General features: G+C 44.4%; 4 protein-coding genes across 4 annotated transcripts in view; 2 read left to right on the forward strand and 2 right to left on the reverse strand.

Moving 5' to 3' along the window:
• The window catches only part of LOC308163388 (ragulator complex protein LAMTOR3), an 11,983-nt gene extending 1,598 nt beyond the window's left edge, over positions 1 to 10,385 (forward strand). The window contains exons 3-7 of the mRNA XM_080537576.1: positions 1 to 13; positions 345 to 403; positions 4,316 to 4,449; positions 7,758 to 7,821; positions 7,941 to 10,385. The exon at positions 1 to 13 is cut by the window's left edge and continues 22 nt beyond it. Of these exons, the coding sequence (XP_080393702.1) occupies positions 1 to 13; positions 345 to 403; positions 4,316 to 4,449; positions 7,758 to 7,821; positions 7,941 to 8,014 (344 nt within the window). The 3' untranslated portion in view covers positions 8,015 to 10,385. The remainder of the gene's footprint in view (positions 14 to 344; positions 404 to 4,315; positions 4,450 to 7,757; positions 7,822 to 7,940) is intronic.
• Positions 10,386 to 18,142: 7,757 nt separating this feature from the next.
• Positions 18,143 to 27,870, forward strand: LOC308163626 (ragulator complex protein LAMTOR3-like; the record flags this gene model as incomplete). Its single annotated transcript, XM_080537802.1, has 6 exons — positions 18,143 to 18,195; positions 19,492 to 19,526; positions 19,858 to 19,916; positions 21,760 to 21,893; positions 27,614 to 27,677; positions 27,797 to 27,870. Exons 1-6 carry the CDS (start codon positions 18,187 to 18,189, stop codon positions 27,868 to 27,870), a joined length of 375 nt encoding a protein of 124 aa, XP_080393928.1. The 5' UTR covers positions 18,143 to 18,186.
• A 5,880-nt stretch (positions 27,871 to 33,750) lies between these two features.
• On the reverse strand, positions 33,751 to 45,054 carry dapp1 (dual adaptor of phosphotyrosine and 3-phosphoinositides; the record flags this gene model as incomplete). The annotated part of the gene is made up of 8 exons (XM_080537743.1): positions 33,751 to 33,928; positions 36,808 to 36,893; positions 37,401 to 37,463; positions 38,387 to 38,434; positions 38,592 to 38,722; positions 39,851 to 39,984; positions 40,818 to 40,940; positions 44,993 to 45,054. 8 exons carry the CDS (start codon positions 45,052 to 45,054, stop codon positions 33,751 to 33,753), a joined length of 825 nt encoding a protein of 274 aa, XP_080393869.1.
• A 2,733-nt stretch (positions 45,055 to 47,787) lies between these two features.
• Positions 47,788 to 97,309, reverse strand: atp10d (ATPase phospholipid transporting 10D; the record flags this gene model as incomplete). Its single annotated transcript, XM_080537744.1, has 23 exons — positions 47,788 to 48,028; positions 48,799 to 48,986; positions 49,751 to 49,855; positions 51,151 to 51,231; positions 51,990 to 52,190; positions 52,658 to 52,783; positions 53,635 to 53,711; positions 57,116 to 57,371; positions 61,272 to 61,456; positions 62,525 to 62,651; positions 64,722 to 64,828; positions 66,572 to 67,304; positions 70,186 to 70,359; positions 70,833 to 70,858; positions 71,867 to 72,013; positions 72,557 to 72,809; positions 73,670 to 73,782; positions 75,087 to 75,218; positions 81,104 to 81,210; positions 81,830 to 81,909; positions 82,890 to 83,094; positions 94,356 to 94,550; positions 97,047 to 97,309. The coding sequence occupies 23 exons, from the start codon at positions 97,307 to 97,309 to the stop codon at positions 47,788 to 47,790; spliced, it is 4,122 nt and encodes a 1,373-aa protein (XP_080393870.1).
• Between the last annotated feature and the right edge of the window lie 46,870 nt (positions 97,310 to 144,179).

Here is a 144,179-nt window from a genome sequence, read left to right on the forward strand (position 1 = left end):
AACAGTTACCAAGGTATGGTTGTTTGTCACATGGTTAGGCTATGGGTGGTTGATTGATCCCGTTGGTACTAGTAGCTTGTCAAATGTTTCTGAAATCTATGCTAAACCGCTCTTTATCTCACCTGACAAATAGTACAATAATACAGTAGCTAGGCCTACTGTGTATTGTGTGGTGTGCATTTGGGCTTAGCTATAACTATTATATGTAATGTAATATTTGTGTTTTATTTGTGTTTCCTCCTTGTTATGTAAAGCACTTTGTGACCCTTGGTCTGGGAAAGGTGCTGTATAAATCATTGTACTTACTTACTTACTAATGTGCTGCCTTTCTTCTCCTTACCCAGTGTGGAGGGTCTTCATGCCATCGTGGTGACAGACAGGGATGGAGTCCCAGTTATCAAAGGTAACACATCTGTCTCATAATCAGTGATCAAAGGTAACATCTGTCTCATAATCAGTGATCAAAGGTAACATCTGTCTCATAATCAGTGATCAAAGGTAACATCTGTCTCATAATCAGTGATCAAAGGTAACATCTGTCTCATAATCAGTGATCAAAGGTAACATCTGTCTCATAATCAGTGATCAAAGGTAACATCTGTCTCATAATCAGTGATCAAAGGTAACATCTGTCTCATATTCAGTGATCAAAGGTAACATCTGTCTCATAATCAGTGATCAAAGGTAACATCTGTCTCATAATCAGTGATCAAAGGTAACACATCTGTCTCATAATCAGTGATCAAAGGTAACATCTGTCTCATAATCAGTGATCAAAGGTAACATCTGTCTCATAATCAGTGATCAAAGGTAACATCTGTCTCATAATCAGTTATCAAAGGTAACATCTGTCTCATAATCAGTGATCAAAGGTAACATCTGTCTCATAATCAGTGATCAAAGGTAACACCTGTCTCATAATCAGTGATCAAAGGTAACATCTGTCTCATAATCAGTGATCAAAGGTAACATCTGTCTCATAATCAGTGATCAAAGGTAACATCTGTCTCATAATCAGTGATCAAAGGTAACATCTGTTTCATCATCACATATACAGTATGCCCTTTAGTCGACGCCTTCATCCAAAGCGACTTAAGGGCTCTGCACACAGCGTGCGATTTCTGTTGCGCGTCAACATTCCATAATTTCCATTGTTGTTATGAATGGAATCGAATTTTCGCCGTGCGGGGCCGTGTGCATTGCGATGCGATGTTCTCATAGACTTCCATTCAAACTTCAAAATGGAACGTTGACGCGCAACAGAAATCGCACGCTGTGTGCAGAGCCCTTTACACTGCAATGACATACATGTCAGTATCTATGGGCCCAGTGGCAATCAAACCCACAACCTAAGTGTTGTTAGCCCCGTGCTCTACCACCTGAGCCACCGAGGACCATTATGTTTCCCATATTATGGTGTAGTTGCAAAAGTTAAAGCCAGTCTGCAGCATTTCCAGTCATTTTAAATAAGGAAATGAAATTGAGGTTAGTCAAATTAAATACTATATGGCTTCATCTTTGTTCATACATACCATGTTCTTTTTTCCATTTTTTTCCACTTATTTTTTTTTCCCTTAGAATGATAATAATATATCATATTATACTGTAGAATGATCATAGAATGATCAAAACGATCAAAAAAATTAAATAATTAAGTGATTAAAAAAAAGAAAAAAAGAACATACCGTATTTTCCGCACTATAAGGCGCACTTAAAAGCCTTTAATTTTCAAAAAAACCGACAGTGCGCCTTATAACCCGGAGCGCCTTATATATGGATCAATTGGTTAATTTGTTGATCCATACTGGTTGTACACGGCGCTCAAGGCACTCTGTCAAAATGTTTCAGTACGACTGGTAAACTACAAAGCCGCACCGCTTGCAGCATTACGGTAATCAGTAAACACCGGTATACTGTGCTTACTCACAGTCCCACACCACAAGACCCCAAGTAAAGAAGACTAAACAGAGTTTCCGAGGGAACAAAGTGAGATTCTTGGTGCTTTCAACTTGAAGTTTTAAAGTACCCACTCGATATAATAAACAACAGTTTAACGATCACTAAACACTTATCATTTGTGTATTGGATTCATTATTCTCGTTTGCCGGAGGCTACCGGTAAGGGAGGGTTGACTTGTAAACATAGTTTCGTTTTAGCGCGTGTTCAAAAGCAAGAACTGTGTGTTCATCTAGTTGTGTAGTTATGTGTTTTTAGCATGTCGATGTTCTCCCAGTATGTTGTCATGTTATTAAAATACAGTTTAGACCTTCGTAGCGATGTGTTTTGTTAGCTGTTAGCCGCTAGCAGCGTTTGTTGTGGTTTGGTCAGAGTCACTTTTCTCCCATTCAGTGTTTGAGGTGAACCAACATTCAAATACGCCTGTCGTGTTCAATCTTTCTCTGATTTGAATGTATGACACATCATTTGAAAGCTTACAATCTGTAGTTTAAGCATGTGTAAAAACTGAAAAAGTACGTTGCACATTTCACCAGGAGCTGTCACATATTGGTTGTTGGTTATAATTGTATAGCCTATTGGTTGTTTTCTGGTGTTGTTTTGCTCTGTTTGTAGTCTACTTGATGTATTTTTATCAGCTGTTAAATCACCACAGCGGTTAATCCACTAATAGAGATAATAGCAGATTGAAAATGCTTGTAGCTAACTACTCTATATCTCGTGGTTGCAGCTATTGCGAATTGCTATTCACGCGAGTCAGCTGTGAATCACCGCAGGTCCTTGACGCTTGTTGCAAAAATGGATGACGAACGGCTGATACTTGAGGTGGAAAAATATATATTTTTGACAGTGGAGCAGGTAGAACGTTGACGGTGACAACGCTCAGGTGGAGCTTGGACAACGGGAAGTTGACACAACACCGATGGAGAGGTGACGCAACGCAGTAGGTGGAGCTTGGGCGTAACGCAACCCCAGTCAAACGTTTGACTGCAGTATCTATTCTATGCGCCTTATAATCCGGTGCGCCTTATAATCCGGTGCGCCCTGTATATGAAAACAGTTCTAAAATAGGCCATTCATTGAAGGTGCGCCTTATAATCCGGTGCGCCTTATAGTGCGGAAAATACGGTAGATTCAGATTCAGATTCATTTATTTATTCAAGGGACAGTGCATATTAATAAAACAAAAATAAATTGTAAATACGCCAGAGTTAGCCCGAAAGCTAGTTTTCATCCGCAGTCCCTATGCCATGATGTTGTATACGGCTCCCTGGAGGAAAAAAGTACATTTAAAAGATAAAATATAGGTAAACCTAGGCACAAAAAAGTAGACAGGACAAGCATTTAGCTTAAGGGCATAACATAGGGGGTTAAAAGAGCATACATTAATCATAGGCGGTTAAAAGGAGGGTACATATTCGGTAAGCAGACTAAAAGCAAGCAACATATACGCACGGTAAGCAGGTAAGACATGTTAGGCGGTACACAGACAGGCGGTACACATGACATACAGGTATAGGACAGGACATTTCAATGTTGACAGGTGTGTGTGTTGATCATCCACTGTTTTAGGTGCTTTCTAAATGATTTAAAGGTGCCTAATTCTTTAAGGTGCCCTGGAATCAGGTTCCATTCACGTGCCCCTCTAACTGACCAGGCAGACTGACTAAAGGCACTCCTCCTAAATGGGATGGTGCAGTCCCCTCTGGTGACACCCCTTGTGGTGCGTGCTGTACTTCCTGGTCGTGAGATTAAGGTGTTAAGTGGTGGTGGGGCTAAATTATGGATAGTTTTATAGACAAGGCAGAGGTTTGTGTAGGTTTTCAGATTGTCCCAGCTTAGAATGTTGTGTTTCTTCAGTATTGTGCAGTGGTGAAAGTGTCTTGGCTTCTTGTCTCGTGTTTTGATTGTTTGTTTGTATAGTGACTCGAGTGCTTTGCAGGTTGTGGGATTCTGTTTTTTTCAATTCATTTTTTTTTTCCTGAGAATGATAATAATATATCATATTATACTATAGAATGATCATAGAATGATAAAAAAAAAATAATCTTAAACACCACAGGTGTCCTACATCATAGACAAGTACTAGTTGCATGTGACAAGGTTATCTTAGATACAAGGGATGGAAATTAGTCTTCCATATCACCAGTTTACATAAAGTCATCGACATCGTTAAAGCGTTTGCTCCGTTGTTTAAATCTTGCTTGGTGGCTCGCCCTTTGATATTTTTAACAGTGTGAAAAATGTTCTATAGAAGAAAATAAAAGTGTAAAATCCCCTGTGATAACCTTTTTTCAAATCCATGTCTGAACTATCACAGATATGTTGTGCACAGTGTGACTGGTTTGTCCCCTTTTAGTTGCCAATGACAACGCGCCTGAGTACGCCCTGCGGCCAGGCTTCCTGTCCACCTTCGCCATGGCCACCGACCAGGGCAGCAAGCTGGGCATCTCCAAGAACAAGAGCATCATCTGCTACTACAACACATACCAGGTACCATAGCATCATCTGCTACTACAACACATACCAGGTACCATAGCATCATCTGCTACTACAACACATACCAGGTACCATAGCATCATCTGCTACTACAACACATACCAGTCTGCTATAACACATACCAGATACCTGCAGTCTACTACAACACATACCAGATACCTTCAGTCTGCTACAACACATACCAGGTACCTGTAGTCTGCTAGAACACATACCAGATACCTGCAGTCTGCTACAACACATACCAGATACCTGCAGTCTGCTAGAACACATACCAGATACCTTCAGTCTGCTACAACACATACCAGATACCTGCAGTCTGCTACAACACATACCAGTCTGCTAGAACACATACCAGATACCTTCAGTCTGCTAGAACACATACCAGATACCTTCAGTCTGCTAGGACACATACCAGATACCTGCAGTCTGCTACAACACATACCAGTCTGCTAGAACACATACCAGATACCTTCAGTCTGCTAGAACACATACCAGATACCTGCAGTCTGCTACAACACATACCAGTCTGCTAGAACACATACCAGATACCTGCAGTCTGCTACAACACATACCAGATACCTGCAGTCTGCTAGAACACATACCAGATACCTGCAGTCTGCTAGAACACATACCAGATACCTTCAGTCTGCTACAACACATACCAGATACCTGCAGTCTGCTAGAACACATACCAGATACCTTCAGTCTACTAGAACACATACCAGATACCTTCAGTCTGCTACAACACATACCAGATACCTGCAGTCTGCTAGAACACATACCAGATACCTGCTGTCTGCTACAACACATACCAGATACCTGCAGTCTGCTAGAACACATACCAGATACCTTCAGTCTGCTAGAACACATACCAGATACCTGTAGTCTGCTAGAACACATACCAGATACCTTCAGTCTGCTAGAATACATACCAGATACCTGCAGTCTGCTAGAACACATACCAGATACCTTCAGTCTGCTAGAACACATACCAGATACCTGTAGTCTGCTAGAACACATACCAGATACCTGCAGTCTGCTACAACACATACCAGATACCTTCAGTCTGCTACAACACATACCAGATACCTGCAGTCTGCCTAGAATACATACCAGATACCTGCAGTCTGCTAGAACACATACCAGATACCTTCAGTCTGCTAGAACACATACCAGATACCTGCAGTCTGCTAGAACACATACCAGATACCTTCAGTCTATAACTGCCAGATTTCTGCAGTTGCTACATCATTACAGCTGCATTTACACTGCAGGACGGAATGCCTAGCTTCCATTTTTTTGCCTGTCCCAAAAAAATGTTTATTATAGTATACTATGTTCTTTTTTCCATTTTTCGTACATAGTTCATTACGAACTCCCAGATCTTCTGGCTCTACGTCTAGGGGGTGTAGGGGGGAGCTGTAACATAAAGGGTGTAATGTAATGTTGCCACTTGTGGTGTAAGGAAAAACTAATAAAAGGCACAACACAAGATAACTAAAGTGCAATGATTTAATACGAAAATAGTGGTGAGGTACAAAAACACAAGCCATAAGACAACAGGTGGACACATGTGGACGTAACAATAGTATACTAGGTTATTAAAAAAAAAAAAAAAAAAAAAAAGAATGATAGAATGATCATAAATGTATAAAAATTATAAACAATTATAAAGTTTTTTTTTTTTTTTTTAAAGAACATAGTATACTTCACTTTATACATTTTTTCCTTAGAATGATAATAATATATCATATTATACTATAGAATCATAGATCATAGAATGATAAAAATGATATAAAAAAATGTAACGCCTGCTTACATACATACTACTTTTTAAAATGACCCATATCTGACACCTGTCTTACATATGACCCATATCTGACACCTGTCTTACATATGACCCATATCTGACACCTGTCTTACATATGACCCATATCTGACACCTGTCTTACATATGACCCATATCTGACACCTGTCTGACATATGACCCATATCTGACACCTGTCTTACATATGACCCATATCTGACACCTGTCTGACATATGACCCATATCTGACACCTGTCTGACATATGACCCATATCTGACACCTGTCTTACATATGACCCATATCTGACACCTGTCTGACATATGTGACACAGCCCAATGAAAAGGGCTACCTGTAGGCGAAATCATTTTTCTGTTTTTTACATGTGCTTAAACTACAGATTGTAAGCTTTCAAATGATGCATCATACATTGAAATCGGAAACAAATTGAAGACGACATGAGTATTTGAAAGTTGCTACACCGGAAATCACTAAGCACAGAAAATCCCCATCAAAGATAATGAATCCCCATCAAACAACAAGAAACGAAGTCATTGTGTTATAGATTACACTTATTTAATGAACGTAAAACTGTTCGGAAAAATAACGAGTGGGTACTTCACATCTTCGAGTTGAATGTTAGCTAAAAAACGAAAATTTGAAGAAGAAAAAAAAAAACTTTAAAGACGAATTTGACGTCTTTCTCATTTCCGAGAGGTGTCCAGAAACACCAGGAGCAGTCACATATGACCCATATCTGACACCTGTCTTACATATGACCCACATCTGACACCTGTCCTACATATAACCCATATCTGACACCTGTCTTACATATGACCCATATCTGACACCTGTCTGACATGACCCATATCTGACACCTGTCTTACATATGACCCATATCTGACACCTGTCTTACATATGACCCATATCTGACACCTGTCTTACATATGACCCATATCTGACACCTGTGCTACATATGACCCATATCTGACACCTGTCTTACATATGACCCATATCTGACACCTGTCTTACATATGACCCATATCTGACACCTGTCTTACATATGACCCATATCTGACACCTGTCCTACATATAACCCATATCTGACACCTGTCTTACATATGACCCATATCTGACACCTGTCTGACATATGACCCATATCTGACACCTGTCTGACATATGACCCATATCTGACACCTGTGCTACATATGACCCATATCTGACACCTGTGCTGACATTTGTTTACTTGCGAAACACTTGAAACAACCCGCATGCATACATGACAGTTTGGTTACCGGAAACTAAAGTAAAGAGACAGCCGGCACTTGCAATGGACGCAAACGAGACAGAAATTATAATCCAAACCATTGCTCTGAATTTCATATTTTTTGATTGATTCCAAATAAGCTAAATGTGCCCAGATAATGGATGATGGTAGTTAAAGCTGACCAGTCTCGTTGTTCACTGATCATCTTGTCTTGTCTCCTTCCCCGCCAGATTGTGCAGTTCAACCGGTTGCCGTTGGTTATTAGTTTCATTGCCAGCAGTAGTGCAAACACAGGTGAGGTGAAGACCAACCACACTCACACGCTCATCAACAACAGACCATGTCACCTCCCAGGGGGGAGGGCGGTGGGGAGGACGGTGGGTGATGTGATGCTGCTGTCCTGTGGTACGCAGGTCTGATCATCGGTCTGGAGAAGGAGCTGGTGCCGCTGATCGAGGAGCTGAGGCAGGTGGTGGAAGTTGCCTGAAAGTGTGTCACCATGGCAACCATGGGAATGTTCTGCGGGAGAATCACCAGACTGGACGAGGTCATTGAGATTGAGATTGTTTATTTGAGGTAAGCCCCTTGAGAAGAATCTTCTCATTTTCGAGGGGGTCCTCACATGACGATACAAACATAATCGTAACACATAACAAATAACAATACAAAGCACCTACACACACACACACTCACACACACAGCCCGTCATCACTCCACAACCCACCACTACAACCCAACCGCAATATATACAAGCAACAGTCAGATACAGTGGGGAGAACAAGTATTTGATACACTGCTGATTTTGCACGTTTTCCCACTTAGAAAGAATGTAGAGGTCTGTAATTTTTATCATAGGTACACTTCAACTGTGAGAGACAGAATCTATTTTTTTTTTCTCCAGAAAATCAAATTGTATGATTTTAAAGTAATTAATTTACATTTTATTGCATGAAATAAGTATTTGATACATCAGAAAAACAGAACTTCATATTTGGTAAAGAAACCTTTGTTTGCAATTACAGAGATCAGACGTTTCCTGTAGTTCTTGACCAGGTTTGCACACACTGCAGCAGGGATTTGGGCCCACTCCTCCATACAGATCTTCTCCAGATCCTTCAGGTTTCGGGGCTGTCGCTGGGCAACACAGACTTTCAGCTCCCTCCAAAGATTTTCTATTGGGTTCAGGTCTGGAGACTGGCTAGGCCACTCCAGGACCTTGAGATGCTTCTTACGGAGCCACTCCTTAGTTGCCCTGGCTGTGTGTTTCGGGTCGTTGTCATGCTGGAAGACCCAGCCACGACCCATCTTCAATGCTCTTACTGAGGGAAGGAGGTTATTGGCCAAGATCTCGCGATACTTGGCCCCATCCATCCTTCCCTCAATACGGTGCATTCGTCCTGTCCCCTTTGCAGAAAAGCATCCCCAAAGAATGATGTTTCCACCTCCATGCTTCACGGTTGGGATGGTGTTCTTGGGGTTGTACTCATCCTTCTTCTTCCTCCAAACACGGCGAGTGGAGTTTATGCCAAAAAGCTCTATTTTGGTCTCATCAGACCACATGACCTTCTCCCATTCCTCCTCTGGATCATCCAGATGATCATTGGCAAACCTCAGACGGGCCTGGACATGCGCTGGCTTGAGCAGGGGGACCTTGCGTGCGCTACAGGATTTTAATCCCTGACGGCGTAGTGTGTTACTGATAGTTTTCTTTGAGACTGTGGTCCCAGCTCTCTTCAGGTCATTGACCAGGTCCTGCCGTGTAGTTCTGGGCTGATCCCTCACCTTTCTTATGATCATTGATGCCCCACGAGGTGAGATCTTGCATGGAGCCCCAGACCGAGGGAGATTGACAGTCATCTTAAATTTCTTCCATTTTCTAATAATTGCGCCAACAGTTGTTGCCTTCTCACCAAGCTGCTTCCCTATTGTCCTGTAGCCCATCCCAGCCTTGTGCAGGTCTACAATTTTGTCCCTGATGTCCTTAGAAAGCTCTTTGGTCTTGCCCATTGTGGAGAGGTTGGGGTCTGATTGATTGAGTGTGTGGAGAGGTGTCTTTTATAAAGGTAACGAGTTCAAACAGGTGCAGTTAATACAGGTAATGAGTGGAGAATAGGAGGGCTTCTTAAAGAAAAACTAACAGGTCTGTGAGAGCCGGAATTATTACTGGTTGTAGGTGATCAAATACTTATTTCATACAATAAAATGCAAATTAATTATTTAAAAGTCATACAATGTGATTTTCTGGATTTTTGTTTTAGATTCCGTCTCTCACAGTTGAAGTGTACCTATGATAAAAATTACAGACCTCTACATTCTTTCTAAGTGGGAAAACTTGCAAAATCAGCAGTGTATCAAATACTTAATACAAATACCCACTGTACATACATAATATAATTATCCGAAGACATCAGCAAGTAATCGAAATTGGCAACAACAGAAAGCACATTTAAGGAAAATACAGATACGAACAACCTGAAAACTAGCCGGTCCAAACCCCCCACATAATTAATAGCATAAGCAGGGCTTTTTTAAATAGGAAAGTAAAGATGATTTAAAGGATTGAAAGGATGTGATGGACCTTAAAGGGGAAGGGAGATTGTTGCAGTCACTAGGGGCCTTGTAGGCAAATGAATTACGACCTAATTTTTTGAATGAATAAGGATATTGCTGAAATGATGCCTGAGTTGTGTTCATGTCTCTCTCTCTCACACATACACACACAAACCCTCTGCTGAGACACAGAAACATGTTGTCTGAAGGTGTCATGATGCTGTATTGTCTGTTTCCTTTATTTTCTAATCATTGAATGTAACCACTTTCTTGCTTGTGTTTTTGTAATTAATAAATTGCGTGACTCATTTCTGTACCTTGTTTATTTATTAAAAGAAGTCTGTATTTTACGACAGAAAACATACACTAGTACATCATTTGGTGAAGCTGGTATTATAATAACAAAACAATAGTTACCTCACAAGTCAGATCTCACATTTCACCAGTTTAGCAATAGGCTTTACATTACTGTCCTCTGACAGAGTCAAGGTGTCTCATTACTGTCCTTTTTCACGTGATTTTTTTAATATCATTTTTATCATTCAATAGTATAATATGATATATTATCATTCTAAATATATAATAAATAAATAAAGTGATTTTCTTTTTTTTAAAAGAACATAGTATACTATGTGTGTTTTTTTCTTTTCACTTCATTCTTTTTTTTGAATTATCATTCTATGATCATTCTAACATTCTATAGTATAATATGATATATTATTATAATTCTAAGGAAAAAATAAATTAAGTGATTAGAAAAATAATAAAAGAACATATATACTATGTTTGTTTTTTTAAATGTTTTTTTCACTATTTTTTAAATATAATTTTGATCATTCTATAGTATAATATGATATTTTATTATCATTCTAAGTAAAAGAATAATTAAAGTTTATTTTTATTTTTTATGTGTTATCTTTTTTTCATTTTTATTTTTTTTTGAATTCTTATCATTCTATGATCATTCTATCATTCTATAGTATAATATGATATATTATTATATTAATAATTACACTACATTCTAAGGAAGAAATTAATAAATAAAGTGATTTTAAAAAGATGAAAAAAAAGAACATAGTATACTATCATTTTCCCCCACTTTGTTACGACCCCATATGTTTAATTAATAGTAGGCTGCAATTAACACGTTGATATAATTGAGCCAGTGTCTAAAGATCGCAAGGAATGATCGGCGGTTCAAACCCCAGCTGGCCACATGTCAAAGTGTCCTTTGGCAAGACACTGAACCCCTAATTGCTCCCAATGAGCAGGCCGGCGCCTTGCATGGTAGCTTGCTGCCATTGGTGTGTGAATGGGTGAATGAGAGGCCATTATAAAGCGCTTTGGAATAAGGCGCTATATAAGTCAGTCCATTTACCATTTTATGACTGCAAAATAAACCATTACTGTGCATTGCTAGAATCCAAACCTGTCTGTTACAGGTATTTGAGATTTGGCTACTTGACAGGCTAACAATCTAACATCCTTCTCAGTACAAAAGCATGCTGTAGTTGTGTTCTGCAGGCAGCAATGATAACTAGGCCTTTCCCTCTGCAGCCTGAGACTGTCTGCACTGCTTTGTTCAACTCTAACAGGGTGAGGGGTTGGTGTTGCTTTAACAGGTGTTGACGTATCAGCAGGACTGCGTTCTGTTCCTATAGGTAGAGTGACCACTGGTGAGGTGAGTATGGGTGCAGGTGTAAACACATCGACCTCCTTCACATTACCTATCGGTTCAGACATTACAGTAGTAGGCTGACGTAGCACAACTAACTCTTGCTCCAGATCATTCAGTTGTAGTAACAGTGCAAACCCCTGATCCTCTAACCCCAACACTGGTTCGCTATGGAGGTAAGTACAAATATAATCAAAACAATTCTCCTCATCACCCTCCTTAATATTAGCATACTCATCAGATTGTGGGATATTTTGGACGACTTTGAAGATCTCTTCCCCAGTCAGCTGGTGGAGTCCCTTCTTTATTAGATGGAAATATTGGTTGTGCAAATATTTTGTCTTAGCCTATTGGTGAAATTAGGGTTTGAAGTAAAGGCATCAACACAGAGTTACAGTAGTAAGACAGTAAGTAGCCTAATGGGGCCCAAATTCGTCTTATCTTTGGTCACAGAAGGTGATCACACCAAGAGAGAAGCCCTCCCTGTGCGCGCCGGGAAACATGTTTACTGTACACTTCTTTAATATTGATGTTACTGCCCAGAGTCAAAGACACCTTTTATTGAGAATTGCTCCTAGCTATATCTGATGCTCTCAAACTATCTACCGTTATACTGTACATATCTCTGTGATGTTCATCGTCCCTTTCTTTGAGGGTGAAAGCAACATTGGCAGTCATGGGCCTTAAAATAGCTAGCAGGTGAGTTTGAGTTGCTGGCAGATTATCTTAAATTGTTGCCTGTAGTTAGGGGGTGAAACATGAAAAACAAGTAGGTTAAGGTAAAGATTAAGATTAAGTTACGATAAGGGTGAAGATTAGGATAGCTAGATTAGTCTAGCTAGATTAGCTGAGGGAACAATGGTCTGAACATAGACATGATCCCCATGCTTACGACAATACATTATCTCAAATGTCAGCTTAATTGTAAAGTTTAAAGGAATAATTCACCCACATTGCAACATTGGTTAGATAGTCCTTAACTGTGACAGTAGTCTATGGGACAGGAATGGCTAGAATACAACTATGTTTGAATAGCCACTGCTAACGAAAATACAATTGATGTGATGTTCAAAAGTGCATTGCCAAATAAACTCAGATAAACTATCTGACTTGGCCACACACTCTGTCTACATCCCCCTATCAATTCCCCCAATTAATTTGTTGTTTAAGTAGTGGCTATTAAAACATATCTGAACCATGGATTACATGTACAATGGTGAACCTTTTTTTGTTGGTGTAAACTATTTCTCTTTTCTTCTGAAATGGCAGCCGTTGGGGAAAAAAGTGATTATGACTGTAAAAACATAGCTGTTAAACACACACACGCACGCACGCACGCACGCACACACACACACACACACACACGCACGCACGCATGCACGCACGCACGCACGCACGCACGCACGCACGCACGCACACACACACACACACACACACACACACACACACACACCAGTGTAGTTGTACCTGCAGTGATAAGGTAAGCAGCCACTATGTTGTGCTCAAATTGTGTGAAGGCACTCTTCCCTCCGTAGGGGATGACGTCCCCAGTGGTGTTGACTCCAGACTCCATCCCAGGGCTCAACAGCGTGAGAGAAACACACCCGACAAACTGACAACCAGATCTTCTTAACTAGCTGTGTGTGGACAGTGACACCACACTACTCCTACAGCTGTCTGTCCACAGGAGATAGAGGTGCACTGCTCGATACAGAATGTCACAGGCTGTGAGTCAGAAGTCTGACAGGAGAATTACACAGAGAATGAGGGAGTCTGGAGACTCAACAGTGGAAGGATGGAGGGTGAGAGGGTGTGTGTGTGTGACTGAAGGATTAGAACATACCTTCTCATGCCAAGTACAGAAGTACATTTTTAGTTCATGTAATTGGTGTACATATTGGTTCTACCATTCAGAAATTACACCACTTTTTAAGCATAGTCCCCTTGTGGGGAGTATGCAGCGTCTGGCCTGTAGAGGGCGCTGCAGGACTGTGTGGAGAGTAGATGGGGGATGATTGACGACCGGCTGGTGTCAATCATGTCATCATCATTTGGCATTTAACTTGTGTGTTTGTTCCCTCCTGGGATTATTATTTGGGACTTTTGGATTCTGGCACACCTGGGGGCCGTTCCACTAACGTTGATTAGTATATCGGCGATTAAAATGAATCAGGCGATCAGGCAACTCGGGATTAGAATTCAAGCCTCAGGTGATTCCTCGAACGAGGATCAGGCTTGTGTCAAGAGTGTTCACAGAACACCGGCTTAGAAATCCTCCATATGGGCGCGTGCACGCAGACATAAAGAGCCCCGAAGAGTCGATCTGTCGAAATGAAGATTGATCTTTATGAAGGCGACAAATAAGATGTAAAATAGTGTAATACTGCCGCAATTAACAAGGCGAGGGAAATGGTTTGGCAAGAAATTGCTGACCGATTAAATGCGTTGGTCATACTAGCCCCAGTTATTGTTATATGTTCATATTTTAATAAATGAATATTTACTAATGTGGTGATATCAGCAGTAGGCTACTAACAGCCATTTCGTCACGATGGCATAGTGGTATTGACCGCTGCCATGGCATTTATTCGTCATTTTAAGACGGTGGTTCAAATCCCTCTTCAGACACACTTTTTTATTGCATTTCGTTGTCTGAATCTAATCTAAAATCTCATCTAAAAAAGTATGTAGGCTATAAAATGATGGTGCAGGCTAATTTACAAGAACTGACACGATTACAATGGTGTTTGAAGCCTTTGCATGAAATATTCGGTTAAATGTATTTTTTTAAAAATAATAATCACTTATTCAAGTCTCGAACACGCAACCTTTGGAAGTCTAGCTGGCTGCCTTAACCACTGCGCCAACCGGACCGCTGTGATGATAGCAATGCAAGTTGAAACAATTTCCTTTTTTTTTTTTACACTCTTGTAAAAGTGTGAAGTGCGTGGGAGGGGACCAGACGACTGCCTGAACCTCAATGACACTGACGGACGACGACCAGTTAGGAAAAGATTAAAGACTATGAATAGGGTAGTGAAGCAGCAGATCAAAGGGAACGACGTGAATGGACAGCAGATGATAGCATGGCTGGAAACGGTCTTAGGGGCATGGGAAACTTATTTTGCTAAGATAGGAGCACCTATTATAGCAGACATGATTTTTGACTTTCTTAGGAGACAGGGCCTCATTGACTGTTTTTGGAAAATCAGTCACTCAGTCCACGTTGATGAACTTTTCAGAAGACTAGTCCTCACCTGAGGTGAAGATCTATGCATTAATGCATTCCCTTTGTCCTGTGCTTACTGTTGGAGAATTATGTGTTATGATAACTGAATGTCATTATTTGTGTATTGTTTGTTTGTTTCTATATCGTATGTGATTGAGGTCAGTTGAGAAGTGATGTGGTGGTTATACAAAGATAGGAAAGAAGTTCTGTTCCTAGCGCAACGAAGAAGAAGCTCCTGACTAGGAAAGGTTATCAATCTGAGACAGCGGTAAAGGTTGTTCTGAAGATGCAAGTTACAAGAAGACGTTGGTCGTTGGAAGTTTTTGTGTTGAAATATGTATGATGTACTGTGGTTAGATTAATTTGTATTGTTATTTTTAGGATTCTTTTTTATTGTTGATTGTTTTGTGTTTGTATGATATTTTTGGTTACTGGTACTGGTGCTGAGTTGGTCTGTGTTATTATGTTTCTTGTGTTGTGTGTTGGTGTAGTTTTTCTGTCTGTTGTTGTTTATTTTTTCTTTTCTTTTTTTCTTTGGTGTCTTAGTTGCAGTTTGTGGGGTTTTGTGTTTTTGTTTTTGTTTTGTGGTCGTTTAGTTTCGAATATGTAGTTTATTTCTACTTAAACACACACACATGCATAGATTGTATATGATATGGGCCTGTATATGCTGTGGGGGAGTGTTGTGGAATGGCTCTTGTGGTCTGACCTGCCCCCTGACTTAAGGCCATAGTGACATCACAGGTGACTGCCCTCTTGACCATCTAGGTAAGATGATAGGCTATGGCCTGTGACTGTATTTGCATATTGTGATAAATAAGGGTGAGACCCAAGGGGGGGCCTCTTATCCAGCCAGCCCAGCAGAGGAGAACAGACACCAGGCTCCAGTGTTGGTATATGTATACCCTGTTTTTGTACTTTAATTAAATCGTCTTAAACTCAATAACTGTTCTTTGATTCATAACCAATAAGATAAATACACAACAATACCTTTGATAATCCTAACAGAGGTGCATACATACCTTTGATAATCCTAACAGAGGTGCATACATACCTTTGATAATCCCAACAGAGGTGCATACATACCTTTGATAATCCTAACAGAGGTGCATACATACCTTTGATAATCCTAACAGAGGTGCATACATACCTTTGATAATCCTAACAGAGGTGCATACCTTTGATAATCCTAACAGGTGCATACCTTTGATAATCCTAACAGAGGTGCATACCTTTGATAATCCGAGTCCCTTTCAGGCTGAATGAGATCTTCATCGTCAGAGCTGGAGTCCTGAACAGTGTACACTGTCTCTACACACGCTTCCATCTCCTAATGTCCTCGATTTGTCCACTATCTGTCCTCGATTTGTCCACTTTTAGCACACTGATGCAAAACAAAGCCGTGGACGCGAAAAGCAAACCCATGTGGTTGTATGTGTTTATCATAGCAACGCATCCGGGTACGTTTCTCTCCCGTCATGTCCCCGCCCCTTTTTGGGTGGTAGAAGTTTGATTGGCGGTCAATGCAAATGTGTGGTTTTTGCTACTTTAATACTCTAAAATAAGAAAACAGTATTACTTTTGAGCTATTAGGAGCCCAAATCCGATGGCCAGTCACAGCCAAACAACGATCATTGATCGACGTCGTTATATAGGGGGAAAAAATCATGAAATAGAGGTGGATTCATCAGAGCAGTCATACGTCAGCGCCCTGTCATCAGGATCAGGGATTTGTAGTTCTTCATTTGACTTGCCGTGTAAATCCCGAGATGAGAGTGTTACATTAGTTTTCTTAACTACTCCACTAGTACTTAACTACTCCACTAGTACTACTCCACTAGTACTTAACTACTCCACTAGTACTACTCCACTAGTACTTAACTACTCCACTAGTACTACTCCACTAGTACTTAACTACTCCACTAGTACTTAACTACTCCACTAGTACTACTCCACTAGTACTTAACTACTCCACTAGTACTTAACTACTCCACTAGTACTTAACTACTCCACTAGTACTACTCCACTAGTACTTAACTACTCCACTAGTACTTAACTACTCCACTAGTACTACTCCACTAGTACTTAACTACTCCACTAGTACTACTCCACTAGTACTTAACTACTCCACTAGTACTTAACTACTCCACTAGTACTACTCCACTAGTACTTAACTACTCCACTAGTACTACTCCACTAGTACTACTCCACTAGTACTTAACTACTCCACTAGTACTACTCCACTAGTACTTAACTACTCCACTAGTACTACTCCACTAGTACTTAACTACTCCACTAGTACTACTCCACTAGTACTTAACTACTCCACTAGTACTTAACTACTCCACTAGTACTACTCCACTAGTACTTAACTACTCCACTAGTACTACTCCACTAGTACTACTCCACTTGTACTTAACTACTCTACTAGTACTACTCCACTAGTACTTAACTACTCCACTAGTACTACTCCACTAGTACTTAACTACTCTACTAGTACTACTCCACTAGTACTTAACTACTCCACTAGTACTACTCCACTAGTACTTAACTACTCCACTAGTACTTAACTACTCCACTAGTACTACTCCACTAGTACTTAACTACTCCACTAGTACTTAACTACTCCACTAGTACTTAACTACTCCACTAGTACTACTCCACTAGTACTACTCCACTAGTACTTAACTACTCCACTAGTACTACTCCACTAGTACTTAACTACTCCACTAGTACTACTCCACTAGTACTTAACTACTCCACTAGTACTACTCCACTAGTACTACTCCACTAGTACTTAACTACTCCACTAGTACTACTCCACTAGTACTTAACTACTCCACTTAGTACTACTCCACTAGTACTTAACTACTCTAACTCTACTAGTACTACTCCACTAGTACTTAACTACTCTAACTCTACTAGTACTACCCCACTAGTACTTAACTACTCCACTAGTACTACTCCACGTCCAGCAGAGTTTGTGTTAGACATAACCTGGTCTGTTGGTAGACATAAGGTAGTCTGTTAGACATAAGCTAGTGTGTTGGTAGACATAAGGTAGTCTGTTAGACATAAGCTAGTGTGTTGGTAGACATAAGGTAGTGTGTTAGACATAAGCTAGTCTGTTGGTAGACATAACCTGGTCTGTTTCCTCCCCTAGTTGTTGACTGTGGAGTAGAAGACGCGGACGTTGGCCACCATCATGGCTGATGTAAGTAGAACAGTCAGTGTTTCTATCCATGGAGTTGATGACTATGACATGTACCTAGTACCTAGCCCTCAGACTGGACCAGGGGAGAGGGATGAGGAGGAGGAGGGGAGAGGGTTGAGGAGGTGAGAGGTTTGAGGAGAAGGAGAGAGGGTTGAGGAGGAGGAGGGGAGAGGGTTGAGGAGGAGGAGGGGAGAGGGTTGAGGAGGAGGAGGGGAGAGGGTTGAGGAGGAGGAGGAGGGGAGAGGAGAGGAGGAGGAGGAGAGGAGGAGGAGGAGAGGAGAGGGTTGAGGAGGGGAGAGGGTTGAGGAGGGGAGGAGAGGGTTGAGGAGGAGGGGAGAGGGTTGAGGAGGGGAGGAGGAGGGGAGAGGGTTGAGGAGGAGGAGGAGGGACGAGGAGGAGGGGAGGGGAGAGGGTTGAGGCGGTGAGGAGGAGGGGAGAGGGTTGAGGAGGAGGAGGAGGGACGAGGAGGAGGGGAGGGGAGAGGGTTGAGGAGGAGAGGGTTGGGGAGGAGAGGGTTGAGGAGGGGAGGAGAGGGTTGAGGAGGAGGAGGAGAGGGTTGGGGAGGGTTGAGGAGGAGGGGAGAGGGTTGAGGAGGAGGAGGAGAGGGTTGAGGAGGAGGAGGAGGAGGGGAGAGGGTTGAGGAGGGGAGGAGGAGGGTTGAGGAGGAGGAGGAGGGACGAGGAGGAGGGGAGGGGAGAGGGTTGAGGCGGTGAGGAGAGGGTTGAGGAGGAGAGGGTTGGGGAGGAGAGGGTTGAGGAGGGGAGGAGAGGGTTGAGGAGGGGAGGAGAGGGTTGGGGAGGGTTGAGGAGGAGGGGAGAGGGTTGAGGAGGAGGAGGAGAGGGTTGAGGAGGAGGAGGAGGAGGAGGGGAGAGGGTTGAGGAGAGGAGGAGGAGAGGGTTGAGGAGGGGAGGAGGAGGAGAGGGTTGAGGAGGAGGAGGGTTGAGGAGGAGGAGGAGAGGAGGAGGAGGAGAGGAGAGGGTTGAGGAGGAGAGGGTTGAGGAGGAGGAGGAGGAGGAGAGGGTTGAGGAGGAGAGGGTTGAGGAGGGGAGGAGAGGGTTGAGGAGGGGAGGAGAGGAGGAGGGGAGAGGGTTGAGGAGGGGAGGAGAGGGTTGAGGAGGAGAGGGTTGAGGAGGGGAGGAGAGGGTTGAGGAGGGGAGGAGAGGGTTGAGGAGGAGGAGGAGGAGAGGGTTGAGGAGGAGGAGGAGGAGGAGAGGGTTGAGGAGGAGGGTTGAGGAGGAGAGGGTTGAATCACTTGAATCTACTTTGTCAAATCAAATGATGTTTGTTTTGTTGCAGGACTTGAAGAGGTACCTGTATAAACAGTTACCAAGGTATGGTTGTTTGTCACATGGTTAGGCTATGGGTGGTTGATTGATCCCGTTGGTACTAGTAGCTTGTCAAATGTTTCTGAAATCTATGCTAAACCGCTCTTTATCTCACCTGACAAATAGTACAATAATACAGTAGCTAGGCCTACTGTGTATTGTGTGGTGTGCATTTGGGCTTAGCTATAACTATTATATGTAATGTAATATTTGTGTTTTATTTGTGTTTCCTCCTTGTTATGTAAAGCACTTTGTGACCCTTGGTCTGGGAAAGGTGCTGTATAAATCATTGTACTTACTTACTTACTAATGTGCTGCCTTTCTTCTCCTTACCCAGTGTGGAGGGTCTTCATGCCATCGTGGTGACAGACAGGGATGGAGTCCCAGTTATCAAAGGTAACATCTGTCTCATAATCAGTGATCAAAGGTAACATCTGTCTCATAATCAGTGATCAAAGGTAACATCTGTCTCATAATCAGTGATCAAAGGTAACATCTGTCTCATAATCAGTGATCAAAGGTAACATCTGTTTCATCATCATCACATATACAGTATGCCCTTTAGTTGACGCCTTCATCCAAAGCGACTTACACTGCAATGACATACATGTCAGTATCTATGGGCCCAGTGGCAATCAAACCCACAACCTAAGTGTTGTTAGCCCCGTGCTCTACCACCTGAGCCACCGAGGACCATTATGTTTCCCATATTATGGTGTAGTTGCAAAAGTTAAAGCCAGTCTGCAGCATTTCCAGTCATTTTAAATAAGGAAATGAAATTGAGGTTAGTCAAATTAAATACTATATGGCTTCATCTTTGTTCATACATACTATGTTCTTTTTTCCATTTTTTTCCACTTATTTTTTTTTCCCTTAGAATGATAATAATATATCATATTATACTGTAGAATGATCATAGAATGATCAAAATGATCAAAAAAATAAAATAATTAAGTGATTAAAAAAAAGAAAAAAAGAACATAGATTCAGATTCAGATTCATTTATTTATTCAAGGGACAGTGCATATTAATAAAACAAAAATAAATTGTAAATACGCCAGAGTTAGCCCGAAAGCTAGTTTTCATCCGCAGTCCCTATGCCATGATGTTGTATACGGCTCCCTGGAGGAAAAAAGTACATTTAAAAGATAAAATATAGGTAAACCTAGGCACAAAAAAGTAGACAGGACAAGCATTTAGCTTAAGGGCATAACAAAGGGGGTTAAAAGAGCATACATTAATCATAGGCGGTTAAAAGGAGGGTACATATTCGGTAAGCAGACTAAAAGCAAGCAACATATACGCACGGTAAGCAGACTAAAAACAAGCACACAGACTGTACAGGTAAGACATGTTAGGCGGTACACAGACAGGCGGTACACATGACATACAGGTATAGGACAGGACATTTCAATGTTGACAGGTGTGTGTGTTGATCATCCACTGTTTTAGGTGCTTTCTAAATGATTTAAAGGTGCCTAATTCTTTAAGGTGCCCTGGAATCAGGTTCCATTCACGTGCCCCTCTAACTGACCAGGCAGACTGACTAAAGGCACTCCTCCTAAATGGGATGGTGCAGTCCCCTCTGGTGACACCCCTTGTGGTGCGTGCTGTACTTCCTGGTCGTGAGATTAAGGTGTTAAGTGGTGGTGGGGCTAAATTATGGATAGTTTTATAGACAAGGCAGAGGTTTGTGTAGGTTTTCAGATTGTCCCAGCTTAGAATGTTGTGTTTCTTCAGTATTGTGCAGTGGTGAAAGTGTCTTGGCTTCTTGTCTCGTGTTTTGATTGTTTGTTTGTATAGTGACTCGAGTGCTTTGCAGGTTGTGGGATTCAGTTTTTTTCAATTCATTTTTTTTTTCCTGAGAATGATAATAATATATCATATTATACTATAGAATGATCATAGAATGATAAAAAAAAAAAAATCTTAAACACCACAGGTGTCCTACATCATAGACAAGTACTAGTTGCATGTGACAAGGTTATCTTAGATACAAGGGATGGAAATGAGTCTTCCATATCACCAGTTTACATAAAGTCATCGACATCGTTAAAGCGTTTGCTCCGTTGTTTAAATCTTGCTTGGTGGCTCGCCCTTTGATATTTTTAACAGTGTGAAAAATGTTCTATAGAAGAAAATAAAAGTGTAAAATCCCCTTTGATAACCTTTTTTCAAATCCATGTCTGAACTATCACAGATATGTTGTGCACAGTGTGACTGGTTTGTCCCCTTCTAGTTGCCAATGACAACGCGCCTGAGTACGCCCTGCGGCCAGGCTTCCTGTCCACCTTCGCCATGGCCACCGACCAGGGCAGCAAGCTGGGCATCGGCAAGAACAAGAGCATCATCTGCTACTACAACACATACCAGGTACCATAGCATCATCTGCTACTACAACACATACCAGGTACCATAGCATCATCTGCTACTACAACACATACCAGGTACCATAGCATCATCTGCTACTACAACACATACCAGGTACCATAGCATCATCTGCTACTACAACACATACCAGTCTGCTATAACACATACCAGATACCTGCAGTCTACTACAACACATACCAGATACCTTCAGTCTGCTACAACACATACCAGATACCTTCAGTCTGCTACAACACATACCAGGTACCTGTAGTCTGCTAGAACACATACCAGATACCTGCAGTCTGCTAGAACACATACCAGATACCTGCAGTCTGCTACAACACATACCAGATACCTGCAGTCTGCTAGAACACATACCAGATACCTTCAGTCTGCTACAACACATACCAGATACCTGCAGTCTGCTACAACACATACCAGTCTGCTAGAACACATACCAGATACCTTCAGTCTGCTAGAACACATACCAGATACCTTCAGTCTGCTAGAACACATACCAGATACCTGCAGTCTGCTACAACACATACCAGTCTGCTAGAACACATACCAGATACCTGCAGTCTGCTAGAACACATACCAGATACCTTCAGTCTGCTAGAACACATACCAGATACCTGCAGTCTGCTACAACACATACCAGTCTGCTAGAACACATACCAGATACCTGCAGTCTGCTAGAACACATACCAGATACCTTCAGTCTGCTAGAACACATACCAGATACCTTCAGTCTGCTAGAACACATACCAGTCTGCTAGAACACATACCAGATACCTGTAGTCTGCTAGAACACATACCAGATACCTGCAGTCTGCTAGAACACATACCAGATACCTGTAGTCTGCTACAACACATACCAGATACCTTCAGTCTGCTACAACACATACCAGATACCTTCAGTCTGCTACAACACATACCAGATACCTGCAGTCTGCTAGAACACATACCAGATACCTTCAGTCTGCTAGAACACATACCAGATACCTTCAGTCTGCTAGAACACATACCAGATACCTGCAGTCTGCTAGAACACATACCAGATACCTGCAGTCTGCTAGAACACATACCAGATACCTGCAGTCTGCTACAACACATACCAGATACCTTCAGTCTGCTACAACACATACCAGATACCTGCAGTCTGCTAGAACACATACCAGATACCTGCAGTCTGCTACAACACATACCAGATACCTGCAGTCTGCTAGAACACATACCAGATACCTGCAGTCTGCTAGAACACATACCAGATACCTGCAGTCTGCTAGAACACATACCAGATACCTGCAGTCTGCTACAACACATACCAGATACCTTCAGTCTGCTACAACACATACCAGATACCTTCAGTCTGCTAGAACACATACCAGATACCTGCAGTCTGCTACAACACATACCAGATACCTGCAGTCTGCTAGAACACATACCAGATACCTGCAGTCTGCTACAACACATACCAGATACCTGCAGTCTGCTACAACACATACCAGATACCTTCAGTCTGCTACAACACATACCAGATACCTGCAGTCTGCTAGAACACATACCAGATACCTTCAGTCTGCTACAACACATACCAGATACCTGTAGTCTGCTAGAACACATACCAGTCTGCTAGAACACATACCAGATACCTGCAGTCTGCTAGAACACATACCAGATACCTTCAGTCTGCTACAACACATACCAGATACCTGTAGTCTGCTAGAACACATACCAGATACCTTCAGTCTGCTAGAACACATACCAGATACCTTCAGTCTGCTAGAACACATACCAGATACCTTCAGTCTGCTAGAACACATACCAGATACCTGCAGTCTGCTAGAACACATACCAGATACCTGCAGTCTGCTACAACACATACCAGATACCTTCAGTCTGCTACAACACATACCAGATACCTGCAGTCTGCTAGAACACATACCAGTCTGCTAGAACACATACCAGATACCTGCAGTCTGCTAGAACACATACCAGATACCTGTAGTCTGCTAGAACACATACCAGATACCTTCAGTCTGCTAGAACACATACCAGATACCTGCAGTCTGCTAGAACACATACCAGTCTGCTAGAACACATACCAGATACCTGTAGTCTGCTAGAACACATACCAGATACCTTCAGTCTGCTAGAACACATACCAGATACCTGCAGTCTGCTAGAACACATACCAGATACCTTCAGTCTGCTAGAACACATACCAGATACCTGCAGTCTGCTAGAACACATACCAGATACCTGCAGTCTGCTACAACACATACCAGATACCTGCAGTCTGCTAGAACACATACCAGTCTGCTACAACACATACCAGATACCTGCAGTCTGCTACAACACATACCAGATACCTGCAGTCTGCTAGAACACATACCGGATACCTGCAGTCTGCTAGAACACATACCAGATACCTTCAGTCTGCTAGAACACATACCAGATACCTTCAGTCTGCTAGAACACATACCAGATACCTTCAGTCTGCTAGAACACATACCAGGTACCTGTAGTCTGCTAGAACACATACCAGATACCTGCAGTCTGCTACAACACATACCAGATACCTTCAGTCTGCTAGAACACATACCAGATACCTTCAGTCTACTATAACACATACCAGATACCTGCAGTCTGCTAGAACACATACCAGATACCTGCAGTCTGCTAGAACACATACCAGATACCTTCAGTCTGCTAGAACACATACCAGATACCTGCAGTCTGCTAGAACACATACCAGATACCTGTAGTGTGCTAGAACACATACCAGATACCTGCAGTCTGCTAGAACACATACCAGATACCTGCAGTCTGCTAGAACACATACCAGATACCTGCAGTCTGCTAGAACACATACCAGATACCTTCAGTCTGCTACAACACATACCAGATACCTGTAGTCTGCTAGAACACATACCAGATACCTGTAGTCTGCTAGAACACATACCAGATACCTTCAGTCTGCTAGAACACATACCAGATACCTGCAGTCTGCTAGAACACATACCAGATACCTTCAGTCTGCTACAACACATACCAGATACCTGCAGTCTGCTAGAACACATACCAGATACCTGCAGTCTGCTAGAACACATACCAGATACCTTCAGTCTACTAGAACACATACCAGATACCTGCAGTCTGCTAGAACACATACCAGTCTGCTACAACACATACCAGATACCTGCAGTCTGCTAGAACACATACCAGATACCTGCAGTCTGCTAGAACACATACCAGATACCTGCAGTCTGCTAGAACACATACCAGATACCTTCAGTCTGCTAGAACACATACCAGATACCTGTAGTCTGCTAGAACACATACCAGATACCTGCAGTCTGCTAGAACACATACCAGATACCTGCAGTCTGCTACAACACATACCAGATACCTGCAGTCTGCTAGAACACATACCAGATACCTGCAGTCTGCTACAACACATACCAGATACCTTCAGTCTGCTAGAACACATACCAGATACCTGCAGTCTGCTACAACACATACCAGATACCTGCAGTCTGCTAGAACACATACCAGATACCTGTAGTCTGCTAGAACACATACCAGATACCTGTAGTCTGCTAGAACACATACCAGATACCTGCAGTCTGCTACAACACATACCCGATACCTGCAGTCTGCTAGAACACATACCAGATACCTTCAGTCTATAACTGCCAGATGTCTGCAGTTGCTACATCATTACAGCTGCATTTACACTGAAGGACGGAATGCCTAGCTTCCATTTTTTTGCCTGTCCCCCAAAAAATGTTTATTATAGTATACTATGTTCTTTTTTCCATTTTTCGTACATAGTTCATTACGAACTCCCAGATCTTCTGGCTCTACGTCTAGGGGGTGTAGGGGGGAGCTGTAACATAAAGGGTGTAATGTAATGTTGCCACTTGTGGTGTAAGGAAAAACTAATAAAAGGCACAACACAAGATAACTAAAGTGCAATGATTTAATACGAAAATAGTGGTGAGGTACAAAAACACAAGCCATAAGACACATGTGGACGTAACAATAGTATACTATGTTATTTTTAAAAAATATATATATATTTTTTTTCCTTAGAATGATAATAATATATCATATTATACTATAGAATGATAGAATGATAGAATGATCATAAAATGATAAAAATTATAAACAATTATAAAGTTTTTTTTTTTTTTTTAAAGAACATAGTATACTTCACTTTATACTATGTTTATTATATTTTTTCCTTAGAATGATAATAATATATCATATTATACTATAGAATCATAGAATGATAAAAATGATATAAAAAAAATGTAACGCCTGCTTACATACATACTACTTTTTAAAATGACCCATATCTGACACCTGTCTTACATATGACCCATATCTGACACCTGTCTTACATATGACCCATATCTGACACCTGTGCTACATATGACCCATATCTGACACCTGTCTGACATATGACCCATATCTGACACCTGTCTGACATATGACCCATATCTGACACCTGTCTTACATATGACCCATATCTGACACCTGTCTGACATATGACCCATATCTGACACCTGTCTTACATATGACCCATATCTGACACCTGTCTGACATATGACCCATATCTGACACCTGTCTGACATATGACCCATATCTGACACCTGTCTTACATATGACCCATATCTGACACCTGTCTGACATATGACCCATATCTGACACCTGTCTTACATATGACCCATATCTGACACCTGTCTGACATATGACCCATATCTGACACCTGTCTTACATATGACCCATATCTGACACCTGTCTTACATATGACCCATATCTGACACCTGTCTTACATATGACCCATATCTGACACCTGTCTGACATATGACCCATATCTGACACCTGTCTTACATATGACCCATATCTGACACCTGTCTTACATATGACCCATATCTGACACCTGTCTTACATATGACCCATATCTGACACCTGTCTGACATATGACCCATATCTGACACCTGTCTTACATATGACCCATATCTGACACCTGTCTTACATATGACCCATATCTGACACCTGTCTGACATACAGTATGACCCATATCTGACACCTGTCTGACATATGACCCATATCTGACACCTGTCTGACATATGACCCATATCTGACACCTGTCTTACATATGACCCATATCTGACACCTGTCTTACATATGACCCATATCTGACACCTGTCTGACATATGACCCATATCTGACACCTGTCTGACATATGACCCATATCTGCCACCTGTCTGACATATGACCTATATCTGACACCTGTCTTACATATGACCCATATCTGACACCTGTCTTACATATGACCCATATCTGACACCTGTGCTACATATGACCCATATCTGACACCTGTGCTACATATGACCCATATCTGACACCTGTGCTACATATGACCCATATCTGACACCTGTGCTGACATTTGTTTACTTGCGAAACACTTGAAACAACCCGCATGCATACATGACAGTTTGGTTACCGGAAACGAAAGTAAAGAGACAGCCGGCACTTGCAATGGACGCAAACGAGACAGAAATTATAATCCAAACCATTGCTCTGAATTTCATATTTTTTGATTGATTCCAAATAAGCTAAATGTGCCCAGATAATGGATGATGGTAGTTAAAGCTGACCAGTCTCGTTGTTCACTGATCATCTTGTCTTGTCTCCTTCCCCGCCAGATTGTGCAGTTCAACCGGTTGCCGTTGTTTATTAGTTTCATTGCCAGCAGTAGTGCAAACACAGGTGAGGTGAAGACCAACCACACTCACACGCTCATCAACAACAGACCATGTCACCTCCCAGGGGGGAGGGCGGTGGGGAGGACGGTGGGTGATGTGATGCTGCTGTCCTGTGGTACGCAGGTATGATCATCGGTCTGGAGAAGGAACTGGTGCCGCTGATCGAGGAGCTGAGGCAGGTGGTGGAAGTTGCCTGAAAGTGTGTCACCATGGCAACCATGGGAATGTTCTGCGGGAGAATCACCAGACTGGACGAGGTCATGAATAAGGATATTGCTGAAATGATGCCTGAGTTGTGTTCATGTCTCTCTCTCTCACACATACACACACAAACCCTCTGCTGAGACACAGAAACATGTTGTCTGAAGGTGTCATGATGCTGTATTGTCTGTTTCCTTTATTTTCTAATCATTGAATGTAACCACTTTCTTGCTTTTGTTTTTGTAATTAATAAATTGCGTGACTCATTTCTGTACCTTGTTTATTTATTAAAAGAAGTCTGTATTTTACGACAGAAAACATACACTAGTACATAATTTGGTGAAGCTGGTATTATAATAACAAAACAATAGTTACCTCACAAGTCAGATCTCACATTTCACCAGTTTAGCAATAGGCTTTACATTACTGTCCTCTGACAGAGTCAAGGTGTCTCGTTACTGTCCTTTTCCACATTATTTTTTAAATATCATTTTTATCATTCTATAGTATAATATGATATATTATCATTCTAAATATATAATAAATAAATAAAGTTTTTTTTTTTTTTTAAAGAACATGCAACATCTGGCCATTTAGAGCTAAATCATTCTGAACTAACAGTCTGAAAGAATTGCTAATTAAAGTGGCCTTCTGGAGATAACTGTTAACTGGTCCAACATATCATTTTGACTTGTGCAGTGGCCTTGGCGTCCTGTGGCAACATGTTTTTTGCATTATTTGCAGTTTGAAGTTTGAAGTTGGACTCACTTTTGTTTTCGATCAGAAAACCTCACTTTCTTTCAATTTCATTTCAAATTACGTTTTAAAGGGCTTTATTGGCATAGGAAACATACATTTACATTGCCAAAGCAGTGTGAAGATTAAAAAAACAACCCAAAAATAATGTAATGTACAACTAGAATAAAGACATGATTAAACAGAGCTGAGTATGTGTATAGTATACAGGTACATAAAGATAACTTCTCTAAAATCTAAAAGTGTGGACAAAAAATATGAATACAAATAAATGAGAACTGTGTGAACATTCTGTACAGAGACCAGCCTGGTACAGACAGGTCAGATACTATCTACAGTCTTATGGTTACAGACAGGTCAGATACTATCTACAGTCTTATGGTTACAGACAGGTCAGATACTATCTACAGTCTTATGGTTACAGACAGGTCAGATACTATCTACAGTCTTATGGTTACAGACAGGTCAGATACTATCTACAGTCTTATGGTTACAGACAGGTCAGATACTATCTACAGTCTTATGGTTACAGACAGGTCAGATACTATCTACAGTCTTATGGTCACAGACATGTCAGATACTATCTACAGTCTTATGGTTACAGACAGGTCAGATACTATCTACAGTCTTATGGTTACAGACAGGTCAGATACTATCTACAGTCTTATGGTTACAGACAGGTCAGATACTATCTACAGTCTTATGGTTACAGACAGGTCAGATACTATCTACAGTCTTATGGTCACAGACAGGTCAGATACTATCTACAGTCTTATGGTTACAGACAGGTCAGATACTATCTACAGTCTTATGGTTACAGACAGGTCAGATACTATCTACAGTCTTATGGTTACAGACAGGTCAGATACTATCTAGTCTTATGGTGGTTGTGTTCCACTGGACGTCCTTTTACTGTCACAGCAGCTCACACACACACACACACACACACACACACACACACACACACACACACACACACACACACAGACACACACACACACACACACACACACACACACACACACACACACACACACACACACACACACACACACACACACACACACACACACACACACACACACACACACACACACACCACCAGGGAGGTGGAGGTGAGCAGGGAGGTGGAGGTGACCAGGGGACAGTCCATCATGGGAGTACGCCACTGTTTACTGTCTCACAGCTGCTGACCTCAGTCACTGTCAGGCATCTCTCCATTGACCAGAACTCCTCCCCTTCATGTTGTTATGGTCCTTTTCCTCGTCTGGGACTGAGAACACAAGCACATAGAAACAGCCTAACATCAGTCATCCTCTTTTGCTTAGACTCTACTCTCACTACTTATGGAACTGTGCAGTATAGCAGCGATCAATACAATTGTATTGCTAATCTGCAAACGATAAATGAATAACATGCTTGCAATTTACTCATCATGCTTTGCAGGTGTGCCTGCATAAAGTATGACACATTTGAAATAAATGTTTACTATGTTGACTACCACATTTAAAAGGATAAATGAAGTCCATTTGATATTTCATTTTCACAGCTCCAACTCTGGATATATACAGTGCCCTCCATAATTATTGGCAACCCTGGTAGAGATGAGTAAAAAGTGTTATAGAAAATGTCACCTTTTGGTGAATTAGCTTAATGGAAACATCCAACCTTTAATTTAAGTACATTTATTCGGAGATTTTTTTTTTTTTAACAAAACCACGTGTGCCACTATTATTGGCACCCCTAGAAATTCTTATGAACACAATGTGACTGAAGCATTCTTTCCATTTATATATTACGGTAAAAAAAGTTGATCAGAGTGTTTAGGAACTTTTAAGCAGCATTCGATGACTTCCTGTTTCACTGGGGTATAAATATGAGGTGACACAGAGGTCATATTCCCTTATTCATACATCAACATGGGAAAGATAAGAGAACACACAAATCAAATGAGGGAAATGTGTATTGAGCTTCATAAGTCAGGGAATGGCTATTAAAAAACTAGCTACTCAAAATGAAAATGCCCATATCTACAATACTTTAAAAAGTTAAAAGCAACTGGAACTGTTACAAACTTGCCTGGAACAGGACCCATGTTTATTCTACCCCCACGCACAGTGAGGAGGATGGTAAGATGGACAAAAACATCCCCAAGGATCACTGTTGCCATTACACACCACCTCAATGCCATTAGACACCACCTCAATGCCAACAAGAACATTTGGAAGTAAAAACAACAACCTTTCCTGTCATTCCACCACCAACGTAAGCAGCTGGACTATGCTAAATGCTACATTGACTGGAACCGTGTTCTATAGTCAGATGAAACGTGTTCTATAGTCAGATGAAACGTGTTCTATAGTCAGATGACCCGTGTTCTATAGTCAGATGAAACGTGTTCTATAGTCAGATGAAACGTGTTCTATAGTCAGATGAAACGTGTTCTATAGTCAGATGAAACGTGTTCTATAGTCAGATGAAACGTGTTCTATAGTCAGATGAAACGTGTTCTATAGTCAGATGACCCGTGTTCTATAGTCAGATGAAACGTGTTCTATAGTCAGATGAAACGTGTTCTATAGTCAGATGAACCGTGTTCTATAGTCAGATGAAACGTGTTCTATAGTCAGATGAAACGTGTTCTATAGTCAGATGAACCGTGTTCTATAGTCAGATGAACCGTGTTCTATAGTCAGATGAAACGTGTTCTATAGTCAGATGAAACGTGTTCTATAGTCAGATGAAACGTGTTCTATAGTCAGATGAAACGTGTTCTATAGTCAGATGAAACGTGTTCTATAGTCAGATGAAACGTGTTCTATAGTCAGATGAAACGTGTTCTATAGTCAGATGAAACAACAATTCTGCTTTTTGGCAACAAACACTCAAGGTGGGTTTGGCGTAAAAAGAAGGATGGCTATAGCAAAAAGAACCTGACCCCACTGTTAAGTATGGTGCCGTTTTTTTCAGTGTAACATTAAGCTAATTCACCAAAGGGTGATTTTTGTATAACCCTTTTTACTCATCTTTACCAGGGGTGCCAATAATTGTGGAGGACACTATATATACAGTGATGCTTGAAAGTATGTGAACCCCTTGTGCAATTATAGATTTTTTTTGTTTTCACCATGAAATCTTTATTTAATCAGAACCAGTCTTTTTTTATCTGACGTAACAGGTTTATATTTACCAATTCTATATGTTGGTTTAGAGGGAATCATGCGTGTAGTAGAAAATAAATCTTTATAAAGAAATGAGTGCAGGTGCAAGAGAGGCGCAGGAGCGGTCTACAAGCCACAGTGTCTCAAACGCTCTGTGACAGTTGGTGGAGGATCGGTGATGATCTGTGGGCGCTTCAGCAAGGCTGGAATCGGGCAGATTTGTCTTTGTGAAGGACGCATGAATCAAGCCATGTACAAGGTTGTCCTGGAAGAAAACGTGCTTCCTTCTGCTTTGACAATGTTCCCCAACTCTGAGGACTGGTTTTCCCAGCAGGACAATGCTCCATGCCACACAGCCAGGTAAACCAAGGTGTGGATGGAGGACCACCAGATCAAGACCCTGTCATGGCCAGCCCAATCTCCACACCTGAACCCCCTTGAAAACCTCTGTGTTGCGATCAAGAGGAAGATGGATGGTCACAAGCCATCAAATAAAGCCGAGCTGCTTGAATTGTTGTGCCAGGACATTTTTAAGCGTGACCTCAAAACCTACTTATTCAATGTCGCCTTTTGATACTAAGGGAGACATTGGACATTATAGAACTAGGATCACTAGGCCATTACACCATACTCGTGTTTTTGAGATTTGTATTGACAGGAAAATGGACCCGGGTGCTGATGAGGCACTGTCAGCTCCAAATAGCACCTAGAGCAGTACTGGAACCGGTCCAAGAGTGTACCAGGACCACCATCAGGTTGTATTGCTGTCATCTTTACTGTCTCTATTGTGTTGTTGCATCATAACTGTGCTTAAGTTTCTCTTTTGGCAGGACCTGTGACCATACTGGATGCAGAACGATGCAAATACAACACAAAATTTATGGACAGTGTGTACGCCGATAATATGCAAGGAATTTTTCCTGGATACATGGTGTACAGGTTTTTGCCCTTGCTTGCTTGCTTTGTGCCGGTGGTCCTGGCCTCCCCTGGGGGACCGCTGGGTACTGGTAAGCAAACTGGCTAGTAGTCGCTCTATTGGTAGAGGGCTGCAAGGGAATTTTTTCCTGGCTACATAGTATACAGGTTTTTTACTTTTGCCTGCTCGCGGCTCTGTCAGTATTGATTGATTGATTGACTGATTGACTGAACATTTTCATTGTGTGAAGCGCATTGAGTTGCATCTTGTAAGAAATGCGCTATACAAATACAATTTGATTTGATTTGATTTGATTTTGCCAGGAGTGGCATAGAGGTCATGTTCTCACATAAAAGTCTGAATCATGACCCGGAGCAAGTGGATGAGTTCACAACATTGTTGCATAAATCATTTCTCTGATTTGCGTTCTCACAGCCCTTCATGTAAACGAAGTAACATACGCAATCGAAGCAACAGACGTGGTAGTTGATTGGTCCGAAAAAAATAGAATTGCCCGTTGTCCAGCTCTTATCCAGATCAACACGCCTGCGCTGTTGTTTTCCTATGGACAGCCTCGAGCAGCGTTCTCACCAAAAGCGAAGTGAAGCAAAGTGATGGATGCGTCGTTTGTAACCGGAGCGAAACCACCCTTTTCAAGCGGAGCATGCGTTGGTTGTTTGCTCCGGGAGCGACTTCGAATGCGCGTTCTCACAGCGACGCAGAGGAAAGCGAACTTTATCCTAAACTCCGTTTCAAGTGAAGCAAATGTTCTAGTGAGAACACACCCTAGGTCACCCAACAGCGATGTGAAAGACTGGTGGGTGACTTAGGGTTCCTAAGTAAAAATATTAGTATTGTGTTGTTTAAAAATGCATATGAACTTGTTTTCTTTTCATTATTCGAGGTTCAATCTTTTTAGTTATTTTGACCAGTTTTCTGCAAATAAATGCTCTAAACATAACATGACTGACAATTCTTTTTTAGTATTTTACATTTGAGACAAATGTTGTCAGTAGTTTATAGAATAAAACAAACATTTTCATTTAACTCACATACCTATAAATAGTAAAAGCAGAGAAACTGATCATGTGATGTATCAGTAAGTGGTTTAGTGATTTAGACTTCATGCTCACCAGCTTCCATCTAATCAACTTGATCCACTCGTCCACCTCCACGGCCGTCTTGGCACACAGGTAGAACGTCCTCTCAGGGAACACCAGACTGGAGGAAGGACGAGACAAAGGGGGTCAGTGACCTGTCTGTCTCTCACATACTGTAGCTGATGACCTGTCTGTCTCTCACATACTGTAGCTAATGACCTGTCTGTCTCTCACATACTGTAGCTGATGACCTGTCTGTCTCTCACATACTGTAGCTGATTACCTGTCTGTCTCTCACATACTGTAGCTGATTACCTGTCTGTCTCACACATACTGTAGCTAATGACCTGTCTGTCACTCACATACTGTAGCTAATGACCTGTCTGTCACTCACATACTGTAGCTGATGACCTGTCTGTCTCTCACATACTGTAGCTAATGACCTGCCTGTCTCTCACATACTGTAGCTGATGACCTGTCTGTCTCTCATATACTGTAGCTAATGACCTGTCTGTCACTCATATACTGTAGCTAATGACCTGTCTGTCTCTCATATACTGTAGCTAATTACCTGTCTGTCACTCATATACTGTAGCTAATGACCTGTCTGTCTCTCACATACTGTAGCTAATGACCTGTCTGTCTCTCACATACTGTAGCTAATGACCTGTCTGTCTCTCACATACTGTAGCTAATGACCTGTCTGTCTCTCACATACTGTAGCTAATGACCTGTCTGTCTCTCACATACTGTAGCTAATGACCTGTCTGTCTCTCACATACTGTAGCTGATGACCTGTCTGTCTCTCATATACTGTAGCTAATGACCTGTCTGTCTCTCACATACTGTAGCTGATGACCTGTCTGTCTCTCACATACTGTAGCTAATGACCTGTCTGTCTCTCACATACTGTAGCTGATGACCTGTCTGTCTCTCACATACTGTAGCTGATGACCTGTCTGTCTCTCACATACTGTAGCTGATGACCTGTCTGTCTCTCACATACTGTAGCTGATGACCTGTCTGTCTCTCACATACTGTAGCTAATGATGTTTCTCATTCATAACAATGCAATAAACACCTTCAACCGTTTAAAAAAATGCAACAGGCACAACTGTGAATGCCAGTGTACCAGTACCCACTCCTATTAAGCACTGGGACCCAGCACCCACTCCTACTACGTAAGCACTGGGAACTCAAACACCATCGTAACTGTTTAACACATTAACATATTGTAAGCACAAGGGAACATGTTTGTTTCACTCTCTTGACTCTCTTGTCGCTATAGAACATTGTTGTTTTATTGCCCATTATTGCCCTTAAACTGGGAAGTGGAATAATCATGTTTGTGTTTTTAAACCAAACTTCCCCTTCCCCTTCCCCTTATCCTTAAATAAACTACCTGCCTCTAGCCACAGACAGGAGGAGGAATAAAGAGAAAGTGATGCAATAACTGAACATGGAAGAATAATTGGAAAGACTGAATCTAGTAGAAGTCTTATTTATCACAGAGGTTGTTACAGAATCATGAAACACGGGACGTGATATCATACTGTCCGCTGTGCCAGTGGATGGTTCACACATGAGGTACATATATATATATATGAGGTATATGAGGCATGATGGTTCACACATGAGGTTTGCCTTGATGTTGAGAGTGGCATGGGAGCCGTATCTCAGACATGGGGAGGATGTACATTTCGGGACACATCATCAGTAGAGTACTTTTGAATCATGGGGTGTTTCAGCCTTTCAACACTAGACACCCTCATCTAAGGCGGCCAGCTACAGGGTGATCCAGCCTGAGCTTGTGTCCCATGTCCAATCATGAGAATGGCCTGGTTGTTTAAATATATTATATATACACATATTAAAACCTATATATATTATATATACATATATTAAAACCTATATATATTATATATACATATATTAAAACCTATATATATTATATATACATATATTAAAACCTATATATATATATATATTATATACACATATTAAAACCTATATATATTATATATATATACATATATTAAAACCTATATATTATATATACATATATTAAAACCTACACTATATATAAAACCATTCAGGCCCTGAACACAGCAAAGACCTAGGTTCTGGGCCCTGGACAGTCTGGACGGATTGATGGCAGCTGCTGGATTGAAATCAGGTGTAGTGCTGAGGCACAACTGTGTACATTTCAAGCCTGCAAACTGCGACACTTTAAATGAATGTGCAATAACACTATGTGCAATATGACAACCCTAGGGTACATAAGGTTCAGAGATAGGAAATGTTAGAATAGGTATAGCATAGCATAGAGTACAGCACAGTGTTTTATTTGTATAGTATAGTATAGTGGATAGTGTACATAGCCTTTATTTATGTAAACCAGCTCCTTTCCCTTCTTGTTTTTTTTAGTTTTTTTCTTTCCTAGCACCAGGGGAGCCCCCCCCCCCTCCCAAATTTCGTTGTATGGTACCTGAACTATATCAATGACAATAAAGACCATTCATTCATTCATTCATTCATATATATATTAAAACCTATATATATTATATATACATATATTAAAACCTATATATATATTATATATACATATATTAAAACCTATATATATTATATATAAAAACCGCAATTTCCAAACGGTGTGAAAACCCCGTGTGAACAGGACGCAGGTGAGTGAGGATCTCTGGTGCCACTTCCTCTGGTCTCTGCCACTTGCTGTACGCTTTCTCCCAGAGGTCGTGAAACCAACACCTGACATGCTTGAAGAGGCAAACTGAGATTTGCCAAAGCACAGAGAAGAAGTGCTCTAAAAGTGCTTTTCACCAAGGCTCTCAACATGTTCTACAATTAGATAATATACATAATAACGCAATGGAGAAAAAATAATAGGGTCACAATAATACTGTTTTTCTTTTTCTTTTAACAGTTTTAGCCAATCAGAGCAGATATCTCTCCAAGCCTGTTTCATAACACTATTATATTCACCAGAAGCAGTTGACTCTGTCCTGGCTGTAGTCAAACTGGACCGCGGAGCAGGCGGTCAGATCCAACATGCGAATGGGCTCGTCAAACTAGAACATAAAAACTAATCGTGAGCTTAGAATGATAAGGTTCTATCTCCGTCTAGGGTACTTCAGAGATATTGAGCGTCAAAGTTTTTACATTCCAATATGTTTTGTAAGATGGAACCTTTGTATTTTATTAATCACTAACTAAAACATTTCAACATTTTAAAAATAACACCACACAGGCATTAATAAACACCTAATGGATCAGATTATGTAAAAAACTCAATTTTGACCAAAAATGAGAGAGGGCTGCTGTCAATATCACTTTCCGATTTATAAACCATATCTCTAAAGCATGGTTAACAACAGAGCATAAACCATATCTCTAAAGCATGGTCAACAACAGAGTATGAATGAGTCCAGTAACCAGTGCAGTTAACAGTGTGCCATGTGTCCATGTTTAATCAACATTCACTTCATATTCCCAGATGAATTGCAATGTGAATCAGAATCTGGTGTTTATTTCATGTACAAGCTACAAGTTGCTAATCAACGGAAAGACACACTCACCATTTTGTCCTTAAAGTATTTGAGTTCATATCTGCTTAATGTGAACCACCTCTGTTTCCAGTTCTATGAGAAGAACGACATGTTAAAGTGTTAAACAGCAGGATGACATCAGAAGGGTTTTCACACAGACAGTGCCCTGGGTAAGTAATGGGACAGTAAAGCATATCCTCTTCTGTTTGGTTCTACACTCAGAAAACTTAAATGAGGTTGAGGTTAAAGTTGAGATTCTCGATTTGATAGTATTTGTGTATACATTGGTTTCACCTTTCAGAAATTAAAACATCTTTTTAGACATAGTCCCTCTATTTTAGGCTCCCAAAAGTGATGGGACAGATGTATCAAAGGTTTAAATGAACCACTCATGTTTAGCATTTGGTTGACATTGGTTTACAATAACTGCCTGAAGTCTGCGACCCCTTGACCCCAGCAGACGCTGGGTATCACAGGGATGCTCTGCCAGCCCTGCACTGCAGCCCTCTGCAGCTGTTTTCTGTTTGAGGATGTTTTCCTTTAAGTCTCTTTAGCTAATTAAAAGCATGTTCATTAGGAGTTAAATCTGGAGATTGACTTGGTCGGTCAACAACTTTCCACTTTTTGGCGCTGAAAAACTCCCTAGTTGCTATGGCAGTATGTAGTAGCCTAGTTGCTATGGCAGTATGTTTTGGGTCATTGTCTTGCTGTATTGATGAATACAACAATTTCCCATCCCTTGTGGGTACCCTGATAGTGGGATTACGTCTAAGAAGTGTCATTTCTGAACGGTAAAACAAGTACACAGATTCCATAAAATAAAAGCTGAGAATTTCTACTTCAACCCAAATTGTTATTTTCAAATCCAAACTTTTGGAGTGGAGAGCCAAAAGAAGAAACAATGCTTCATATACAGTATGCCATTTAGCTGACGTTAGCTAGCTTTTATCTAAAGTGACTTTGGGACATGTCCTTGGGACCACCTACTACCACTAACTGCAGTCTAATGCCCTCACCTTTATGACCGCTCCTTGCTTCACCAGATAGCCCTCCTTTGTGCCAAGCTGTGAATGAAGTCTTCAAACCATTAAAAAATGGACATCAAATTTCAAAAGGGTATACAACTGACTATATTGTAGATTTAATGATGCTAATTATTTCAGAGAGGGAGTATTTGATGTCTGTTTTTCCAACAATATAACATTTTGCTTGTCGTCATACCGACGGAGCGCTGGGCACCAGGTCGCTCTCCGTCCGGCCCGTCTGCATGGCCGTGTGAACGCGCACTGACTCATAGATGGACGGCTCCTCTACCCTCCACGGGTATGGACATCTGAGAACAATTAGGGTACCTGGGTGGATGGGAGAGAGTTAGGGGTGAGTCTTAGGTTTCGGATCACCAGGACATTTCATTAATTGAGATGAGAAATGTGAAGCCATCATTTAAATTCCTGGAACAGAAGAGGAAAGAGATGAGATGAAAGCATTGCAAGCAAAAAGAAGTTGAGTTTTAAGGGTTCTGGTTTGTGGCTATGGTTAGAGCATTTGGGTTAGGTTCTAGTTTTCTTTCAATTGACTTGGTTCGACATTTCACTATGGAGTATGCACCCCTGCATTTCACTATGGAACATGCACCCCTGGTACCCTATTACTGAAACTCTATTCAGATCATGCCTGGGTCAGGTCAGGGGCGCTTGGCCGCACCAGAGCCCTTGATGTGAGTCACCAGCACTTCAGGTATTTGTCATTGTCATTGTATAAGCTATTCTATTTTATGAACATCGTATCGTAGTATTTCATTATTATTATTATTTAGCAATTTAAACATGTCAGCCCTGCAAGTTTGTTTCCTGAGGGTTAGCTGACAAGCCGACTGACAGATGACAAGTAGTGTAATGGGGGAGTGGTTGTCTTGAGGGAGTGGTTGGGGTGGAGTTAACCAGCTATTGTTCCCACCCATTACCTCTGTGAAAAAGGTCAGTGAAGACTTTGAGGCTGGATATCTCAGCTCAGTGATTTGGAGGGTATCAACATACAAATATCCATGACTTCTTCCACTTGTTTCAGATGTCAATGTATGACATATCATTTGAAAGCTTACAATCTACCCTTTCATAATCTGGAAAAAACAGAAAAATGACGTTGCCAGACCTGCAGACTTTTTAACCAGACCCAGTCACACATGGTAAATGCACTTATATAGGCTACTGCAATGCAAAGCCGTTTGAAGAATGAAAGAAGAGTGTTAGGTCAGCAGGTAGGTTGTTAGTTTAACAAGGTGTATCTCTGAGTTATATAGGAGCAGTATGTACCTGACTCACTGGTCAGCAGAGTTATATAGGTGCAGTATGTACCTGACTCACTGGTCAGCAGAGTTATATAGAAGCAGTATGTACCTGACTCACTGGTCAGCAGAGTTATAGAGGAGCAGTATGTACCTGACTCACTGGTCAGCAGAGTTATATAGGAGCAGTATGTACCTGACTCACTGCCCAACAGAGGCTGGTTGGCAAAATGGCTGACAAAGTCTTGCAGTGATGCAAACTTGTTGAAACCGAAGGCGTAGCCGCTGCTTTTCCGTGTCACATGGAAATGTTTCACTGAATCCTTTGACCTGTATATTAGGAAGGAAAAAAAGAGTGAAATGTTGGGAGGGAGACCCCCAATAGAGGGCATAGAAGTCTTACTTTCATATGCTAGATTGGAGGGCAGTGGCCTCTAGGTGGCAGTTACACATTTTACAACAGTTTTCCTCCTGACTTGTACTAATCGTGGAGCCATATCTGTGCAGGATATGCAGATATGGTACACTGCAAAAAGTGCATCTAGTAAGTAATATCTTAAATATTTAAATAAATAAATATATCAAGGCAATTTATGCTTGTTTTTTGTCTGACTGCACTAGTGTTAAGATATCTTTTACTTGGCAAGTACAATTCTCCTGTTCTGTTGGCAGATCGTTTTGCTTATTTTAAGTAATTTTCAGTGTAGTGATGACCTGTCTGACATGTGCTGGACAGCTGTGGGAATCCTCTGTTCATCCACACAATCAGACATGTTGCCATGCTGCAATCCAGTCTGGTAATTGTGACCCACTGTTTTGGAACCACCATTGATTGACACTGTCCAGACGTACATGTATATCGGCGTGTCGTATATATGCCACATACAGTATTAGGCTTGGGATGATGGGAGAGAAAATGGACAAGTAGAAAAGGGAGAGGAGGAGGGGAGGGAGAGGAGGAGGGGAGGGAGAGGAGGAGGGGAGGAGGGGAGGGAGAGGAGGAGAGGAGGAGGGGAGGGAGAGGAAGAAGAGGAGGGGAGGAGGGGAGGGAGAGGAGGAGGGGAGGGAGAGGAGGAGAGGAGGAGGGGAGGGAGAGGAGGAGGGGAGGGAGGAGGAGGGGAGGAGGGGAGGGAGAGGAGGAGGGGAGGGAGAGGTGGACCAACCTGACAGACAGGGCGAGGCAGCCGGGACCCTCGTGACTGTTCCTGAGGAGGTAGCTGCCGTCCGCTCCGTTGGACAGAAGAAGAGCTTCAGCAGCGTGACGGGAAAGGTCAAAGTGGAACCATCTAGAAACACGCAAGACCAACACACTCACCTCACCACTCCCACGCTGTCAGCAGACACAACAGACAGTCACTGTTTCAATCCAGGTAGATGAGACATTAGATGAGACGGCATTTAGACCAAACGTGACATAACATGTTGAGACAGCCCAGAGCTCCAGAGGGCAGAGTTGCTCTAGAAGTGACATCCTGTCAGAGGCACTTCCTGTCTGAAGGGCATGACCTGTGACCTCTATGACCTGTGACCTCTCTACTTGGTCGTATCTGTAGTCTGGCTTGGACACCAACCAGGCTGACTTGGCACATGGCCAGGTGCTATTTGGGCGCTGACTGACTAGTGACTAGACTTGGCCGTTGACTGTGGGATCAGTCCCCCTCAGACCACCTCTTCTTTTAAACAAAAACTGAACAAACTCCTCAAAACAGTCAACATGTGTCCCGATGAAAAAAAAAACAATCTTCCATTAACTGGGTAGTTTCGGTTTCAATGATGGATTGGAGCAAATATTGCAGACTCACACTATCTCTGTAGATAGTATAACTGGGTGATGGACGTAGCCTGCAGAACTCCTGTGCAGATCACCTCAGACTTGGTTTGACCAATCACTGATGTCTTTCGGCTCAGCAAAAACATGTGTGAGTGTTTCCACTCTTGTTGCTCGTCTTGGCCACCAGAGGGCACCAGTGTGGTTGGATTGAGCTGAATTTAATTAAATTCAAAGGTGATGAAAGGTTAGTAGTACATCAAACAAAGGGATTAATGAACCCCTGTTCTACTACTCCCAACCTTACTCAGTTCCTTCACATCATCGTGTTTGGTCTTTTTTTACTGTAGGCACAGGGTCAGACATAGTCTGCACCCCTGGAGCAATTAGGGGATAAGTGCCTTGCTCAAGGGCACATGCAGCTCCCTCCTGAGGCGGGGATTGAACCTTCTGCTTGCTAGCCGGCCTCTCTAACCTCTAGTCTAGGCTATCGCCGCCTGCATAACACTATGTACTGTAACAGGTATACTATATAACACTATGTACTGTAACAGGTAGCGTCTGTAGGCATGTGACACAGTGGTGGAGAGAACCACTAACTGACCAGTAGTGGTCATGTGATCAGGGGATCATCGTGAGGTTCATAACCAGGTCACATAACGGTTCAAAAAGCCCAAAAGCTTTCGAAACAAAACAAGTGTTTTGTGGGTTTTTGCATGTTACGAAAGAGCCCACTCGATAAAGGACTGTGTGACCATCTAGTTATGTGTAGTTATGTGTTTTTAGCATGTTGATGTTCTATCAGCGTGTTGTGATGTGCTAAACATGCAGTTAGATGTTCATAGCGATGTTCCTTTTTAGCTGCTAGCTATTAGCAGCTGTTTTGCATGTGTTTTGATTCAGAGCGAGTTTCTCTGCTATTTGGTTTGAGGCATATCTAATCTGAACTATTTTCAGTGTTTCAATGTATGACACATCATTTGAAAGCTTACAATCTGCACTTTCATAATCTGGAAGAAACTGAAAAATGACCATGTCCTTTTATAACCAGACCGTGTCACATATCGTCCCCCCCCCAAACAAGACAGCTCCAAGAGAACACTGCAATGAGGATGTGAAAGTGAGATGTTTGCGTTGCAAACGGCAGAGATAGAAACCAGATGAATAGAGAATGTGTTCATCACTAAAGCAGAACCAGATAGATCAGGAACTAGTCACATTCCTGAACGCCTCACCACAGAATTACAACAACAAAGTAAAGGTGGACATCCCTAGAAGGATGCAGGAGGACATCCCTAGAAGGATGCAGGAGTTTTGGAGGCAGTATATACATTAGGGGTGCAACGGTTCAGTTGGCCCACGGTTCGGTACGGTTCGGTATTTTGGGTCACGGTTTTCGGTACGGTTCGGTTCAGAAACAAATGCTACTATTTATTTACAAACAGTACTTTACTTTATATTTGCTTATACATATGGAACTTTAACATACACATGTATATGTAATGTATATAATGTTTATATAATGTATATATAATTGTATATTAACAAAAAAGACTTTCAAATTTCCCCCCCAAAATAAACACTTTCGAGACTGCTGTCTGCTCACTGACGCTACCTGACTGGCTTTCCTGCTCCCAGTCAGTGTTATCGTTGAGTGGTAGCGGCGAATATGCTGTTTCATGTTAGAGGTGCATCCATTAGCATATGGCACACGCTTTAAGCAGAGCTTGCAGACAGTAATGTTTCTGTCCACTGTTTTTCCCCCCTTATTGTCGTATTCCCCCCACACCGCAGACTTGTAGGAATCCGGGGCTTCCTCAAACTGTTGCCTCTCAACTGGGTTCGCCATGTGTTCTAATCCGGTCACCATCTTCACCTTTTTTTTCTCTAACAGTGTTTTTGTTTCTTCCCTGTGATTGGATATTAGGCAGCCAATTAGGCAGTAAAGATGTACAACTGCGTTCCAGACCAACTCGACCTCTGACCAAAGGCCGCGTTCGAGGCATTCACGTGGACGCTCCGGCGCTCTCAGAGCTAATTTACGAACGCGGCCAAATTGATCTTCTCGCCATAAAGCTTAAGCGTACAGTGGGCTTCCTTTATAGATTTAAATCTTGCTTTTCCTTGGCTTCCAGAAAACGTCTTGTCTCCGCCCTTTTCCTTTCACAATTGGATTATGGTGATACAGTATATAGGTTTGCTTCTCTGTCCACTTTATCCAAGCTAGACCCCCTGTATCATTCGGTTCTAAGATACATCACCAATAGTGCCTTCAGGACCCATCACTGTACACTGTATAGTCTGGTTGGATGGCCATCTCTTTCTGTCAGAAGGCTCCAACACTGGTACACTCTTGTGTTTAAAATCATCTCTGGCTTCTTACCGAATTATCTGGGCCTGAAGTTCATCCCTATACCGAGTGGCTCTGGTCTCAGGTCTCGTAGATGGCTACAATACAAAATACAAGGTGCCACTTATCATGAACAATGTTGGAAGGGAAAGCTTGTCTTATTATGGCCCTTGGTCTTGGAATGACCTACAGACTACTTTTAAATTAGAGGCCCTTATTTCCATAAGTATCTTCAAGCGTAGATTAAAGGATGTGGTCACCGCTCGCTGTACCTGCTTTGGTTAGACTTCTCAATGTTTTAATCACCTTGTAAATACCCCTACCATTGTTTGTCTATTGTATTGTTGCCACTGTCTTATGTCCTGTCTTGTTATCTGAACTGTTTTTTTAAGCTACTATTTTGACCCTGTCTTGGCCAGGTCTCTCTTGTAAAAGAGGTTTTAATCTCAATGTGACTTCCTGGTAAAATAAAGCTTAAAAACAAAAAACAAAAAACAAAAAACAAAAACGAAAACCGAAAACCGTCACGGTTCACTAGTGAATTGAGCCGTGGAACGCAAACCGTACCGTCCGTAAAAAAACCGAGAACCGTTGCACCCCTAATATACATGTATATATACAAGCCATTCCTTCTTTCCCTTATGAACCAGTCCAACACTCTGAGTGAGAGTTCCTACTGCAGACTTCCTGTTGATGCAGTCATGGGTGAGAGGTCAGAGTCCGTCTGCCAACTGTTATATCGGAAATCATGGCTGCCTTTTTCTATGACAACCAGTGCTCTTATGCAATTATGAAAAAATTAGAAAGTATGAAAAAGTAAGTAGATCATGTTCATCTCAGTTGTGCAACCCCTTTTTCCAAAGTTGAGGCATTTTATGCCATAACAAAAACGGTCCTAGTGTTATGTAAACAAAGCAACTTACCCCAATGTAACTGCGCAATAGTGAAAGACAGATTTGCCACTGATTCATATCAAAATACAAAGAATATGCATTTCTATCTAAAAGTAACTGATGGTAAATAAAAATATGACAATGCCTCTTCATAACTTTGAACTCTAAATCCTTGATTCCCTCAAGCAGGTCTCTGGGAAAAGGCTATCACCTCATAAACAAAGACATACAATTCAAGCAAATGACACTTTTTGTGAATTTAGTCAGAGCTCACAGATTCATTTGTCTCATTTAAAATCGGCCGAAATAAAATCAGGTCGTTCTCACCCCAAAGTCTCCAACTCATGGTTTATATCATCAGCGCTGGGCATACCGCCATAGAAGCTCATCCTCAAGACAAAGGCAGTCCGCCTGTCACAGGCAGGTCAGTACACCTAGAAACCATCCAGAGACTATCCACCTGGACTACAACTAAAACCACATCTGACACACGGCTGCCTTTGAGCAAGAGAAAGCTATAAGGAAGTTAGCAAGGCCGGCACGCCTACAACTCACAACAAATAGGAAATACCCTTTTGAGTATGTTGTGAGAAGCTTGCAGCATGTGGAGGTCGACTGAATAGATGTGCGTGTCCATATCTGGTGTCCATGTTAACTGAACACACAAGACAGGGTATCATTGATCATGTCACCATGAGAGAGAGAGTCGGGGGAGAGAGAGAGAGAGAGACAGAGAGAGAGACAGAGAGAGAGAGAGAGAGAGAGAGAGAGAGAGTCGGGAGAGAGTCGGGAGAGAGAGAGAGAGTCGGGAGAGAGACAGAGAGAGAGAGACAGAGAGAGAGAGAGAGAGTCGGGGGAGAGAGAGAGAGACAGAGAGAGAGAGAGAGTCGGGGGAGAGACAGAGAGGGAGAGAGAGAGAGACAGAGAGAGAGAGAGTCGGGGGAGAGACAGAGAGGGAGAGGGAGAGAGAGAGAGAGAGACAGAGAGAGAGAGAGAGACAGAGAGAGAGAGAGTCGGGGGAGAGACAGAGAGGGAGAGAGAGAGAGAGAGACAGAGAGAGAGAGAGAGTCGGGAGAGAGTCGGGAGAGAGGGAGAGAGAGAGAGAGACAGAGAGAGAGAGAGAGTCGGGGGAGAGAGAGAGAGTCGGGGGAGAGAGAGAGAGAGACAGAGAGAGTCGGGGGAGAGACAGAGAGAGACAGAGAGAGAGAGAGAGAGTCGGGGGAGAGAGAGACAGAGAGAGAGAGTCGGGGGAGAGAGAGAGAGAGAGGGAGGAGAGAGAGGTAGAGAGCTCTTTAAAAAGGTGACCAGCACCCCAATTTTACAGTATCAATTCATGACGACAGCAAATCAATATAAGTTACTCACAACAAATCATCTTTTTTCTCTCTTTCATTTATGATTTTAATTATTTCCTTCACAGACATCCAAAAAGACAATTCAGTGATGTTAAATACCAAAAGGAGTGCTGCTGTCAGCTAAACGTTGCTCAGTGCATTTGTTTGTAGTAGCGAATAGTGCCTCAGGTTCACAGGTGGGCAATATCATTCTCTCCGTAACGGGCTATGCCTTCAGAGTTACAATGGACCTATCGCTAAGCGACGGCCCCTTTGAAAACTCGGACAAACAAACAAACAACGCTTCACTGACAGTGACTGACTGACCGACCGTGACTGAATGACATTCAATGACTTACAATGGCGGGAGTTGGCACATTTCTGATTTCTGATTTACCACAGCAAGTAATAGACATGTTTTCTAAAGATGACAAGAATATTTTGTCTAGAAGCTTTTCACCAGCAGATATTAGCGAGTTGTTTGTCCGAGTTTTCTGCCTGTCGTGACTTTTGCTGTGATATGATTGGATCATTTCTATTTTGGGGCGTGGCTTAGCGATAGGTAGATGCTTATGTAGCACACTAAGCAAGACATCCACACAAAAAGGAGTCATTGAAAGCTAACCGTAGCATGATGCTGACTCTATCCAGTTCGTTGACTTCACGCGCACAGCTCAAGAATTGTAAACACATTCCAAACATTGCACACGTCCCAGCATGTCCATAGAGATAGAATGACGATCATTATGTCTCTATGAGCATATTGTTCCAGACAAAGCAGTGCAAATTAAAACAGAAAAACACAGTCAAATATGTTCTACCTACAGGGTTCGACAGTAACACTGTTTTACTTGCCCGGTGCAAGTAAAACATTCGCCGGGTTTGTTTGCGCGAGCACGACGACACTGCTGGATCCCAGATATTTTTACTTGTGTGCAGGAAGAACAACAGACGGCGCAGGCGCCAGACTAGACTAGATGATCGTGAGCGAAGATATTATCAGGTAAACAGATCCAGGGTCTAGCAGTGTCGTCTTGCTCGCGCAAACAAACCCGGCGAATGTTTTACTTGCTCCGGGCAAGTAAAACAGTGTTACTGTCGAACCCTGACCTATAATTGCATAACATGATTCAGTCAGAGAATGTAACCTGCATACAATACAGTACAGTACATGTGTTCATGGTAAAAAGGCACAGGACCATCATCATTAAAAAATATCATATCATATAAATAATATATATATAAAGTTTTTCACATCTCCCATTCATAAATGGATAACAGGAGTTTGACAGTTATTACACAACTAGTTGATGAAAACAAACGTGATCAGCCGAGGGGCGCTTGAAGTCAGATGTAATAACGAGAACGTCATCATTAATATCCTATTATGATTATTATGCGTCCTAAGCTGCTGTAGGTTTGTGTATCAGGTTGTCTTGACAACGCTTGTAGCTTTGGGGTTACTCAGCAGAAACCACCACCATCTATCACCAAAAACAAATACCGAAAGCATCGTTTTTTTCGGATCTTTTGTCTAATGGTTGGTAGGAGTGAGATGGGGTGTCCTGCACATAGACCCTGTAGACGTGTGCAAATCCTTTCTTCTTCTCCAGAGACTCGTCTGAGAACGTCACTGTGCTTCACACTGGGAACGCTATAAGTCTAGTCTATCCACAAGTCTATGAAGGGGGGCCAACACCAGAAGGCCTCCTCCTCTCTGTTCACAGGACGTACCGTATAAGTGTGATCAAGTGTCTGAGTCACATGTCAGGAGGAGTGGTCACATGGTCAGGAGACCACAGAGCCAGCGCTGGCTCTACACTCTGTGAGATCCCGCCGCCCCCCAGGGAGGTCCGGGTTCCTGAGCTCCGGGTCGTCCACGCGCACGGCGAGTCTCTGGGCGTCAGCGTGGGTCTGGTTCCAGCGCCGCATCCTCCTCCAGTAGTCGTCCGGGTTCAGCTTGTCCATCTCAGCCGCCTTCAGGTCGTCGGAGGGCGAGACGGTGTTGAACAGAGCGTGGAGCAGGATCCTACAAGAGACCGGAGGGGAGGGTGTTACAGAGGAAAAATAAAAAAGATACAGATACATTTGAATACTAATAATATCTTAGATTTGTATAGCGCCTTTCTCAAACCCAAGGACGCTTAACAGATTTCATAGACAGACAGTCAGACAGACAGAACAGAAAAACAAAGCAAAGAAACCAAAAGAGCGAGAGTGACAAAACTAGACTAGGGGCCAAAGGCCTTAGAGAACAGGTGGGTTTTGAGGGCTGATTTGAAGGTGTCCAGGGTGGGGGGGGCGTTGCGGATCGCTGTCGGGAGAGAGTTCCAGAAGGTGGGAGCTGCCACACTGAAAGCTCCGCCCCCGACGGTCCTTTTAGGGTGTCTTGGTGCACAATAATATACACACTCACCCAGCACTTTCTTTAGGAACACTATACTAATACTGGGTAGGGCCTCTCCCTTTGCTCTCAAAACAGCCTACATTTTTCGTGGCATGTTTTCCAAGATGTTGAGATTCTGGCCCATGATGCAATTCCTGCAGATTGTTTCAGGTGCACTTTCAGTTTGCTGTGAATCTCCCGTTCTACCACATCCCAGAGGTGTTCTATTGGATTCAGATCCGGTGACTGGGAAGGCCACTGAAGAACACTGAACTCATTGTCACGTTCATGAAACCAGTTTGAGATGACTTTTGCTTTGTGACGTGGTGCGTTATCATGCTGGAAGTACTGGTGATGCTCTACCAGCTAAGCTACAGAGTGTGTGTGTGTGTGTGTGTGTGTGTGTGTAGTACCGTGGCAGCAGGGCCAGCAGCGTGGTCAGGACACACACAGCGTAGAAGAGCGGCTGGGTCATCTGCAGCGTTTCGACGCCCAGGGGGTTGAGGGGGGGGCTGCAGAGCACGCAGCCCACGCTGAACACCAGGGTGAAGCCCAGGTAGAACAGCCCGCTGCCCGCCAGCACCACCACATGCAGCCACGTCTGAAACACAGGAACATTCATCAGTTTGAACATTCACCCATATGGACCCTGTCCTGTCCTCATATGGACCCTGTCCTGTCCTCATATGGACCCTGTCCTGTCCCACACTGAGACCCTGACCTGCCCTGACTCTGTCCAAACTGGAAGCCTTTAACTTGTATTTTTTATTTTTTTTGTCTGTATCTTATTTTCTCATGTTTTGTTTTTAGGTTTTTGATTTGGTTTGTATGTCTTTAAATGTATTAGCATGTTGAAAGGAAGGTTGTTTTGAAAAAAATGAAAAAAGAGTATATGTCTTGTTTCTTTTCTCCTATACATGTTCATATGTGTTTTGAAACATACCCAATAAAATAATATAATAAAAAAAACAGGAACATATCAGAGATAAACATAAAGAACAGTCTATAGAACATACTGTCAGAGTAAGTACTGTACACACATGCAGCCAGTACACATTTCTGATCGGATCGTTTGTACCATTTGTTATGTCTAGAACTGCTTTTTACATTACTGCCAATTCTTGTTATCTAACTTTTTATGCTTCCTTTTTTTGCCAGGTCTCCGTTGAAAAATAGTTTTCTATAGATTGATAAGAACACACTGTTAAGATACATGGGTAGACGGGGGTTAGTTCCCTCCCTCTACAGTCTAAGAGCACTTTGACACACAGAGAAAGGGGATCCCATGCTCTATAGGTGATCTATGATCCCATGCTCTATAGGTGATCTATGATCCATACTCCATCTAAAGGTCCAGTGACTCACCACGGTGCTGCTCTCCACCACCTGGTGCAGCAGCATGATGAGGAGGGCCGAGGCGTTGATGGGAGACCCGAAAGAGAGGACCCCGATGTCTGACCCTGCGTATGCCTGCCCGGAAATAAAGACCAAGTCAAAGCAAGTAGAACCCCTGATTTACCACTCACTATACCCAAGCTCTACCATTAGACGGGGGGGTGGGGTTAGTGGTGGCCTAGTGGAGGCCTAGTGGAAGCCTAGTGAATTGGACTGGTGATCAGAAGGTCATGAGTTCAAATCCCACCTGGGAACACCGCCCCACTAGTGTGCCCTTGAGTAAGATACTCAGCCCTAAGTAACTCCAGGGAGACTGTCCCTGTCATCTCTAACTGTAAGTCATGTTGGATAAAACAGTGTGCTAAGTGGTTAGCATGTAAGAGACAGGGCCTTGTGGTTAGCATGTAAGAGACAGGGCCTTGTGGTTAGCATGTAAGAGACAGGGCCTTGTGGTTAGCATGTAAGAGACAGGGCCTTGTGGTTAGCATGTAAGAGACAGGGCCTTGTGGTTAGCATGTAAGAGACAGGGCCTTGTGGTTAGCATGTAAGAGACAGGGCCTTGTGGTTAGCATGTAAGAGACAGGGCCTTGTGGTTAGCATGTAAGAGACAGGGCCGTGTGGTTAGCATGTAAGAGACAGGGCCTTGTGGTTAGCATGTAAGAGACAGGGCCTTGTGGTTAGCATGTAAGAGACAGGGCCTTGTGGTTAGCATGTAAGAGACAGGGCCTTGTGGTTAGCATGTAAGAGACAGGGCCTTGTGGTTAGCATGTAAGAGACAGGGCCTTGTGGTTAGCATGTAAGAGACAGGGCCTTGTGGTTAGCATGTAAGAGACAGGGCCTTGTGACTAGCCCAGGAGGCCAGCTGAGGGTGACATCCAGGTTACTGGTCACTTGCTCCAAATCACCTCCACTACACACACCTACCAAACTGTCTCAAACCTTCTTAACACTAGAACGGCCGTGCCTTTTTACCTACTATAAGAGCTGCCTCTGGGCTCTTTACAATCCTAAGCTGCTATTTACACACAACGACCACTAGTTGTCCGCTTGTAAATTAGCCTGCCTCCTACACAGAAAAACTGCAAAATAGCTTCATATTAGCTTATCCTGATGTGATTTTGAAAATGTAAGGATACTGGGTGGTAGAACGCACATATCTAGGAAAAGTCATGAAAGGAGGGTCCTGAAATTTGATCGAGTGCAAAGATAGAACATTTATTTTTACTCACATGGCTGATTAAGTGTTAACTCATGGTTGTCTGAACGGGAATATCATAAGATATCATAACACACAGAACAACTCACGATAGAAATAAAAGGATAAGGCTACAAATGTACTCACAAAGTAAGACATGTTTAAATGTACTCACAAAGTAAGGAATGAAGAAGCACACCAGGCTCTGGTAGAGAGCGTCCAGCATGGTCAGCCAGAAGGTTGACGGGAGGTAAGCCTAAAGAGAACAGACAGACAGACAGACAGAAGGTTGACGGGAGGTAAGCCTAAAGAGAACAGACATATTCAACAAGACCAACAAGATATACCAGCAATAACAATGTTCTCAATTCATTTACAACATCAAGTCAACATGCCCCAGCTTGTAGAGCTGGAGGATGGCACAGTGCTTGTTGAAAGCTACGACTGGCAAAAGCATCTGGGTGGCTACTTCTGAAAGCTCCCACATATTAAGAGTTACCAGCACTTCAGGTAATTATCATTGTCATTGTATATGCAATTCCTTTTTATGAACATAGTATAGTATTTCATGAAAATGGTGTGTTGCTAACAGTGGGCAATACTTTCAAATGTTTTGAATGCTTTGAATGCTGTCTTGCTTCTATTCTTGCTTCTATTTTATTAGAGCTTTGATGCCCAGTGGTCTGGTGTGGTTGTGGCTATTCAGAATTCGGCCAAGTTGTTCCTTAATTTCTGTTTCGGCTTCGGCCAAGAATGTTACCTTCAGTGCATCCCTAGTCCACATACACATATCTGACATCAACATGTTCAGCTCTTCGCTCTGTCACTCCACATGTGAATATCTAAGCCATAACATGAATACTTTCTACGTCCTGGACGTTTGTTTGCTGGCTAGCTAACACAGTGACTTGAGGAAAGAAAAAGAAAACACTGAAAAATGATACAAATCTAGTTCAAGCTACCTGATACCCCAAACAAGCAGCAAAAGTCACTTCTAGTTCCGCCTTCACACACCTTGGAGTTCTGCCCGGTCTTGTAGAGCTCCGGCAGCTTCATGAGGGTGTCGGCGGACACGTCTTTGTCCAGGACGCCGTACAGGAGGGGCGGGGCGGAGGTGAAGAGGAGGTTGAAGAAGATGAGCACCCAAGAGTTGGTCATGACACTCCCAGAGAAGCCACAGAAGAACTGGTAGAAGAACAGCAGGTTCACAAACATCTAGGAGAGGGGAGAGAGAAAGAGAGAGAGAGAGAGTGAGAGAGCATGAGAGATCACATATACTGTAGGTCTTTACAACGGTCTACAGAGAGAGGAAGCACCCACAGTTCATGTCATTCTATCCAGACACACAGTTCTGGAACACAGTTCCATTTTTGTAAACATTAGATGGCTCTTGGGCCCAAGTACATCACATCTACCACTAAGAAGACGACTGCTTACAAACTGTGAAACATTAAATACATTTAAATACATTAAATACATTAAATACATTGAAATAAAGTTACACGACAACACGTCAGGATTACTTTAAGAAGCGTTTGTATTAAGTGCATTTATAAAAGCATTCATCATCGTGCATCCGAGTGTAAGCAAGAGAGAGCTTTGTGTACGAGGGAGAGAGGTAGAACAAGATAAAACATAAAAACAAGATAGCGTTAGGTATGAGATGAAGAGAGCTGCTTTACCACGTTCTTGTAGAAGAAGTACAGGATCATGTTGGCCAGCCGTGTGTAGCACCAGTGCCCGTGAACGAGGAGCAGCTTTCGAAGGTGTTTAAACCTGGAGATGGCAAAGTCACTGGACATCACAGCCTAGTGGCAGGGGAGAAGGAAGAAAGAACATTTTGTTGTCTAATGTTTATTTGCCATGTGTTGATCATGCAATCAACTTGTCAATCAATTGTTGGAAATGTGGTCTTTTTTTGCTCTAGGCCCAGCCATAGTCAGTGGCCCTGGAGCGATTAGGGGCTAAGTGCCTTGCTCAAGGGCACATGCAGCTCCCTCCTGAGGCGGGGATCAAACCAGTGCCCTAAAAAGCAGCATTGGACTGCCCTGTTTCACCTATCCAAAGCTTTTCTTAGTTCCAGTCCAGTTCCAGTTGATGAAAGACTGCACTCCACAAAAACCCCAAAACATTTGAGTCTAGCCGTAGTCAGCGACGAAAACTCGACTAAAATGTTTTGGGAGTTTTTGTGGACTGAGACTGCACTGGAATGTTTTCAGTTTCAACTGGACTGGAACTAAGAAGAATGGAGGTGACTTGGTGTGACTAGAACGGGTGTGCATCTTCATCTAAACACCAAGAATAAGTGACTAAAAAGCCTGCCAAAATTAACACTGGAGTGAGGGGACTGTCTTCAACAGGTTTTGATCAGAATGCTCATCAGTGGTTCCTTAACCTCCGGAACAGAACTCAGTGTCCAGCTGCTGACCAGGGTCAGTCACGACCTCTAGAGGTCACAAAGGGAGCGCCTCAGGGTTCAGTTGTAGGTCTGTTACTGTTTCCTCTGTACATCAATGATGTTGACTGCTACATGATCGACTGTAAGGTGCACTTTTATGCTGATGATACTGCACTTCCTCTGCAGCCTCTGTGGATGGAGCTTTTGTGTGTGTGTGTGTGTGTGTGTGTGTGTGTGTGTGTGTGTGTGTGTGTGTTCTACCTGCATGCCCTCTTGTCCAGAGATCCCTATGCCCACGTCCGCCACCTGGATCATGCTGACGTCGTTGGCTCCGTCACCTGAGAGTCAAGATGGACGAAACATTACAACTAGACTACGTACAGAGCATTACAACTAGACTACGTACAGAGCATCACAACTAGACTACGTACAGAGCATTCAGGATCTGTGGCTATACAACTCAAAGTCAGCCAGATAAGATCTGATCCTGGATAGCAAAAAAGAATCAGGATTATTCTGGTCCAGATTAAACATTTTGGTAAATGGTAAATGGTAAATGGACTGCACTTATATAGCGCCTTTTTTGCTGCTCCAAAGCGCTTTACAACGGCCTCTCATTCACCCATTCACACACACATTCACACACCAATGACGGCAAGCTGCCATGCAAGGCGCCAGCCCGCTCACCGGGAGCAATTTGGGGTTCAGTGTCTTGCCCAAGGACACTTCCACATGTGGCCAGCCGCGGCCGAACCGCCGATCTGCCCACCTTGTGATCATTAGACGGCGACTCTACCTCCTGCGCCACAGCCGCCCCTAAATCAATTTTGAACCACTGGGCGGCCCTGGGTCACACTGCAGTCAAACATGAGGCCATTTGACTTCACAGTGTGATTTCATGCCAACGTTTGTTCCTTGCTTTAAAAAGAGGAACTGACATGTTTGACAGGTGCTTTAGGGAACTGTATGATGCAAAAATATCTCAAACAAGTATCACATCGACATATGAGTCACAAATGTATAAATAACAACTTAAATGTGCAATATGACAACCCTAGTCGTTTTATCTGTACAGTATAGTATAGTGGATAGTGTACATAGCCTTTATTTATGTAAACTAGCTCCTTTCCCTTCTTTTTTAGTTTTTTTTTCTTTCCTAGCACCAGGGGAGCCCCCCCTACCAAATTTCGTTGTTTGGTACCTGTACTATAGCAATGACAATAAAGACCATTCATTCATTCATTAATGTATTTCATTGTACAGCCTGAGCATACAGGGGGAAAAATAAGTATTCAACACATCCACAATGTTTTAATTCAACATGTTTCTATTGCAGCTTTTCACATGCAAACCAGACCAGACATGGTATTAACTCAATAAAACTACACAGATCAAGACATTTTTCAATCCATAAAAAAATTGTTGAACACAGAAAAAGCACTAAACCAGCTTAAGCCACTAATGAGTTCTTCTACCTGTGCTAATTAGAATCAGCTGGGTTAGTGCATGTAGGTGGGTAAGTACTTCCCACCTCTGAATGCAAGTAAACAAATCAAGTCACCAAGCTTTCCTGCCAGAACCATCTCATGACGGGCAGAGGCAGAGCTCTCCCAAGACCTTAGCAACAACATTGTTGAACAGCATAGTCATGTTTACTGACGGATTTCTCAACTCGTAATTGTTCCTATAAGCACCATTGGGGCCGTTATCCACAAGTGGAAGGAACATCACTCGATCACCAACCGGCCACACACAGGAGCTCCTTGCTCCTTGATTTCTGACCGGGCAGTCAGAAGGTCAGTCAGAAGGTCAGTCAGAAGGTCAGTCAGAAGGTTAGTCAGGAGAGGAGCCCAAGAGCCACGGACCACTGGAGCAGATCTCCAATGTCCTCCACCGCCACAGGCTCCAACCTCGCCAGAAGACTCTGTTACTGAAGTTCAGTTCCTTCCACATGGAGCCATGTCCTGTCATGTCCCGGGACACTCTGGAGAAAGAATCTGTTTGCCTTCCACCAAGATGGTGAGGAGTCGTGGGTTTGATCCAGAACATTCTGCAAAACTGACTATCAACTGGTTCAATCGCCAGACTTAAATCCAATACTACATTTGTGGAAGGAACTGAAGATCAAGATTCACCAGTGGGGGCCCCCGGAATTTTACAAATTTAAAGAATCTGTCTGTGTTGAAGAATGGGTCAGAATCACACCTGGTCACTGAGAGAGATTACTTTTTTTTCCATACAGGAAGCATCTTGAAGCTGTCATTGGAAACGAAGGCTTCTCCAAGTATTAAATAAATGTCAGTTAGCGTGTTCAATACTTCTTTCCTGTGTTGTTTGCCTTTATTACACATGACTTTTTGTATGGGTTGGAATGGTACAATTTCTTTAGCTGTGTAGTTTTATTGAGTTAACACCAATGTCTGGTCTAAATATCATGTGAATAGCTGCCATGGAAATATGTTGAATAAAACAATTGTTGATATGTTGAATACTTAATCCCCCCACTGTAATCAGCTGGAGCTTCTCCCATCAGGATGAAGGTACGGATGGAAGTACATAACACACTACAAAAAACAACCAAGTCGTCCCCCACCAACATCGCACTGTTGAATAAGAGGTAGATGTGTGAACTCTGACACTGTGATTTAGTGTTCATTGTAGTGCATGTTCACATGGACCTATCTAAGAGAGGAATCTCCCACTAGACTTGTAAGTGGATTTAATCTTGCTTAATCCTGCGTGCTGTTGTGTAGTCGTGTAGTTGTGCTGTTGTGTAGTTGTGTCGTTTAATCTGTGTTGCTCTTCTAGCACGACGACCGCCAACGGCCCCGGGCCTGAGCATACAGTAGATGACTTTCTCCTGCTCTGACTGGTGGAAAGATGACTCACTTACTTAGTCAAATGTATTTGTTGTAAGTCGCTTTGGTTAAAGGCGTCTGCTAAATGCCAAAAATGTCAATGTAAATGTTTTTCAACCCCTGCAGTATTACAGTGCATCACTGTGAACTGTCCTGTCCTGTTGTGTTGAGTCTGTCCGTCAGAGCACATAACTGCATACAGGATGACAAAGAATATTTCCCACTGAACAAAGGTAATCATCTAAGAGGATTTTGGGGGGAAAAAACACTGAAATGTTGACGACCTGAAACACACAACTCTCCCTCGTCCACATACCAGGGTTCCCACACCTCCTGAAACATCAGATTCAAGCACCTTTCAAGGACTTTCAAGACTCAATTCCCTCAAATTCAAGGACCCAACACGGCATAGTTTGAGACAGATCTAGATGAGAATGTATATAATAGGAACTATCCGCTCACAGACAACAATTAAAAAGAGAGGCTTGAATGTGTGAACACTAGATGGTCTCTTGGCCTTCTCTTCCACAGCACACAATATATACAGCTAAACAATATATTGTGAAATATGTCTTAAGTATTTTTTTTTTAGAGAGAGAGATTGAGAGAGAGAGAGAGAGAGAGAGAGAGAGAGAGAGAGAGAGAGAGGGGAAATCAAGCACTTTCAATGACCCATGTCTATTTTCAAAAAAATGTAAGGCCTTTTTTTTTTTCAAATTCACAAACTTTCAAGGATTTCAAGGACCCGTGGGAACCCTGACATACTGTAAAATGCCCCCCCGTCTACTCACCTATGGCTAGAGTCATGACCCCTCTACTCACCTATGGCTAGAGTCATGAGTCATCTACTCACCTATGGCTAGAGTCATGAGTCATCTACTCACCTATGGCTAGAGTCATGACCCCCAGCTGGTCCCGTACCAGGCGTACCACCTGGCTCTTCTGCAGCGGGGTGGACCGGCAGCAGACCACGGCCCTGCAGTGTCGGCTCAGCTCCAGGAAGTCCCCCTGCAGCTCCTCCTGCAGAGCGAAGTCCAGCGTCCGGCCGTCCATCACCAACGTGAAGCCGTCCGCGTCGGCCGCCGCCTCACCACTCACCACCCGGGCCTGGAGGGCCGCCAGCAGCGCCTGGCACGCCTCCTGGGGGAGGCAAGGAGAGGCAGGGTTATCTGTACAGCACATCTCATACAACAGGGGATGTTGCCACGCTCCAAAATAGAAATTGTCCAATCATAATAATAAATAATAATAATAATAATAATAATGGATTGTATTTATAAAGCACTTTACATTCCAAGAATCTCAAAGTGCTAAAATCATATCACAGCAAAAGTCACTACAGGCAGAAAACTCAGACAGACAACTCGCTAATATCTGATGGTGAAAAGCTTCTAGACAAAAGATTCTTGTCATCTTTAAAAAACATGTCTATTACTTGCTGTGGTAAATCAGGAATCAGAAATTTGCCAACTTGCCATTGTAAGTCATTGAATGTCATTCAGTCACGGTCGGTCAATCAGTCACCGTCAGTGAAGCGTTGTTTGTTTGTCCGAGTTTTCAAAGGGGGCGTGGCTTAGCGATAGGTCCATTCAAAGTGCTTTACAGACATTGTTTAAAAATACAGCAAGAGGAGCATAGTAAGAAAATAAAAATGACAATGGACAAAAGCAAATATAAGAAGTAAATCGATAAAACATTTAATAAGACAATAGTTATTGTCAACAGACTACAACTAGACTACGTACAGAGCATCACAACTAGACTACGTACAGAGCATTACAACTAGACTACGTACAGAGCATTACAACTAGACTACGTACAGAGCATTATAACTAGACTACGTACAGAGCATCACAACTAGACTACGTACAGAGCATTATAACTAGACTACGTACAGAGCATTATAACTAGACTACGTACAGAGCATTATAACTAGACTACGTACAGAGCATTACAACTAGACTACGTACAGAGCATCACAACTAGACTACGTACAGAGCATTACAACTAGACTACGTACAGAGCATTATAACTAGACTACGTACAGAGCATTATAACTAGACTACGTACAGAGCATTACAACTAGACTACGTACAGAGCATTATAACTAGACTACGTACAGAGCATCACAACTAGACTACGTACAGAGCATCACAACTAGACTACGTACAGAGCATTATAACTAGACTACGTACAGAGCATTACAACTAGACTACGTACAGAGCATTATAACTAGACTACGTACAGAGCGTTACAACTAGACTACGTACAGAGCATTATAACTAGACTACGTACAGAGCATTACAACTAGACTACGTACAGAGCATTACAACTAGACTACGTACAGAGCATTATAACTAGACTACGTACAGAGCATTATAACTAGACTACGTACAGAGCATTACAACTAGACTACGTACAGAGCATTACAACTAGACTACGTACAGAGCATTACAACTAGACTACGTACAGAGCATTACAACTAGACTACGTACAGAGCATTATAACTAGACTACGTACAGAGCATTACAACTAGACTACGTACAGAGCATTACAACTAGACTACGTACAGAGCATTATAACTAGACTACGTACAGAGCATTACAACTAGACTACGTACAGAGCATTATAACTAGACTACGTACAGAGCATCACAACTAGACTACGTACAGAGCATCACAACTAGACTACGTACAGAGCATTATAACTAGACTACGTACAGAGCATTATAACTAGACTACGTACAGAGCATTATAACTAGACTACGTACAGAGCATCACAACTAGACTACGTACAGAGCATCACAACTAGACTACGTACAGAGCATTACAACTAGACTACGTACAGAGCATTACAACTAGACTACGTACAGAGCATTACAACTAGACTACGTACAGAGCATTATAACTAGACTACGTACAGAGCATTACAACTAGACTACGTACAGAGCATTACAACTAGACTACGTACAGAGCATTACAACTAGACTACGTACAGAGCATTACAACTAGACTACGTACAGAGCATTACAACTAGACTACGTACAGAGCATTATAACTAGACTACGTACAGAGCATTATAACTAGACTACGTACAGAGCATCACAACTAGACTACGTACAGAGCATCACAACTAGACTACGTACAGAGCATTACAACTAGACTATGTACAGAGCATTACAACTAGACTACGTACAGAGCATCACAACTAGACTACGTACAGAGCATTACAACTAGACTACGTACAGAGCATTACAACTAGACTACGTACAGAGCATCACAACTAGACTACGTACAGAGCATTATAACTAGACTACGTACAGAGCATTATAACTAGACTACGTACAGAGCATTATAACTAGACTACGTACAGAGCATCACAACTAGACTACGTACAGAGCATTACAACTAGACTACGTACAGAGCATTATAACTAGACTACGTACAGAGCATTACAACTAGACTACGTACAGAGCATTACAACTAGACTACGTACAGAGCATTACAACTAGACTACGTACAGAGCATCACAACTAGACTACGTACAGAGCATTACAACTAGACTACGTACAGAGCATTACAACTAGACTACGTACAGAGCATCACAACTAGACTACGTACAGAGCATTCAGGATCTGTGGCTATACAACTCAAAGTCAGCCAGATAAGATCTGATCCTGGATAGCAAAAAAGAATCAGGATTATTCTGGTCCAGATTAAACATTTTGGTAAATGGTAAATGGTAAATGGACTGCACTTATATAGCGCCTTTTTTGCTGCTCCAAAGCGCTTTACAACGGCCTCTCATTCACCCATTCACACGCACATTCACACACCAATGACGGCAAGCTGCCATGCAAGGCGCCAGCCCGCTCACCGGGAGCAATTTGGGGTTCAGTGTCTTGCCCAAGGACACTTCCACATGTGGCCAGCCGCGGCCGAACCGCCGATCTGCCCACCTTGTGATCATTAGACGGCGACTCTACCTCCTGCGCCACAGCCGCCCCTAAATCAATGTTGAACCACTGGGCGGCCCTGGGTCACACTGCAGTCAAACATGAGACCATTTGACTTCACATTGTGATTTCATGCCAACGTTTGTTCCTTCGCTTTAAAAAGAGGAACTGACATGCTTAATATCTGATGGTGAAAAGCTTCTAGACAAAAGATTCTTGTCATCTTTAAAAAACATGTCTATTACTTGCTGTGGTAAATCAGGAATCAGAAATTTGCCAACTTGCCATTGTAAGTCATTGAATGTCATTCAGTCACGGTCGGTCAATCAGTCACTGTCAGTGAAGCGTTGTTTGTTTGTCCGAGTTTTCAAAGGGGGCGTGGCTTAGCGATAGGTCCATTCAAAGTGCTTTACAGACATTATTTAAAAATACAGCAAGAGGAGCATAGTAAGAAAATAAAAATGACAATGGATAAAAGCAAATATAAGAAGTTAATCGATAAAACATTTAATAAGACAATAGTTAATGGAAAAAAAGACATTGATAGAAGTGTTTGTGTTTAATCATAACTTTTTAGCTTAGATTTAAATATTTTTAGGGTTTGGGCCTGTTTGATTTCTTCAGGGAGTTTGTTCCAGGAGCATGCAGCAGCGTGACTGAAAGCTGCTGCACCGTGTTTTGTTTTTACTCTTGGAATGATTAGCTGATTAGTCTCAGCTGACCTTAGGGGCCTTGCTGGAATATAGGGTGGGAGAAGATCTGATATGTATTTTGGTCCAAGACTATTGGAACAGGAAACGTGTTGTTTTTACTGATTTATTGCCATGCAATCAACTTGTCAGTCAATTGGTGGAATTTGGTATGTTGTGCTCTAGGCACAGGGTCAGCCATATTCCGCGCCCCCTGGAGTGATTAGGGGTTAAGTGCCTTGCCCAAGGGCACACGCAAGCTCCCATCCTGAGGTCGGGGATCGAACCAGCGACCCTCCGATTGCTAGCTGGCCTCTCTGACCTCTAGGCTACAACAAAGAGCTCAGATTACAAAAATACACGCTTACACGCACAAACCCCCAGAATTCCACTCACCTTACTACCACAGTTGGCAGTCAGAAGTTGGTCTGTTGACCTGAGAAGTTTGCAGGCACAAGCGATGTTGATCGCCGTCTCTTGTTTGTCCCCTGTGAGGACCCATACTCTGACCCCTGCCCTCTGGAGCGCCTCGATGGTCTCTGGGACCTCCTCCTGCAGTCTGTCTACGATCCCCGTCGCCCCTGGAGAGAGAGAGAGAGAGAGCCACAGAGAGAGAGCCACAGTGAGACAGACGTTCTCGTTCGTTTTCTGTGGAAATAACATGTCACGACCTCTTCCTCATTGGACTTCCTTGATGTACATCAAGTACATCACCCAATGGGTGAGGGTTGGTATCAAAGACCCCCCCCCCCTCTGATCCAGCTCACCAACTCTTCGACCTCCACTTTTCAAATTGCTGAGTGGTGGGTAAGACTGCCAATCACAGCTGTTAAGTGTGGTGTGGTGTGGTGATAACAAGCTGTCCCTACACATAACCCCTAACCCTAACCCCACACTCAGGGAAAAACTGAGTCATGTTTGGGTCAAAGGCGAGACTAAGAAAATACCCTGGTTTTAGAGTAGTGGTAGGCAACACACCGATTACAGAGAAGGAGTCTGTGAATGATCTTGGCTGTGTCCTGGACAACAGTCTATCTGGAGAGATTATGGTGCAGAAAGTCCTTACTAAAGCCTGGTACACACAAAGATAATCTGGCCGATTTTGGCCCGATTTTCCCCCTTCCGACCAAGGACAGCAAACGCCCGATTATCGGATGGCTCTAAAGATTATCCTACAAGATTATCCTGTGGTGTGAGGTGTGTTAAGAAAGCAATTTACCATGAGAGGAAGGGGGTTGTGGACTCATTTACCACTGGTACAGGGTTGTGGCACGAGGCGAAGCTATGCGAAGATATGTCTAAAAAAAAATGGCTTAGAGGTGAACATTAACAGACTAGTTAAGAAGAAGATCTTAGGACTTTATTGTTTTTTAGGAATGTTCCAATGTTGCAGTGTCAGTTGATTACCTTTAAGATGTTGATTTGTCCTGCTGCCCTGAATACTGTACATACCTGCTGCCTACCTCACCCCCACCCCCCCCCCCGACCCCTTTCCAACAAGGACCACCATGGAAATAAACCGTTCAGATTTGTTGTGCTATCCTTGATAGATTTAGAACGGAAATGATGTATGTACAAAGCTGCTTCAGATGCATTATTATTTTTGTATAAAATTGTCTCATAATATCAATCAATCAATTGTGTCTTACCCAATAGCGTGAGGTTGGTCTCTAGTCTCTGGGCAGATTCTAGCAGCAGCTCCTCTCTGTTCTCAATGCTGGTCTCCGCTAAGGCGTGGCGCTTCAACCAGACCTCGTACTCCCCCTCCTCCAGCTCCTACATGGTCAATGGTAAATGGACTGACTTATATAGCGCCTTTATCCAAAGCGCTTTACAACGGCCTCTCATTCACCCATTCACACACACATTCACACACCAATGGCAACAAGCTACCATGCAAGGCGCCGGCCCGCTCACTGGGAGCAATTTGGGGTTCAATGTCTTGCCCAAGGACACTTCGACATGTGGCCAGCCGGGGCTCGAACCGCCGATCTGCCAACCTTGCGATCGTTAGACGGCGGCTCTACCTCCTGAGACACAGCCGCGCCTGATAGGACACGTCACCCGTGAACCTTCAGGTCTCCTTTCACAGTGACCACAATTCAACAACGAGACGAGAGCATTACTGCATTACTGATCGTTTTGACTGTAATTCCACTACCATTTTAGTTTCTGAACGATAGCTGTGCCAACTGTTTGATACAACGGTGATGTCGTTTATTTATTTTGTTTATGATTTTTTTACTATATAACACGTCAAAGTGCTGCTGTACAGTTAGGTTCCTAGCGCCTGGGCACAGACAGTAGTAGTGTCACAGACAGTAGTAGTGTCACAGACAGTAATAATAATAATAATAATAATAATAAATGTATTTTATAAGGCGCCTTTCATGGCACTCAAGGTCGCCGTACAACAACAAATTTAAAAACAGTTACAAAATTCAAAATACAAAATACATAGAAATATACAGTATAAAACATAGCTAGCAGCAGTGCAGCACGGGAACAGTAAATCAACAGGGATACGCCTGCGTAAACAGGTGGGTTTTGAGGTGGGTTTTGAATGAGGAGATTGAATCAATGTTCCTGATGTCGGGGGGGGGAGGGAGTTCCAGAGGCGAGGGGCGGAGCGACTGAAGGCTCTAAACCCCATGGTGGACAGACGGGCTGGGGGGACGGTCAGGTTGATGGAGGAGGCAGACCTGAGGGACCGGGTGGGAATGTTGATGTGGAGGAGGTCGGACAGGTATGGAGGGGCGAGGTTATGGATGGCCTTGAAAGTATGGAGAAGGATTTTGTAGTCAATGCGGTGTTTGATGGGGAGCCAGTGGAGTTGGTGTAGAATGGGGGTGATGTGACTGATGACAGGGGTTCTGGTGACAATACGGGCAGCAGCGTTCTGGACCAGTTGGATCTTGTGGAGCAGTTTGTGGGGGAGACCAAAGAGAAGGGAGTTACAGTAATCTAGGCGGGAAGTGACGAGGGAGTGGACCAGGATTGCGGCGCTGTTGGGAGTGAGTGAAGGGCGGAGGCGGTTGATATTACGAAGATGGAAGTAAGCAGACCGGTTGGTGTTGTTGACGTGGGAGTGGAATGAAAGGGTGCTGTCGAGGACGACACCCAGACTCTTAACCTGGGGGGAGGGGGAAACCAAGGAGTTGTTGAGGGTGAAACTGGGGTGCTTGGTGAGTGTGGATTTGGAGCCAATAATTACCTCTGTTTTATTACTGTTTAGTTTGAGGAAATTTGAAGTGAACCAGGATTTAAGTTCATGAAGACAGGCACAGAGGGAGGAGGGAGGGAGGGTGGAAGTGGGTTTGGAGGAAACGTAGAGCTGGGTGTCGTCCGCATAACAGTGGAAATGGATGTTGTATTTACAGAAAATCAGACCAAGTGGGAGGAGGTAGATGATGAAGAGGATAGGGCCAAGGACAGAGCCCTGGGGAACACCAGAGGAGAGGGGGGACGGATGGGATGTGAATGATTTTAACTGTATAAACTGAGTGCGGCCAGAGAGATAAGAATGGAACCAGTGTAGAGGGGTGTCAGATATACCAATGGAGGCTAAACGGTTAAGGAGGGTGGAGTGCGATATAGTATCAAAAGCGGCGCTCAGATCGAGTAGGATGAGGATGGATAAGAGTCCGGAGTCAGCTGCCATCAGGAGGTCATTTGTGATTTTGAGGAGGGCTGTTTCTGTGCTGTGAAGGGGGCGGAAGCCAGACTGGAACTGAAGTAGTAGTGTCACAGACAGTAGTAGTGTCACAGACAGTAGCAGTGTCACAGACAGTAGCAGTGTCACAGACAGTAGCAGTGTCACAGACAGTAGTAGCGTCGTGGCTGTACCCTTTTAGCGATGCAGAGGGTGCGGAGGCCGTCTCTGGCGTACGCGTCTAGGTGCTTCTGGGTTTTCTCTCGGATGCGTCCTTGTCTCCCGTCTGACTGCTCAGCATCTGGGGCAGGGGGGGGGGGGGGGGAGGAGAGGAAGACATAATAATAAGGGAGGGTTAGACAGAAGACACCTGCGTTAAAAACAATCCTGACATTAACAGCACACAACCGACATTGGCAAGTGAAGAAATCATCGTTCTACAGAGGCAAATCGCCTGTGCCATCGCGCACACCACACACACACCACACACACCACACACACCACACACACCACACACACCACACACACCACACACACACACGCACGCACACACACCACACACACCACACACACCACACACACCACTCAGGACTTCAACTTAGCTTTTGCACCACTGCTGTTTTTGCACACTTTTGACCACATGGTCAAGATGGCCTCCCTTCCTGTGACCTGCCCCCTGCCCTTTGACCTGAATGATGCCCTGTAACCTAACCCCCTTTTCACACCTTGACCATCTCTAAGTAATGTGATATAGGACTGTATAGATGCCTTGTCATGGACTTGTAAGCTCTCTCTCTTTCCCAGCGGCTCTTTCCCACGGCCGACCTTCTATGAGTAAAGCTGTCAGCTGTATGTGACCTTTGCTTAAATAACTAGTCTGTGACTCGAGAAGTTTTACTTGTGATATATTTCAACCGAATTCTTAAAGTAAATATCCTACAATACCCTAACTGTACATACTGGATTGGTATCCATTGACCTTGTTCTGTACATGAACTGCACTTATCTTAACTGTACATATCTTTGCCCTTGTCTGTATCACATTGTACATATATCTTTACTGTCCATATCATATTGATATTCATGCTCATATATTGACTTGTTATATTCATATGTATTGCACGTATACTGACTTTATATTCATTTACTTACACTCACTGTGAGTGCTGTACAGTACGCTGTACCACCATGCACTGTCCATACGGTTATGGCTTTTGCACTGGTTAGATGCCCAACTGTGTTTCACTGTACTTCTACTGTACTGTACTCTGTCAATAACAAAAAAAGCAGAATCTAATCTAAATAAAGAAGCTGGCTAGCCGTGCCTGCTAGTCTGTTGGGTTTTACTGGCGTACTTGATAAGACTCCCATGCCACTACTGCCTCTTTTGTTTGTTGATTTGTTTTTACAATCTTGGTTAAATATTGTAAGATTATGGTCTAACCGTATCGAAGGTTATGTGATGTCCTAGTTAATAGGTGAAAAATACAGCACAGTATATGCAGTGTATATACTGCATATACGTATTGGGAATTTATACATTATGATAATCAAAAGCTCTAGTAAACATTACATAGTGGACATAAGAAACACACTTGGGGTGTCATTGTCTCCCGTCACCCCTAGAGGGACCGGCTCGTTGCAGAGATACAAGCTCAGGGCTCCCACTAACTCAGCGTAATGTTGAGTTGTATTTTGTAAGTACTTTATTTGTTTTCATGCCGGTCGTATCATTTTATCTCGTCATATTTATCCCCCACACATTGAACGCCGGTCCGTGAAAATATTGTCTTACATGAAACCGGTCCATGGCGCAAAAAAGGTTGGGGACCGCTGCATTAGAAGCCTTAACATAAGCGCATATCATATTGTCAACATCATCTCCAAAGAGTTATTGTCAGCAATTTTGAGTAGGTCAACAAAATCTCCATAGTTGCCTCAACGGCTGTTAAATATAAGTGTTACTCTGAACAGTGGTCGACATGAATCCGATAGTGACTGACCTGAGTTAGCACGTTAGCACGTTAGCACTTTAGCACGTTACCTTTGGGTGAGTCGGCCAGGTCCATGATAACCGAGTCGGCCCCTTTGGTGTAGACCACCACCTGGCCCGTGAGCGGGTGGCGCACCACCACCGACATCCTCTTCCGGGTGGAGTCGAAGGGCAGGATGTGGAGGAGGCCGACCGCCAGGCTGCCCATCCCCGGCAGCTCCACCAGGAGGCGCTCCAGCGAGCGGCCCTGCAGCGTGCAGCGGTAGGCCCTGGCGGCGTGCACCAGAGCCGCCTCGTCCGGGCTCTCCGCCTCGTACACCAGCTCGTCGGCGCAGCGGGTTTCTTCTCCGGGAGAGGGAGGGGTTTGGGTCCGACCCCCGGCCGCGTCCTCCGCCCCCCCGCCCCAGGCCCCCGAGGTTAGGATCCCGCCGCCGTCGTCGACGCCGTTCGTAGATCTTCCGTCTCCCTCCTCGTCCTCATCTTTACGTTCTTGGTCTTTCTCCTTACCCTGCAGCCCTGGCTTGTGCCCCACAATGGAGGCCTCTAGGTCGGGGGGCGCCTGGGCGGGGTCTGTCCCTCCTCTGGTGGGGGTGGTGTCGACGTGGGAAGGGGTGAAGGAGTTGGTCTTGCCCCGAGCGAAGAGCCTTCGGGTGAAACTGCTGGGGCTCTCTGTGGCGGGGGAGGGGGAGAGGGTGGAGAAGCGGGAGAGGCCAAAGCGCTGGAACATCAGCTTGATGTCCTCCAGGGATTTGAGAGGCGTGCGGGAGACCTCCGGCACCTGGACCTGGGGACACAGACGACCCTGGAGGTGAGTTGGGTAACGACTTCAAACTCAGTTAAATAATGATGGATTGTTTCTTTTTTTAATCCTCATTATGTTCTATGTTTTTTATGTTGCATTTTGTTATGTTGCATGTTTGTTATGTTGCATGTTTGGATTTACTTTCGGTATCCTTACTTGACAGCGACCCCAAACATTGTCTCTGGGTGGAGCACCAGACTCAAGACGCCCCTGTTCAGGCTCTCCTTCGTACAACATGACACAGGTCCTGACTAACACTAACACCTGACTAACACTAACACTAACACTAACATCTGACTAACACTAACACTAACACTTGACTAACACTAACACCTGATGAATGAATGAATGAAAGCTTTATTTCGAACATGTGAAAAAAGAAATAGTTATAACAAAAAACAAAAAAACAAGAAAAAACAAAACAAAAAAAACACTATTTACTTCACATGTCCGAAAAGGAGTAGGAAGAAGCATAAGCTTATGTAATCCTACCCCTTCTCCAATACTCAGAGATTAATAATTAATAATCTACAGTTAACTTCAATATTAATATAATATTTTTTAAATTAAATCAAATGTATTTACGTATTTACATATTTACCAACAATAGAAAACAGATAATGTAAATAAACGAATAATCTGTGAAAACACCTGGGCCCCGTTCCACTAAGCGAGATTATCTTCTAATCGGCGATAATGTTCTAATCGGCGATAATTTAATCTTGCGTTCGGTTCCATCAATGTGGCTCAAAAAATTCGCTGTAAGTCCTTTTGAGTTATTCTGGCGAGCAGGCTTAGAGGTTGGTTTAGGTAAGACGTGCGTCAAAATTGTCTCACAGGCGGAAACTATATCCCGAACGACAGTTCCTCAAGTGTCTTTTAGGAAATATTAGTTCCCACTTTTTACGAGATAGATAGATAGATAGTTTGACTGTGTGATAGATAGATAATTTGATATTTTGAAAGTGTGATCGATCGATAGATAGTTTGATTGTGTGATAGATAACTTGATATTTTGAAAGTGTGATAGATAGATAGATAGATCGATAGATAAATAAAAAAGTGTAAAAAAATTAATAAATCAAATAGGTATGTCTATCAACTTGCATTGCTATCATCACAGCGGTCTGGCTGGCGCAGGGGTTAAGACAGCCAGCTAGAGTTCCGAAGGTTGCGAGTTCGAGACTTGAATTTAGTGTTTTTTTTTTTTTTTTTTTTTTTTTTACATTTAACCGAAGCCTTCATGCAAAGGCTTCAAACACCATTGTAATCGTGTCAGTTCTTGTAAATTAGCCTGCACCATAATTTTATAGCCTACATACTTTTTTAGATGAGCTTTTAGATTAGATTCAGACAACGAAATGCAGTAAAAAGTGTGTCTGAAGAGGGATTTGAACCACCGTCTTAAAATGACGAATAAATACTATGGCAGTGGTCGTTACCACTATGCCATTGTGACGATATGTAGCCTGCTGCTGATATCACCACAGTAGTAAATATTCATTTATTAAAATATGAACATATAACAATAACTGGGGCTAGTATGACCTACGCATTTAATCGGTCAGCAATTTCTTGCAAAACCATTTCCCTCGCCTTGTTAATTGCGGCAGTATTGCACTATTTTACATCTTATTTTTCCGTCTTCATAAAGACCAATAATTCGGAATGCTGCGCAAAAGTAGCACCCCTGCAGAGTGGAGTATCTTCATTTCGACAGATCGACTCTTCGGGGCTCTTTATGTCTGCGTGCACGCGCCCATATCGAGGATTTCTAAGCCGGTGTTCTGTGAACACTCATGACACAAGCCTGATCCTCGTTCGAGGAATCACCTGAGGCTTGAATTCCAATCCCGAGTTGCCTGATCGCCTGATTTATTTTAATCGCCGATATACTAATCAACGTTAGTGGAACGGCCCCCTGGTGACTATCAAAGCCCTTCTTCCTCCTCGTACCTGGTGAAAACCATGTTTTCATACCGCTTTTTGAACTGGGTCATGCTTGGACACCGCTTTAGCTCCACACTGAATCCGTTCCACAGCTTCACTCCACATATAGAAATACAAAAACTTTTTAACGTTGTACGTACATAAATATGTTTTAAATTTAACTCCCCCCTCAAATTATAACTCCCATCTCTATCAAAAAACTATTTTTGAATATTCCCAGGGAGTAGGTTGTTATTTGCTTTATACATTATTTGTGCTGTTAGAAGGTGGACCAGATCCGTGAATTTTAATGTTTTTGATTTTAAGAATAATGAATTTGTGTGATCTCTATAACCGGAATTATGAATTAACCTTATGGCTCTTTTTTGCAATATTAATAGTGATTGTAGTCTACATTTATAAGTGTTGCCCCAAACCTCCGCACAATAATTTAAATATGGTAAAAGCAGTGAGCAGTAGAGAGTGTGGAGTGATTTATGGTCCAGAACGTGTCTTGCCTTACTCAGTACTGAAATGCTTCTTGACCGTTTATTTCTAACACCTGACTAACACTAACACTAACACTAACACCTGACTAACACTAACACTAACACTAACACCTGACTAACACTAACACTAACACTAACACGAACACTAACACCTGACTAACACTAACACTAACACTAACACCTGACTAACACTATCCCCCATCCCTGCCTGAGTCCTTCACCTGCTTTTCTTTTCGAATACCATTTTATCTTGTGTGTATCTCGTATTCTGTTTTTGTTTGTTGTGGTTCTTTTTTTCTGGACAGTGTCCTTGAGTTTGAGAAAGGTGCTTTTAACAAAAAATATTATTATTATGATTATGATTATGATTATTACTATTACTATGACTAATAGTAATACTAACACTATTTAGCTAGCATACGTACCATGTGTCGGGGCTGGCTGGGGGAGGACACCACCACAGTGTTGCAGATGGCCAGAGCCAGGAAGAAGTCCACGATGTAGGTGAGCTCAGCGCTGGCGTCTCTCAGGGGGAACAGAGGCGAGGACAGGCAGTTCAACTTCTGCACCAGCAGGGGGTCCGGGACCACGTCTTTCTCCTGGGAGATGGAGGGAAGGAGGGAAGGAGGGATGGAGGGAAGGAGGGAGGAGAGGGTTGGAAATAGGATGAGTAAAGTTTCCTCTTGGCACACAAAGTTGCTAACCAGGTTTTGTTGCAGTTAGGAACTTCCGCATTTGACTTGTGTGTGAAGAGGACTTGGTACATCATGTGTGCTCATTGTACGCATGAGATGCTACATACTGTACATATATATCTATATATCGTCATGAGAACCGAATCTTTTAAGAAATGTGGACATATCAAATATGTTATCTTCTTTCAAATAATATCTATAGAAAAAGGGGATGTAACTGAACCAACAGTGATCATTTATTTATTTAACAAAATAATTAACAAAGATGACAATTCCTACTGAGGAAAAAGACGTCCTACCCCCTAACAGCTGGTATTGCCCTTTGGTTGAAATAACCTCAATTAGACGTTTCCTATAACTGTCTACCAGTCTCTGACATCAGCTGGGAGAACGTTTTTCTTTGCTGCACAGCACCGTTTCAAAATCACCCCACAGAATCTCAATAGTTTTAAGATCCAGGCTTTGACTTGGCCATTTCAGAACTCCCCATTTCTTTCTTTGGAGCCATTCCTTGGTGGAATAACTGGAATGTTTTGGGTCATTGTCATGTTGCATGGTCCACATCCGCTTTAGCTTCAATCTTTTGACAGATGGTCTCACATTTTCCTCAATCTGATACAACAAACAATTCATAGTGAGCTTGGTCCCTATAAAAAAGCAACTGCTGCTATTTGAAAGCATTTCGCATTTCATTCGGACCGAATGACAAGAGCAGATCTTGACGAGGCTGTGTGGAAGATCTGCATGAAGTCGCGAGCCTGTAAGTGACAGATCCCCTTCTCTGCTGGAAACCAAATGGCCAAAATCAAAAGCCTGCCGCTTTCCACTGATGTTTAGAAAATAGCAATGTTTTTTGTCAATACAGTCATAAAACCGTCCTAAATTGCTATATATAATAAACACCTTAAGACTGTTTGTTCAGCGCCACTGTCTGTGGTTGAACACACTATTGAAAGTGATGACAGAACTTTTTGTAAAAGAAAGTCAGTCACGTTGATTTAATGAGAAACAGGCATGTGGTTTTTGTGCACTGCATAAATTCTAAGTCAAATATTCCAGTGATCATCGAGCTGTATTAGTATTCCAAACCTGAAATACCTTGAGCAGCAGTTGAGACTTTGTGTAAGAACCAAGCTCATCCAAAAGCTCCAAAGCCCGACAACAATGTCAGTTTGAATCCCGCGGTTTAACCGTGAAACCGGGGTTTGGGGAGTCGGGGGGGTCATGACTTTAGTGTTTTAGTTTAAAGAAAAATTAAAAGAAAAAATTAAAAGAAAAAAGATCATAACAGAACTCTGACTAACCATGCGGCTGCTGAAGGCGCTGTGTCTTGTCTGAACGGGGCTGGACGGCTCCTCCTCCTCCTCCCCCTCCCCCTCCTCCTCCTCCTCCTCCTCTCCCTCCATGTGGCCTGGCAGGGTGTGCAGCGACACCGAGCTGCGGTTGCAGCTGAGGGAGCGGGTGCAGCTGGTGGACTTGGCGCTGCAGTGGGACTTGAGCGTCTGAGAGCGTCCGCCCGCCTCCTCCTCCTCCTGCTCGTACACCTCCAGCCTCTGCGCTGCCAGAGAGACAAGGAAGTAAAACTGTATTTATGTAGCGCCCTTCACAGCACGAATGCACAGGGTGCTTTACATCACAAATAAGGGATAACATGGGTGAAAAGAAAAGCGCAAACAAACATCATCAAAAGAGATTAAAAAACAAAAACAAAAAGACAGAAACACCCCAAAGGGGCGACATAAACAGACATAAACAGACATAAACAGAACATAAACAGAACATAAACAGAACATAAACAGAACATAAACAGAACATAAACAGAACATAAACAGAACATAAACAGGAACAATAAGGTGGATGTAAGTGACTACCGGCCTGCCTAAACAGGTGAGTCTTTAATTGGTGTTTAAAAACGAGTTCTGAGGGAGCGGCTCTCAGGTCAGGGGGGAGGGCGTCGAGAGTCTTGGAAGAACCACTGTCACCTCTACACACACCTCTACACCCACCTCTACACACACCTTGCATGGTAGCTTGCCGCCATTGGTGTGTGAATGTGTGACATTTGCAAAAGAATACCCGTCATTGACTTTAAAGGCCTCACCGTTGTCCTCGTGGGGGTACTCCACCCCGTAGATGGTGCAGCGGCGGAACACCATCTTGTTCTCCGTCAGCGTGCCGGTTTTGTCAGAGAAGACGTACTGGATCTGGCCCAGGTCCTCTGTGATGTTCAGCGCCCGACACTGGATCCTGGAGTCCAGAGACTCGTTGTAGAAGTCCACGTCGTTCTGGATGAAGAAGATCTGGCCCAGCTTGACGATCTCAATGGACACGTACAGAGAGATGGGGATCAGAACCTGGACCAGGAGAGGAGAGGAGGAGGGTTCAGAGAACATCCAGTCTACAACATCCAACTGTTTAACATCCAACTGTCTAACATCCAGTCTAAGGGTGTGTTCTCACTAGGACATTCAGGGTGTGTTCTCACTAGGACATTTGCTTCACTTGAAACGGAGTTTAGGATAAAATTTGCTTTGCTCTGCATCGTTTGGAGCTGTGAGAACGCGCATTCAAAGTCGCTCCCGGAGCAAACAACCAACGCATGCTCCGCTTGAAAAGGGTGGTTTCGCTCCGGTTAGAAACGACGCATCGAGGCTGTCCATAGGAAAACAACAGCGCATGCGTGTTGATCTGGATAAGAGCGGGACGAACAGGCAATTTTCTATTTTTCTGACCAATCAACTACCACGTCTGTTGCTTCGATTGCGTATGTTACTTCGTTTACATGAAGGGCTGTAAGAACGCGAATCAGTAATTTATTCAACAATGTTGCGAACTCATCCACTTGCTCCGGGTCCTGATTCAGACTTTTATGTGAGAACATGACCTTTGACCTCAGACATCAAACGGGTGCAAACAAAACGTTCATTCATCCTCAGACGTTGGTGGGTTGATGATGTTTTTCACGGGTTGATGTTGTTTCCATGACAACCTGGTGGTCCCGCAGGCACATAACCAAACACACACATTCTTGCACTATTTCTAAAACCCCTAAGGCCCTAACCTGCAGTACTATGACCATGGTCCAGAACAGGTAGAAGGTACTAACCTGCAGTACTATGATCATGGTCCAGAACAGGTAGAAGAGGTAGAAGGTACTAACCTGCAGTACTATGATCATGGTCCAGAACAGGTAGAACAGGTAGAAGGTACTAACCTGCAGTATTATGATCATGGTCCAGAACAGGTAGAAGGCGGCCAGGGCGGGGGAGGTGGTGTCAGGGATCAGGAAGGGAGGCTCCTGCATGCCGCTGAGCCACAGGCCATGACCTGGAACACACAACAACACTGTGGTCAAACATCATCATAATAATAATAATAATAATAATAACAATAATAATAATAATAATAATAATAATAATAATAATAATAACAACAATAACAATAATAATAATAATAATGATAATAATAATAATACATTAGACTTATATAGCGCTTTTCTAGACACTCAAAGACGCTTTATAAACTGAAAAGATCGAGTAGTAATAATAAAAAGAAACAAAAGGTAAATAGAAGAACGTATAGGGGTCTAATTAAGGTAGTGCTGGGGACACATGGGAAGGGGAGGGGGAGAGGGTTAACTGGTGAAGGCGAGCTTGAAGAGGTAGGTTTTGAGGGCCTTTAATGTAAATGTTGGCAGGGTGTTGGCCTGTCTGATGTGGTTGGGGAGGGCGTTCCAGAGGGACGGGGCTGCGGCTGAAAAGGCCATATCACCCCAGGTCCGGAGCTTGGTCCTGGTGGTCTGTTAGTGTTTTACTGTTAGAAGAGAGGGATGTTGCCTGTTTAAACCAATGGGAGAAGAATGTCTTGCGCTGTCACGGCGCTATATGAAGGAAGTAGGAACTCGGAGGCAGTACTCAAGTTGTAAAAGAAAGTCAGGGGGATGGTGGATTTTGTCATATGGGGACAATTTTAGCATCCCCACAGCATCAGTGACTTCAGTGTCAGTGACTTGGTGGTATAAATGTCATTGCATGAGTGCGTGCCCCCTCCCTCGTCCACAGTATTTTACTCAATATGCGCAAAACTAAATGCTGAAATAGCAGTAATACCACGTTCATTGATGAAATGACATAAGGGATGGAAAGGGGGGATGGCAGTTTTAGAAGGGGGATGATTTTGACCCCTTGTATGTATGTATTGCATTGCTAATTCTTTAATGCTGTTAGTGTGCTTTCTGCTGTGCTTAATGTTGTGCGGGTTTATGTGGATGTGTGACGCTGTCCCTTTAACTTGATGCTGTGACTGTAAGTGGAGGAGGTGTGGAGTACTCTGTGTACTCTTTTAAATGCTTGCAATGCTTGCATGTGTGCCGCTGTCTGTCGTGTGTGTTCTTTGTTTTTAACATGTAACCTGATTTCTTTTTCAGGGGAGAATCCATCAACGTTGCTAAAGGAAAAATCCAGACTTATTCTGTAAAGTCTCACAAGACCTATCAACAATATAATCTATCAACAATACAATCCTGGATGTTCCTTTAGCGACGGTGATGGAATTCCCCCCCCCAGTGATGCGGTCGATCCGTGACCCAGAGACACTGTGACAACAGTGGGTTGTCGCCTAGCAACACAGACCTATGGCGGCGGTGAAGCACATGCCCAGCAGCAGCACCACACACCACATCACGTCCACGTTCAGACGGCGCTCCAGCTTGCTGCGCTTGTACCGCGGCCCGGAGTTGTTCTTCATGGCCTTGGTCTCGTGACCTGGCGGGTGGAACATCACAACATGTTATGTAAAACATGACATCCCTTTAGAGACTCAACATCTATACAGGGTTTGTTGGTTGTCCCCCGTGCCAGACTGAAGACCCAGGGTGATGGAGCATTCCAAACCGTGGCTCCCAGGCTTTGAAATGCTGGAATGCTCTGCCCTTGGATCTTAGATCAGCTGGCTCGGTCGAGGCTTTTAAAAAAAACAGCTAAAGACTGTCCTGAATAGTCAGGCTTTTGGATATCCCCAAGGGCCTGTCTTTCTGTGTCCTGCTGATGCTGTTGGACACCTGTTGTCTGTTACTTTTCAATGTTCACTTGTTTACATTTACATTTACATTTACATTTGTAAACACTTGTTTGCCTGTTTTAACCTGCTGTGACTTTCTCTCTTGTATTATGTTTTATTGTGTTTCATCCTTGTTATGTAAAGCACTTTGTGACCCTTGGTCTGGGAAAGGTGCTGTATAAATACATTTTACTTACTTACTTATTTGAAAAATACTGGGAAAAATGCAACATTTGTATGAAACGTGACACCTTCTAATTTAATACTCATTCAGAATATATTATGACCAGTAACATGTTGATTGAAACACCTCCGGACTTCTTATTTCTTCTTATTTTCTCCCTTTTTTCTTGCTTTTTTTCCTTTCCTTTTCACTTTTCTACCCATCTGTTTATGGGTTATGCCATGTTTCTTTACCCTTTGTTTTACCATTTAAGATGTAGATATGATGTAGATATAGATATGATGTTAGATATGATGTTCTGTCCATGTCTATGCGTGAGTGGTTACAGAGGAACACATTCTGGTAACATTTCACAGTGTTCATATTACTGTATTGAAAAAGAAGATGGGCCATTAGGCTCCAGAACCATCGGTTCCCAAGGCTACTAAACGTATTTCTATATTACTCTATTAGAACGCTTGAATGTTGCATAAACCCTATATGTACATACTGTATCTATCTTTACTGTACATATCACATTGATATTCATGCTCATATATTGACTTGTTATATTCACATTCATTGCACGTATACTGACTTTATATTCATTTACTTGAATGCTCACTGTAATACCGTGTACTGTCCCACCATGCACTGTCCAGTCATTTATGGCCAAACTGCGTTTTCGTTGTTTTTTGTACTCTGTCAAAGATAATAAAGTTGAATCTAATCTAATCTAATCTAATCTAATCTAGTCTAGTCTAATGACTTAATGACTAATAATGGATGCATCACGCCCAGGCTGCAGTGGTGCAGTGGTGCTGTTGATTCACCTGCCCCAAAAACACCAGACGGGCTGAACCTAGCGTCCCGCGTGAGGTTCCCTACGTTGGAGTGTGTGAGTTTCTACGCTGCACACTGATCTACCAATCACCTGCTGAGATAACCATAGATCATAGATAACCATAGATCATAGATCACCATAGATCATAGATAACCATAGGTCACGTGACCCATGTTAGCGAATCTGTGCAGCGCTTTGCAAAGGCTGATCCACTGAAACGCAAAAAGAGGGACTTGTACTTGTGTTTAGGGGTTTTGGTGTTTTAGTTTTCGGACTTAATAGAGCCATGGTCAGCCCTGATAGCGTTGATTACCCCCGAGATTATAAAAAGGTGATAAACGCACTGGTCCATTTCTGAGAGCTGAGAGATAAAACAGCGTGTGCTGAGAAAGTGATGAGAAGTCTTAAGAAGAGGAAGTGATGATTCTGAACATGGACATTCCCCTACTGTGTCTATGTTGTTTTGGGTGGTGGCTGTTATTGCACAAGACTGGTAAAGCAATAACAAACTGAAATACAGGAATGCGTTCAACCCTTTTGCTGCGACAAATCTGCAGATTGAAATGAATGCATCGCATTGAGAACCCACACAGTACCACAGAAGCTGATGTAATCGTAAGCTATGTAATCGTATACCCTCATGGGTCTGAGCCCAGTGGTTATGTCCAGACAGGTTAGACCTGCTGTGCTGTAGTCAGCCCTGAGTGTTGCTTGTGTGGACAAGGTATGGAGGAAACAAAGGTGGGTTCATCTCCAGTGTACACACTGTACTGTACATACTGTACATACTGTACATAACCATCCAGCTCTGGGTTTCTGACTGCCTAGCCCGAGCATAGATTACTTCTTCTTGGGATGATGACTGACGGAGAGATGATTCACTTACACAACCCACTACCCTTTGTATACGTATCCATAAGTGTCCATCAGTCATCGCAAGAAAAAGTCGCTAAATTGCTTTGGATTAAAGGTGTCTGCTAAATGCCCCAACCCTAAAACTCTGCTATAGACTAACCCTAAAGCTCTGGTACAGACTAAAGGCCAATGCACACGGCGTGCGATTTTTGTCGCCGGACAAAATTCGATTTTGAAGTTTGAATTTAAGTCTATGAGAAAATCTCATCCCAATGCACACGGCCCCGATTTTAATCGCACCGCGAAAATTCCATTCGTTTTGAATGGGACAAAGCACACGGCGGCCGATTTTTGTCGCACTGTCAAATTTTGTAAAAGTTTGTGGTGCGACGGATTATTGCATCACAATGGGACAATTGGGAAAACTTCAACTGGTCTATCTAAATTAATTGAGTCACTCATAACGGGGAGAGAGACTGGAGCATACATTTTACACGCGTCTTTCGGTCATAGACAGCTAGCTTGCTGAGCATCAACTAATTTTCCATAACGTAAAGAGGAGGCGTTTGGTTGTGGGTCTACGAGATTCTGCAGTCTCACAATGAAATGAGAGTTCAACTTGGTCAACAGTTGAGGCTTTAGTGTACAGGAGGACCGCTCCAGGCAACTTACTTCAGGTTGAACAGACAGGAGTTTGACGTGGATCTGGGAGAGATTGGAGCCGTCGTCTCCAAGATGCCAACCACATTGCGAGAGTATAAAATATGTGCTTTAAGGAGGGTATTGTAGTGCCAAAAAAACGAGAGTCGTAGGCGGAGCGGAGACATTTCGGAGCTAGCATCAAAACACTAGTCTATTAGGGTACTGTACTGTTATAAACTGTTTAATAACAGCTTCCAATACAAACGGAACCAAATTAATTGTAACAGTTGTTTGTTTCTACCTGGCTGGCCCTGGCTCACAAACAAAGAGGTGACTAGCTGGCTAGCTAACATTTCGGAGCTAGCATCAAAACACTAGTCTATTACGTTACTGTACTCTTATAAACTGTTTAATAACAGCTTCCAATGCAAACGGAACCAAATTAATTGTAACAGTAGTTTGAAAAACATTAGTGTAACATACATAATACATACAGTACATGCAATTTCAAATTACAAATATAGTGTTGTCAGGCCTTGACATTAAGCTTTTTCAGTGAACTTATCTATAACTTTGCATACCTGCATTCTTATGAATATGTTGGTTTTGTTTATACGTGCTTTAGGGAGGGTATTAAGTTATTTAACATGATGGCATATATTTACATGTGAATAAAATATGACTAAAAAGGTATTATCATTGTTGTTATTTGTATTTTGTACTGTGCAGCCAAAAAGGCTATCGTAAATCTTTGAGCAAGTAACGTTATTTATACTTATAATATATACTATACTATATATATTATATTAGTTTACTCAAAGATCTACGATAGTGTTTTTGGCTGCACGGGGTTGCCAGATTTCTAGCACGACTGAATGACCAGCCAAATTGTACACACGTTGTATAGACACTGTCCACTGAAAACCGGACATCTGGCAACCCAAAATTAATATTTACTCTAATGTACGTACGTTGTTAAGTGAAATGCATTATATATGTCCTCAGTTGAATATATTGTGTTTATCCTATGCCCAGGTTAATGAGGGGATGCAGTGCTGTTGTTGTACCACTGGGGGGCGCTGCATAAGACATAAGGCTTGTGTGTTGTTAATATTGTAGCGAACGGGAACTTGGTAGTGTAACTCGCCCCATGCGGGGGGTCGAACCCCGATCTCCCGCATAACCGCGCTAACCACAACACCAAGAGAGTTAACTCCCTTGGTGGAGCTGCTAACGGACCTCGGGGGGGTTGGTGGATCAGCATAGGTTAAGTATGGTGATAGTGTAGCGAACGGGAACTGGTAGTGTAACTCGCCCCATGCGGGGGGTCGAACCCCGATCTCCCGCATAACCGCCGGCCGCGCTAACCACAACACCAAGAGAGTTAACTCCCTTGGTGGAGCTGCTAACGGACCTCATACAGGTTCGTTACAATATGTTGATGTGTTGATGCACTTGTCCGAGTTGTTGTCTACCATTCTAAGTTAGCTCGGCTGAGCGAAAGAGTTTTATTCCTTTTGGTGAGGAGAAAATAAAACCATGCCAGAGGGCAAAACAGTTCATCGTCTCCGATATTGATTCTCCCCGAGTGCAACGTAGGTGGAAGCTGCCATCATAAACGTTAACATACGTGTATGTAATTTACCGGTAACCTGAATGGATGAAATGGATGACGAAAAGCTCATAACTTGTCAACCAGTCAACCTGACATCTTCAATTGTGGATGGAGCAATCATCTATTTTAACGGTTTGACAGTCAAGGGCAAGATATGAACATCACCATCAGCCAGCCACTACACCTATATAGCCCACAGCTGCAACTATACACATTACTAGCTATACGAATTACTGCATGCATGATTTATTTCCGTGTCATGCTACATAGCTACACGGCCCATCTCACATACAAGACGCCTATATTACATAATAATAACAATCGAGCATGTAGGCACAATATTGTAGCGTGAACGCAGGAACATTCGTCAGCCAGACGGACTTACCGGTACATATTGAGCCTCATCGATTGGACGCAGTGCACCGCTCAGACCCCTCGGGGGGGTCTCAAATACCCGGCGAGTTACGTGCCCTTTTAATTATTTACTATTCAGCCAATATGTCCAATGTTTGTCTTATTTATAGGCCTATGATTATTTGAATGAGATGAATTTGTACTACTGTATATTTATGATGATTAATTGAGATGCATGATCAGTTGTGGAAGTTGAGTCCTAGGGGCGAATAGCTAGATGTTGGACTGTCTCCGTCCTCCGAATCTATGTCTGCCTGATCATCGCCCATAATAATAAAGTGGCTTTTATAATACACCTTTCTGGCTGTGTGTTTTGTGCGCTCCCTCTCCTAACATTTTACCAATACCCCTAAATCAGGGGACCCACATATTTTATCACAATATGTCCAGTTGTATCTTGTAGAAATTGTGGAAGCAAGGCAAGCAATATTGGTAGAGCCTATTGTAATCAGCCTGCCTGGTCCCACTACGTAACAATAAAGTAACAATTGAGAATGGAATGTTGTGGTGCGACAAAATCGCATCGCACGCCGTGTGCATTGGGATGAGATTTTCTATGATTTTCTCATAGACTTCAATGGTGTGAGTTGAAAATCGAATTTTGCGGTGCGACAAAATCGCATCGCACGCCGTGTGCATTGCAATCGAATGTTGTCCGGCGACAAAAATCGCACGCCGTGTGCATTGGCCTTAACCCTAAAGCTCTGGTACAGACTAACCCTAAAGCTCTGGTACAGACTAACCCTAAAGCTCTGGTACAGACTAACCCTAAAGCTCTGGTACAGACTAACCCTAAAGCTCTGGTACAGACTAACCCTAAAGCTCTGGGATAGACTGGTTCCACTGAAAGATTGGAGGCAGTTGCATATCAGTTCAATCCCCTCTGTGTTCGTATGCAAGCAGGGTCCTGAGTGACTTCTAGAAAGTCTTCTAATGCTATCTATACATGCATTGTTCAATCATGTTTGGCCTCATGACACATTCGCCAGCTCAGGATGACAACAGTGTGACACATCCTCCTAGCCTGTGGGCCTTCGGGGACAGTCTCAATCCTTACCTGCGTAGACCACAATGCCGATCACAGTCTCTGTGTTGCGCACGGTGCAGCTGCGGAGGAGGAGGTTGTCGTTGTGTAGGCCGACCCGCGCCTGGCCGGGGTGCTCCCTGGGGTCAGGAGGGAAGGGTGGCTTAGAAAAACACTAGGGTTGGTTCACTCAAACTAAACAACTAGAGTTGATTCACTAAAACCAGGAGGGACTGGCCAGGAGTGTCCTGAATGTAGTAGGACTTTATCTCTGTTGACCATCCAGGTGTTAGTCCTCCCCCTAATCCAGCAAAGTTGCTCATTTAAACCCGTTGTGTTTATGCACTGAAGATTGACTTGCAAACATAGAGTTTTTTTTCCACATTTTTACTCTCGTGGCTTTACAGTTAAGTTGGTTTGTTGGGAGATATTATGTACTACTTAAGCGACAACGTTTTGGGGGAAATGATCCTACTAGTACCAACTAGCCTCCTGACAGGTCTGATCATCAGCCATGTTGAGAGAGTGGAAAAATTGCGACATGGTAACACATATCAACTTCTGTATTAACAATGTCCATGAGAAGAGAATAGATTATTGATGCCACAGTGCAAAAAGGCATTGGCCACCTGTAGAAGGTCTGTTCTACTTCAGCTGGTGGTGGACTAAATGATGTTGGACTAAGTGGTCGTGTTGTCAACGTGCAGGAGGAAACACCCTGGGTCTGAAATCAACAGAAGAAGAAAACACGTGTCTCACATGTAACCTCGAAACCGGCTGAGGTCGTTGTTGGGATTCTCACACTCAATGCGGCTGTGGAAGGTCTCAGGAGTAAACTCTGAACCCTGAAACAATAAGAATAAGAATAACAATTAATTGGATTTATATACCGAGGCTCAAAGACGCTGACATACAACACACATATCACCATAGAGAAAGGAGAAAACGCATACAGCCTTATGTTGGGAAGCATTTACATTAAATGTAAATGTAATGTAAAATGGACAGCCCATACAGTGTTGAACCGCACCCACACATCATCATAGAACGTGTAGAACCTAAACTCGTTGCAGGCAGGGTTCCCACACCTTCTGGAACATCACATTCAAGCACCTTTCAAGGACTTTCAAGACTCAATTCCCTCAAATTGGAGGACCCAACACGGCATAGTCTGAGACAGACCTAGATGAGAATGGATATAATAGTATAACTATCCGCTCACAGACAACAACAAAAAGAGAGGCTTGAATGTGTAGAACACTAGATGGTCTCTTGCCTTCTCTACCACAGCACAGCAAAACAATATATTGCGAAATATGTGTAAAGTTAAGCAATACAGAGACTTATTTACTAGTTGACGAGCTAAGTAAAACATTTTTGAATATACAGTATATAACTCTCCTCGTCCTGATTGGTCAGCTGTCAGAAAGGCGCTTGACATCACACAGCGCCTTTCTGAAAAGTTCAATAAATAGAACTGAAAAAGGCGGCGGCAGCTGCGGTTGTTTCACGCTTTTTAAAAAAAACGTCCGCTTTTTTCCTTTTCCCAGAGGGTTGTATTGTTTTTTCCCCAAAAAATAAGTCAAGTGTGAACACGGCCTGACAGACACTTTTATCCAAAGTGACTTACAGTTAGAGATGACAGGGACAGTCTCCCTGGAGTAACTCAGGGCTAAGTGTCTTACTCAAGGGCACGCTAGTGGTGGGTGCTCCCCAGGTGGGATTTGAACTCATAACCTTCCCATCACCCAGTCCAACTCATTATCCACTAGACCACCACTACTACTACCCTAATGAGCGTACTGCTAAATGCTGGTACCTGTTGCGGGAGGTCTCGGACCACCTGTCTCTGCTTGAGGTTGGTCTCCCCGTCCAGGTTGGCGGTCTCGATGTAGCAGACGCCGTGGGGGTCAGAGGAGTAGAGCAGCAGCATGTCGGCAGGGATGATCTCGTTACAGGACAGGCTGACGAAGTCGCCCACGCGGATGTCCTGCCAGCGCTGGGGCGCGTACGCCTGCTGCTTCCTACGGGACACAGAGAGAGGACTGGTAAACAGACTGCACTTATATAACACCTTTATCCAGAGCGCTTTACAACAGCCTCTCATTCACCCGTTCACACACACATTCACACACCAACGGCGGCAAGCTGCCATGCAAGGCGCCAGGCGGCCCGCTCACTGGCAGCAACTTGGGGTTCAGTGTCTTGCCCAAGGACACTTCGACATGTGGCCAGCCGGGGCTCGACCGGCAATCTGCCGACCTTGCGATCATTAAACAGCGGCTCTACCTCCTGACAACCGGGTCGAATGAAATGACGATTACAAAACGACACTTCAATGTTCCACATATCTGGTATCTATACCTATATACCATTAGACAGACTCCTCACACAGGGGCGGAAAACAGCATCGCTTAATCTGACTGTGTTTCTAACCGCGATGGAAGAATAGACCTTTGTGTGTGTGTGTGTGTGTGTGTGTGTGTGTGTATGTGTGTGTGTGTGTGTGTATTTTGTGTGTGTACAAAATGAAGCAGGCAGCACGGTGTGTGTTTGGACACACAGCCACCTGGACGTGGAGGCGGGCCGACCGCAGCCCTGCTGGAGCCCAGCTGAGCGGTCAGGCTCAGGCCTGAGCAGAGGACGACCAGTCTCACATCAACCAGAGGGGGGAGGAGCCGATCAGAGGGGGGAGGAGCCGATCAGAGGGGGGGAGGAGCCGATCAGAGGGGGGAGGAGCCGATCAGAGGGGGGAGGAGTAGAGGCCTTTGCAAACATCCCAGAACACCTCTGGGTTAATAACTGAATGTCCCTGTCTGCTCTCCCACCCTGATGGTATGACACGTGGATGGTCTGGTATGTACACGCCCTCGCTCTGTACATATCAACCGCCTATACTTTGCATGTACTTTAACAATGCATATACTTTGCATGGACATATCTCACCCTGGTCTGTACATCATGTCTCACTGTACATATATCTATTCCAGTGGTGTAGTCTAGTTTAGTCTAGTTTAGTCTAGTTGTTTCTAGTGGGTATATTGTGATTTTTCCCTCCCAGCCTCATATCGTTCATTTCGGAACGGCATAAAAATAAATCTGCGCTCCCTGTATATATCTAACGTTACATGTTATAAGGCTGATCTGTGCATGATGGTGCTGCATTTTGACATATTTCATGTCGCATCTCCCCCCGTTGATGGTATATGACGCTATAGTCAGTCCCAATGGTCCAAAAGTCAAGTGCTTCGTAACACAGACGGGGTGAATTGTCACAAAAACGCTGTTACGTATCCTCACACATTTTTAAGTGGGTATATGTAAATCCTTGGCCTTTCCTAGTGGGTATACGCCGTAGTCCTGCATATCACGTAGACCACACCACTGATCTGTACATACATCTGGCTAGATGCTGAATGCATTTGGTTGTCTCTGTACTCTGCCAATGACAATTCAATTGAATCTGAATCTGATCTTTCCTGGCAGAGACAGTGAGCTGCAGTCTGCTACTCAGAGAGACACTCCCAGTACAGAACCCCTCCTAACAGCAGCCTGTGATTAAGGACAAAGAGGGAACAGTTACATCCTGACTAGTTGAAATTATTCTTAGAACCAGATGATGCGTCACATGTAAAGGAGCAACTTTTCACTGCCGTGGTAACACCAAGTAACGCAACAATTCACCTGTAAAACACAAAGATCCTCATCACTAACACAGACAGGACTGGCACGTCTTACTAGTCTGACTGGCATGTCTTTTTCCGTCGTGTCACACGGCTCCTGTTCCACTCTGACGTGCTGTGTGGAGAGAGCGTGCACACCAACGAACAAGGCCGTGTTCACACTTGACGTTAGAAAACAGCGCAGCCTTCACCGCCTTTTGAGCGCATCTGCGTGAGTATTCTGTAACCGTAACAACGGGATTCTATCCTAACCGTCATACATTGTAACCGTTATCATACATTGTATAACGTATAACGTTATCGGCTACTTGAAACAGCAATCACGAGTTGTTCGTGGTAGTGCTACATTGTTTTTGTCCATCTGGGTGGGTCTGACGTCTTGGAGCACCGGTTGCTAGGAAGTAGGTTACTAGGGAAGGTACACGCATACCTACTCTCCTCGTCTTGATTGGTCAGCTGTCCGAAAGGCACTTGACATCACACAGCGCCTTTCTGAAAAGTTAAATAAATTCAACTGAAAAAGGCGGCGGCAGCTGCGCTTTTCTCACGCTTTTTAAAAGGCGGCCGCTTTCTTTTTTCTTTTTTTTTCCATAGGGTTGTATGTAACAGAGGGTTGTATGTAACATAGGGTTGTATGTAACATAGGGTTGTATGTAACATAGGGTTGTAACATAGGGTTGTATGTAACATAGGGTTGTAACATAGGGTTGTATGTAACATAGGGTTGTATGTAACATAGGGTTGTATGTAACATAGGGTTGTATGTAACATAGGGTTGTATGTAACATAGGGTTGTATGTAAAAAGGCGCTGAAGGCCGCGCTTTAAAAAAATAAAAATAATAAAGAAGTCAAGTGTGAACACGGCCTAAGGTCTGTCTGGTCTCATTGTGCCAGAGACTGTAGAGAAAACTGTAGCATGGAGAGAGGACAGAGTAACCAGCTCCACCGCTTAAACTAAATGAGAACAGGGTTGGTCATATCTCAGTAACTCCCAGTGACTATGGGATGGTTGACCACCTGATAGATTGTATTGCAGATTGTATTGCTGATATCAATGCATGGATGACACAAACTTTTAAATCAGGAAAAAACAGAGGTACTGATCATCGGTGAGAATGCCGAGAGAGAGAAATGATCTGCACTTTTGAAAACACTAAGTGCCAGGCCAGAAATCTAGGTGTTACTAGATGTTACTAGGTGTTACTAGATGTTACTAGGTGTTACTCAGATCTCAACTTTGAAACTCATATAAAAAATACAACAAAAATATCCTTCTATCATTTAAGAAACATTACTACAGTACAATCTATTCTCTCCCAGGCAGACACTGAAAAAACAAATGCGTGCGTTTGTCACTAGCAGACTAGATTACTGCAATGCTCTCCTGACAGGTCGACCAAAAAAAGTGATTAGTCGACTGCAAATGGTTCAGAATGCTGCTGCTCGTGTCCTTACTAGGACCAAACGAAGAGCGCACATCACACCTGTCCTGAGATCACTGCACTGGCTCCCTGTCAGATATAGAATAGACTTCAAGATTCTTTTACTAGTCTATAAATCACTCCACTGCCAAGCACCCAAATACATCATGGACATGCTTGTAAGACACACACCAGGTAGACCCCTGAGGTCCACTGGCACTGAACTCCTGACGGTCCCAGAAGCCAGGACCAGAGATATGGAGGGTCAGCTTCCAGTATGCTGCTCCCAGACTGTGGAACACCCTACCTGAGAGCCTGAGATAGTCCAAAACTCTGGAAACATTTAAGCGAGACCTTAAAACCTACTTATTCAATCTGGCCTTTTAAATGTCCATCTTAGTTGTTGCTTTATCTTCTTTGCTCTCTGTGAAGTGCATTAGGTCACATTTTGTGAGAAATGCGCTATACAAATAAAACTTGATTTGATTTGATTTGATACACCAAATTACCTTTTCGCGATGCTTTGATACATTTTCGATTCGGTTTAACAGACCAGCCTATGCCAAGAGATATTGCTTCCACTTCCGAAAGGTTGCTCCCGTTTAGAGATAACAAAATGATGTTACTACTGTTTACTAATGTACTAATGACCACATCCCCCCTGTCCTCCAAAACCTACACTGGCACTCGGTCAAATACAGGATCCAATTAAAAATCCTACTCACCACTTACAAAGCCATCAACAACCTGGCCCCCTCCTACCTTGCCGACCTCGTCCCCCTCCACACCCCCTCCCGTTGCCTCAGGTCTGACGACCAAACCACCCTCAACACCACCAGGACGAAGCTCCGGACCTGGGGTGATAGGGCCTTTTCAGCCGCAGCCCCGTCCCTCTGGAACGCCCTCCCCAACCACATCAGACAGGCCAACACCCTCCCAACATTTAAACAGGCCCTCAAAACCCACCTCTTCAAGCTCGCCTTCACCAGTTAACCCTCTCCCCCTCCCCTTCCCATGTGTCCCCAGCACTACCTTAATTAGACCCCTATACTTTCTTCTATTTACCTTTTGTTTCTTTTTACTACTCGATCTTTTCAGTTTGTAAAGCGTCTTTGAGTGTCTAGAAAAGTGCTATATAAGTCTAATGTATTGTTATTATTATTATCATGATTATTATTATTATTGCGATACTGTGCATATGAGCCTGTTTTACCCGCTGTACACCTCACACAGGAGTCCGTTGATGAGCCCGTCCGACTTGTATCTCTGATAGTCCTCCCAGAGGTCCTTGACGGCGGTGGCCGTGAGCACGAGGAGGATGGGGATGATGGCGATCTCAGGCTGGAAGGCGTTGACCACCGGCACAAAGTTCAGGGCTCCCAGGAAGATAAAATACACGTTTGCGAAGCGGTGGAGTTGCTCGAAAAGATTCTTGGGGACGAAGGACAGCAGAGTGTACTTGGTGGTGATGACCTTGTTGGAGCCGTAGGACTTCATGACTTCAGCCAGCTCCTCTTCCTCAGTGAAGGACGACACCACCGTCCGCCTCTTCCTCCCTAGTCGGTCCTTGGTGCAGCCGACTCTGACCCGCTCCAAGCTGTACATGATCCTTCAGACCGCCGGCAGCAGCTGGACTTGGTCGGCCACGCCGGTCACTTTCTCCAGAGACACCAGCTTCCCCCCCTAGACTGTTCCTCCCCAGACATCTACTACCGTTCCTCCAGTGTCTAAGAAAAAAGAAAGAAAAAAAAGAAAAAAAACGTTCTTCTTCTAGCACGACGACTGCCAATGGCTGCTGGCCTGAACTAGATGACTTTTCCTGCTACGACTGGTGATTGACGATCCACTTCCTTAGTCAAATGTATTGAGTGTCAGTCGCTTTGGAATAAGGCGTCTGCCGTCTAAATGCCAGAAAAGTTAATGTAAACGTAGAGAGTAAACGTAGAGTAAACGTAGAGAGCTTCTTCTTCTTCTCCCTGTTGTGTTGAGAACTCATCCTGCCGCTTCCTTAGAGACTGAACACAGAGCCACTCCTTCACGTCATAAACCAACTCAAAGTTTAACTTTCAACAACTTCCTTTAAGGAATAGGTTGTGAAATCCTTGACGGGACCAAATGAGTCAACGAGGAACTGTATGGAAGAGGTAAAGAGGTGTTCCACGCTAACAAAGAGACAATGGTCCCGCGTTGATCGTAAGGACTAGGGTGACACTCGCTGCTCGCTATGTGACGTCATGCTTGAACTTTGATCCTGATGTTGCTGGAGTCCCATTACAGTAAAGTCATAAAGATAAAGTCCTACGAACATGAACCCCTAATGATGTCACCAGGGGGGCTACGGTCTGTCTATTATTAGCAGTATTTCCCCACCAGTTTCCAGCCACTGTGAGGGTAAACGGTAAATGGTAAATGGTAAACAGACTGTACTTATATAGCGCCTTTATCCAAAGCACTTTACAACGGCCTCTCATTCACCCATTCACACTTTAAACTATTAAACTATTACTACAAGGTTAATGTACAGATTCTCAGCTTAATACTTTTGATGGTATTTGTGTACATATTGGTTTCAGCAAGTTTCCCCCCCCATAGTCCCCCTGTTTCAGGTGAGTCAGGTGTGCCGTCAAATGTGGACGCACAATGTCCATTGTCTAATATTGACTCTTTGCATTTGGCTTTGTAGTCTGCTGGTGTCCGTCACCATGGCGACCAATGGGTTATTATATATTAGGGTTAGTCAATGAAGGTCATGGAAGCCATAATTAGGCTGAAAAAAGACAGAAAAATGTATCTGAAATATAGCCAATGTTCCACTCTGACGGGCGTCAAATCAAAACTGAAATTATGGCTGATAGATCATCACCAATCATGTGACCACTGACCACCGAGACCCAAAGAGTTTTTCTTTCTTTAATTTTTTTTATGATGTAATGTTTTCTTGAGTGTAATTCTGAGATGTTTTTATTTCCTGTAGTTCTGTTTTAGGTGATTTTACTACGTCCTGTAATTCTGTTTTAAATTGTTTCTAACATCTGAGGCCGTATTTCCCCTGTGGGTTTACCTGCCCAGGGACTGCTGATGTAGTTTAGCTACCCAGCTACTTCAGGGAGAGTCAATGACTGTCCATTGTCCCTTTTAAATAAACGAATAAATTAATTAATTAATAGTACATGGAATGGCAAATCTAGTATGAGGTCCTGGCGTTTTGAGCATACTACACATTTGCATACAGGAAAACGTCCTAACTTCCTAATCATCTGTACTGGAACCTCCTATTAGACACGTCAGTATGACCTTTGGGACTTGGCCAGATGTGATACGACGCCACGCCAGGATGTCACAGCAGGACTACGTAGAGTAAACAATGGTAGGAACTCATTAGATGTTGGGCGCATGCCGCATGCACAATGTCGCAATATACACTTCCCAGGCTTCCCACGCGTCACGCCCCAGAACCCACCTCTGAGATTAGATTAGTGTTAGTTGGGGTGGGATGAGGTTAGAGACTGATCTGAAATAGGTTTTTCATTTCTTCTCTCATCATACGTTTTTCTCAACACCTGACTCACTGCACTAACCCTGCCAGATGTCCTGCACTTTATAAGTTGTAAATATTGACTATGTTTTTGTCTTGTGGTTATGTGTGTACATTGTCCATTGTGATAGTCATGTGTAATGTGTGTAATGTGTGTATGTTTGATGTAACTGACACTGCTGTATTGAGCTTTTCCATCTGTACCAACAACAAATACCGACCTAGGTCGTGTGGTCATTAAACGATTCATTCATTCATTCTTTTTTTGAGTCTAATTCTAGTTTTTTACTCTAAACTTCTATAATGAACATTAGATGTTTCTCTGTCTGGCTAGTTTACTAACTTCATCAGCTGCCACCTTTAGAGTTAGAGACTGTTAGTAGTTTTCCAACTCTTTGATCGTGTACTTGTCTGTAAGTCGTGAGTAGACTTCATTGTCAGTAGCATTTCAACGAGATGCTATGGTATCACAATGCTGTCAATAAAAAATGTATGCTATCAAAAAATTAATTAAAAAATAAAAATAAAATGTATAGCTGCCACTGGAACTGGCTAACTTGTCACATTCACTGGATGGGGCTCTTCATCTCAGGCTAAGACAACGACCCAAAACATACTGCAATAGCAACTAGTGTCAAAGAGTGGAAAATCATTCAATTAGCTTCAGATTAAAATCCAACTGAACAGAGCAACTCATTTCATTTCATGATGATCTGAGTTTAGACAAAAAAGGTTTCAAAACAAAAAACAACTGACAGGCTTGGCAGAGCATCACCATGGTTACAGTACAGGCCTGGCAGAGCATCACCATGGTTACAGTACAGGCCTGGCAGAGCATCACCATGGTTACAGTACAGGCCTGGCAGAGCATCACCATGGTTACAGTACAGGCCTGGCAGAGCATCACCATGGTTACAGTACAGGCCTGGCAGAGCATCACCATGGTTACAGTACAGGCCTGGCAGAGCGTCACCATGGTTACAGTACAGCAGGCCTGGCAGAGCATCACCATGGTTACAGTACAGGCCTGGCAGAGCGTCACCATGGTTACAGTACAGTCCTGGCAGAGCCGTCACCATGGTTACAGTACAGGCCTGGCAGAGCATCGCCATGGTTACAGTACAGGCTTGGCAGAGCATCGCCAGAGGAGACACCCAGCTTCTGGTGGGGTCAGGGGTCACAGACTTCAGGCAGTGAGCATGATTGTTGACGGGAAAAAAAATGCTTCCCTGTCCCATGACATACACAGGGAACTGCATATAGACTCCAGAACATTCTACACATCAGCACTGTAGTACATTTTATTTTATATTTTATTGTTTAGTATGGTAGAATACCAAATCATGTTCCTAACATTAACAAGCTTGGTCCTCAGTTTCAGAAACATGCAGTGTTGCAGTGGCTGGTCCTGATGTTACTCAGAGGATATGAGACAAGGTGAGATCATACTGGCAACTAAATTATTCCCAATAATTATTTTTAGCAATTGAACTTACACTGAAATGAGCGTAGCAACACAAAATGGCCTTTAAAAAGTATGTTGGGTTATACATCTGTATATAAAGAGGCTAATACCAATCCTCTATACTTGTAGAGAGTTCTGTAGCAGATGAGAAAGACAAGGAAGGAAGTGCCTCTGAGGATGTGAGGAAATGTGAGGTCAGAGGCAACTTGAAGTTATTCCCAGAAATCATCTGTAGCAGTTTCAGCTGAAATGAGCAGCAGCACTAACATCAAGTGGGATGTTTTATTGCATAATCAGGTTCCTGTCTTCAAATCAAATCCTGTTTGTTTCATGCTTGTAGATGTGTCTGAGAGTGAGGAGGATGAGGAGAGACAGAAGGGGAAATGAAATGCAGAGGAGTTCTTGTCAGAGGACCCAGGACTATGGCCAGAGAAGCTAACTACTCAGCAGATACTTGTTGGCAGACTGGCTGGTGAAAGTGCAGACATGACCAAAGTGGCACCAAAAGACATGGAAGGCAAAGCATTCCCAAGCTATCTTCAGTATGTCAAGTCGGGCAATGGGTGTGAGAAAGTTAGGAGAGACTGACTTATTCATAGTGATAGTGCGAAGGCTCTGTACTGCATCCGATGCCTTCTGTTCTCCCATGAGCAAAGCCATCTACAAGTGCACTGAACAGCAATAATGGACTTAAGTTAGTGAACATCAAATGGCACCGCACATGGCGAATAAAGTTGAATTGAATTGAATTGAATTGAATTGAATGGCTAACTACTATCTCAATGTCCACACTTGTACACGATAAGATAAGGCTATTGTAGCTTCATTTGTTTGATTAGGCTAAATGTTTGTATTAAATACTTTGATATTGGATACATGTGTACGGGTGCAAGTAGCGAGACTATTGATGTGATAAGATTGTGATTGATTGATGTGTATGCGCTGCAGATTCATTGACTGTATCATTGTTATTTTCACACAACGACAAACATGTGATACATGTTCCAGTTTTATTCTTTGAACAACAGAATAGCAAACGTTAACAACATCTATAAATGTACACTATATGGACAAAAGTATGTGGACACAATTATGGCCTGTTAGGGCTGTTTTCATGGTTTGGGCTAGGCCCCTTAGTTCCAGTGAAGGGAGATCTTAATGCTACAGCATAAAATGAGATTCTAGAGAACTGTACGCTTCCAACTTTGTGGCTACAGTTTAGGGAAGGCCCTTTCCAGTTCCAGCATGACAACGCCCCCATACACAAAGTGAGCTCCATAGTGACATGGTTTGACTTGGTCCATAATGACATGGTTTGATCCATAATGACATGGTTTGATCCATAATTACATGGTTTGCCAAGTTTGGTCTGGGAGAACTTGATTAATAATGACATCTTGGATGTAGACGTAATGTAAGTGTGGGGGATTGTCGGAGTTGACATTACTACCAAATGAATGAAAATTCTATTTTACGGTATTGTCTCAATTGGGCCTATATTTGAATGATTTTCTGGGTCTAGCAGCACGTGCATGGCCAGTTACGTGCATGGCCAGTTACGTCTGTTAGACCCCAGCCCCCCCAACCACAGTCTGTTAGACCCCAGCCCCCCCAACCACAGTCTGTTAGACCCCAGCCACCCCAACCACAGTCTGTTAGACCCCAGCCACCCCAACCACAGTCTGTTAGACCCCAGCCACCCCAACCACAGTCTGTTAGACCCCAGCCACCCCAACCACAGTCTGTTAGACCCCAGCCACCCCAACCACAGTCTGTTAGACCCCAGCCACCCCAACCACAGTCTGTTAGACCCCAGCCACCCCAACCACAGTCTGTTAGACCCCAGCCACCCCAACCACAGTCTGTTAGACCCCAGCCACCCCAACCACAGTCTGTTAGACCCCAGCCACCCCAACCACAGTCTGTTAGACCCCAGCCACCCCAACCACAGTCTGTTAGACCCCAGCCACCCCAACCACAGTCTGTTAGACCCCAGCCACCCCAACCACAGTCTGTTAGACCCCAGCCACCCCAACCACAGTCTGTTAGACCCCAGCCCCCCCAACCACAGTCTGTTAGACCCCAACCCCCCCAACCACAGTCTGTTAGACCCCAGCCCCCCCAACCACAGTCTGTTAGACCCCAGCCCCCCCAACCACAGTCTGTTAGACCCCAGCCCCCCCAACCACAGTCTGTTAGACCCCAGCCCCCCCAACCACAGTCTGTTAGACCCCAGCCCCCCCAACCACAGACTGTTAGACGACCCCAACCACAGTCTGTTAGACCCCAGCCTCCCCAACCACAGTCTGTTAGACCCCAGCCCCCCCAACCACAGTCTGTTAGACCCCAGCCCCCCCAACCACAGTCTGTTAGACCCCAGCCACCCCAACCACAGTCTGTTAGACCCCAGCCCCCCCAACCACAGTCTGTTAGACCCCAGCCCCCCCAACCACAGTCTGTTAGACCCCAGCTACCCCAACCACAGTCTGTTAGACCCCAGCCACAGCCTGTTAGACCCCAGCCACCCCAACCACAGTCTGTTAGACCCCAGCCACCCCAACCACAGTCTGTTAGACCCAAGCCCCCCCAACCACAGTCTGTTAGACCCCAGCCACCCCAACCACAGTCTGTTAGACCCCAGCCACCCCAACCACAGTCTGTTAGACCCCAGCCACCCCAACCACAGTCGGTTAGACCCCAGCCACCCCAACCACAGTCTGTTAGACCCCAGCCCCCCCAACCACAGTCTGTTAGACCCCAGCCCCCTCAACCACAGTCTGTTAGACCCCAGCCCCCCCAACCACAGTCTGTTAGACCCCAACCACAGACTGTTAGACCCCAACCACAGTCTGTTAGACTCCAGCCACCCCAACCACAGTCTGTTAGACCCCAACCACCCCAACCACAGACTGTTAGACCCCAACCACAGTCTGTTAGACCCCAGCCACCCCAACCACAGCCTGTTAGACCCCAGCCACCCCAACCACAGTCTGTTAGACCCCAGCCACCCCAACCACAGTCTGTTAGACCCCAGCCACCCCAACCACAGCCTGTTAGACCAACGGTGTCCAAAAGGCGAGGCCTCTTCCGGAGCCTCATAGCCAAAACTCAGAGGCAGACAATTGACGACCATACAGTACACTCGTGTAATGTGACGTAACAATAAAAGTTGAAACTCACATGCTATAGACTCGGGCGATGTTATTGTTGACCTTCTTGTCGAAGCGGTAGCGCCGGTAGTCCTCCAGGGCGTCTTTGAAGGCGATGGCGATGAGCACCGCCACCAGAGGGATCATGGTGATCTCCTTCTGGAACGCCTCCACCACGGGGACCCAGTTCAGCATCACCAGGAACAGGAAGTACAGGTTCGCTGCCCTGTGGGGAAGAGGAGGGAGGCGGCTGGGTCAAGTTGCCCCTGACTGTTATTGCATTTTTATTTTATTTTTTTATTCCTAATGATTATGTTTACGATTATTGGGGGACGGTAAAACTGATACAAGAACGGCACTTCAGGGTAAATTCATTCATGTTTTTTGTTTTTTTTTGCAATCGTAAGCTGATTTTTAAACTCTGACAGTATCTGGGAATCTGGGTGGATGGCAAGCTGTCATTTAGATTGCATATATATTAACTTTTAAAGAAATTGAAACCAAAGTTGGCATTCTTTTATAGGACTAATCCTGCCTCACTCAGAGCTGTCGAAAACAGACTATTCAAGCTACGTTTTTATCTGTTTTAGATGGTGGTGATGTCATTTGGAGCACTTTGAGCTGCAACGTTTGCAGGAAAAGCGCTATACAAATAAAAACGTATTATTATTATTATTTATATGCATGCTGCTCCCTCTACGCTAAAGCCTCTTGATCATCTTACCACTCTGCACTTTATCTTATAACTGGTGGTGGTCAGAACTCACCACTGCACCTGTATCAGACTGTTGGTTGGCCTTCTCTGGCTCTGAGAAGAGAGCAACGATGCATTGTGTTTATTTATAAAGCTTTACTTAATGAATTACCTGGGTATCTATTCTAACACGTTTTCTAAATTACAAACTGTGTACCTACCATGACTCCTTGGTTTTAAATATTCTGTTTGTTAGGACAGAAGTGGGTCGAATGGCATTTTAATATTACGCCCCATATAAATGGAATAACCTGCAGATCCTGTTAAAATTGAAATCATTTGATTCCATTTAAGCACTTCAAAAGCCTTTTGTATGACTCCATGCATTCTGAATGTTCATGTGCACGTTGATATCTGATCTGTTATTTGCCATTCTGTAATTAGTTTCCTGTGTTTATGTTGTTTACTGTGTAGATTTGTATTTTTATCAGGTCGTCATTGGAAAAGAGAGCTTGCTCTCAACTGGGCCTCCCTGAATAAATAAAGGTGAAATAAAAAATTAAAAAATAATAAAATGTTCTATGGAAGTGCCCCAGACCAAAAGTTCAGTATGGAAGATCATTCCCGATACACAAATAAGTATATCCTCAGCTTTAGATCTCACTACCCATCGTCCATCGTAGACTGAAGACCCATCTCTTCATGTTACACCTTAACTGCTCCTCCTGAGACATCTACTGCCCCCCAGCACTGCGTCTCCTGAAGACACCCACTTTTCCCCTCTACTGTGTCCCCTAAAACTTCTATTGCCCCCCTTGTAGTGTTTCTCTGTTTCTCCAGTGTCTATAAAATAAAAACCTAGGTTTAGAAGAAGGTGATAGAAGAAGGTTTTTCCTTCTATCAATGGCCCCGGGCCTGAGCTGGATTACTCTTCCTGCAACGAATAGTGGATTGATGATTCACTTGCTTAGTCAAATGTGTTGATTGTAAGTCGCTTTGGAATAAGGCGTCTGCTAAACGCCAAAAATGTCAAATGTAGATAAGAGAACCTTGACCTATGAGCCAGTTTCCCTCCCTTGACTAAAAGCTGGGTGGATATGTTATTTGTTAGTTAACTTGTAGCTGTTTGTCACATTACTTGTGACTAGCGTAGCTTAAGTAAAGTACCCGTTAGAACACGAGTCCACACTCTGAATGAGCTCGTTTCAAGTGAATTCACAACAAACGTGATGATGGTAAATGCAGATGCCCTGCCTCCTGTGTTAGGATGCACCCCTACCCTTTCTCTCAGACCAAGTACATTTGGGTACTTGCCGACAGCAAGTACAGATACAGAGTACTCATTTCTAAAAATGACTTTGATTATATTTTTTACATATATTATAGGAATATATAATTATAATTATCATATTTTAAACCTAGATATACAGTACAGGCCAAAAGTTTGGACACACCTGACCTTCTCATTCAATGCGTTTCCTTTATTTTCATGACTATTTGGTACATTGTAGATTCTCACTGAAGGCATCAAAACTATGAATTAACACATAGGAATTATGTATTTAACAATAGTGTGTGAAATAACTCTAAATATGTCTTATATTTTAGATTCCTCAAAGTAGCCACCCTTTGCTTTTTTGTTGTTAATAAAATATATAATAATAATATTAAATATAATATGTGTTAATAATAATATGTTATTATATATATATATATATAATATTATTATTATATATTTTATTAACAACAACAACAAATTATTTTATTAACAACAAAAAAGCAAAGGGTGTCTACTTTGAGGAATCTAAAATATAATACATATTTAGAGTTATTTCACACTTTTTTGTTAAGTACATCATTCCACATGTGTTCATTCATCGTTTTGATGCCTTCAGTGAGAATCTACAATGTAAATAGTCATGAAAATAAAGGAAACACATTGAATGAGAAGGCGTGTCCAAACCTGGCCTGTACTGTATATTTGCGACCTGTGTTATTCAGCGTGAGGTCGGGGTACTGGGCTCTCACCTGTGGAACTGTTCAAACAGGTTCATGGGGATGAAACTCAGCAGGTTGTACTTGGTGGTGCGGATGCCGTTGCCCTGACAACCTTTGGAGGAAGCGTGGTACTCCGCCTGGTGGGGTCCGTAGCGGGCGAGGACTGTCCTCCGTTTGCCAGTGAGGCGGAGGCGTGCATTGTGGGTCTCCGGGGAGCTCTGGGTGGGCAGGGCTGCAGGGGCAGAGTACCAGCCGTGCCGCCAGCGGTGCCTCACCCAGTGGAGCTGCTCCATGGAGGTGGTCCACAACCCCCCGTCCCCTCCCCAACACCTGGACGACTACACCTGCTGGTCCACAACCCCCGTCCCCTCCCCAGACCTGGACGACTACACCTGGTCCCCTGGGTGCCTCTCACTGTTCAGGCCTCCTGTTTGAAAGAGAAAAAGTACAAGTTAAAAGTTTAGTTTTTGTGTTTTCCACAACAGCGCTGTTTAAAAATACAGACAGACATAATTCAATTCAGACCTTGATTTATTCTCGAAAGGACAATTGGGGTCACCCTCATTTCCAATGTCGTCGAGACATACAGATTATTCAACATGTTAATAATAAACATAAATCAAAGAATCAGTTTACAAGGTAAACATAAGACATAATAAAATAAAGACAAAGTAGTGAGTAATGGGGGAAAAATACAATATATAAACAATTGCAAACTGTTGCAGGCAGATCAGCAATTACATTTCTAAAATCTCCCAAAGGATATAGGATATAGGATTTAGGATTTAGGATTTAGTGTCATTTGAGAGTGTTAATAGGGGCCATAGTTCCAATCTAGTAATGATGTAAGAAAAGGAGGTAACTTTCCGGTAATACCAACGTTGATTAGTTGATACCAATGTTTATTTTGCCTATCTGCCGGAGAAGACCAACCCACTTTCCCCCAGTGATAAATCTGAGAGCAGAATGATAGAATGACAGACAGAATCCAAAGGTTTAAGAGTTGAAGGAGCAGCACCTCTATAAACCACATCTCCATAACCCAGGACTGATAGAAAGACTAAGGGCCCTATTATGCACTTCATAAGTCTTAAGCAATAAGACGAGGCGGTAGATCTAAACTTAAGACGTGGAGGCGTGGTCAAGGCCACTTTGCTATTATGCGTGCGGTAGTGGGCGCCTAAGACCCGGCGCTAGGCCCAGAAATTAGTCATGGGTGTGTTTTGGGCGTCTTCTCAATCAACCCAATCAGCGTGCCAGGTGCCATTCCCTTTAAGAACCGGCTGCGTTAAGTCATAAGCGCTATGCTATTATGCAGTTCATAGGCGCTAGACTTCATGCACGTTTTGAAACACGAGCGCGCCTCCGCGGTTTGCGCATGCGCGCTGACCCACTTCTTAAGAAGTCGGTCGGCGCGCATGCGCAAACCGCGGAGGCGCGCTCGTGTTTCAAAACGTGCATGAAGTCTAGCGCCTAAGAACTTTTCAAACCACTTCTTAGCGCTAGGCGCAAAGTCAGATCGCATAATAGCAGGGGCGCCTAGTGCACTTCATTAACATATGAACACTCCCACAATGAGTAATATATGCACGGGAGTCTTACGTCTTATGTGTGGGCGCCTAGCGACACCTGCATAATAGCAGTAGCGCGTATGAAGCGCATAATAAGGGTGGCGGTAGGTCTTAACCTGGCGGTGCGTCTTAATTAAGACTTAAGACGGCAAGTTAAGAAGTGCATAATAGGGCCCTGTAGCTTCCACAACCCTCTTTCTGCACTGATTCTGTTCCTGTATAAGAAACCACATTTTTGCCTCAATTTACAAGCAAGATTGTCTACATGACATGTTTCATCTAGCCTCTTCTTATCCACGGACCCAGATGGGGATCCGAAGTGATATAAAGAGTTTACCTCGATCATTCTCTTCATCGATATCACATTTTTTTCACAATTTTGCATGCTATACGATGCCACATTTTTTTCCCGAGACGGTAAACACGGCCTAAGTCACATCCAGTCTTCTCCAACTGGAGAATATGTCATGTCCGGTTTCAACGCCAAATTTCCATACCATTGGTCGGCCAACCCCCCCCAAAAAAAAAAAAAAAAAAAAAACTGATACATGAGAAAGGTCAAAGGTCAAAGATGGTGCCAAAATATCTCCAAATGGCCTAAACATATAGGTGTCCACCTAAACATACCTGTACTAAAACAGGTACAAAGTTGCATTTGCTCACATTACTAGCATCAACTTTGGCACAAGTACTAATAAGACCCTGGAGTACTGATTCCTAGATGATTTGGGCTTGGTTATCAGGTTTCCAAGGTGATATTCACTGTAAAAGCTGTTGTTTTTTTAAGCGGAGACTGAATTTGAGATGTTTTATAATGTTCTAGCTCTATTTGCTCTGACACAGTAACATAGATTTTGATTCTGACACTTCTACAGCCACCCCACAGGTGTTAGCTTTCATTTGATAACAATATCATTATGAAGGCCCTTGTGATTGTGGAGATATTCTATATTCACTGTGGGCATGTCATTTCGAGCAGAAAACCAGAAAAATTAGGTGGATAAGAAGAGGCTAGCCAGATCCAAAGATATTTATGTTCTGTAACCTATTCTATGACAGACCCATTTCTAGTCGAATATGCAAACTATTTTGAGCAATATCTCAGGCCCTAGAGAACACCATCAATTTAGTTGAGTGCAAGCTTAAGGCCATTGAACTCGTCTAGCGTTAAATGAGAGTTGTAGAATGTCAATAGCTGATTGTACAGAGTCTGCAGTGCAGTAGATGTAATCCGCGTACAGATGAGCTTGACAACCACTAAGTGATACAATAATGTCATAGCTCTGGAACCAACCGCAAGCACTGCTATGAAAACCAACACTGTCTATTAGAAGAGAATGATCAACCGTATCGAATGCTTTTGACAGATCAATAAATGGGGCAATAAATTGTGGGCAGCACAATGTTTATTTTTGTCCAGGGCGGATACTATCATTAACAACTTAAAGTGGTGGCTGAGATTGTACTATAGTTATCTCTAACTTGGCGATAGTTATTACGGTCGTTTCTTTCCTCACCTTTATGTAATGGAAAAACATGAGCCGTTTTCCAAATACTAGGAACTACGCCTGTTGACTTAGAAAGATTTAATATGCTGTTTGTTCTGCAGTTACTGAGGCGGCTAAAAAAGGATCCAAGTTATCCTCCTCAGTTGACTTCCTGGTATCAATGGAGCAACAACTCAACAACACTAGTAGAAACAAGTCAACAACACTAGTAGACACAACTCAACAACACTAGTAGAAACAGCTCAACAACACTAGTAGAAACAGTCTCACAACAAGTCAACAACACTAGTAGAAACAGGAACACTAGTAGAAACAGGAACACTAGTAGAAACAGGCGCAAAGGAAAGTGAGGCGCCTCACATGACGTATAACCACAACCACCAGGAGGAGGCTCGTCACAATCATCATCATCATCATCATCATCATCATCATCATCAGCCCGGCTGTTGAAGGCCAAGCAAACCTCATTCTTTTCAGTTATGAAGCAATCATTATATTTGACCATTTTAGGTAAGGAGGCGGTAGTCTTGGTTTTGTTAGAGTTTACTGCCTTCCAAAGTGTTGTTGGATCTGAGTACGAGCTTGTAATTAAATCTAAATAATAACTTAACATTCCTCACACATGATGTAGGCCGACACGTGTTCCTAACCTGTCTAAAAGCCTAACCCTAACCAGAGGGACGGATCCCCAGAGCGTCTGGCTAGAGCCCAGGGTCTACGTCCTTCTCTGGATAAGGAAGATAGTTCAGGTGTGAACCAGGGGGTTGACCTGTCCTTTACTCCAAATGTATTGTAAGGCGCATGATTATTAATCATTGGGAGAAACGTTTTTATGAAGAAATCCAGAGCCATGAAATGTCATGATGGATTAGGTCAAATAAGAAAGGTTGATCACTGAAGTTTTTTAGATTTCTTTTGATGATAGTGGGAAATTGAATTAGATAGTGTGAAATTGAATTAGTATTCCTGATACAAGCTATCAGGCAATGATCACAAAATCCTAAGTCAAATAGCCTACACCACTAGCAATGGTTCCATCTTTTCTATTGGAACATAATTAATGAATTAAAGTAGATCATGAGTTATTTTTTAGGTTCGGCATTGTTGGTTCTGTGATTAGTTGGGTTAGGTTCAGGTTACCACTAACCTCCTTGAGATGGCTAGAATTGCTACCCAGCCAATCTAGATTAAAAATCACCCAGAATAATCACAATAATCATTTATCAGAGTACAGAGATAAAATATCAGCTTGGCCAATATATCCTGATTACATTAAGTGGACATTACATTAAATGACATTAGTCCAAAGATCAACCTTTAACACAAGAACTTCATAAAGATACTCACCCTATCGATTCTAAATACATTATACTGATTAAAGCCATGGAGGAGTCCGTATCAGACTTTTTAAACCAGGATTCAGTCAATACTACAACATCTTGAGAGATCAGGATTTTTAGGTGATTCAATGTTTTATGTTGTAGGATGATCCTTACATTCAGATGGATAATAATAATAATAATAATAATAATAATAATAATAATAATAATATGCCGTGGTCATCCAGAATTCATAAAACCATAGTTAGCCTGCTGCTAATGCTATTCATTCAGGAATAGAATGTAAAGATATTGGTGACAGATCGTCCCCTAGGGCTATGTCAACAATACTGTCCCCTAGGGCTATGTCAACAATACTGTCCCCTAGGCCAGGGGTCGGCAATTAGGTTTGGCCTCGGGCCCAAAAAAATGTGAGCCACTAGATGGCGGGTAATTGATTGTTAAAAAATGTGACACGTTCTAATGCTTTGACTTTTCTTTCGAAAAATGTACACATCGCTAGTCAACTAACACAGCTTGTTTTGTGAGCCTGCTAACAATGTAAAGTAGTGTTGTAGTTAACTAGGTAGCAGTCCAATCCATCACGTTGCAGTATTTTGGCTTGACTAGCGAGTTTGTGTTGTGATTCTCAACAACGTTGAAACGTAGTTTCAGCCTTTTCCATAGTTTTGAATAATAAATATGTGGACAGACGATGTATCGCAGCCTAACTCTAATAATTATTTAACATAGTTTTATTCTGAATGATTCCCCCCTCCTCCCAGACTTACATGGTCACATTATTATTGGATTGGTTGTTTGCGTGTCGGGTTAAGTTAGCTAAACATTTAACCTGCTAGCTAGCAAGAGAAACATCATGTCACTCTCCAAAGGTCTAAAGAGGAAAGTTGACGGTGAAAACAGGGCATTTAAAGACGAATGAACAGCGAACTATACGTTCATCCTACCTGGTTTCATCAATGCAAAGCTGTTGTGAGACTCACATCTTCCGTGCTCACAATGTTCCCTTTCTATACATGCGAGTCGTCCTTTTCGTCAATGAATGTGATAAAGACGCACGAGAGGAATCGATTGATGCATAAAAATAAAAATAAACTGCCTGTGGATTAAAGTGACGTCAATATCACCAGATATCAAGCAAATAGTGACCGATGGGAGATGCCACTTTTCACATTAAGTGAGTACCAAGCCTGTCGTTATTGTATTTAATAACCTAATTGTATTTTGTATATTTTGAATGAATGGCTTATGGCTCATTGTACTTATTATCCCTAATAGCGCGTTTGCTCTGTCGTTTCAGGAGCATAGGCCTACCACCACTTTTGCGCCGATTTTGTTGTCAATGTTTTTCAGAAAATTAAACAGAATTTGCTTTGTTACTGTTCATATGTGTGTTGCAGTCACATACGTATACATTACGTTTGAATGATTTAATGAGCTGATGTTATTTTTTTCAAACCACACACACCGCATGTTGGCTATTTCAGCACCACGCCTTGTCCACCTACTTATGATTCACTCTGAGGGGCACCCCGCTGCCTGATTGTCTGTCCCTGTGTCATTCACTCTCAACATGAATAAAAGTACAATAAGCATTATTCAGGTGGAGGTAGATTCTCTATTCGGACATTATAGGCGCGGTGTGGGACTGTCGGTCCGATATTGTAAAAAAAATAAAATAAAGTGGATTCTCAAAATAATCTGCTGGGCCAAATATTATTGTTGACGGGCCAGCAATGGCCCACGGGCCGCCTATTGCCGACCCCTGCCCTAGGCTATGTGTTATGTTTTTATCTTATCTTAATGTAAAGTGTTGTAGTGGAAATTATATAAATAGAACATAGAAAAAGGCAGCCTGGTTTCTTCAAATGCATAGAAAAGGTAGGCCTATGTAATTATCTTGAAAGAAAGGAGAACAGTTTACATGCAGGACAGACGACGTCTGTACTGTAATCCTTAACCTAACAGTCTGTCAGGCAGCCAGAACCAGAGGCTAGAAGAAGCACAAGTGAAACCACCAAGCTAGTGTTTGTTTTGTTTGCTAGGCTATTGAATAACTTCTGTTTCGTGCAACCAATTCCTTTTGTAGAGCATTGTAATTTAGAGAACCTGCTTTCAGAGGGAAGAGCTCTGTGTGTTTATTGTGCCAGTAGACAGACATCTCTGATATCACAACTACTTGGAGGTCACTCACACCACCCTGTGAGATGCCAACACTGTTAGTGAGCTGGGCCAGCGCACACTCAGCAGCTAGGCAGCATGCTTTACTGAAGCTGAACAACTCTATACCAACAACGCAACCTGCCATGCTTTCTTAGCATGCCTGGTTAGGCTATGTTTTATGTTTTATGTTTTATGTTTTATGTTTCCACACAACTTCATGAAAGGAAATGGGGCTGCACGTCAGAATAGGTTTAACTTTTAAACTGATTAAATTAAAAAATAAATATAAAATAACAAAAACAGAAAGTGATCCAGTGCTTGAGGTTTCTGCTAGTTGCCTTTTTCAGCACATGTCCTTAACACGTCTGTTCTGCTAGCCGTGGCAGTGACAGAGGCAGCTGCGGGTGTTTTGACTATATTTTGACACTTCATATGAACAATCGCTTCATTTCCCACTGTAACCGTGACAGACAGGGTGGTTTTTGTTTTACAAGGAAAATTCACTTTGTTGTTGACACTATCGTCAGAGAAAGACAGGCACTTAAAAGTTATCCCTGCCTAATAAGTTTAGGTTAGATTACTGATCAGAAGTTTAAGTTATTGTTCTTGTAATATTTCCTCATATGGCCTATCAATATAGCCTATCAGTCTGAACGTGTGGACCTGAGTACAGTCCTATAACGCTGTCTTAGTTCATCATCAGGTTTGTCATCTGGCATTAAGACCTCCTGTATGATTCTGCTTGGGGCATTAAGACCTCCTGTATGATTCTGCTTGGGGCATTAAGACCTCCTGTATGATTCTGCTTGGGGCATTAAGACCTCCTGTATGATTCTGCTTGGGGCTGGGGTAGATAGATTTGCTGGGTAGAAAGAAAGTGTGAGAGTCCTATTATTATAGTGGATAAAGTTAAAGATGGTTTGGTTGGTTGGATGGATAGATGAGTGGTTGGTTGGTTGGTTGGTTGATTGATTGAATGAATGAATTGATAGATCGATATATTAAGTTTGGGATAGGTCAGTGGTGTAAGTAGAGAGTTGGTTGGTTAGTGGTTGAGAGTGTGTTCAGCTGGGTAGCCCAGAGAGTGCATTGTTGTGTAATAATTCTAGAATGTGTTTTCGTCTCCTGTTGTTTTCATTCAAACCTCCTCAAACTTCCATTGTCGTGACAACAGGACTCTCAGAACGTTGGCCTACATCAACATTCCACCATGTTCAAAGATAGTGAGTTTCTGAGTTAAAAACATATAAATGGAAGCACCTCAAATGAGGTTTTAAAGGTGGATTGGTGCTTAAAAGCTGTAGGAGTCGCATCTTGCCGAGAGCATGCAACATATCGGAAGAATTTAACAATCCAAACAATGCAATAACAATAGTTGGACTTTCTGAAGCAAGCCCACGAATAGTAACGACGACAACAACAACAACAACAACAACAACAACAACAACAACAACAACAGAAAGAAAAATAAGTTATGGAAAGTAATGGCATTAATTAATTATTTAGTTGGACTAACTAAGCCCACTAAATATCAAGTTGCACTTGCTGATGCAGAACCCAACTACTACTACTACTACTACTACTGCTACTGCTACTACTAAAAATATTAATAACAAAATAAGTAATTCGAATATCATGAGTTGGACTTGCTGATGAAAGCCTACTAATAAGCAAGAGCAATGAACAATAGTTGGACTTTCTCAAGCAAGCCCAGTAGTAATAAGGAGACGTGTACAGTAAGTGTAGGCCTACAGTAGTAATAAGGAGACGTGTACAGTAAGTGTACAGTAGTAATAAGGAGAAGTGTACAGTAAACATGTTTTCCCCAACGGATGACGTAGTTGGGCCACTCAGGGTTTGGTGACATTTACTCAAACGTATGACCGAACAGTTACCGGAATATATAATGCTTATTTAAGTTTAGCTTTTTACAGCCAATTGTGTTTATTTGAATAAATCCACGGGATTTGAGTAGGCTGAAGTTACCGGAACAGTGTTTATTCAGATGCAAAAGGTGCGGTCAGAGTCTGAGTCTGCAGCTTTATGACGTCTCTAATGAGAACACCCTACACGTCACGAGTCTGCAGCTTTATGACGTCTCTAATGAGAACACCCTACACGTCACGAGATCAACCTCTAAACTCCTAACTATGTTTATGTTTACATGTTTATGTTTATGTTTACAACCTCTATGTTTACATGTTTATGTTTACAACCTCTATGTTTACAAAGTTGATGTTTACAACCTCTATGTTTACAACGTTTATGTTTACAATCTCTCATTTCACAACGTGTATGTTTATGGTTACAGTCTCCATGGCGAGGTCACCGCGTCATCATGTTCCTCCAGATGGTCCCAGAGGAGTGGGGGGTTCAGTGTGTGACTGTGACAACGAGCCACATGACAGCGCAGAGAGAGGGGACTCAGTCACAGTCAAAGTGCCTAGCTTTTACTCGGAATAAAACCAACAGCAATAATGACAATGGGTCCCAGACATACTCTTCTATGCAGTGCACGCTACTTGTGTTCTGCCGTCATAGGTCGATACAATGTACAGGAAATACATGCTCTTACTCAACCCTGTCTGTAGTTTAGTACCGTAGCATTCCGTTATCAACTCCGTTATCAGCCGCGTCTGATTCTGCCTCGTTCATGTTGCAAAGAAAACAGATATGTGCATGAAATATGTGGAGCTCCACTTACCTGTGCACAACACAAAGCAGCCGGTGGAGCAGACACTGAGACAGTCACGTTACCTGTCTGGAGACACTTCATACTGGGGCGGACCTTGTTCAGATCTTGTGGCTCTGCGCAGCCCCAGCCGGCGGGCTGATTGGCTGTGTTCCAGGATCACGGGATAATAGTGAAGCTACAACAATTGATATATAATGGAACTTCCGGATTTAGCCACTGTTTTCAAAATAAAAGCGTTCCATCGAATGATATGGAGGGGAGACACGTTGAAAAACAGATCCAGTTATCTAAAAACAAATGTCACTGTCAATATAGGGACAGTTCACTCCAAACTAGGCCTATTTAGAAACCAGAGCAGTAAATGTACATGTTCTGCAACTTTTGATAGGAACACACATGGTGCTTCACTTGAGTCAAAGTGACAATGAGACAATTTAGCAAAACAGCACATATCTTTTTCATTGAGAACATGCAGCATAGGGTTCCCTGGTTGTGAGGTGTACTTCTCTCTTTCTGCTAAGGTTAGAGAATGTTAGAGAACCAAGCGTGACAGACAGGCCAGTGTTCTGCTGAAACCACCCGCCTCACGCAGGGGAAGTGGAACCCTGTGACATTAGTCTGGTTTTGGCTCAGCTCCGCTCTCCCTGAGTGTAATGGACTGACTTATATAGCTATGCCTTATTCCAAAGAGCTTTACAACGGCCTCTCATTCACCCATTCACACAGACATTCCACACACCAATGGCGGCAAGCTACCATGCAAGGCGCCGGCCCGCTCACTGGGAGCAACTTGGGGTTCAGTGTCTTGCCCAAGGACACTTCGACATGTGGCCAGCCGGGGCTCGCACCGCCGATCTGCCAACCTTGTGATCAGATTAGATGCCGACTCTACCTCCTGAGACACAGCCGCCCCTCTCTCTGCCGCACACCTCTCGGTCCCGTCTCCCATGTCAGGAAGTCAGAAACACGGTGGAGTAGTGGACAGGTAGTAATGGACAGGTAGTAATGGACAGGTAGTAATGGACAGGTAGTAATGGACAGGTAGTAATGGACAGGTAGTAATGGACAGGTAGTAATGGACAGGTAGTAGTGGACAGGTAGTAATGGACAGGTAGTAATGGACAGGTAGTAATGGACAGGTAGTAATGGACAGGTAGTAATGGACAGGTAGTAATGGACAGGTAGTAGTGGACAGGTAGTAGTGGACAGGTAGTAGTGGACAGGTAGGCTGCTTATTGCACAATGCTATTTATACTATTTATTCCACAGCTGCACAACAGCGGAGAGAAACGAGCTACAGAGAGTCGTGAGAACAGCACAGAAGATCACCGGCGCCCCCCTCCCCTCTCTGGAGGAGCTGTACAACACACGCTGTCTCAGGAGGGCCTCCAAGATCTCCAGGGACCCGACCCACCCTGGGCACGTACACTTTGTCAAGCTGCCCTCGAACAGGAGGTACAGGACCCCGGCCGCTAAGACAAACAGACTGAAGGACTGCTTCTACCACACGGCCGTCAAGGCCCTGAACACAGAAAAGGCCTAAGTTCTGGGCCCAGGACAGTCCGGACGGATTGTATGGCAGCTAGTGCTGAGGCACAAACATGTACATTTTCAAGCCTGCAAACTGTGACACTTTAAAATAATGTGAAAAAATACTCTTTGTGCAATATGACAACCCTAGTTGACTATCTGTGCAGTATAGTACAGTGGATTGTGTACATAGCCTTTATTGATGTAAACCAGCTCCTTACCTTCTTGTGATTTTATGCATCTATGCTTTTTCTAAAATGTGTTTTCTTTTTCCTTTCCTAACACCAGGGGAGCCACCCCTCCTAAATGTCGTTGTTTGGTACCTGTACTGTAGCAATGACAAACAAAGTCCATTCATTCCATTCATTCATTCATTCCAAAAACATAGAAATGATCTTCTCATTGTGTTGCGTCTACATATTTCATAATGTATTCATAATGGAATTACATACATTAATACCAATTGAAATTGGTAATACAGGTCTACAGAATAAGAGTAAGTTATGACCATTCATTTTACAACGTGTAGAAACATTTGTACAAACCTTATGAAATGTCACACTCTGGTGGCCAGAATAAAAGCTGTGCAGCAGCAACATTACTGAGTCAACCAGTAGTAATTATGTGGCTGAGCAGAAGGCTGGTCTCAATGTAATGGAACAGTTTCCTTTATTTTTAGAGCCGCTCTGCCTCTAGTTCCTTTATCTTTCCCCTATGCCCTTCCCACGCCAGATAAGATCATAGACCTTCCAACGCCAGATAAGATCATAGACCTTCCAACGCCAGATAAGATCATATTCCATCTCCCTGCTCCAAAAATCAATTTAATATATGGTCCCCGGGTAGGGGACGTATCAGATATTAAACTGATAAGAACAGATTTTATTTTATTTTTAGTTGAGCCAAGCGTTTTTATTCCGTACAGCTCAGCACGTCACCGACGTGCTGGCGGAATTCACTTGCGAGCAAATAATAAACACCACTAAACAATAATACGCCCTTTGGGGCTCGGCTCGCTCGCCTGGTAACGTCGTCTCTCTCTCCTGGGCACGCACTGTCTCTCTCGACATGCGCTTTCTCTCTCTCCCGTTCACTTCTTTAGGTTCTTGATCTTCTTGTCAGTCTCCGGGTCACCACAGGTAGGCCCTGCTTGGGCACTACTGGCAGAGGAGGTGTCTGACTGGGCCTCAGGGGCATCTGCCATGGTTACCTCTTTTGCTGCTTTTTTTTGCCTCTCGCTTCTTCTGATTCTTCAAAGCGGACTTTGACATCTGCTTGTCACCTGTAATGTGGGGTAGTGGTGGTCTAGTGAGTTGGACTTGGAATCGGAAGGTTGTGAGTTCAAATCCCGCCTGAAACCACACCACTACTAGTGTGCCCTTGGGTAAGGCACTTAGCCCTCGGTTACTCCAGGGGGAATGTCCCTGTAATTCGTAATTGTAAATCGCTTTGGATAAAAGCGTCTGCTAAATGGCAAAATTAATTAATTTAACTAAAAATTAATTTAATGCCAGATCTCAAGTTCTGTGGCGGTTCCTCTTCATACAGGGGAGGTGGCCCGCGAACTGGGCAGGCTTGGTCGAACCTACCCAGTTCACTGGGTGCTCAGGGAAGGTTGCCCGCGAACTGGGCAGGCTTGGACGAACCTACCCAGTTCACTGGGTGCTCAGGGAAGGTTGCCCGCGAACTGGGCAGGCTTGGTCGAACCTACCCAGTTCACTGGGTGCTCCGCGAACTGGGCAGGCTTGGTCGAACCTACCCAGTTCACTGGGTGCTCAGGGAAGGTTGCACGCGAACTGGGCAGGCTTGGACGAACCTACCCAGTTCACTGGGTGCTCAAGTGAGCCCTGCCAGGAAACATCCCAAAGCCCTGCATTTGTAGCAACCAGCTACTACACTTGACCGTAGCCAAAAGGCCGAGGAAGCTATACCCACAATGGGTACGAGGTAGGAGAGTCAATCTCTGACACGTCAATTCACGTCGCGGTTTAACCACAATAGTTTCTATATGCATTCCACCAAATAATACAACATATTTAACTTAACATTGTTCATGTACTGCTAATGTACAAAACATCCCAGAAATGCTACTTATGACTGTTCCAAACTGGGAAATTCAATACGTCCCACGGTCACGTGGTAAGCCGTCTCCAATCGTAGCGGAAGAAGGCATTTGCTCATCAAAATCACATTTACCGCAAACTGGAAATAATGACCAACCGGTTACATGTAGTAAAACGTAATGTGATTATTATGGGCCATGTTTTGGATATTGACGCTTAGCTTTTCGCCTGAATATGAATGACACAGACACACGCACACACACACACACACACGCACACACACACACACACACACACACACACACACACACACACACACACACAGCAGCCGATAGAAAGACCTCTGTCGCCCTCTAGCGGTTATATTACACTTTGACCAGACATCTCTGACCTGTCCTGTTTCTCCCCGGTTAATTGTCAGTACTATCCTTGATGATCGACTAAATTAATTGTAGGACTGTGTACAAGTGAAAACAAACCACAGACCAAAGTAATCAGAGGCATGACCATTTATGTGGAATAAACTCGTTTCACAAGCACTACGACTTCACCCAATGAGCCTAGTCACTGTGGCTGTGATAGCACTGGCCAACCCAGTTAAAACCAAGGCTTTGGACTTTTGGGGGACTGCCAGTTGAGCTTTCTCCAAGCTCTGGAGGGGTCGGCGATGTCACAGTGTGGGTTGAAGAGCTCTCACCAAGCTCTGGAGGGGTCGGCGATGTCACAGTGTGGGTTGAAGAGCTCTCACCAAGCTCTGGAGGGGTCGGCGATGTCACAGTGTGGGTTGAAGAGCTCTCACCAAGCTCTGGAGGGGTCGGCGATGTCACAGTGTGGGTTGAAGAGCTCTCACCAAGCTCTGGAGGGGTCGGCGATGTCACAGTGTGGGTTGAAGAGCTCTCACCAAGCTCTACCCTGGGAGGCCATGGAGGATGGCTGAAGAGACACCAGGCAGTGCTACAGTAGTAAGAAATACAATAGTTAGTGCAGAGAGTCCATAGTCATCACTGTATGACAGAGTCCATAGTCATCACTGTATGACAGAGTCCATAGTCATCACTGTATGACAGTCCACAGCTGGCTCACAGGTGACCACACAGAACAATTACAAGCTTCAGAATAACAGTAGTTAGATCTGCTGACAAGGTGATGGAGCATTTTAGTGACTTGACATGTGAGCATAACTTGTCATGATCATGACTAATATCTGTTGCGATGTGAACTCAAATCAACCCACAACCCATTTCAAATCAACCCACAACCCCAACGATTGCTTTGTCAAGAGATGTAAGTCTAAGACACGTACCTGACTTCAGCGAGGTGTGAGATCTGACTAACGCTGGTCTGAGAACTGATGGAGGAGGCAGGACATGGACCCACTCTGCTTTTGGAAAGGTTCTTGAAAAGAGACACAGGTAGAGATGAGGAAGCATTGATACACACTGGTAAGTAACAAAGCTAAATGTCTAAAACTGAGATTCATCTGATATTACATCACTATTAGCTCACAAGAGATAGATGCTGCAGTAATTACAATATTCTGGATATGATTATATTCCTGCATATTATACCACATCTGCATTTACGGATGTATTGCAATCCTAATGTGAGCTGAAGGAATACATACTTGCCATTCAATAGTAATAATAATAATAATAATACAGTATAAAATGTCAATGTTAATTAGCATTAATATAGAGGGTACCATACCTTCTTTTTTAGCATCGCAGGCTTTTTTGGTATAAAATGAGATCTCCATTCACTCCATTTCCTCTTGTTAGAGTCCTCCTGAGCAGCAGTGTCGTGTGATCTGGCGTCCAGAGTGGGAGACACACACAGCCTGACAGCCACGGCCACACAGACACTGTCCGGTGCGGGACTCGAGGCGAGGGAGATCATGGCAGTCCAGAGTGGGGGACACACACAGCCTGACAGCCACGGCCACACAGACACTGTCCGGCGCGGGACTCGAGGCGAGGGAGATCATGGCAGTGAGCGGGCATAGGTGAGATTACCATCTGAATTGTGATGTAAATGATAATCTAAACAAAAAACGTATGTGATTGGCTGTGTTCCAGGATCACGGGATAATAGTGAAGCTACAACAATTGATATATAATGGAACTTCCGGATTTAGCCACTGTTTTCAAAATAAAAGCGATCCATCGAATGATATGGAGGGGGACACGTTGAAAAACAGATACAGTATCTAAAAACAAATGTCACTGTCAATATAGTTAACCTCCCCTAAAGGGACAGTTCACTCCAAACTCCAATTTTCAGATCTCAACAGTGGGTTGGTGCTTCTAGGTTGGTGCATAGCCTGGTAAACCCACCCAGACAGCTTGTAAGTGCATAACTACTAGGCCTATTTAGAAACCAGAGCAGTAAATGTACATGTTCTGCAACTTTTGATAGGAACACACATGGTGCTTCACTTGAGTCAAAGTGACAATGAGACAATTTAGCAAAACAGCATATATCTTTTTCATTGAGAACATGCAGCATAGGGTTCCCTGGTTGTGAGGTGTACTTCTCTCTTTCTGCTAAGGTTAGAGAATGTTAGAGAACCAAGCGTGACAGACAGGCCAGTGTTCTGCTGAAACCACCCGCCTCACGCAGGGGAAGTGGAACCCTGTGACATTAGTCTGGTTTTGGCTCAGCTCCGCTCTCCCTGAGTGTAATGGACTGACTTATATAGCTATGCCTTATTCCAAAGCGCTTTACAACGGCCTCTCATTCACCCATTCACACAGACATTCCACACACCAATGGCGGCAAGCTACCATGCAAGGCGCCGGCCCGCTCACTGGGAGCAACTTGGGGTTCAGTGTCTTGCCCAAGGACACTTCGACATGTGGCCAGCCGGGGCTCGCACCGCCGATCTGCCAACCTTGTGATCAGATTAGATGCCGACTCTACCTCCTGAGACACAGCCGCCCCTCTCTCTGCCGCACACCTCTCGGTCCCGTCTCCCATGTCAGGAAGTCAGAAACACGGTGGAGTAGTGGACAGGTAGTAATGGACAGGTAGTAATGGACAGGTAGTAATGGACAGGTAGTAATGGACAGGTAGTAATGGACAGGTAGTAATGGACAGGTAGTAATGGACAGGTAGTAATGGACAGGTAGTAGTGGACAGGTAGTAATGGACAGGTAGTAATGGACAGGTAGTAATGGACAGGTAGTAATGGACAGGTAGTAATGGACAGGTAGTAATGGACAGGTAGTAGTGGACAGGTAGTAGTGGACAGGTAGTAGTGGACAGGTAGGCTGCTTATTGCACAATGCTATTTATACTATTTATTCCACAGCTGCACAACAGCGGAGAGAAACGAGCTACAGAGAGTCGTGAGAACAGCACAGAAGATCACCGGCGCCCCCCTCCCCTCTCTGGAGGAGCTGTACAACACACGCTGTCTCAGGAGGGCCTCCAAGATCTCCAGGGACCCGACCCACCCTGGGCACGTACACTTTGTCAAGCTGCCCTCGAACAGGAGGTACAGGACCCCGGCCGCTAAGACAAACAGACTGAAGGACTGCTTCTACCACACGGCCGTCAAGGCCCTGAACACAGAAAAGGCCTAAGTTCTGGGCCCAGGACAGTCCGGACGGATTGTATGGCAGCTAGTGCTGAGGCACAAACATGTACATTTTCAAGCCTGCAAACTGTGACACTTTAAAATAATGTGAAAAAATACTCTTTGTGCAATATGACAACCCTAGTTGACTATCTGTGCAGTATAGTACAGTGGATTGTGTACATAGCCTTTATTGATGTAAACCAGCTCCTTACCTTCTTGTGATTTTATGCATCTATGCTTTTTCTAAAATGTGTTTTCTTTTTCCTTTCCTAACACCAGGGGAGCCACCCCTCCTAAATTTCGTTGTTTGGTACCTGTACTGTAGCAATGACAAATAAAGTCCATTCATTCCATTCATTCATTCATTCCAAAAACATAGAAATGATCTTCTCATTGTGTTGCGTCTACATATTTCATAATGTATTCATAATGGAATTACATACATTAATACCAATTGAAATTGGTAATACAGGTCTACAAAATAAGAGTAAGTTATGACCATTCATTTTACAACGTGTAGAAACATTTGTACAAACATTATGAAATGTCACACTCCGGTGGCCAGAATAAAAGCTGTGCAGCAGCAACATTACTGAGTACAGTAGTAATTATGTGGCTGAGCAGAAGGCTGGTCTCAATGTAATGGAACAGTTTCCTTTATTTTTAGAGCCGCTCTGCCTCTAGTTCCTTTATCTTTCCCCTATGCCCTTCCAACGCCAGATAAGATCATAGACCTCCCAACGCCAGATAAGATCATAGACCTTCCAACGCCAGATAAGATCATAGACCTTCCAACGCCAGATAAGATCATAGACCTTCCAACGCCAGATAAGATCATAGATGAGCAAATGCCTTCTTCCGCTACGATTGAAGGTCTTTGTCAGATTGTCAGAGATTGACTCCCCTACCTCGTACCCATTGTGGGTATCGCTTCTCGGCCTTTTGGCTAAGATCAATTACAATTAATGTTGGTTGTTGTTGAATGAAATGTCTTAAATGTCTGATTGTTTTATGATTGATTAATTGATTGTATACATGGTGTTGTGTTTTTATAAAAACACTTGGTTGCTACAAATGCAGAGCTTTGGGAGATTTTCTGGCAACCGTTCTCAAATGGGAAAGACCATGGGAGAAGACAGTGAAACTACCAGGCAGCACCGGTAGCACAGAGTCCAAGCCTGCCCAGTTGCATTTGTAGGAACCAGCTACTACACTTGATCTCAGCCAAAAGGCCGAGAAGCGATACCCACAATAGGTACGAGGTAGGGGAGTCAATCTCTGACACGTCAATACACGTCACGGTTTAACCACAATAGTTTCTATATGCATTCCACCAAATAATACAACATATTTAACTTAACATTGTTCATGTACTGCTAATGTACAAAACATCCCAGAAATGCTACTTATGACTGTTCCAAACTGGGAAATTCAATACGTCCCACGGTCACGTGGTAAGCCGTCTCCAATCGTAGCGGAAGAAGGCATTTGCTCATCAAAATCACATTTACCGCAAACTGGAAATAATGACCAACCGGTTACATGTAGTAAAACGTAATGTGATTATTATGGGCCATGTTTTGGATATTGACGCTTAGCTTTTCGCCTGAATATGAATGACACAGACACACACACAGCAGCCGATAGAAAGACCTCTGTCGCCCTCTAGCGGTTATATTACACTATGACCAGACATCTCTGACCTGTCCTTCTTCTTTCGTGTAACGTCAGAGGTCCAACTCGGTGTCGCGTAGCCATGCCCGCATCTCTGGTTCTAGGTCGAAGAGGCTGGCTTCTGAGGGTGGTCTATATAAGGGGCAGATGGTGATTAATGGGGCTTTTCCACTACGGTGCTGACCCGGGTCAGCCCGCTTCGGTCTGCTTCTTTTCCCCTTTTCCATTAGTCGTCCCAGGTCGGTTCGGTTCGCTTCGGCTCGCTTCTTTAGCTCCACATCGACCCCAGGGTCTACAATTTCATATCCGGGTCTTTTTGCCAGGCTGCGTGTGACGTGTGACGCTGCACACCGTTGATTGGTCAATGGAAATCGTCATCCCATGTCCCATCCCATATATTTCTTCACTAACCGCCATCTTGAAATACCACATTCGCTCTAGGAAAATGTCACTACAGTTTCTGTAATAGCTTATTAATAAAGATTCGGAAAATTATGCTGTATTATCTTAGTTTAATGTCATTTCAATGAATCATATAACTTTTATTTACAACAAGCACAACACAAAAATCGCTATTATGCACCGTGTTTGTCCGTGAATAACACCGGCTGTGGAGGTGGTACAAACACAATACTCCTTTGCTAACTTCACCATCTGCCTACGGTCATTTTGAGCCCTTAACCACCGCGCTGACACCCCGAGAAGTTATGCTTTTAACCGTAAACTCGATGAACCGGGAGTTCGCCCGCTGCCGTCCAGCCATTTTCGCCGTTCACTCATGAGTCAAATGCCGGTTTTAACAGGGAATTCGCTCCGCGCTGTGTCCACGGTGATAGAAGTGGAGGATCGACTCCATTCAAAAACGTTTGAATTCCCTGGCTTCTCCTCTTTCCGGACACGTTTGAATTGTTATCCTAACCCCCGGTAACCCAAAGTTATTAACCCGCAAACGGCACCGTGTTTGTCTGTGAATAACACCGGCTGTGGAGGTGGTACAAACACAATACTCCTTTGCTAACTTCACCATCAGTCTACGGTCATTTTGAGCCCTTACCCACCGCGCTGACACCCCGAGAAGTTATGCTTTTAACCGTAAACTCGATGAACCGGGAGTTCACCCGGCCGCTGCTGCTGTGCTGTCCAGCCATTTTCGCCGTTCACTCATGAGTCAAATGCCGGTAGATTCGCGTTTTGTTGGCGTTTCCCGATGATGATACTACAGTTCATAAAGCAGACAAGTGAAGGCAGTGGTTTTAAGGGTTCAAAAAACATGACTTTATTATGTGTACATAGCTTCCTCTCTCTCTTTCTCTTTCTCTCCAAAAAAATCACGGCTGTTGCTGTGTACACCCGGAAGCTTTTTGCCAGGCTGCGTGTGACGCGTAACTCCGCCTACTATCGTCTACTCCTCCTACTAGTCCGGGTCGGTTTGTGTATAATGGAAAACCAGAACTGATCTAAACCGAACTGGGCCGACCTGACGCGAACCGAACTGGGCCGACCTGGGCTGCTGATGGAAAAGCCCCATATGTGGTCGGCGGTCTGCTCTGGGTCACCGCACTCGCATGCCGCACTGTCCTGTCCTGTTTCTCCCCGGTGAAGTTCAGCCCAGCAATTTATCGATAACGTTTGTGCCATTTAGAAGCTACAGTTAAACCAACCGGTAGCACAGATAAAACCTGTTTAATGCGAGTATCAGGGTACCAGAACCATTCACCTTTACAACGAGGTACATTCTCGTGGAACGAGTAACACAGCTAAATGTGAGTGAATACCATATTAATTGCAGGGGATTTTGGCAAATGTTTGGGCCACTACCCACACGTTTAGCTGTGTTGCTCGTTCCACGAATGCATGATCCTTACACGTTGTACCTCGTTGTAAAGGTGACTAATCAGGCTTTCCAACGATATCAAATACAATACCAAATACAATTGGTATTATTAAAGGGGAGGAATAATCGACCAAATTAACATTTTCGAACCTTTTTGAGGAGTTTATATCAGGGCTGGATGCGTCATGCCAGGCGATACTTCCCCCCTGCCTGGCCAGGGAGAACACTGCCTGTGGTGTGGATGAGGATCTGTGGCCAGACAGCAACGCAAGGCATGCAGGGCAACTGTCTTTGTGTTTAGTTCCTTTATCTTTTCCCTAGGGCCTAACCTTAACCCTAACCGTAACCCTAGTAGTTAATTCGCTTGAAAATCTTATGGAAACAGGGATCTAGAAGCCTTTTTCATATTTTTCGTAGTTTATTTACTTCACTTGGGTAGTGATCTTCTCTTTTTATAGGACTATAGTTTGATCATGAGGAAAACGTCATCATTTCATCTCTTTTGTCATACTGTATATCTTCATACTGTAGATCATTTACAGCTATGGAGCAGAGAGATTTGGGGTGAAAAGTAAGAACCATGGGACACGGAAGGGGACACGGAAGGAACCATCAGCCCATCTCAAGTCCAGGAGACAACAAGAGATTGAAAGACTTGTGAAAGAAAGAAGGTGCCTGAGAAAACAGTGGAAGAAGGCCACAGAAGTGGAAAGGAAAGGACTTGAGGCACTACAGGCCGACATCAAGCAGCGTCTTGCAACACTGCGAAGAGCAGAATGCTTGAGAAAGCAACACAAGAAGAAAGTGCGAACGAGGACTGCCTTCTACAGAGATCCCTACAAGTTCGTCAAAGACCTCTTTGTCAAGGAGAAAACAGGGACCCTCAAAGTACCCATAAGGGAACTAGAGGAGCACCTGAGGAAGACCTACTCTGACAACCAGAGGCATGTGCCAGCCAGCATTCCGGATGACATGCCACCAATCCAACCACCTGAGCACCAGATGGAAACAAGGCCCCCTACATGGAGCGAAGTTGAGAGCACAGTAAAACGGGCAAGAACAGCCTCAGCCCCTGGGCCCAACGGCGTTCCATACAGGCTATATAAGAACAGTCCAGGCGTCTTGAAGTACCTCTGGAAGCTAATGAAAGTGGCATGGGAAAAGGGAATCATACCAAAGGCATGGCGAAGGGCAGGAGGGATCCTGATTCCCAAAGAGAAGAATTCCTCAACCATCGACCAGTTCCGCCAGATCAGTCTACTGAATGTGGAAGGAAAGATTTTCTTCAGTGTTGTGGCCCAGAGGCTCTCAGTATTCTTGCAGAAGAACAACTTTGTCGACACCTCAGTGCAGAAGGCAGGGATAAGTGGATTCTCAGGATGCCTGGAACACACAAATGTCATCTGGCACCAGATACAAACGGCCAAGAAGGAGAAGAAAGACCTGCATGTGGTTTTCTTAGATCTTGCCAATGCCTTCGGGTCAGTGCCTCATGAGATTTTGTGGACAGCGTTCAACTTCTTCCAAGTCCCAGAGGGCATCACAAGGCTGGTCAAAGCCTACTTCCAGGACCTCCAGTTCTGTGTTACAGCACAAGCCAGTACAACTGCTTGGCAGCACCTCGAGATAGGCATAATGGCGGGCTGCACCATCTCTCCACTGGCGTTTACCATGGCAATGGAGCTCATTATTCGAGCATCCCGATGGGTTGTTGGAGGGGAACGGTTGAAGAGCGGGCTGCGTCTTCCACCAATCAGGGCGTACATGGATGACATGACGACAATAACAACAACAAACGCATGCACCAAACGCCTGCTGGATAAACTCCAGGGAAACATCAAATGGGCACGAATGGAGATTAAACCCAGTAAGTCCCGCAGTATCTCCATTGTCAAAGGCAAGCTCGCCAATGAGAGGTTCCACGTCAACAACGAGCCAATACCAACAGTTCTGGAGAAGCCCATCAAAAGCCTTGGCCGCTGGTATAGCGCAGAACTCAAAGACTCGAAGCAGGTGGAACAACTCAAGCAGGATACAATCAGTGGCCTCAAGCAGATCAACAACACTGCTCTCCCTGGGAAGCTGAAGCTGTGGTGCTTTCAGTTTGGACTGCTGCCCCGTCTCATGTGGCCAATTTCCATCTACGAGGTCACACTATCCCATGCCAACCGGCTGGAGAGACTGGTGAATGCACAAGTGAGGAAGTGGCTTGGACTGCCGAGAGGCCTTAGCAGCATAGGCCTGTATGGCAACGGAGCCCTCTCCCTACCAATCTCAAGCCTGGTGGAGGAGTACAAATGTGCCAAATCAAGGCTGGAAATGACTCTAACAGAATCCCGGGATCCATTCGTCAGAGGTGCTGCTCCAATCCTAGCAACGGGGAGGAAATGGAAGCCATCTGCAGCAGTTGCGGTGGCAAAGACCGCCCTCAGACACCGGGATATAGTGGGGCATGTCCAACATGGCAGAGGGGGCCTTGGCTTGGAAACAACAACACCCACATGGCAAAAGGCTACTCCAACCGAACGGCGGAAGATGGTGGTTGAGGAGGTGCGCCACCAGGAGGAAGCAGCCAGGTGCGCCAAGGCAGTCTCCCAAGCCCAGCAAGGCCGCTGGATGAAGTGGGAGAGCGTGGAGAGGAGGAAAATCACGTGGAATGAGCTGTGGAGCATGGAGTCTAATAGGCTAAGTTTCATCATCAGAGCCACATATGATGTCCTGCCCTCTCCTACCAACCTACATCTCTGGTATGGAGAGGACCCAGCCTGTCTCCAGTGTGCAGCCCCAGCAACCCTCAAACACATCTTGGTGGGTTGCAAGACCAGTCTAACTCAAGGAAGATACACCTGGCGCCACAACCAAGTGCTAAAGTGCTTGGCTGCCGAACTTGAACACAAGAGGGTAACCACCAACGCCATGCCTCTAAATGCCCAGACTACCTTTCCACGGAAAACAACCTTCATCCGGGAAGGGGAGAAACAGCGGACCAAGCCATCACCTCCAGACTCAGGCCCACTGAACGCAGCCCGGGATTGGGAAATGCGGGTAGACCTCAGCCAGAGGCTCACCTTCCCACCCGAAATTGCAGCGACCAACCTGCGCCCAGACCTAGTCCTCTGGTCCAAGTCCTGCCGGCGTGTCTTCATCGTAGAACTGACGGTCCCATGGGAGGAGGCCATCGATGAGGCATTCGAACGGAAGAGGCTGCGGTATGCCAACTTAGCAGTCGAAGCAGAGGGGCGGGGCTGGAACGTGAAGGTGTGGCCAGTGGAGGTGGGCTGCAGAGGCTTTGTAGCCAGCTCCACCACAAGGCTCCTGAGGGCAGTAGGGATCAGAGGACAGGCCCAACGGAAGGCAATCAGAGAACTGTCCACTGCAGCAGAACGGAGCAGTCACTGGCTGTGGCTGAAACGTAGGGACCCAACATGGGCTCCCAAATGACCACGTGGTGCCACCGTGCGACACACACCCAGGCCTGATCAGCCTGTGGTGGGCCAACCTCGGCAGAGGGTGTCTTGTGATAACTGGCCGAAACACCCAATGAGGTCGGGGACCAGAACTGAAGATGTGTCGTACTGGTGGCACCACGTGATCATTGCCAAATTCCACTCCACCCAAGAGGACATCTCCAACTCCACTCAATTGTTGTGCTGAATATTTAGGGATTTTAACAACCAGTCCTATTAAGAATCCTTGGTAAAGATGATGTGGATGATGTGGTACTTTTTTCCTTCAGTGGTTTACATTGTCTTTGGGAAAGTGCAGAGAATACAGTATATACAGTTGGTCTTCCTTGGCCTATAAAGAATGTAACTCTTGTTTCAAGGGGATAGTCGAGCATACGTAATAGTAAGTAGCCCTCCCCCTCCCGCCCTCAGTGTCAATGTGAACACTCAATTACCCTTGGCACTACTTCTGTTTGCAAATAGTACCTTTGCACGAACCATATTTGTGCACATTTGTACATACCTCTCTTTTGATATAGCCTCTGTATACATCTGTATACACCATACTGTACATAGCTACCTTAACTGTACATATCTACCTTAACTGTACATAGCTACCTTAACTGTACATAGCTACCTTAACTGTACATAGCTACCTTAACTGTACATAGCTACCTTAACTGTACATATATACCTTAACTGTACATAGCTACCTTAACTGTACATAGCTACCTTAACTGTACATAGCTACCTTAACTGTACATATCTACCTTAACTGTACATATCTACCTTAACTGTACATAGCTACCTTAACTGTACATAGCTACCTTAACTGTACATATCTACCTTAACTGTACATAGCTACCTTAACTGTACATAGCTACCTTAACTGTACATATCTACCTTAACTGTACATAGCTACCTTAACTGTACATAGCTACCTTAACTGTACATATCTACCTTAACTGTACATATCTACCTTAACTGTACATAGCTACCTTAACTGTACATAGCTACCTTAACTGTACATAGCTACCTTAACTGTACATATCTACCTTAACTGTACATATATACCTTAATTGTACATATCTACCTCAACTATAGGTTACTGCTATCCATCTCTTGTACATACCTCTAACTACCGTACTTGCCATACTGTACCGATCACTTATCACTATCATGTTTTATATCACTATAAAAACACTATGTTTTATAACACTTCTGGTTAGATGCTAAACTGCATTTCGTTGTCTGGTACTTGTACTCTTCAATGACAATAAAGTTTAATCTAATCTAATCTACTACGAATAAAGTTGTTTGCAATACATTCCTGTGTCCAGTGTCTTTTTGTGTCCATGTATGGTTTTTATATGTACAGTTCTTAGTTTCCTGTTGAAGAAATGTCTGGTTCGAACTTCATATTCAAGTTGTTCAGTAGCTTTCAGATTTGGGGAAATAGAAGAGGATCTGACAAAGAAAATAATCTACAGGCCATGATCCAACTGTTATAGGGCTTGTTACAAAGCCTAAACTAAACATCTCTATGCTTTCTATGGAGACAACATATTTCCGGTGCTAAACAGGTCTAATTCATAAATATGCAGACATTTAACCGGTCTAGTTAACTTAAACAGATAGAGGGGGTGCACTCCAGGGGGAATGTCCCTGTAATTCGTAATTGTAAGTCGCTTTGGATAAAAGCGTTGGCTAAATGGCAAAATTAATTAATTTAACTAAAAATTAATTTAATGCCAGATCTCAAGTTCTGTGGCGGTTCCTCTTCATACAGGGCAGGTGGCCCGCGAACTGGGCAGGCTTGGTCGAACCTACCCAGTTCACTGGGTGCTCAGGGCAGGTGGCCCGCGAAATGGGCAGGCTTGGACGAACCTACCCAGTTCACTGGGTGCTCCGCGAACTGGGCAGGCTTGGTCAAGTGTAGTAGCTGGTTCCTACAAATGCAACTGGGAAGCCATGGACTCTGTGCTACCCAGTTCACTGCGTGCTTCGTGGTAGTTTCACTGACTTCTCCCATGGTCTTTCCCATTTTAGAACGGTTGCCAGAAAACATCCCAAAGCTCTGCATTTGTAGGAACCAGACACTACACTTAATCTTAGCCAAAAGGCCGAGAAGCGATACCCTCAATTTGTCCGAGGTAGGGGAGTCATTCTCTGGCACGTCAATAACGTCACGGTTTAACCACAATAGTTTCTATATGCGTTCCACCAAATAATACAACATATTTAACTTAACATTGTTAATGTACTGCTAATGTACAAAACATCCCAGAAATGCTACTTATGACTGTTCCAAACTGGGAAATTCAATACGTCCCACGGTCACGTGGTAAGCCGTCTCCAATCGTAGCGGAAGAAGGCATTTGCTCATCAAAATCACATTTACCGCAAACTGGAAATAATGACCAACCGGTTACATGTAGTAAAACGTAATGTGATTATTATGGGCCATGTTTTGGATATTGACGCTTAGCTTTTCGCCTGAATATGAATGACACAGACACACGCACACACACACACAGCAGCCGATAGAAAGACCTCTGTCGCCCTCTAGCGGTTATATTACACTTTGACCAGACATCTCTGACCTGTCTCCCCGGTTAATTGTCAGTACTATCCTTGATGATCGACTAAATTAATTGTAGGACTGTGTACAAGTGAAAACAAACCCCAGACCAAAGTAATCAGAGGCATGACCATTTATGTGGAATAAACTCGTTTCACAAGCACTACGACTTCACCCAATGAGCCTAGTCACTGTGGCTGTGATAGCACTGGCCAACCCAGTTAAAACCAAGGCTTTGGACTTTTGGGGGACTGCCAGTTGAGCTTTCTCCAAGCTCTGGAGGGGTCGGCGATGTCACAGTGTGGGTTGAAGAGCTCTCACCAAGCTCTGGAGGGGTCGGCGATGTCACAGTGTGGGTTGAAGAGCTCTCACCAAGCTCTGGAGGGGTCGGCGATGTCACAGTGTGGGTTGAAGAGCTCTCACCAAGCTCTGGAGGGGTCGGCGATGTCACAGTGTGGGTTGAAGAGCTCTCACCAAGCTCTGGAGGGGTCGGCGATGTCACAGTGTGGGTTGAAGAGCTCTCACCAAGCTCTGGAGGGGTCGGCGATGTCACAGTGTGGGTTGAAGAGCTCTCACCAAGCTCTGGAGGGGTCGGCGATGTCACAGTGTGGGTTGAAGAGCTCTCACCAAGCTCTGGAGGGGTCGGCGATGTCACAGTGTGGGTTGAAGAGCTCTCACCAAGCTCTGGAGGGGTCGGCGATGTCACAGTGTGGGTTGAAGAGCTCTCACCAAGCTCTACCCTGGGAGGCCATGGAGGATGGCTGAAGAGACACCAGGCAGTGCTACAGTAGTAAGAAATACATTAGTTAGTGCAGAGAGTCCATAGTCATCACTGCATGACAGAGTCCATAGTCATCACTGTATGACAGAGTCCATAGTCATCACTGTATGACAGTCCACAGCTGGCTCACAGGTGACCACACAGAACAATTACAAGCTTCAGAATAACAGTAGTTAGATCTGCTGACAAGGTGATGGAGCATTTTAGTGACTTGACATGTGAGCATAACTTGTCATGATCATGACTAATATCTGTTGCGATGTGAACTCAAATCAACCCACAACCCATTTCAAATCAACCCACAACCCCAACGATTGCTTTGTCAAGAGATGTAAGTCTAAGACACGTACCTGACTTTAGCGAGGTGTGAGATCTGACTAACGCTGGTCTGAGAACTGATGGAGGAGGCAGGACATGGACCCACTCTGCTTTTGGAAAGGTTCTTGAAAAGAGACACAGGTAGAGATGAGGAAGCATTGATACACACTGGTAAGTAACAAAGCTAAATGTCTAAAACTGAGATTCATCTGATATTACATCACTATTAGCTCACAAGAGATAGATGCTGCTTCTATCACTTCATACTGGGGCGGACCTTGTTCAGATCTTGTGGGTCTGCGCAGCCCCGGCCGGCGGGCTGATTGGCTGTGTTCCAGGATCACGGGATAATAGTGAAGCTACAACAATTTATATAATGGAACTTCCGGATTTAGCCACTGTTTTCAAAATAAAAGCGATCCATCGAATGATATGGAGGGGGACACGTTGAAAAACAGATCCAGTATCTAAAAACAAACAGTCACTGTCAATATAGTTAACCTTCCCTAAAGGGACAGTTCACTCCAAACTCCAACTTTTCAGATCTCAACAGTGGGTTGGTGCTTCTAGGTTGGTGCATAGCCTGGTAAACCCACCCAGACAGCTTGTAAGTGCATAACTACTAGGCCTATTTAGAAACCAGAGCAGTACATGTACATGTTCTGCAACTTTTGATATGAACACACATGGTGCTTCACTTGAGTCAAAGTGACAATGAGACAATTTAGCAAAACAGCATATATCTTTTTCATTGAGAACATGCAGCATAGGGTTCCCTGGTTGTGAGGTGTACTTCTCTCTTTCTGCTAAGGTTAGAGAATGTTAGAGAACCAAGCGTGACAGACAGGCCAGTGTTCTGCTGAAACCACCCGCCTCACGCAGGGGAAGTGGAACCCTGTGACATTAGTCTGGTTTTGGCTCAGCTCCGCTCTCCCTGAGTGTAATGGACTGACTTATATAGCTATGCCTTATTCCAAAGAGCTTTACAACGGCCTCTCATTCACCCATTCACACAGACATTCCACACACCAATGGCGGCAAGCTACCATGCAAGGCGCCGGCCCGCTCACTGGGAGCAATTTGGGGTTCAGTGTCTTGCCCAAGGACACTTCGACATGTGGCCAGCCGGGGCTCGAACCGCCGATCGGCCAACTGCTTGCACTGGGCCTGGTCTTCAAGATACGCTACACCACAAAGACACCCAAGTACCTGTCAACATACTTCCAAAAAGTGAACAACGTCCACACATACAATACCAGAGGAAGCTCCACGAACCACGTTCAACCGCGTTGCACCACAAACAAGGGGTTAAACTCGTTTGCAAACTATGCAGTAAAAATGTCGAACGCCCTTCCTATAATCTTAAAGGAGTGCAAAACACTGCCCACCTTCAAAACCACTCTCAAAAAACATTTACAGGAGGCTGCAATCCGTAACTGGACCCTCTAAATCAAAAATCTAATTAAAAGACTACACCCCCACCTGGACTACCCTCTATATATTCTTGTTGTTTTGTTGTTATGTCTCCCACTTGTTGTTTTGTCCCCCCGCCCGAACTACCCATTGTACATATTATATGTCTGTCCCTCTGCCCGAACTTCCCACTGTACATACTTTGTGTTTTGTCCCCCGCCCCCACCTGTGGTGTATGTCCCCACCTGTCCTACCCGCTGTACATACCTTATGTTTTGTTGTATTGTTCTTCCCATGTTGGATGTATGTTTATCTTGTAGATAGTACTAGTTATTTGTCTGTATTATCTTGGAGATAGTACTAGTTTTTGTCTGTCTTACATGTAACGATGAATTGAGAATCAAGGACCCCAATTGAAATAAGCCAGTGGCTTTCTTGGGTTTTTATCCTGTTAGTTGACCTTGTATGTAATATGTACTTTCATGTACCTACTTCTGCAAATCTTCTAATAAAGTTTTCAATCAATCAAACCAACCTTGTGATCAGATTAGATGCCGACTCTACCTCCTGAGACACAGCCGCCCCTCTCTCTGCCGCACACCTCTCGGTCCCGTCTCCCATGTCAGGAAGTCAGAAACACGGTGGAGTAATGGACAGGTAGTAATGGACAGGTAGTAATGGACAGGTAGTAATGGACAGGTAGTAATGGACAGGTAGTAATGGACAGGTAGTAATGGACAGGTAGTAGTGGACAGGTAGTAATGGACAGGTAGTAATGGACAGGTAGTAATGGACAGGTAGTAATGGACAGGTAGTAATGGACAGGTAGTAATGGACAGGTAGTAATGGACAGGTAGTAATGGACAGGTAGTAGTGGACAGGTAGTAATGGACAGGTAGTAATGGACAGGTAGTAATGGACAGGTAGTAATGGACAGGTAGTAGTGGACAGGTAGTAATGGACAGGTAGTAATGGACAGGTAGTAATGGACAGGTAGTAATGGACAGGTAGTAATGGACAGGTAGTAGTGGACAGGTAGTAATGGACAGGTAGTAATGGACAGGTAGTAATGGACAGGTAGTAATGGACAGGTAGTAATGGACAGGTAGTAATGGACAGGTAGTAATGGACAGGTAGTAATGGACAGGTAGTAATGGACAGGTAGTAATCGACAGGTAGTAGTGGACAGGTAGTAGTGGAACTGCTTATTGCACAATGCTATTTATACTATTTCAAAAACATAGAAATGATCTTCTCATTGTGTTGCGTCTACATATTTCATAATGTATTCATAATGGAATAACATACATTAATACCAATTGAAATTGGTAATACAGGTCTACAAAATAAGAGTAAGTTATGACCATTCATTTTACAACGTGTAGAAACATTTGTACAAACCTTATGAAATGTCACACTCTGGTGGCCAGAATAAAAGCTGTGCAGCAGCAACATTACTGAGTACAGTAGTAAATATGTGGCTGAGCAGAAGGCTGGTCTCAATGTAATGGAACAGTTTCCATTATTTTTAGAGCCGCTCTGCCTCTAGTCCATTAATTGATTGTATACATGGTGTTGTGTTTTTATAAAAACACCTGGTTGCTACAAATGCAGAGCTTTGGGAGATTTTCTGGCAACCGTTCTCAAATGGGAAAGTTTAGTTTAGTTTAGTATATTAGTTTATTATATCGAGGACAATCCTAATACATGAACCATATAAAGACCGTGTGTGAAGGCGGTGAGGAAGTTCAAGGAAGCACCCAGTGAACTGGGTAGCACAGAGTCCAAGCCTGCCCAGTTGCATTTGTAGCAACGAGCTACTACACTTGACCTTAGCCAAAAGGCCGAGGAAGCGATACCCACAATGGGTACGAGGTAGGAGAGTCAATCTCTGACACGTCAATTCACGTCGCGGTTTAACCACAATAGTTTCTATATGCATTCCACCAAATAATACAACATATTTAACTTAACATTGTTCATGTACTGCTAATGTACAAAACATCCCAGAAATGCTACTTATGACTGTTCCAAACTGGGAAATTCAATACGTCCCACGGTCACGTGGTAAGCCGTCTCCAATCGTAGCGGAAGAAGGCATTTGCTCATCAAAATCACATTTACCGCAAACTGGAAATAATGACCAACCGGTTACATGTAGTAAAACGTAATGTGATTATTATGGGCCATGTTTTGGATATTGACGCTTAGCTTTTCGCCTGAATATGAATGACACAGACACACGCACACACACACACACACACAGCAGCCGATAGAAAGACCTCTGTCGCCCTCTAGCGGTTATATTACACTTTGACCAGACATCTCTGACCTCTCCTGTTTCTCCCCGGTTAATTGTCAGTACTATCCTTGATGATCGACTAAATTAATTGTAGGACTGTGTACAAGTGAAAACAAACCACAGACCAAAGTAATCAGAGGCATGACCATTTATGTGGAATAAACTCGTTTCACAAGCACTACGACTTCACCCAATGAGCCTAGTCACTGTGGCTGTGATAGCACTGGCCAACCCAGTTAAAACCAAGGCTTTGGACTTTTGGGGGACTGCCAGTTGAGCTTTCTCCAAGCTCTGGAGGGGTCGGCGATGTCACAGTGTGGGTTGAAGAGCTCTCACCAAGCTCTGGAGGGGTCGGCGATGTCACAGTGTGGGTTGAAGAGCTCTCACCAAGCTCTGGAGGGGTCGGCGATGTCACAGTGTGGGTTGAAGAGCTCTCACCAAGCTCTGGAGGGGTCGGCGATGTCACAGTGTGGGTTGAAGAGCTCTCACCAAGCTCTGGAGGGGTCGGCGATGTCACAGTGTGGGTTGAAGAGCTCTCACCAAGCTCTACCCTGGGAGGCCATGGAGGATGGCTGAAGAGACACCAGGCAGTGCTACAGTAGTAAGAAATACATTAGTTAGTGCAGAGAGTCCATAGTCATCACTGTATGACAGAGTCCATAGTCATCACTGTATGACAGAGTCCATAGTCTTCACTGTATGACAGTCCACAGCTGGCTCACAGGTGACCACACAGAACAATTACAAGCTTCAGAATAACAGTAGTTAGATCTGCTGACAAGGTGATGGAGCATTTTAGTGACTTGACATGTGAGCATAACTTGTCATGATCATGACTAATATCTGTTGCAATGTGAACTCAAATCAACCCACAACCCATTTCAAATCAACCCACAACCCCAACGATTGCTTTGTCAAGAGATGTAAGTCTAAGACACGTACCTGACTTTAGCGAGGTGTGAGATCTGACTAACGCTGGTCTGAGAACTGATGGAGGAGGCAGGACATGGACCCACTCTGCTTTTGGAAAGGTTCTTGAAAAGAGACACAGGTAGAGATGAGGAAGCATTGATACACACTGGTAAGTAACAAAGCTAAATGTCTAAAACTGAGATTCATCTGATATTACATCACTATTAGCTCACAAGAGATAGATGCTGCTTCTATCACTTCATACTGGGGCGGACCTTGTTCAGATCTTGTGGCTCTGCGCAGCCCCGGCCGGCGGGCTGATTGGCTGTGTTCCAGGATCACGGGGTAACAGTGAAGCTACAACAATTGATATAATGGAACTTCCGGATTTAGCCACTGTTTTCAAAATAAAAGCGATCCGTCGAATGATATGGAGGGGGGGACACGTTGAAAAACAGATCCAGTATCTAAAAACAAACTGTCACTGTCAATATAGTTAACCTTCCCTAAAGGGACAGTTCACTCCAAACTCCAACTTTTCAGATCTCAACAGTGGGTTGGTGCTTCTAGGTTGGTGCATAGCCTGGTAAACCCACCCAGACAGCTTGTAAGTGCATAACTACTAGGCCTATTTAGAAACCAGAGCAGTACATGTACATGTTCTGCAACTTTTGATATGAACACACATGGTGCTTCACTTGAGTCAAAGTGACAATGAGACAATTTAGCAAAACAGCATATATCTTTTTCATTGAGAACATGCAGCATAGGGTTCCCTGGTTGTGAGGTGTACTTCACTCTTTCTGCTAAGGTTAGAGAATGTTAGAGAACCAAGCGTGACAGACAGGCCAGTGTTCTGCTGAAACCACCCGCCTCACGCAGGGGAAGTGGAACCCTGTGACATTAGTCTGGTTTTGGCTCAGCTCCGCTCTCCCTGAGTGTAATGGACTGACTTATATAGCTATGCCTTATTCCAAAGAGCTTTACAACGGCCTCTCATTCACCCATTCACACAGACATTCCACACACCAATGGCGGCAAGCTACCATGCAAGGCGCCGGCCCGCTCACTGGGAGCAACTTGGGGTTCAGTGTCTTGCCCAAGGACACTTCGACATGTGGCCAGCCGGGGCTCGAACCGCCGATCTGCCAACCTTGCGATCAGATTAGATGCCGACTCTACCTCCTGAGACACAGCCGCCCCTCTCTACTAAAAAACTATGGGACTCCATGAAACATATGACTAACATGGCCCCAGCTAAAAGGTGCCTTAGTGTCCTAAACGAGGGTGAAAAAGCCAATGAACTTAACCATTTTTATGCCAGGTTTGAGACTGCCGACTTCTCGATGGAGCAAACAGTGGCTCTTCAGGCGCTGCCTGAGTTGGAAGCAAGTATCACCATTGAGCAGCGCGAGGTACAGAGACTGTTCGCTAACACCCGCCCTAGAAAGTCCTCTGGACCGGATGGCATCTCTGGGCTCATGCTAAAGTCCTGCAGTGAGGAGCTGGCTGAGGCCTGGTGTCCTATCTTCCAGAAGTCTCTGGACTCTCACACTGTTCCGTCCATCTGGAAAGACGCTATCATTATTCCTGTTCCTAAGAAGGCTAGCTGCAAGGAAAATAATGACCTGCGACCAGTCGCTTTGACATCTGTTGTAATGAAATGTTTTGAAAAATTCATTATGTAAAGTGAAAAATGCAGTCAGTTGCTCTCTGGATCCTTTTCAGTTTGCGTATAGATGTAACACAGGCACAGATGATGCAACCTCAGCCATGGTGCACTTCATATCTAAGCACTTAGAGGACCCTACCTACTATGTCCGACTCCTATTTGTTGATTTCAGTTCTGCTTTTAACACGATACAGCCGCACCTTTTAATTGAGAAGTTAAATGGGCTTAATGTCCCCCCCCTCATTATAAAATGGTATCACTCCTTTTTAACTAACCGCACACAGCGGGTCAGTGTTAATGGCACTCTTTCGGAACCCAGAACCATAAGCACTGGTGCTCCACAGGGTATAGTCAGTTCCCCTGTGCTCTTTACTTTATACACAAACGAGTGCAGAAGCACCTACCCTAGCAACTGCATCATAAAATTTTCGGATGACACTGCCATCCTTGCTTTAATCAAAAAGGACAGTGACCTAAATGACTATTATTCTGAAATCCAGAGGTTTGTTAAATGGTGTGATGTTAACTGCCTGGTTTTAAATGTTAAGAAAACTGAGGAGATGGTGTTCGACCCCAGAGGTGTTGGGGACCACAGGCCTGTGGTCATCCACAAACAATCCATCTCTCAGGCCGCCTCTTACAAATATCTTGGGGTTTTCATTGATAACTCACTCACCTGGAGCACTCATGTAGACAGCCTTTGTAGCAGATTACAACAACGACTACACTTCCTACGCCACCTTAGAGTTCATGGTGTTGACCCAAAATTTATGCTATTTTTCTACCAGTCTGTCTTAGAGAGTCTCATCAGATACGGCATTACATCTTGGTTTGGTAACCTATCTGTAAAACTAAGGTCCAAACTGGTCCGACTGATACAGACTGCATGGAAGATCATAGGGGTGAAAGACCACTCATCCCTGCAGTCTATTTTTGAACAGGCTACTCTCAGACAGGCTAGTAGAATTCTCATGAATCCCTCCCATGTCCTACATGCAGAGTATGAACTGCTGCCCTCTGGGAGGAGGTTCAGAGTCCCCCGCGCTAGATTAAATAGATTTAAAAATTATTTTATTCCCGTTTCTGTTAAACTTTTAAACTGCACAAGATGAATGTAACTTATCTTGCTTATCATTTTATTCCCACTCTTGTTTTAATCAGGTCCGCCCTCTGTTTGTGTGCTAATATCCTGTATTGTCTGTTGCTCTTTGTTGGCTGCTGTGGGGTGCAAGCCCAATACACATTTCCCAGTGATGGGACAATAAAGTGACTCTTGACTCTTGACTTGACTCTCTGCCGCACACCTCTCGGTCCCGTCTCCCATGTCAGGAAGTCAGAAACACGGTGGAGTAGTGGACAGGTAGTAATGGACAGGTAGTAATGGACAGGTAGTAATGGACAGGTAGTAATGGACAGGTAGTAATGGACAGGTAGTAATGGACAGGTAGTAGTGGACAGGTAGTAATGGACAGGTAGTAATGGACAGGTAGTAATGGACAGGTAGTAATGGACAGGTAGTAGTGGACAGGTAGTAATGGACAGGTAGTAATGGACAGGTAGTAATGGACAGGTAGTAGTGGACAGGTAGTAATGGACAGGTAGTAATGGACAGGTAGTAATGGACAGGTAGTAATGGACAGGTAGTAATGGACAGGTAGTAGTGGACAGGTAGTAGTGGACAGGTAGTAATGGACAGGTAGTAATGGACAGGTAGTAATGGACAGGTAGTAGTGGACAGGTAGTAGTGGACAGGTAGTAGTGGACAGGTAGTAATGGACAGGTAGTAATGGACAGGTAGTAATGGACAGGTAGTAATGGACAGGTAGTAATGGACAGGTAGTAGTGGACAGGTAGTAATGGACAGGTAGTAATGGACAGGTAGTAATGGACAGGTAGTAATGGACAGGTAGTAATGGACAGGTAGTAATGGACAGGTAGTAATGGACAGGTAGTAATGGACAGGTAGTAATCGACAGGTAGTAGTGGACAGGTAGTAGTGGAACTGCTTATTGCACAATGCTATTTATACTATTTCAAAAACATAGAAATGATCTTCTCATTGTGTTGCGTCTACATATTTCATAATGTATTCATAATGGAATAACATACATTAATACCAATTGAAATTGGTAATACAGGTCTACAAAATAAGAGTAAGTTATGACCATTCATTTTACAACGTGTAGAAACATTTGTACAAACCTTATGAAATGTCACACTCTGGTGGCCAGAATAAAAGCTGTGCAGCAGCAACATTACTGAGTACAGTAGTAATTATGTGGCTGAGCAGAAGGCTGGTCTCAATGTAATGGAACAGTTTCCATTATTTTTAGAGCCGCTCTGCCTCTAGTCCATTAATTGATTGTATACATGGTGTTGTGTTTTTATAAAAACACCTGGTTGCTACAAATGCAGAGCTTTGGGAGATTTTCTGGCAACCGTTCTCAAATGGGAAAGACCATGGGAGAAGGCGGTGAGCAGGTACAAGGGAGCACCCAGTGAACTGGGTAGCACAGAGTCCAAGCCTGCCCAGTTGCATTTGTAGCAACCAGCTACTACACTTGACCTTAGCCAAAAGGCCGAGGAAGCGATACCCACAATGGGTACGAGGTAGGAGAGTCAATCTCTGACACGTCAATTCACGTCACGGTTTAACCACAATAGTTTCTATATGCATTCCACCAAATAATACAACATCTTTAACTTAACATTGTTCATGTACTGCTAATGTACAAAACATCCCAGAAATGCTACTTATGACTGTTCCAAACTGGGAAATTCAATACGTCCCACGGTCACGTGGTAAGCCGTCTCCAATCGTAGCGGAAGAAGGCATTTGCTCATCAAAATCACATTTACCGCAAACTGGAAATAATGACCAACCGGTTACATGTAGTAAAACGTAATGTGATTATTATGGGCCATGTTTTGGATATTGACGCTTAGCTTTTCGCCTGAATATGAATGACACAGACACACGCACACACACACACAGCAGCCGATAGAAAGACCTCTGTCGCCCTCTAGCGGTTATATTACACTTTGACCAGACATCTCTGACCTCTCCTGTTTCTCCCCGGTTAATTGTCAGTACTATCCTTGATGATCGACTAAATTAATTGTAGGACTGTGTACAAGTGAAAACAAACCACAGACCAAAGTAATCAGAGGCATGACCATTTATGTGGAATAAACTCGTTTCACAAGCACTACGACTTCACCCAATGAGCCTAGTCACTGTGGCTGTGATAGCACTGGCCAACCCAGTTAAAACCAAGGCTTTGGACTTTTGGGGGACTGCCAGTTGAGCTTTCTCCAAGCTCTGGAGGGGTCGGCGATGTCACAGTGTGGGTTGAAGAGCTCTCACCAAGCTCTGGAGGGGTCGGCGATGTCACAGTGTGGGTTGAAGAGCTCTCACCAAGCTCTGGAGGGGTCGGCGATGTCACAGTGTGGGTTGAAGAGCTCTCACCAAGCTCTACCCTGGGAGGCCATGGAGGATGGCTGAAGAGACACCAGGCAGTGCTACAGTAGTAAGAAATACAATAGTTAGTGCAGAGAGTCCATAGTCATCACTGTATGACAGAGTCCATAGTCATCACTGTATGACAGTCCACAGCTGGCTCACAGGTGACCACACAGAACAATTACAAGCTTCAGAATAACAGTAGTTAGATCTGCTGACAAGGTGATGGAGCATTTTAGTGACTTGACATGTGAGCATAACTTGTCATGATCATGACTAATATCTGTTGCAATGTGAACTCAAATCAACCCACAACCCATTTCAAATCAACCCACAACCCCAACGATTGCTTTGTCAAGAGATGTAAGTCTAAGACACGTACCTGACTTTAGCGAGGTGTGAGATCTGACTAACGCTGGTCTGAGAACTGATGGAGGAGGCAGGACATGGACCCACTCTGCTTTTGGAAAGGTTCTTGAAAAGAGACACAGGTAGAGATGAGGAAGCATTGATACACACTGGTAAGTAACAAAGCTAAATGTCTAAAACTGAGATTCATCTGATATTACATCACTATTAGCTCACAAGAGATAGATGCTGCTTCTATCACTTCATACTGGGGCGGACCTTGTTCAGATCTTGTGGCTCTGCGCAGCCCCGGCCGGCGGGCTGATTGGCTGTGTTCCAGGATCACGGGATAATAGTGAAGCTACAACAATTTATATAATGGAACTTCCGGATTTAGCCACTGTTTTCAAAATAAAAGCGATCCATCGAATGATATGGAGGGGGACACGTTGAAAAACAGATCCAGTATCTAAAAACAAACTGTCACTGTCAATATAGTTCACCTTCCCTAAAGGGACAGTTCACTCCAAACTCCAACTTTTCAGATCTCAACAGTGGGTTGGTGCTTCTAGGTTGGTGCATAGCCTGGTAAACCCACCCAGACAGCTTGTAAGGGCATAACTACTAGGCCTATTTAGAAACCAGAGCAGTAAATGTACATGTTCTGCAACTTTTGATATGAACACACATGGTGCTTCACTTGAGTCAAAGTGACAATGAGACAATTTAGCAAAACAGCATATACCTTTTCTAATTGAGAACATGCAGCATAGGGTTCCCTGGTTGTGAGGTGTACTTCTCTCTTTCTGCTAAGGTTAGAGAATGTTAGAGAACCAAGCGTGACAGACAGGCCAGTGTTCTGCTGAAACCACCCGCCTCACGCAGGGGAAGTGGAACCCTGTGACATTAGTCTGGTTTTGGCTCAGCTCCGCTCTCCCTGAGTGTAATGGACTGACTTATATAGCTATGCCTTATTCCAAAGAGCTTTACAACGGCCTCTCATTCACCCATTCACACACACACATTCCACACACCAATGGCGGCAAGCTACCATGCAAGGCGCCGGCCCGCTCACTGGGAGCAACTTGGGGTTCAGTGTCTTGCCCAAGGACACTTCGACATGTGGCCAGCCGGGGCTCGCACCGCCGATCTGCCAACCTTGTGATCAGATTAGATGCCGACTCTACCTCCTGAGACACAGCCGCCCCTCTCTACTAAAAAACTATGGGACTCCATGAAACATATGACTAACATGGCCCCAGCTAAAAGGTGCCTTAGTGTCCTAAACGAGGGTGAAAAAGCCAATGAACTTAACCATTTTTATGCCAGGTTTGAGACTGCCGACTTCTCGATGGAGCAAACAGTGGCTCTTCAGGCGCTGCCTGAGTTGGAAGCAAGTATCACCATTGAGCAGCGCGAGGTACAGAGACTGTTCGCTAACCCCCGCCCTAGAAAGTCCTCTGGACCGGATGGCATCTCTGGGCTCATGCTAAAGTCCTGCAGTGAGGAGCTGGCTGAGGCCTGGTGTCCTATCTTCCAGAAGTCTCTGGACTCTCACACTGTTCCGTCCATCTGGAAAGACGCTATCATTATTCCTGTTCCTAAGAAGGCTAGCTGCAAGGAAAATAATGACCTGCGACCAGTCGCTTTGACATCTGTTGTAATGAAATGTTTTGAAAAATTCATTATGTAAAGTGAAAAATGCAGTCAGTTGCTCTCTGGATCCTTTTCAGTTTGCGTATAGATGTAACACAGGCACAGATGATGCAACCTCAGCCATGGTGCACTTCATATCTAAGCACTTAGAGGACCCTACCTACTATGTCCGACTCCTATTTGTTGATTTCAGTTCTGCTTTTAACACGATACAGCCGCACCTTTTAATTGAGAAGTTACACTCTGGTTTCTCTTCAGATCACAGTGATTGCTTCTCGGCCTTTTGGCTAAGAGCAAACTCTGGTTTCTCTTCAAGAAACGCACAGGCCTTTCGCCCTTACTAGAGACTTCTATTAAAGCTAGTCTTCGGTGGGGTGTGGGTTTTTGTGTTTTTTTTGAGAAATCTAGGGTTTTTCCTTTTTCCTCACTAGGCTCTATGCCCCTCCTTTTTTTCTATTCTTGGTCGGGGAGCACGTCTTCTCAGTAGGTGGCTTGACCGCTGCTGGGAGGGGGCTCCCCCGACCCACCCCCCCCTCTTTGAGCGGAACAGGCCGGGATCCGAGAGGAGCTGCCGGAGACCCGCGACTCTTCCAGTAGGTGGCCTTTTCACCACTGGGGAAGTTCGGCCGCTGGGCAGCCCCCCTCCAAAGAGCGGAAAGGCCGGACCCCGAGAGGAGCTTCCAAAGACCGCGACTCTTCCAGTAGGTGACCAGTAGGTGGCCTGCCCGCCACTGGAGCCACTGGAGCACGAGTTCGGCCCCTGGGCAGCCCCCCTCCAAAGAGCGGAAAGGCCGGACCCCGAGAGGAGCTTCCAAAGACCGCGACTCTTCCAGTAGGTGGCCTGCCCGCCACTGGAGCCACTGGAGCACGAGTTCGGCCCCTGGGCAGCCCCCCTCCAAAGAGCGGACAGGCCGGACCCCGAGAGGAGCTTCCAAAGACCGCGACTCTTTCAGTAGGTGGCCTGCCCGCCACTGGAGCACGAGTTCGGCCCCTGGGCAGCCCCCCTCAAAAGAGCGGAAAGGCCGGACCCCGAGAGGAGCTTCCGAAGACCTCGACTCTCCCAAGCACGCCAGAGGTGAGAGAGGGCCCAACACCCACCAGCCGACCCAGCTGAGCCAGTGGACCCCAACCAGACCAGGAGGGAGGACAACTATAACATCTAAGCTAGGAGCGAGAGGGACACAGGGGAGTGCTTTGAAGACCGTAGGTCTTTGGCCACCTGGTGTCCCCACTCGCTCTCAGGTGTCCCTCTTTTGTCCCCAGACGGGAACCCAGTTCCAGACCCAAGCCAGAGTCCAAAATCTGCCGTGAGGACCTGAGAGGAACAACACCCCTAACCTAACGGCAAGTACCCTATTCCCCCCCCCCAAAAATTATCTACAACCTCCCCCTAACCCTATTCCTCTCCCTCCTTCCTCCCTGATCCCCCACCCCCCCCACCCCACTCCAACGATGAACCCCGGAGCGATGCGGCGCTACAACGCCGTCAGGTTGACGCTCAACCCAACTGAGGAGGCTGCCATGGATGGAGCCCCCCAACAGAAGACTGCCAGACCAGTAACAACGATGACCCGCCTGGAATTCAGCAGGGCGGTTCTACAGAGAGGTATGGGCTTTGTGCCGTCTGATCTAAACTGCCTGGTGAAGCCCCCTGGGCCGAATGAATGTTTTGAAGTGAGCTTTAAAACCCCCCAACTGTTAGAGGAATTCTGGACCTTTCATAGGATTAATGAACACAAACCCCCACTTAACCGTTTTACAGCCCACCCACTAACGGATTTAGAATCAAAAGTGGTCACAATTCAATTCCACAATGAGGTGATTCAGGAATATGATATTGAGGTGTGGCTACACCGTCATGCCACCCTTAAATCGGGGGCCCGGATGGTCCTGGATGAAGACGGAGTGTGGACGGGGGCCAAGAAATGGCTGGTGCAACTCCGTCCGGACCCGGAGGGGATAGGCGGAGTCCAACATATCCCCAGCACCATCAACCTGGGGAACAACAGGGGCTCCGTCTACTACTACGGTATGCCGAAGCTCTGCAGGAACTGCGGCCAATTGGGCCATCTGGCAGCGGCCTGCAAGGCCGTGGTATGTAAAATCTGCCGCCAAGACCACCCGACGTCGGAGTGCACCACGACCAGACCTTGCAACCTGTGCGGGGGACAGGGGCATCTTTACCGTGACTGCCCAAGTTCCTATGCAAGTAGAGCCCGGGGCTATAAATCCAACCAACCACCACCCCAACCCCCACCCCCACCCCAACCCACACCCCAACCCCCACCCCAACCCCCACCCCAACCCCCACCCCAACCCACACCCCAACCCACACCCAACATGGAGGAAGAGAAGGGAGAGACGGAGGAGGACCGGCGCCCGAGCGATGGAGGGGACGATCAGAGCTCGAGCGACGGAGAAGGAGAAGGAGAGGAACCAACCGTCCCAGCACCCCCTACAGACAACCTCAACACCCACCCCCTCCTAAACCCCATTGCCACCTCCACCCCCTGCAAAAACACCATGAAGGGGGAGCCGGCCTCTATTGAGATAGCCACCAGCAGCACACCGCAGATCCACCTCCCCTCCCAATCAGACAGTGAAAATGACTGGAGCTTGGCTCAACCAAAACGCAAAAGACCACAAAAAAAGGCAATCCGGAAAAAACCAGACAAAAAGACTACTCCAGAACCCAAACCCCAACGCCATACAGGTAAGCCGGCTCCCCCCCCCAAACCCTCCTCCCCACCCTCTTCCTCTCTCCAGTCATCACATGCTCCTCACCCTGCACAGCCCACCAGCCACCCCCAGTCCATGCTCACCGGACCGTACGGGCCACCGAAAATCACCTCATCAACAACACAGATGAGGGGGCCACCAGGCAGTCAGAGGGGAGACAACCCCCACACCATGAGCAGCCAAGGGGAGGTACCACACTATCTGGCCCCCAACGACCCATTGGAGGGCCTCAACCTCATGTGCAATAACTTAGCAAAAATTGGAACAAACCAAATCCAAGAACCATGAGGATAACAATCTCATCTCTCAACACCAGAAGCCTCCGGCAACCAGACAAACGGGAGGTCGTCTACCAGTACATCACCCAACATCAGTCAGACATGTATATCCTCCAGGAGTGCGCCATCCCATTCAAGGAGATGGACGCCACCCTGGAGGAGGAATGGACACGGGGGGACTCTCTCTGGTCAGGCTCAAACATTGATAGAGCTGATGGGGTCGGCATTTTGGTGGCCAACCCTTTTCTGCAGACCAAAAAGGGGGAGGTTGTAGAGAGCGGGCGAATCCTGGTTCTGGACCTAGAGATCCAGGGTTCGCCGCTGAGGGTCATCAATGTGTACGGCCCAACCAACGTGGCCAAGAGAGTCTCCCTTTTCAAGAAACTTCGGTCTCTCCTCCTCATCCCCACACCAGTCCTAGTGGGGGGAGATTTCAACTGTGCCCTCCGGGATGAGGACCGCAGCAGGCCCAGGAGAGACCGATCCACTACAGAACTTCAGTCCATCATAGACGACTTCCAACTGGTAGACGCCGGTGGCACCTCCCCGCCGACACACACAAGGGTGAGTTCCTCCGGGAATTCTTCCTCCAGGATAGACATGTTCTTGCTCTCGCCAGGTCTGAGGATGGGAACCCTGACCAGCCAGGCGGCCCACTTCTCGGACCACAGGATGTTGACAGTGTCCCTGGAATGGGATGGCCAAACAAGAGCGGGTAGGGGTACCTGGAGGATGAATACATCGATCCTTCAGGACCCAACAGTGGTGCATTCCTTCTCCAGGCGCTACCTGGAGTGGAGGACCCTAAAAGAACTGTTCGACTCCCCGATAGAGTGGTGGGAGATGGTTAAGGCCAGGACAAAGGGCTACTTCGGGTCAGTCGGAAGGAGGAAAGCGGCAGAACAGAGGGCCAGGTTTCAACACCACAACGCGGCCCTCCAACGCCTAAGTCTCCTACAACTGGGTGGTCTGGATGTGGCCCGAGAACTGGCTGAGACCAAACAACACCTTGCCACCCTCTACCGGGAGCAACAACAAAAGAAACAGTTCAGGGAAAAACTCCAGGGCCTGGAGGAGGAGGAGAAATGCACACGCCACTTCTTCCGCAAGGCACGGTCAAAACACAAGCCTATCCTGTCCCTATACGACACCAATGGGGACACCGTGTCAGACAGAGGCAACATCCCGGGGGTGGCAAGAGAGTTCTACGAGAGTCTCTACAACATCAAGACAACCGACGAGACTCTCATGGCCACCTTCCTGGATGGTCTGGACCGGGTCCCCGAGGGTGGTGAGAGTGAGAACCCAGAGCTGACCACGGAGGAGCTCACCCGGGCCGTGCACTCCTTGAATACACACAAGGCCCCTGGACCGGATGGGATCCCAGCAGAGTTCTACAAGACTCTCTGGGATCTCCTCAAGGAGGACTTGGCGGAGGTCTTCAAAGCCGTCTACAGGGAAGGGAGGCTTGGAGAGTCAATGAGACAGAGTACGGTCACACTGATCCCCAAGAAAGGGGACCTCAAGGACCTCCGGAACTGGCGCCCCATCAATCTCCTCCCAGTGGACTATAAAATCATGACAAAAGCCCTCACCCAACGGTTTCAAACCCTCCTCCCCTCAGTTATAGCCCCTGACCAGACCTGTAGCGTCCCCGGTAGGTCCATCAACGACAACCTGCTCCTGGTGAGAGACCTCATCCTGCACTCCCAGGAGCGGAGGTCCCCTTTAGGCCTTCTCAGCCTGGATCAGGAGAAGGCCTTTGACAGGGTTAACCATGGTTTCCTGCAGAGGGTGCTGAGAGGCATGAACTTCCCCCAGCACCTGCTCAACTGGACCGAACTCTGCTACAACAACATCACGAGCAGAGTTCGGATCAACAACCAGTTGACAGACCCCTTCCCCATCAAAGCTGGAGTACGGCAGGGATGCCCCTTGGCCCCTCTACTGTACGTCATCTACCTGGAGCCGTTCCTACGGAAGATCAGGAGCTCCCCCAACATCATGGGCTACCCTCTACCAGGGGCCCGGGGGGAGAGGCTCAAGGTGGTGGCGTACATGGACGACATTACCATCGTCGGCACGGATAGTCGCTCCATTTCCACAGCAACGAAAGTGGTGGAGGACTACTGTGCAGCCACGGGCGCCCTGATCAATAGGGGTAAGTGTGAGCTGTTTCTGTCGCAGCACTGGCAGGAGAACCTGGCAACCTCCTTCCCTGTAAAGACGGAAAACATTAAGCTGCTGGGGATCACCTACCAGAAAGATGGAGGAGCCTCCGGCAGCTGGAAGGAGACCATCCGCCAGGTCCAAAAGAAGATCTGTGAGTGGAGTGCACGGCCTCTCACAATGACAGGCAAGATCCTGGTCCTGAAGGCTATTGTTCTTCCCATTCTCCTTTACCTGGGCAGGGTGTTTCCCCCAGACAGAGCAGTATCCAAAACCATCGAAAGGATCATGTTTACCTTTGTCTGGGGGAGCCAGATGGAAAAACTAAAACGCACCACCCTGTACAAAACAGTGGAGAATGGGGGGAAAGGGGTCCCAGACATCCTAAACATCATTAGGGCACAGGGACTCTCCAACCTCATCAACAACATCAACAACAAAGATAGGAAAGCCAGGTTCTTTGAAATATACTATGCCACACCCATCCTCCGGACACTCAGGGTGACCGCATCAATAAATCACACTGTGCCCTACAGCTGGGACCCCCCTCCTGTCTACAAGATATGGAGGGACTTTGCCTTCAAGACAGGATTGTCCGCGGCTGGGCTGGCCTCATGGAAATACAAAGACATTATGACCTTCATAAGGTCGAAGGAAACCATTACTCACCCCAGGGCCAGCACAGCCGTGGACTCCAAACAGGTATGGAAAAACATTAATCATAAATGTACTAACAATAAACAAAAAGACATTGCCTGGATGGCTGCTCATGGTTGTCTCCCCACTAGGGAATTCTTGCATAGGCGGCACATCGCAACGACTGAGAAATGCCCCCACGGATGCACGGACACAGAACACATTAACCACCTGTTCTGTGAGTGCCCCGTGGCCAGGCGGGTCTGGGCCCTGTTTGTTCCCTCTGTCTCCCTAAACAGCCTGCTGACCCTGCCCCGCTTGACGGGCGAGAACATCCTGTATGGTCCTCCCGGGGGGTGCACAACCCCCCAACTACAACAAGAGTGGAGGATCATCAGCGCCGTCAAGCAGGTACTCTGGGAGACGAGGAACATCAGGGTCTATCAGAAACAGAGCGTCCACCTGACAACCCTGAGGAGGAGAATCACCCTCTGCCTCAGGGACCATGCTATTGTTGACTTTAAAAATAACCCGGATCAAGCAAGAGCGGTGTGGGGGGTGGAGAGATGGAAGGACGTCATCCTCTAAACCCCCCCCCATGCCGCGCCGCATCGACCAACCCCCCCCCACCCCGGGCCTACCTCACTACACCACCAGTTCCTGCACTATCACCTTCACCACCGTTCCAGCACAAGCCCTGGTCAGCAGTATCACCATCACAAGGACCAGGAGAGGAGCAGCGCACAACACCAACAGGGAAGTTTACTGCACCTTCCACCACCTACACATGTACACAGCACTGACCCACTTCCTACCCTCACCAGAATATCACCACACACAACCCACAGCCGAACCAGCCGTCTCTGCCAGCACCACCAGCACTAGGATGACCAACACCACTGGGTCACAGGGAAGTACTGATCACCCGCCTGACACCAAAATGCACACTACACAAACCATGCACACCTCCCTTCTCTCACTCCTGTATCTTTTCAGGCACATGTCATATCCAGCTCTGACACCTACCCAGGCTTCCAGACCCAGGAGCAGAGACCGGCGGGAACCACCACGTCACCCCAGCACCAACCCCAGGTTCCAACTCAGCGACCCCAAACCCCCTGTTCCGGGCCACCCCCCCCCAACTCCAGGCCCCCAGCTACAGGCCCAGTCCCCTACCCGCCAACCCCCAACCCCCAGCCCGGAACAAGCTGAGAAGAGCCAGGGAGCTTTTTCCCTGGATAAGCTGTGTACAGGTTTTTCGCCTCTGCTTGCCTGCCATGCGCCGAGCTCTCTGGGCCTCTCCTCAGGGGCCTCCGGTCGGCCTGCGTGCTCGATCTGCTCCGCCGCTGGGGCGCCTGGTCCGGCTAGCCTCGTGAAGGGCTACAGGAGTCTGAGCCTGGTGGGCTGGGCCGGATGCGCCGGTGGTGGGGCGGGTCGGGTGAGTCGGGTGTGTGGGGTCCCTCGGGGGAGGGAGGTGGGGGAGCCACGGCTTTGCACTGGTGGGCAAACTGGATAGTAGTCGCTCTACAACTAGAGGGCTGCAGGGGAATTTTTTTCCCGGATGCACAGCGAACAGGTTTTTTACCCCTGCCTCCTACCGACACTGGAACCTGGACACTGAACACTGAACACTGAACATTACACTACACTGGACAATACACTGAACACTGAGCACTTTAGTTAGTTTAATGTTGGTTGTTGTTGAATGTAATGTCTTAAATGTCTGATTGTTTGATTAATTGATTGTATACACGGTGTTGCGTTTTTATAAAAACCAATAAAAAACACCTTTTAATTGAGAAGTTAAATGGGCTTAATGTCCCCCCCCTCATTATAAAATGGTATCACTCCTTTTTAAAAGCATTAAATGTTAATGGCACTCTTTCGGAACCCAGAACCATAAGCACTGGTGCTCCACAGGGTATAGTCAGTTCCCCTGTGCTCTTTACTTTATACACAAACGAGTGCAGAAGCACCTACCCTAGCAACCGCATCATAAAATTTTCGGATGACACTGCCATCCTTGCTTTAATCAAAAAGGACAGTGACCTAAATGACTATTATTCTGAAATCCAGAGGTTTGTTAAATGGTGTGATGTTAACTGCCTGGTTTTAAATGTTAAGAAAACTGAGGAGATGGTGTTCGACCCCAGAGGTGTTGGGGACCACAGGCCTGTGGTCATCCACAAACAATCCATCTCTCAGGCCGCCTCTTACAAATATCTTGGGGTTTTCATTGATAACTCACTCACCTGGAGCACTCATGTAGACAGCCTTTGTAGCAGATTACAACAACGACTACACTTCCTACGCCACCTTAGAGTTCATGGTGTTGACCCAAAATTTATGCTACTTTTCTACCAGTCTGTCTTAGAGAGTCTCATCAGATACGGCATTACATCTTGGTTTGGTAACCTATCTGTAAAACTAAGGTCCAAACTGGTCCGACTGATACAGACTGCATGGAAGATCATAGGGGTGAAAGACCACT

The sequence above is a fragment of the Nansenia antarctica genome, assembly GCF_963989245.1.
Source record: "Nansenia antarctica genome assembly, chromosome: 8".
NCBI classification, from domain to species: Eukaryota; Metazoa; Chordata; class Actinopteri; order Argentiniformes; family Microstomatidae; genus Nansenia; species Nansenia antarctica.